The following is a 144,179-nucleotide window of genomic DNA, read 5'->3' as shown; positions in this document are numbered from 1 at the left end:
ATTGACGATGAAACACAAAATTTGCATCCGAATTTAATACAAAAGGCACAATGCTGACTTAAGTAGAAGAGGACTGACACTCTAACTCTCTATGATTTCAACCTCTCCTGTGAGTCCAGTTTTAGATTCCGATGCTTCACTTCAGGTTTACTGTATCCCTTGGGCTTCTTATTGACGATGAAACACAGAAATTGCATCCGAATTTAATACAAAAAGCACAATGCCGACTCAAGTACAAGAGGACTGACACTCTAACTCTCTATGATTTCAACCTCTCCTGTGAGTCCAGTTTTAGATTCCCATGCATCACTTCAGGTTTACTGTATCCCTTGGACCTTCTTATTGACGATGAAACACAAAAATTGCAGCCGAATTTAATACAAAAGGCTCAATGCCCACTTAAGTACAAGAGGACTGACACTCTAACTCTCTATGATTTAAACGTCTCGTGTGAGTCTAGTTTTAGATTCCTATGCTTTACTTCAGGTTTACTGTATCACTTGGAAATTCTTATTGACGATGAAACACAGAAATTGCATCCGAATTTAATAAAAAAAGGCACAATGCTGACTTAAGTAGAAGAGGACTGACACTCTAACTCTCTATGATTTCAACCTCTCCTGTGAGTCCAGTTTTAGATTCCGATGCTTCACTTCAGGTTTACTGTATCCATTGGGCTTCTTATTGACGATGAAACACAGAAATTGCATCCGAATTTAATACAAAAGGCACAATGCCGACTCAAGTACAAGAGGACTGACACTCTAACTCTCTATGATTTCAACCTCTCCTGTGAGTCCAGTTTTAGATTCCGATGCTTGACTTCAGGTTACTGTATCCCTTGGACCTTCTTACTGACGATGAAACACAGAAATTGCATCCGAAAATAATACAAAAGGCACATAGCCGACTTAAGTACAAGAGGACTGACACTCTAACTTTCTATGATTTGAACCTCTCCTGTGAGTCCAGTTTTTGATTCCGATGCTTCACTTCAGGTTTACTGTAACCCTAGGACCTTCTTATCGACGATGAAACACATAAATTGCATCCGAATTTAATACAAAAGGCTCAATGCCGACTTAAGTACAAGAGGACTGACTCTCTAACTTTCTACGATTTGAACCTCTCCTGTGAGTCCAGTTTTAGATTCCGATGCATCACTTCAGGTTTACTGTATCCCTTGGACCTTCTTATTGACGATGAAACACAAAAATTGCATCCGAATTTAATACAAAAGGCACAATGCCCACTTAAGTACAAGAGGACTGACACTCTAACTCTCTATGATTTAAACGTCTCGTGTGAGTCTAGTTTTAGGTTCCTATGCTTTACTTCAGGTTTACTGTATCACTAGGAAATTCTTATTGACGATGAAACACAGAAATTGCATCCGAATTTAATACAAAAGGCACAATGCTGACTTAAGTAGAAGAGGACTGACACTCTAATTCTCTATGATTTGAACCTCTCCTGTGAGTCCAGTTTTAGATTCCGATGCTTCACTTCAGGTTTACTGTATCCCTTGGGCTTCTTATTGACGATGAAACACAGAAATTGCATCCGAATTTAATAAAAAGGCACAATGCCGACTCAAGTACAAGGGGACTGCAACTCTAACTCTCTATGATTTCAACCTCTCCTGTAGTCCAGTTTTAGATTCCGATGCTTCACTTCAGGTTTTACTGTATCCCTTGGACCTTCTTACTGACGATGAAACACAGAGATTGCATCCGAATTAAATACAAAAGGCACATAGCCGACTTAAGTACAAGAGGACTGACACTCTAACTTTCTATGATTTCAACCTCTCCTGTGAGTCCAGTTTTAGATTCCGATGCTTCACTTCAGGTTTACTGTAACCCTTGGACCTTCTTATCGACGATGAAACATAGAAATTGCATCCGAATTTAATACAAAAGGCTCAATGCCGACTTAAATACAAGAGGACTGACACTCTAACTTTCTACGATTTGAACCTCTCCGGTGGGTCCAGTTTTAGATTCCGATGCATCACTTTAGGTTTACTGTATCCCTTGGACCTTCTTATTGACGATGAAACAAAAAATTGCATCCGAATTTAATACAAAAGGCACAATGCCCACTTAAGTACAAGAGGACTGGCACTCTAACTCTCTATGATTTAAACGCCTCGTGTGAGTCTAGTTTAAGATTCCGATGCTTTACTTCAGGTATACTGTATCACTTGGACCTGCTTATTGACGATGAAACACAAAAATTGCATCCGAATTTAAAACAAAAGGCACAATGCCCACTTAAGTACAAGAGGACTGACACTCTAACTCTCTATGATTTAAACGTCTCGTGTGAGTCTAGTTTTAGATTCCTATGCTTTACTTCAGGTTTACTGTATCACTTGGAAATTCTTATTGACGATGAAACACAGAAATTGCATCCGAATTTAATACAAAAGGCACAATGCTGACTTAAGTAGAAGAGGACTGACACTCTAACTCTCTATGATTTGAACCTCTCCTGTGAGTCCAGTTTTAGATACCGATGCTTCACTTCAGGTTTACTGTATCCCTTGGGCATCTTATTGACGATGAAACACAGAAATTGCATCCGAATTTAATACAAAAGGCACAATGCCGACTCAAGTACAAGAGGACTGACACTCTAACTCTCTATGATTTCAACCTCTCCTGTGAGTCCAGTTTTAGATTCCGATGCTTCACTTCAGGTTTACTGTATCCCTTGGACCTTCTTACTGACGATGAAACACAGAAATTGCATCCGAATTTCATACAAAAGGCACATAGCCGACTTAAGTACAAGAGGACTGACACTCTAACTTTCTATGATTTGAACCTCTCCTGTGAGTCCAGTTTTAGATTCCGATGCTTTACTTCACGTTTACTGTATCACTTGGAAATTCTTATTGACGATGAAACACAGAAATTGCATCCGAATTTAATAAAAAAAGGCACAATGCTGACTTAAGTAGAAGAGGACTGACACTCTAACTCTCTATGATTTCAACCTCTCCTGTGAGTCCAGTTTTAGATTCCGATGCTTCACTTCAGGTTTACTGTATCCCTTGGGCTTCTTATTGACGATGAAACACAGAAATTGCATCCGAATTTAATACAAAAGGCACAATGCCGACTCAAGTACAAGACGACTGACACTCTAACTCCCTATGATTTCAACCTCTCCTGTGAGTCCAGTTTTAGATTCCGATGCTTGACTTCAGGTTACTGTATCCCTTGGACCTTCTTAGTGACGATGAAACACAGAAATTGCATCCGAAAATAATACAAAAGGCACATAGCCGACTTAAGTACAAGAGGACTGACACTCTAACTTTCTATGATTTGAACCTCTCCTGTGAGTCCAGTTTTTGATTCCGATGCTTCACTTCAGGTTTACTGTAACCCTTGGACCTTCTTATCGACGATGAAACACATAAATTGCATCCGAATTTAATACAAAAGGCTTAATGCCGACTTAAGTACAAGAGGACTGACTCTCTAACTTTCTACGATTTGAACCTCTCCTGTGAGTCCAGTTTTAGATTCCGATGCATCACTTCAGGTTTACTGTATCCCTTGGACCTTCTTATTGACGATGAAACACAAAAATTGCATCCGAATTTAATACAAAAGGCACAATGCCCACTTAAGTACAAGAGGACTGACACTCTAACTCTCTATGATTTAAACGTCTCGTGTGAGTCTAGTTTTAGGTTCCTATGCTTTACTTCAGGTTTACTGTATCACTTGGAAATTCTTATTGACGATGAAACACAGAAATTGCATCCGAATTTAATACAAAAGGCACAATGCTGACTTAAGTAGAAGAGGACTGACACTCTAATTCTCTATGATTTGAACCTCTCCTGTGAGTCCAGTTTTAGATTCCGATGCTTCACTTCAGGTTTACTGTATCCCTTGGGCTTCTTATTGACGATGAAACACAGAAATTGCATCCGAATTTAATACAAAAGGCACAATGCCGACTCAAGTACAAGAGGACTGCAACTCTAACTCTCTATGATTTCAACCTCTCCTGTAGTCCAGTTTTAGATTCCGATGCTTCACTTCAGGTTTTACTGTATCCCTTGGACCTTCTTACTGACGATGAAACACAGAAATTGCATCCGAATTAAATACAAAAGGCACATAGCCGACTTAAGTACAAGAGGACTGACACTCTAACTTTCTATGATTTCAACCTCTCCTGTGAGTTCAGTTTTAGATTCCGATGCTTCACTTCAGGTTTACTGTAACCCTTGGACCTTCTTATCGACGATGAAACATAGAAATTGCATCCGAATTTAATACAAAAGCCTCAATGCCGACTTAAATACAAGAGGACTGACACTCTAACTTTCTACGATTTGAACCTCTCCGGTGTGTCCAGTTTTAGATTCCGATGCATCACTTTAGGTTTACTGTATCCCTTGGACCTTCTTATTGACGATGAAACACAAAAATTGCATCCGAATTTAATACAAAAGGCACAATGCCCACTTAAGTACAAGAGGACTGACACTCTAACTCTCTATGATTTAAACGCCTCGTGTGAGTCTAGTTTTAGATTCCGATGCTTTACTTCAGGTATACTGTATCACTTGGACCTGCTTATTGACGATGAAACACAAAAATTGCATCCGAATTTAAAACAAAAGGCACAATGCCCACTTAAGTACAAGAGGACTGACACTCTAACTCTCTATGATTTAAACGTCTCGTGTGAGTCTAGTTTTAGATTCCTATGCTTTACTTCAGGTTTACTGTATCACTTGGAAATTCTTATTGACGATGAAACACAGAAATTGCATCCGAATTTAATACAAAACGCACAATGCTGACTTAAGTGGAAGAGGACTGACACTCTAACTCTCTATGATTTGAACCTCTCCTGTGAGTCCAGTTTTAGATACCAATGCTTCACTTCAGGTTTACTGTATCCCTTGGGCATCTTATTGACGATGAAACACAGAAATTGCATCCGAATTTAATACAAAAGGCACAATGCCGACTCAAGTACAAGAGGACTGACACTCTAACTCTGTATGATTTCAACCTCTCCTGTGAGTCCAGTTTTAGATTCCGATGCTTCACTTCAGGTTTACTGTATCCCTTGGACCTTCTTACTGACGATGAAACACAGAAATTGCATCCGAATTTAATACAAAAGGCACATAGCCGACTTAAGTACAAGAGGACTGACACTCTAACTTTCTATGATTTGAACCTCTCCTGTGAGTCCAGGTTTAGATTCCGATGCTTCACTTCAGGTTTACTGTAACCCTTGGCCCTTCTTATTGACGATGAAACACAAAAATTGCCTCCGAATTTAATACAAAAGGCACAATGCCCACTTAAGTACAAGAGGACTGACACTCTAACTTTCTACGATTTGAACCTCTCCTGTGAGTCCAGTTTTAGATTCCGATGCATCACTTCAGGTTTATTGTATCCCTTGGACCTTCTTATTGACGATGAAACACAAAAATTGCATCCGAGCTTAATACAAAAGGCACAATGCCCACTTAAGTACAAGAGGACTAACACTCTACCTCTCTATGATTTAAACGTCTCGTGTGAGTCTAGTTTTAGATTCCTATGCTTTACTTCAGGTTTACTGTATCACTTGGAAATTCTTATCGACGATGAAACACAGAAATTGCATCCGAATTTAATACAAAAGGCTCAATGCCGACTTAAATACAAGAGGACTGACACTCTAACTTTCTACGATTTGAACCTCTCCTGTGAGTCCAGTTTTAGATTCCGATGCATCACTTCAGGTTTATTGTATCCCTTGGACCTTCTTATTGACGATGGAACACAAAAATTGCATCCGAGCTTAATACAAAAGGTACAATGCCCACTTAAGTACAAGAGGACTAACACTCTAACTCTCTATGATTTAAACGTCTCGTGTGAGTCTAGATTTAGATTCCTATGCTTTACTTCTGGTTTACTGTATCACTTGGAAATTCTTATTGACGATGAAACACAGAAATTGCATCCGAATTTAATACAAAAGGCACAATGCTGACTTAAGTAGAAGAGGACTGACACTCTAATTCTCTATGATTTGAACCTCTCCTGTGAGTCCAGTTTTAGATTCCGATGCTTCACTTCAGGTTTACTGTATCCCTTGGGCTTCTTATTGACGATGAAACACAGAAATTGCATCCGAATTTAATAAAAAGGCACAATGCCGACTCAAGTACAAGGGGACTGCAACTCTAACTCTCTATGATTTCAACCTCTCCTGTAGTCCAGTTTTAGATTCCGATGCTTCACTTCAGGTTTTACTGTATCCCTTGGACCTTCTTACTGACGATGAAACACAGAAATTGCATCCGAATTAAATACAAAAGGCACAATGCCCACTTAAGTACAAGAGGACTAACACTCTAACTCTCTATGATTTAAACGCCTCGTGTGAGTCTAGTTTTAGATTCCGGTGCTTTACTTCAGGTATCCTGTATCACTTGGACCTGCTTATTGACGATGAAACACAAAAATTGCATCCGAATTTAAAACAAAAGGCACAATGCCCACTTAAGTACAAGAGGACTGACACTCTAACTCTCTATGATTTAAACGTCTCGTGTGAGTCTAGTTTTAGATTCCTATGCTTTACTTCAGGTTTACTGTATCACTTGGAAATTCTTATTGACGATGAAACACAGAAATTGCATCCGAATTTAATACAAAAGGCACAATGCTGACTTAAGTACAAGAGGACTGGCACTCTAACTCTCTATGATTTAAACGCCTCGTGTGAGTCTTGTTTTAGATTCCGGTGCTTTACTTCAGGTATACTGTATCACTTGGACCTGCTTATTGACAATGAAACACAGAAATTGCATCCGAATTTCATACAAAAGGCACATAGCCGACTTAAGTACAAGAGGACTGACACTCTAACTTTCTATGATTTGAACCTCTCCTGTGAGTCCAGTTTTAGATTCCGATGCTTTACTTCACGTTTACTGTATCACTTGGAAATTCTTATTGACGATGAAACACAGAAATTGCATCCGAATTTAATAAAAAAAGGCACAATGCTGACTTAAGTAGAAGAGGACTGACACTCTAACTCTCTATGATTTCAACCTCTCCTGTGAGTCCAGTTTTAGATTCCGATGCTTCACTTCAGGTTTACTGTATCCCTTGGGCTTCTTATTGACGATGAAACACAGAAATTGCATCCGAATTTAATACAAAAGGCACAATGCCGACTCAAGTACAAGACGACTGACACTCTAACTCCCTATGATTTCAACCTCTCCTGTGAGTCCAGTTTTAGATTCCGATGCTTGACGTCAGGTTACTGTATCGCTTGGACCTTCTTAGTGACGATGAAACACAGAAATTGCATCCGAAAATAATACAAAAGGCACATAGCCGACTTAAGTACAAGAGGACTGACACTCTAACTTTCTATGATTTGAACCTCTCCTGTGAGTCCAGTTTTTGATTCCGATGCTTCACTTCAGGTTTACTGTAACCCTTGGACCTTCTTATCGACGATGAAACATAGAAATTGCATCCGAATTTAATACAAAAGCCTCAATGCCGACTTAAATACAAGAGGACTGACACTCTAACTTTCTACGATTTGAACCTCTCCGGTGAGTCCAGTTTTAGATTCCGATGCATCACTTTAGGTTTACTGTATCCCTTGGACCTTCTTATTGACGATGAAACACAAAAATTGCATCCGAATTTAATACAAAAGGCACAATGCCCACTTAAGTACAAGAGGACTGACACTCTAACTCTCTATGATTTAAACGCCTCGTGTGAGTCTAGTTTTAGATTCCGATGCTTTACTTCAGGTATACTGTATCACTTGGACCTGCTTATTGACGATGAAACACAAAAATTGCATCCGAATTTAAAACAAAAGGCACAATGCCCACTTAAGTACAAGAGGACTGACACTCTAACTCTCTATGATTTAAACGTCTCGTGTGAGTCTAGTTTTAGATTCCTATGCTTTACTTCAGGTTTACTGTATCACTTGGAAATTCTTATTGACGATGAAACACAGAAATTGCATCCGAATTAAATACAAAACGCACAATGCTGACTTAAGTAGAAGAGGACTGACACTCTAACTCTCTATGATTTGAACCTCTCCTGTGAGTCCAGTTTTAGATACCAATGCTTCACTTCAGGTGTACTGTATCCCTTGGGCATCTTATTGACGATGAAACACAGCAATTGCATCCGAATTTAATACAAAAGGCACAATGCCGACTCAAGTACAAGAGGACTGACACTCTAACTCTGTATGATTCCAACCTCTCCTGTGAGTCCAGTTTTAGATTCCGATGCTTCACTTCAGGTTTACTGTATCCCTTGGACCTTCTTACTGACGATGAAACACAGAAATTGCATCCGAATTTAATACAAAAGGCACATAGCCGACTTAAGTACAAGAGGACTGACACTCTAACTTTCTATGATTTGAACCTCTCCTGTGAGTCCAGGTTTAGATTCCGATGCTTCACTTCAGGTTTACTGTAACCCTTGGCCCTTCTTATTGACGATGAAACACAAAAATTGCCTCCGAATTTAATACAAAAGGCACAATGCCCACTTAAGTACAAGAGGACTGACACTCTAACTTTCTACGATTTGAACCTCTCCTGTGAGTCCAGTTTTAGATTCCGATGCATCACTTCAGGTTTATTGTATCCCTTGGACCTTCTTATTGACGATGAAACACAAAAATTGCATCCGAGCTTAATACAAAAGGCACAATGCCCACTTAAGTACAAGAGGACTAACACTCTAACTCTCTATGATTTAAACGTCTCGTGTGAGTCTAGTTTTAGATTCCTATGCTTTACTTCAGGTTTACTGTATCACTTGGAAATTCTTATCGACGATGAAACACAGAAATTGCATCCGAATTTAATACAAAAGGCTCAATGCCGACTTAAATACAAGAGGACTGACACTCTAACTTTCTACGATTTGAACCTCTCCTGTGAGTCCAGTTTTAGATTCCGATGCATCACTTCAGGTTTATTGTATCCCTTGGACCTTCTTATTGACGATGGAACACAAAAATTGCATCCGAGCTTAATACAAAAGGCACAATGCCCACTTAAGTACAAGAGGACTAACACTCTAACTCTCTATGATTTAAACGTCTCGTGTGAGTCTAGATTTAGATTCCTATGCTTTACTTCAGGTTTACTGTATCACTTGGAAATTCTTATTGACGATGAAACACAGAAATTGCATCCGAATTTAATACAAAAGGCACAATGCCCACTTAAGTACAAGAGGACTGACACTCTAACTCTCTATGATTTAAACGCCTCGTGTGAGTCTAGTTTTAGATTCCGATGCTTTACTTCAGGTATACTGTATCACTTGGACCTGCTTATTGACGATGAAACACAAAAATTGCATCCGAATTTAAAACAAAAGGCACAATGCCCACTTAAGTACAAGAGGACTGACACTCTAACTCTCTATGATTTAAACGTCTCGTGTGAGTCTAGTTTTAGATTCCTATGCTTTACTTCAGGTTTACTGTATCACTTGGAAATTCTTATTGACGATGAAACACAGAAATTGCATCCGAATTTAATACAAAACGCACAATGCTGACTTAAGTAGAAGAGGACTGACACTCTAACTCTCTATGATTTGAACCTCTCCTGTGAGTCCAGTTTTAGATACCAATGCTTCACTTCGGGTTTACTGTATCCCTTGGGCATCTTATTGACGATGAAACACAGAAATTGCATCCGAATTTAATACAAAAGGCACAATGCCGACTCAAGTACAAGAGGACTGACACTCTAACTCTGTATGATTCCAACCTCTCCTGTGAGTCCAGTTTTAGATTCCGATGCTTCACTTCAGGTTTACTGTATCCCTTGGACCTTCTTACTGACGATGAAACACAGAAATTGCATCCGAATTTAATACAAAAGGCACATAGCCGACTTAAGTACAAGAGGACTGACACTCTAACTTTCTATGATTTGAACCTCTCCTGTGAGTCCAGGTTTAGATTCCGATGCTTCACTTCAGGTTTACTGTAACCCTTGGCCCTTCTTATTGACGATGAAACACAAAAATTGCCTCCGAATTTAATACAAAAGGCACAATGCCCACTTAAGTACAAGAGGACTGACACTCTAACTTTCTACGATTTGAACCTCTCCTGTGAGTCCAGTTTTAGATTCCGATGCATCACTTCAGGTTTATTGTATCCCTTGGACCTTCTTATTGACGATGAAACACAAAAATTGCATCCGAGCTTAATACAAAAGGCACAATGCCCACTTAAGTACAAGAGGACTAACACTCTAACTCTCTATGATTTAAACGTCTCGTGTGAGTCTAGTTTTAGATTCCTATGCTTTACTTCAGGTTTACTGTATCACTTGGAAATTCTTATCGACGATGAAACACAGAAATTGCATCCGAATTTAATACAAAAGGCTCAATGCCGACTTAAATACAAGAGGACTGACACTCTAACTTTCTACGATTTGAACCTCTCCTGTGAGTCCAGTTTTAGATTCCGATGCATCACTTCAGGTTTATTGTATCCCTTGGACCTTCTTATTGACGATGGAACACAAAAAATGCATCCGAGCTTAATACAAAAGGCACAATGCCCACTTAAGTACAAGAGGACTAACACTCTAACTCTCTATGATTTAAACGTCTCGTGTGAGTCTAGATTTAGATTCCTATGCTTTACTTCAGGTTTACTGTATCACTTGGAAATTCTTATTGACGATGAAACACAGAAATTGCATCCGAATTTAATACAAAAGGCACAATGCTGACTTAAGTAGAAGAGGACTGACACTCTAACTCTCTATGATTTCAACCTCTCCTGTGAGTCCAGTTTTAGATTCCGATGCTTCACTTCTGGTTTACTGTATACCTTGGGCTTCTTATTGACGATGAAACACAGAAATCGCATCCGAATTTTATACAAAAGGCACAATGCCGACTCAAGTACAAGAGGACTGACACTCTAACTCTCTATGATTTCAACCTCTCCTGTGAGTCCAGTTTTAGATTCCGATGCTTCACTTCAGGTTTACTGTATCCCTTGGACCTTCTTACTGACGATGAAACACAGAAATTGCATCCGAATTTAATACAAGAGGCACATAGCCGACTTAAGTACAAGAGGACTGACACTCTAACTTTCTATGATTTGAACCTCTCCTGTGAGTCCAGTTTTAGATTCCGATGCTTCACTTCAGGTTTAGTGTACCCCTTGGACCTTCTTGTCGACGATGAAACACATAAATTGCATCCGAATTTAATACAAAAGGCTCAATGCCGACTTAAATACAAGAGGACTGACGCTCTAACTTTCTACGATTTGAACTTCTCCTGTGAGTCTAGTTTTAGATTCCTATGCTTCACCTCAGGTTTACTGTATCCCTTGGACCTTCTTACTGACGATGAAACACAGAAATTGCATCCGAATTTAATATAAAAGGCACATAGCCGACTTAAGTACAAGAGGACTGACACTCTAACTTTCTATGATTTGAACCTCTCCTGTGAGTCCAGTTTTAGATTCCGATGCTTCACTTCGGGTTTACTGTAACCCTTGGACCTTCTTATTGACGATGAAACACAAAAATTGCATCCGAATTTAATACAAAAGGCACAATGCCCACTTAAGTACAAGAGGACTGACACTCTAACTCTCTATGATTTAAACGTCTTGTGTGAGTCTAGTTTTAGATTCCTATGCTTTACTTCAGGTTTACTGTATCACTTGGAAATTCTAATCGACGATGAAACACAGATATTGCATCCGAATTTAATACAAAAGGCTCAATGCCCACTTAAGTACAAGAGGACTGACACTCTAACTCTCTATGATTTGAACCTCTCCTGTGAGTCCAGTTTTAGATACCAATGCTTCACTTCAGGTTTACTGTATCCCTTGGGCATCTTATTGACGATGAAACACAGAAATTGCATCCGAATTTAATACAAAAGGCACAATGCCGACTCAAGTACAAGAGGACTGACACTCTAACTCTGTATGATTCCAACCTCTCCTGTGAGTCCAGTTTTAGATTCCGATGCTTCACTTCAGGTTTACTGTATCCCTTGGACCTTCTTACTGACGATGAAACACAGAAATTGCATCCGAATTTAATACAAAAGGCACATAGCCGACTTAAGTACAAGAGGACTGACACTCTAACTTTCTATGATTTGAACCTCTCCTGTGAGTCCAGGTTTAGATTCCGATGCTTCACTTCAGGTTTACTGTAACCCTTGGCCCTTCTTATTGACGATGAAACACAAAAATTGCCTCCGAATTTAATACAAAAGGCACAATGCTCACTTAAGTACAAGAGGACTGACACTCTAACTTTCTACGATTTGAACCTCTCCTGTGAGTCCAGTTTTAGATTCCGATGCATCACTTCAGGTTTATTGTATCCCTTGGACCTTCTTATTGACGATGAAACACAAAAATTGCATCCGAGCTTAATACAAAAGGCACAATGCCCACTTAAGTACAAGAGGACTAACACTCTAACTCTCTATGATTTAAACGTCTCGTGTGAGTCTAGTTTTAGATTCCTATGCTTTACTTCAGGTTTACTGTATCACTTGGAAATTCTTATCGACGATGAAACACAGAAATTGCATCCGAATTTAATACAAAAGGCTCAATGCCGACTTAAATACAAGAGGACTGACACTCTAACTTTCTACGATTTGAACCTCTCCTGTGAGTCCAGTTTTAGATTCCGATGCATCACTTCAGGTTTATTGTATCCCTTGGACCTTCTTATTGACGATGGAACACAAAAATTGCATCCGAGCTTAATACAAAAGGCACAATGCCCACTTAAGTACAAGAGGACTAACACTCTAACTCTCTATGATTTAAACGTCTCGTGTGAGTCTAGATTTAGATTCCTATGCTTTACTTCAGGTTTACTGTATCACTTGGAAATTCTTATTGACGATGAAACACAGAAATTGCATCCGAATTTAATACAAAAGGCACAATGCCCACTTAAGTACAAGAGGACTGACACTCTAACTCTCTATGATTTAAACGCCTCGTGTGAGTCTAGTTTTAGATTCCGATGCTTTACTTCAGGTATACTGTATCACTTGGACCTGCTTAAGGCACAATGCCCACTTAAGTACAAGAGGACTGACACTCTAACTCTCTATGATTTAAACGTCTCGTGTGAGTCTAGTTTTAGATTCCTATGCTTTACTTCAGGTTTACTGTATCACTTGGAAATTCTTATTGACGATGAAACACAGAAATTGCATCCGAATTTAATACAAAACGCACAATGCTGACTTAAGTAGAAGAGGACTGACACTCTAACTCTCTATGATTTGAACCTCTCCTGTGAGTCCAGTTTTAGATACCAATGCTTCACTTCAGGTTTACTGTATCCCTTGGGCATCTTATTGACGATGAAACACAGAAATTGCATCCGAATTTAATACAAAAGGCACAATGCCGACTCAAGTACAAGAGGACTGACACTCTAACTCTGTATGATTCCAACCTCTCCTGTGAGTCCAGTTTTAGATTCCGATGCTTCACTTCAGGTTTACTGTATCCCTTGGACCTTCTTACTGACGATGAAACACAGAAATTGCATCCGAATTTAATACAAAACGCACATAGCCGACTTAAGTACAAGAGGACTGACGCTCTAACTTTCTATGATTTGAACCTCTCCTGTGAGTCCAGGTTTAGATTCCGATGCTTCACTTCAGGTTTACTGTAACCCTTGGCCCTTCTTATTGACGATGAAACACAAAAATTGCCTCCGAATTTAATACAAAAGGCACAATGCCCACTTAAGTACAAGAGGACTGACACTCTAACTTTCTACGATTTGAACCTCTCCTGTGAGTCCAGTTTTAGATTCCGATGCATCACTTCAGGTTTATTGTATCCCTTGGACCTTCTTATTGACGATGAAACACAAAAATTGCATCCGAGCTTAATACAAAAGGCACAATGCCCACTTAAGTACAAGAGGACTAACACTCTAACTCTCTATGATTTAAACGTCTCGTGTGAGTCTAGTTTTAGATTCCTATGCTTTACTTCAGGTTTACTGTATCACTTGGAAATTCTTATCGACGATGAAACACAGAAATTGCATCCGAATTTAATACAAAAGGCTCAATGCCGACTTAAATACAAGAGGACTGACACTCTAACTTTCTACGATTTGAACCTCTCCTGTGAGTCCAGTTTTAGATTCCGATGCATCACTTCAGGTTTATTGTATCCCTTGGACCTTCTTATTGACGATGGAACACAAAAATTGCATCCGAGCTTAATACAAAAGGCACAATGCCCACTTAAGTACAAGAGGACTAACACTCTAACTCTCTATGATTTAAACGTCTCGTGTGAGTCTAGATTTAGATTCCTATGCTTTACTTCAGGTTTACTGTATCACTTGGAAATTCTTATTGACGATGAAACACTGAAATTGCATCCGAATTTAATACAAAAGGCACAATGCTGACTTAAGTAGAAGAGGACTGACACTCTAACTCTCTATGATTTCAACCTCTCCTGTGAGTCCAGTTTTAGATTCCGATGCTTCACTTCTGGTTTACTGTATACCTTGGGCTTCTTATTGACGATGAAACACAGAAATCGCATCCGAATTTTATACAAAAGGCACAATGCCGACTCAAGTACAAGAGGACTGACACTCTAACTCTCTATGATTTCAACCTCTCCTGTGAGTCCAGTTTTAGATTCCGATGCTTCACTTCAGGTTTACTGTATCCCTTGGACCTTCTTACTGACGATGAAACACAGAAATTGCATCCGAATTTAATACAAGAGGCACATAGCCGACTTAAGTACAAGAGGACTGACACTCTAACTTTCTATGATTTGAACCTCTCCTGTGAGTCCAGTTTTAGATTCCGATGCTTCACTTCAGGTTTAGTGTACCCCTTGGACCTTCTTGTCGACGATGAAACACATAAATTGCATCCGAATTTAATACAAAAGGCTCAATGCCGACTTAAATACAAGAGGACTGACGCTCTAACTTTCTACGATTTGAACTTCTCCTGTGAGTCTAGTTTTAGATTCCTATGCTTCACCTCAGGTTTACTGTATCCCTTGGACCTTCTTACTGACGATGAAACACAGAAATTGCATCCGAATTTAATATAAAAGGCACATAGCCGACTTAAGTACAAGAGGACTGACACTCTATCTTTCTATGATTTGAACCTCTCCTGTGAGTCCAGTTTTAGATTCCGATGCTTCACTTCGGGTTTACTGTAACCCTTGGACCTTCTTATTGACGATGAAACACAAAAATTGCATCCGAATTTAATACAAAAGGCACAATGCCCACTTAAGTACAAGAGGACTGACACTCTAACTCTCTATGATTTAAACGTCTTGTGTGAGTCTAGTTTTAGATTCCTATGCTTTACTTCAGGTTTACTGTATCACTTGGAAATTCTAATCGACGATGAAACACAGATATTGCATCCGAATTTAATACAAAAGGCTCAATGCCCACTTAAGTACAAGAGGACTGACACTCTAACTTTCTACGATTTGAACCTCTCCTGTGAGTCCAGTTTTAGATTCCGATGCTTCACTTCAGGTTTACTGTATTCCTTGGACCTTCTTATTGACGAAGAAACACCAAATTTGCATCCGAATTTAATACAAAATGCACAATGCCCACATAAGAACAAGAATACTGACACTCTAACTCTCTATGATTTAAACGTCTCGTGTGAGTCTAGTTTTAGATTCCTATGCTTTACTTCAGGTTTACTGTATCACTTGGAAATTCTTATCGACGATGAAACACAGAAATTGCATCCGAATTTAATACAAAAGGCTCAATGCCGACTTAAATACAAGAGGACTGACACTCTAACTTTCTACGATTTGAACCTCTCCTGTGAGTCCAGTTTTAGATTCCAATGCATCACTTCAGGTTTACTGTATCCCTTGGACCTTCTTATTGACGATGAAACACAAAAATTGCATCCGAATTTAATACAAAAGGCACAATGCCTACTTAAGTACAAGAGGACTGACACTCTAACTCTCTATGATTTAAACGTCTCGTGTGAGTCTAGTTTTAGATTCCTATGCTTTACTTCAGGTTTACTGTATCACTTGGAAATTCTTATTGACGATGAAACACAGAAATTGCATCCGAATTTAATAAAAAAAGGCACAATGCTGACTTAAGTAGAAGAGGACTGACACTCTAACTCTCTATGATTTCAACCTCTCATGTGAGTCCAGTTTTAGATTCCGATGCTTCACTTCAGGTTTACTGTATCCCTTGCGCTTCTTATTGACGATGAAACACAGAAATTGCATCCGAATTTAATACAAAAGGCACAATGCCGACTCAAGTACAAGAGGACTGACACTCTAAGTCTCTATGATTTCAACCTCTCCTGTGAGTCCAGTTTTAGATTCCGATGCTTCACTTCAGGTTTAGTGTATCCCTTGGACCTTCTTACTGACGATGAAACACAGAAATTGCATCCGAATTTAATACAAAAGGCACATAGCCGACTTAAGTACAAGAGGACTGACACTCTAACTTTCTACGATTTGAACCTCTCCTGTGAGTCCAGTTGTAGATTCCGATGCATCTCTTCAGGTTTACTGTATCCCTTGGACCTTCTTATTGACGATGAAACACAAAAATTGCATCCGAATTTAATACAAAAGGCACAATGCCCACTTAAGTACAAGAGGACTGACATTCTAACTCTCTATGATTTAAACGCCTCGTGTGAGTCTAGTTTTGGATTCCGATGCTTTACTTCAGGTATACTGTATCACTTGGACCTGCTTATTGACAATGAAACACAAAAATTGCATCTGAATTTAATACAAAAGGCACAATGCCCACTTAAGTACAAGAGGACTGACACTCTACCTCTCTATGATTTAAACGTCTCGTGTGAGTCTAGTTTTAGATTCCGATGCTTTACTTCACGTTTACTGTATCACTTGGACCTTCTTATTGACGATGAAACATAGAAATTGCATCCAAATTTAATACAAAAGGCACAATGCCGACTTAAGTACAAGAGGTCTGACACTCTAACTTTCTAAGATTTGAACCTCTTCTGTGAGTCCAGTTATAGATTCCGATGCTTCTCTTCTGGTTTACTATATCCCATGTACCTTCTTATTGACGATGAAACACAGAAATTGCATCCGAATTTAAAACAAAAGGCACAGTGCCGACTTAAGTACAAGAGGACTGACACTCTAACTTTCTATGATTTGAAACTCTCCTGTGAGTCCAGTTTTAGATCCGACGCTTTACTTCAGGTTTACTGTATCCCTGGGACCTTCTTATTGACGAAGAAACACAAAAATTGCATCCGAATGTGATACAAAAGGCACAATGCCCACTTAAGTACAAGAGGACTGACACTCTAACTCTCTATGATTTGAACGTCTCCTGTGAGCCCAGTTTTAGATTCCGATGCTTCACTTCAGGTTTACTGTATCCCTTGGACCATCTTAGTGACGATGAAACACAGAAATTGCATCCGAATGTAATTCAAAAGGCACAATGCCCACTTAAGTACAAGAGGACTGACACTCTAACTCTCTATGATTTGAACGTCTCCTGTGAGCCTAGTTTTAGATTCCGATGCTTCACTTCAGGTTTACTGTATCCCTTGGACCTTCTTAGTGACGATGAAACACAGAAATTGCATCCAAATGTAATACAAAAGGCACAATGCCCACTTAAGTATAAGAGGACTGACACTCTAACTCTCTATGATTTGAACGTCTCCTGTGAGTCCAGTTTTAGATTCCGATGCTTCACTTCAGGTTTACTGTAACCCTTGGACCGTCTTATCGACGATGCAACACAGAAATTGCATCCGAATTTAATACAATAGGCTCAATGCCGACTTAAGTACAAGAGGACTGACACTCTAATTTTCTACGATTTGAACCTCTCCTGTGAGTCCAAATTTAGATTCCGATGCATCACTTCAGGTTTACTGTCTCCCTTGGACCTTCTAATTGACGATGAAACACAAAAATTGCATCCGAATTTAATACAAAAGGCACTATGTCCACTTAAGTACAAGAGGACTGACATTCTAACTCTCTATGTTTTAAACGTCTCGTGTGAGTCGAGTTTTAGATTCCTATGCTTTACCTCAGGTTTACTGTATCACTTGGACCTTCTTATTGACGATGAAACACAGAAATTGCATCCGAATTTAATACAAAAGGCACAATGCTGTCTTAAGTAGAAGAGGACTTACACTCTAACTCTCTATGATTTAAACGTCTCGTGTGAGTCTAGTTTTAGATTCTTATGCTTTACTTCAGGTTTACTGTATCACTTGGAAATTCTTATTGACGATGAAACACAGAAATTGCATCCGAATTTAATAAAAAAAGGCACAATGTTGACTTAAGTAGAAGAGGACTGACACTAACTCTCTATGATTTCAACCTCTCCTGTGAGTCCAGTTTTAGATTCCGATGCTTCACTTCAGGTTTACTGTATTCCTTGGGCTTCGTATTGACGATGAAACACAGAAATTGAATCCGAATTTAATACAAAAGGCACAATGCCCACTTAAGTACAAGAGGACTGACACTCTAACTCTCTATGATTTAAACGTCTCGTGTGAGTCTAGTTTCAGATTCCGATTCTTTACTTCTGGTTTACTTTATCCCTTGGACCTTCTTATTGCGATGAAACACAGAAATTGCATCCGAATTTAATACAAAAGGCACAATGCCGACTTAAATACAAGACGACTGACACTCTAACTTGCTATGATTTGAACCTCTCCTGTGAGCCCTGATTTAGATTCAGATGCTTCACTTCAGGTTTACTGTATCCCTTGGACCTTCTTATTGACGATGAAACACAGAAATTGCATCCGAATTTAATACGAAAGGCACAATGCAGACTTAACTACAAGAGGACTGTCACTCTAACTTTCTATGATTTGAACCTCTCCTGTGAGTCCAGTTTTAGATTCCAATGCTTCACTTCAGGTTTACTGTATCCCTTGGACCTTCCTATTGACGATGAACCACAGAAATTGCATCCGAATTTAAAACAAAAGGCACAATGCCGACTTAAGTACAAGAGGACTGACACTCTAACTATCTTTGATTTGAACCCCTCCTGTGAGTCCAGTTTTAGATCCGATGCTTCACTTCAGGTTTACTGTATCCCTTGGACCTTGTTATTGACGATTAAACACAAAAATTGCATCCGAATGTAATACAAAAGGCACAATGCCCACTTAAGTACAAGAGGACTGACACTCTAAATCTCTATGATTTGAACGTCTCCTGTGAGTCTAGGTTTAGATTCCTATGCTTCTCTTCAGGTTTACTGTATCCCTTGGACCTTCTTATTGACGATGAAACACAGAAATTGCAGCCGAATTTAATACAAAAGGCTCAATGCCGACTTAAGTACAAGAGGACTGACTCTCTAACTTTCTACGATTTGAACCTCTCCTGTGAGTCCAGTTTTAGATTCCGATGCATCACTTCAGGTTTACTGTATCCCTTGGACCTTCTTATTGACGATGAAACACAAAAATTGCATCCGAATTTAATACAAAAGGCACAATGCCCACTTAACTACAAGAGGACTGACATTCTAATTCTCTATGATTTAAACGTCTCGTGTGAGTCTAGTTTTAGATTCCTATGCATTACTTCAGGTTTACTGTATCACTTGGACCTTCTTATTGACGATGAAACACAGAAATTGCATCCGAATTTAATACAAAAGGCACAATGCTGACTTAAGTAGAAGAGGACTGACACTCTAACTCTCTATGATTTGAACGCCTCCTGTGAGTCCAGTTTTAGATTCCGATGCTTCACTTCAGGTTTACTGTATCCCTTGGGCTTCTTATTGACGATGAAACACAGAAATTGCATCCGAATTTAATACAAAAGGCACAATGCCGACTCAAGTACAAGAGGACTGACACTCTAACTGTCTATGATTTCAACCTCTCCTGTGAGTCCAGTTTTAGATTCCGATGCTTCACTACAGGTTTACTGTATCCCTTGGACCTTCTTACTGACGATGAAACACAGAAATTGCATCCGAATTTAATACAAAAGGCACATAGCCGACTTAAGTTCAAGAGGACTGACACTCTAACTTTTTATGATTTGAACCTCTCCTGTGAGTCCAGTTTTAGATTCCGATGCTTCACTTCAGGTTTACTGTAACCCTTGGACCTTCTTATCGACGATGAAACACAGAAATTACATCCGAATTTAATACAAAAGGCTCAATGACGACTTAAGTACAAGAGGACTGACACTCTAACTTTCTACGATTTGAACCTCTCCTGTGAGTCCAGTTTAAGATTCCGATGCATCACTTCAGGTTTACTATATCTCTTGGACCTTCTTATTGACGATAAAACACAAAAATTGCATCCGAATTTAATACAAAAGGCACAATGCCCACTTAAGTACAACAGAACTGACACTCTAACTCTCTATGATTTAAACGTCTCGTGTGAGTCTAGTTTTAGATTCCGATGCTTTACTTCAGGTTTACTGTATCACTTGGACCTTCTTATTGACGATGAAACACAGAAATTGCATCCGAATTCAATACAAAAGGCACAATGCTGACTTAAGTACTAGAGGACTGACACACTAACTTTCTATGATTTGAACCTCTGCTGTGAGTCCAGTTTTAGATTCCGATGCTTCACTTCAGGTTTACTATATCCCTTGGACCTTCTTATTGCGATGAAACACAGAAATTGCATCCGAATTTAATACAAAAGGCACAATGCCGACTTAAGTACAAGAGGACTGACACTTTAACTCTCTATGATTTAAACGTCTCGTGTGAGTCTAGTTTTAGATTCCGATGCTTTACTTCACGTTTACTGTATCACTTGGACCTTCTTATTGACGATGAAACACAGAAATTGCATCCGAATTTAATACAAAAGGCACAATGCAGACTTAAGTACAAGAGGACAGACACTCTACATTTCTATGATTTGAACCTCTCCTGTGAGTCCAGTTTTAGAGTCCGATGCTTCACTTCAGGTTTACTGTATCCTTTGGACCTTCTTATTGACGATGAAACACAAAAATTGCATCCAAATGTAATACAAAAGGCACAATGCCCACCTAAGTACAAGAGGACTGACACTCTAACTCTCTATGATTTGAACGTCTCCTGTGAGTCTAGTTTTAGATTCCGATGCTTCACTTCAGGTTTACTGTATCCCTTGGACCTTCTTAGTGACGATGAAACACAGAAATTGCATCCAAATTTAATACAAAAGGCACAATGCCGACTTATGTACAAGAGGACTGACACTCTAACTTTCTACGATTTGAACCTCTCCTGTGAGTCCAGTTTAAGATTCCGATGCATCACTTCAGGTTTACTGTATCCCTTGGACCTTCTTGTTGACGATGAAACAAAAATTGCATCCGAATTTAATACAAAAGGCACAATGCCCACTTATGTACAAGAGGACCGACACTCTAACTCTGTATGATTTAAACGTCTCGTGTGAGTCTAGTTTTAGATTCCGATGCTTTACTTCAGGTTTACTGTATCACTTGGACCTTCTTATTGACGATGAAACACAGAAATTGCATCCGAATTCAATACAAAAGGCACAATGCTGACTTAAGTACTAGAGGACTGACACACTAACTTTCTATGATTTGAACCTCTGCTGTGAGTCTAGTTTTAGATTCCGATGCTTCACTTCAGATTTACTATATTCCTTGGACCTTCTTATTGCTTTGGAACACAGAAATTGCATCCGAATTTAATACAAAAGGCACAATGCCGACTTAAGTACAAGAGGACTGACACTTTAACTCTCTATGATTTAAACATCTCGTGTGAGTCAAGTTTCAGATTCCGATGCTTTACTTCACGTTTACTGTATCAGTTGGACCTTCTTATTGACAATGAAACATAGAAATTGCATCCGAATATAATACAAAAGGCACAATGCTGACTTAAGTACTAGAGGACTGACACACTAACTTTCTATGATTTGAACCTCTGCTGTGAGCCCAGTTTCAGATTCCGATGCTTCACTTCAGGTTTACTGTATCCCTTGGACCTTCTTATTGACGATGAAACACAAAAATTGCATCCGAATTTAATACAAAAGGCACAATGCCCACTTAAGTACAAGAGGACGGACACTCTAACCTTCTATGATTTAAACGCCTCGTGTGAGTCTAGTTTTAGATTCCGATGCTTTACTTCAGGTATACTGTATCACTTGGACCTGCTTATTGACGATAAAACACAATAATTGCATCCGAATTTAATACAAAAGGCACAATGCCCACTGATGTACAACAGAACTGACACTCTAACTCTCTATGATTTAAACGTCTCGTGTGAGTCTAGTTTTAGATTCCGATGCTTTACTTCAGGTTTACTGTATCACTTGGACCTTCTAATTGACGATAAAACACAAAAATTGCATCCGAATTTAATACAAAAGGCACAATGCCCACTTAAGTACAACAGAACTGACACTCTAACTCTCTATGATTTAAACGTCTCGTGTGAGTCTAGTTTCAGATTCCGATGCTTTACTTCAGGTTTACTGTATCACTTGGACCTTCTTATTGACGATGAAACACAGAAATTGCATCCGAATTTAATACAAAAGGCACTATGCTGACTTAAGTAGAAGAGGACTGACACTCTAACTCTATATGATTTGAACGTCTCCTGTGAGTCCAGTTTTAGATTCCGATGCTTCACTTCAGGTTTACTGTATCCCTTGGGCTTCTTATTGACGATGAAACACAGAAATTGCATCCGAATGTAATAGAAAAGGCACAATGCCGACTCAAGTACAAGACGACTGACACTCTAACTCTCTATGATTTCAACCTCTCCTGTGAGTCCAGTTTTAGTTTCCGATGCTTCACTTCAGGTTTACTGTAACCCTTGGACCTTCTTATCGACGATGCAACACAGAAATTGCATCCGAATTTAATACAATAGGCTCAATGCCGACTTAAGTACAAGAGGACTGACACTCTAATTTTCTACGATTTGAACCTCTCCTGTGAGTCCAAATTTAGATTCCGATGCATCACTTCAGGTTTACTGTCTCCCTTGGACCTTCTAATTGACGATGAAACACAAAAATTGCATCCGAATTTAATACAAAAGGCACTATGTCCACTTAAGTACAAGAGGACTGACATTCTAACTCACTATGATTTAAACGTCTCGTGTGAGTCGAGTTTTAGATTCCTATGCTTTACTTCAGGTTTACTGTATCACTTGGACCTTCTTATAGACGATGAAACACAGAAATTGCATCCGAATTTAATACAAAAGGCACAATGCTGTCTTAAGTAGAAGAGGACTGACACTCTAACTCTCTATGATTTAAACGTCTCGTGTGAGTCTGGTTTTAGATTCCTATGCTTTACTTCAGGTTTACTGTATCACTTGGAAATTCTTATTGACGATGAAACACAGAAATTGCATCCGAATTTAATAAAAAAAGGCACAATGCTGACTTAAGTAGAAGAGGACTGACACTCTAACTCTCTATGATTTCAACCTCTCCTGTGAGTCCAGTTTTAGATTCCGATGCTTCACTTCAGGTTTACTGTAACCCTTGGACCTTCTTATCGACGATGAAACACAGAAATTGCATCCGAATTTAATACAAAAGGCTCAATGCAGACTTAAATACAAGAGGACTGACACTCTAACTTTCTACGATTTGAACCTCTCCTGTGAGTCCAGTTTTAGATTCCGATGCATCACTTCAGGTTAACTGTATCCCTTGGACCTTCTTATTGACGATGAAACACAAAAATTGCATCCGAATTTAATACAAAAGTCACAATGCCCACTTAAGTACAAGAGGACTGACACTCTAACTCTCTATGATTTAAACGCCTCGTGTGAGTCTAGTTTTAGATTCCGATGCTTTACTTCAGGTATACTGTATCACTTGGACCTGCTTATTGACGATGAAACACAAAAATTGCATCCGAATTTAAAACAAAAGGCACAATGCCCACTTAAGTACAAGAGGACTGACACTCTAACTCTCTATGATTTAAACGTCTGGTGTGAGTCTAGTTTTAGATTCCGATGCTTTACTTCTGGTTTACTGTATCCCTTGGACCTTCTTATTGCGATGAAACACAGAAATTGCATCCGAATTTAATACAAAAGGCACAATGCCGACTTAAATACAAGACGACTGACACTCTAACTGGCTATGATTTGAACCTCTCCTGTGAGTCTAGTTTTAGATTCCGATGCTTCACTTCAGGTTTACTGTATCCCTTGGACCTTCTTATTGACGATGAAACACAGAAATTGCATCCGAATTTAATACAAAAGGCACAATGCAGACTTAACTACAGAGAGGACTGACACTCTAACTTTCTATGATTTGAACCTCTCCTGTGAGTCCAGTTTTAGATTCCGATGCTTCACTTCAGGTTTACTGTATCCCTTGGACCTTCTAATTGACGATGAAACACAAAAATTGCATCCGAATTTAATACAAAAGGCACAATGTCCACTTAAGTACAAGAGGACTGACATTCTAACTCTCTATGATTTAAACGTCTCGTGTGAGTCTAGTTTTAGATTCCTATGCTTTACTTCAGGTTTACTGTATCACTTGGACCTTCTTATTGACGATGAAACACAGAAATTGCATCCGAATTTAATACAAAACTCACAATGCTGTCTTAAGTAGAAGAGGACTGACACTCTAACTCTCTATGATTTGAACGTCTCCTGTGAGACCAGTTTTAGATTCCGATGCTTCACTTCAGGTTTACTCTATCCCTTGGGCTTCTTATTGACGATGAAACACAGAAATTGCATCCGAATTTAATACAAAAGGCACAATGCCGACTCAAGTACAAGAGGACTGACACTCTAACTCTCTATGATTTCAACCTCTCCTGTGAGTCCAGTTTTAGATTCCGATGCTTCACTACAGGTTTACTGTATCCCTTGGACCTTCTTACTGACGATGAAACACAGAAATTGCATCCGAATTTAATACAAAAGGCACATAGCCGACTTAAGTTCAAGAAGACTGACACTCTAACTTTCTATGATTTGAACCTCTCCTGTGAGTCCAGTTTTAGATTCCGATGCTTCACTTCAGGTTTACTGTAACCCTTGGACTTTCTTATCGACGATGAAACACAGAAATTACATCCGAATTTAATACAAAAGGCTCAATGCCGACTTAAGTACAAGAGGACTGACACTCTAACTTTCTATGATTTGAACCTCTCCTGTGAGTCCAGTTTAAGATTCCGATGCAACACTACAGGTTTACTGTATCTCTTGGACCTTCTTATTGACGATAAAACACAAAAATTGCATCCGAATTTAATACAAAAGGCACAATGCCCACTTAAGTACAACAGAACTGACACTCTTACTCTCTATGATTTAAACGTCTCGTGTGAGTCTAGTTTTAGATTCCGATGCTTTACTTCAGGTTTACTGTATCACTTGGACCTTCTTATTGACGATGAAACACAGAAATTGCATCCGAATTCAATACAAAAGGCACAATGCTGACTTAAGTACTAGAGGACTGACACACTAACTTTCTATGATTTGAACCTCTGCTGTGAGTCCAGTTTTAGATTCCAATGCTTCACTTCAGGTTTACTATATCCCTTGGACCTTCTTATTGCGATGAAACACAGAAATTGCATCCGAATTTAATACAAAAGGCACAATGCCGACTTAAGTACAAGAGGACTGACTCTTTAACTCTCTATGATTTAAACGTCTCGTGTGAGTCTAGTTTTAGATTCCGATGCTTTACTTCACGTTTACTGTATCACTTGGACCTTCTTATTGACGATGAAACATAGAAATTGCATCCGAATATAATACAAAAGGTATAATGCTGACTTAAGTACTAGAGGACTGACACACTAATTTTCTATGATTTGAACCTCTCCTGTGAGTCCAGTTTTAGATTCCGATGTTTCACTTCAGGTTTACTGTAGCCCTTGGACCTTCATATTGACGATGAAACACAAAAATTGCATCCGAATTTAATACAAAAGGCACAATGCCCACTTAAGTACAAGAGGACTGACACTCTAACTCTCTATGATTTAAACGCCTCGTGTGAGTCTAGTTTTAGATTCCGATGCTTTACTTCAGGTATACTGTATCACTTGGACCTGCTTATTGACGATGAAACACAAAAATTGCATCCGAATTTAATGCAAAAGGCACAATGCCCACTTAAGTACAAGAGGACTGACACTCTAACTCACTATGATTTAAACGTCTCGTGTGAGTCTAGTTTTAGATTCCGATGCTTTACTTCACGTTTACTGTATCACTTGGACCTTCTTATTGACGATGAAACATAGAAATTGCATCCCAATATAATACAAAAGGCACAATGCTGACTTAAGTACTAGAGGACTGACAGACTAACTTTCTATGATTTGAACCTCTGCTGTGAGTCCAATATTAGATTCCGATGCTTCACTTCAGGTTTACTGTGTCCCTTGGACCTTCTTATTGCGATGAAACACAGATATTGCATCCGAATTTAATACAAAAGGCACAATGCCGACTTAAGTACAAGAGGACTTACACTCTAACTTGCTATGATTAGAACCTCTCCTGTGAGTCCTGTTTTAGATTCCGATGCTTCACTTCAGGTTTACTGTATCCCTTGCACGTTCTTATTGACGATGAAACACAGAAATTGCATCCGAATTTAATACAAAAGGCACAATGCAGACTTAAGTACAAGAGGACTGACACTCTACATTTCTATGATTTGAACCTCTCCTGTGAGTCCAGTTTTAGATTCGATGCTTCACTTCAGGTTTACTGTATCCTTTGGACCTTCTTATTGACGATGAAGCACAAAAATTGCATCCGAATGTAATACAAAAGGCACAATGCCCACTTAAGTATAAGAGGACTGACACTCTAACTCTCTATGATTTGAACGTCTCCTGTGAGTCTAGTTTTAGATTCCGATGCTTCACTTCAGGTTTACTGTATCCCTTGGACCTTCTTAGTGACGATGAAACACAGAAATTGCATCCAAATTTAATACAAAAGGCACAATGCCGACTTATGTACAAGAGGACTGACACTCTAACTTTCTATGATTTGAACCTCTGCTGTGAGTCTAGTTTTAGATTCCGTTGCTTCACTTCAGGCACTATATTCCTTGGACTTTCATATTGCGATGAAACACAGAAATTGCATTCGAATTTAATACAAAAGGCACAATGCCAACTTAAGTACAAGAGGACTGACACTTTAACTCTCTATGATTTAAACATCTCGTGTGAGTCTAGTTTTAGATTCCGATGCTTTACTTCACGTTTACTGTATCAGTTGGACTTTCTTATTGACAATGAAACATAGAAATTGCATCCGAATATAATACAAAAGGCACAATGCTGACTTAAGTACTAGAGGACTGACACACTAACTTTCTATGATTTGAACCTCTGCTGTGAGTCCAGTTTTAGATTCCGATGCTTCACTTCAGGTTTACAGTATCCCTTGGACCTTCTTATTGACGATGAAACACAAAAATTGCATCCGAATTTAATACAAAAGGCACAATGCCCACTTAAGTACAAGAGGACTGACACTCTAACTCTCTATGATTTAAACGCCTCGTGTGAGTCTAGTTTTAGATTCCGATGCTTTACTTCAGGTATACTGTATCACTTGGACCTTCTTATTGACGATGAAACACAGAAATTGCATCCGAATTCAATACAAAAGGCACTATGCTGACTTAAGTACTAGAGGACTGACACACTAACTTTCTATGATTTGAACCTCTGCTGTGAGTCCAGTTTTGGATTCCGATGCTTCACTTCAGGTTTACTGTATCCCTTGGACCTTCTTATTGACGATGAAACACAAAAATTGCATCCGAATTTAATACAAAAGGCACAATGCCCACTTAAGTACAAGAGGACTGACACTCTAACTCTCTATGATTTAAACGCCTCGTGTGAGTCTAGTTTTAGATTCCGATGCTTTACTTCAGGTATACTGTATCACTTGGACCTTCTTATTGACGATGAAACATAGAAATTGCATCCGAATATAATACAAAAGGCACAATGCTGACTTAAGTACAAGAGGACTGACACACTAACTTTCTATGATTTGAACCTCTGCTGTGAGTCCAGTTTTAGATTCCGATGCTTCACTTCAGGTTTACTGTATCCCTTGGACCTTCTTATTGCGATGAAACACAGAAATTGCATCCGAATTTAATACAAAAGTCACAATGCCGACTTAAGTACAAGAGGACTGACACTCTAACTTGCTATGATTAGAACCTCTCCTGTGAGTCCTGTTTTAGATTCCGATGCTTCACTTCAGGTTTACTGTATCCCTTGGACCTTCTTATTGACGATGAAACACAGAAATTGCATCCGAATTTAATACAAAAGGCACAATGCATACTTAAGTACAAGAGGACTGACACTCTACATTTCTATCATTTGAACCTCTCCAGTGAGTCCAGTTTTAGATTCCGTGCTTCACTTCAGGTTTACTGTATCCCTTGGACCTTCTTATTGACGATGATACACAGAAATTGCATCCAAATTTAATACAAAAGGCACAATGCCGCCTTAAGTACAAGAGGACTGACACTCTTACTTTCTATGATTTGAACCTCTTCTGTGAGTTCAGTTTTAGACTCCGATGCTTCACTTCAGGTTTACTATATCCCATGTACCTTCTTATTGACGATGAAACACAGAAATTGCATCCGAATTTAAAACAAAAGGCACAATGCCGACTTAAGTACAAGAGGACTGACACTCAAACTTTCTATGAATTGAACCTCTCCTGTGAGTCCAGTTTTAGATCCGATGCATCACTTCAGGTTTACTGTATCCCTTGGACCTTCTTATTGACGATGAAACACAAAAATTGCATCCGAATGTAATACAAAAGGCACAATGCCCACTTAAGTACAAGAGGACTGACACTCTAACTCTCTATGATTTGAACGTCTCCTGTGAGTCTAGTTTTAGATTCCGATGCTTCACTTCAGGTTTACTGTATCCCTTGGACCTTCTTAGTGACGATGAAACACAGAAATTGCATGCAAATTTAATACAAAAGGCGCAATGCCGACTTAAGTACAAGAGGACTGACACTCTAACTCTCTATGATTTGAACCTCTCCTGTGCGTTCAGTTTTGGATTCCGATGCTTATCTTCAGGTTTACTGTATCCCTTGGACTTTCTATTTGACGAAGAAACACAGAAATTGCATCCGAATTTAATACAAAAGGCTCAATGCCGACTTAAGTACAAGAGGACTGACTCTCTAACTTTCTACGATTTGAACCTATCCTGTGAGTCCAGTTTTAGATTCCGATGCTTCACTTCAGGTTAACTGTATGCCTTGGACCTTCTTATTGACGATGAAACACAGAAATTACATCCAAATTTAATACAAAAGGCACAATGCCGACTTAAGTACAAGAGGACTGACACTCTAACGCTCTATGATTTAAACGCCTCGTGTGAGTCTAGTTTTAGATTCCGATGCTTTACTTCACGTATACTGTATCACTTGGACCTTCTTATTGACGATGAAACATAGAAATTGCATCCCAATACAATACAAAAGGCACAATGCTGACTTAAGTACTAGAGGACTGACACACTAACTTTCTATGATTTGAACCTCTGCTGTGAGTCCAGTATTAGATTCCGATGCTTCACTTCAGCTTTACTGTGTCCCTTGGACATTCTTATTGCGATGAAACACAGATATTGCATCCGAATTTAATACAAAAGGCACAATGCCGACTTAAGTACAAGAGAACTTACACTCTAACTTGCTATGATTAGAACCTCTCCTGTGAGTCCTGTTTTAGATTCCGATGCTTCACTTCAGGTTTACTGTATCCCTTGCACCTTCTTATTGACGATGAAACACAGAAATTGCATCCGAATTTAATACAAAGGCACAATGCAGACTTAAGTACAAGAGGACTGACACTCTACATTTCTATCATTTGAACCTCTCCTGTGAGTCCAGTTTTAGATTCCGATGCTTCACTTCAGGTTTACTGTATCCTTTGGACCTTCTTGTTGACGATGAAACACAAAAATTGCATCCGAATGTAATACAAAAGGCACAATGCCCACTTAAGTACAAGAGGACTAACACTCTAACTCTCTATGATTTGAACGTCTCCTGTGAGTCTAGTTTTAGATTCCGATGCTTCACTTCAGGTTTACTGTATCCCTTGGACCTTCTTAGTGACGATGAAACACAGAAATTGCAACCAAATTTAATACAAAAGGCACAATGCCGACTTATGTACAAGAGGACTGACACTCTAACTTTCTGCGATTTGAACCTCTCCTGTGAGTCTAGTTTTAGATTCCGTTGCTTCACTTCAGGTTTACTATATTGCTTGGACCTTCTAATTGCGATGAAACACAGAAATTGCATCCGAATTTAATACAAAAGGCACAATGCCGACTTAAGTACAAGAGGACTGACACTTTAACTCTCTATGATTTAAACATCTCGTGTGAGTCTAGTTTTAGATTCCGATGCTTTACTTCACGTTTACTGTATCAGTTGGAAGTTCTTATTGACAATGAAACATAGAAATTTCATCCGAATATAATACAAAAGGCACAATGCTGACTTAAGTACTAGAGGACTGACACACTAACTTTCTATGATTTGAACCTCTGCTGTGAGTCCAGTTTTAGATTCCGATGCTTCACTTCAGGTTTACTGTATCCCTTGGACCTTCTTATTGACGATGAAACACAAAAATTGCATCCGAATTTAATACAAAAGGCACAATGCCCACTTAAGTACAAGAGGACTGACACTCTAACTCTCTATGATTTAAACGCCTCGTGTGAGTCTAGTTTTAGATTCCGATGCTTTACTTCAGGTATACTGTATCACTTGGACATGCTTATTGACGATGAAACACAAAAATTGCACTCGAATTTAATACAAAAGGCACAATGCCCACTTAAGTACAAGAGGACTGAGACTCTAACTCTCTATGATTTAAACGTCTCGTGTGAGTCTAGTTTTAGATTCCGATGCTTTACTTCACGTTTACTGTATCACTTGGACCTTCTTATTGACGATGAAACATAGAAATTGCATCCGAATATAATACAAAAAAAACAATGCTGACTTAAGTACTAGAGGACTGACACACTAACTTTCTATGATTTGAACCTCTGCTGTGAGTCCAGTTTTAGATTCCGATGCTTCACTTCAGGTTTACTGTATCCCTTGGACCTTCTTAGTGACGATGAAACACAGAAATTGCATGCAAATTTAATACAAAAGGCACAATGCCGACTTAAGTACAAGAGGACCGACACTCTAACTCTCTATGATTTGAACCTCTCCTGTGCGTTCAGTTTTGGATTCCGATGCTTATCTTCAGGTTTACTGTATCCCTTGGACCTTCTTATTGACGATGAAACACAGAAATTGCATCCGAATTTAATACAAAAGGCACAATGCAGACTTAAGTACAAGAGGACTGACACTCTACATCTCTATCATTTGAACCTCTCCTGTGAGTCCAGTTTTAGATTCCGTGCTTCACTTCAGGTTTACTGTATCCCTTGGACCTTCTTATTGACGATGATACACAGAAATTGCATCCAAATTTAATACAAAAGGCACAATGCCGCCTTAAGTACAAGAGGACTGACACTCTTACTTTCTATGATTTGAACCTCTTCTGTGAGTTCAGTTTTAGACTCCGATGCTTCACTTCAGGTTTACTATATCCCATGTACCTTCTTATTGACGATGAAACACAGAAATTGCATCCGAATTTAAAACAAAAGGCACAATGCCGACTTAAGTACAAGAGGACTGACACTCAAACTTTCTATGATTTGAACCTCTCCTGTGAGTCCAGTTTTAGATCCGATGCATCACTTCAGGTTTACTGTATCCTTTGGACCTTCTTATTGACGATGAAACACAAAAATTGCATCCGAATGTAATACAAAAGGCACAATGCCCACTTAAGTACAAGAGGACTGACACTCTAACTCTCTATGATTTGAACGTCTCCTGTGAGTCTAGTTTTAGATTCCGATGCTTCACTTCAGGTTTACTGTATCCCTTGGACCTTCTTAGTGACGATGAAACACAGAAATTGCATGCAAATTTAATACAAAAGGCACAATGCCGACTTAAGTACAAGAGGACTGACACTCTAACTCTCTATGATTTGAACCTCTCCTGTGCGTTCAGTTTTGGATTCCGATGCTTATCTTCAGGTTTACTGTATCCCTTGGACTTTCTATTTGACGAAGGAACACAGAAATTACATCCGAATTTAATACAAAAGGCTCAATGCTGACTTAAGTACAAGAGGACTGACTCTCTAACTTTCTACGATTTGAACCTATCCTGTGAGTCCAGTTTTAGATTCCGATGCATCACTTCAAGTTTACTGTATCCCTTGGACCTTCTTATCGACGATGAAACACAAATATTGCATCCGACTTTAATACAAAAGGCACAATGCAGACTTAAGTACAAGAGGACTCACACTCTAACTTTCTATGATTTGAACCTCTCCTGTGAGTCCAGTTTTAGATTCCGATGCTTCACTTCAGGTTTACTGTATCCCTTGGACCTTCTTATTGACGATGAAACACAGAAATTACATCCAAATTTAATACAAAAGGCATAATGCCGACTTAAGTACAAGAGGACTGACACTCTAACTTTCTTTGATTTGAACCTCTTCTGTGAGTCCAGTTTTAGATTCCGATGCTTCTCTTCAGGTTCACTATATCCCATGTACCTTCTTATTGACGATGAAACACATACATTGCATCCGAATTTAAAACAAAAGGCACAATGCCGACTTAATACAAGAGGACTGACACTCTAACTTTCTATGATTTGAAACTCTCCTGTGAGTCCAGTTTTAGATCCGGTGCTTCACTTCAGGTTTGCTGTATCCCTTGGACCTTCTTATTGACGATGAAACACAAAAATTGCATCCGAATGTGATACAAAAGGCACAATGCCCACTTAAGTACAAGAGGACTGACACTCTAACTCTCTATGATTTGAACGTCTCCTGTGAGCCTAGTTTTAGATTCAGATGCTTCACTTCAGGTTAACTGTATCAATTGGGCCTTCTTAGTGACGATGAAACACAGAAATTGCATCCGAATGTAACACAAAAGGCACAATGCCCACTTAAGTACAAGAGGACTGACACTCTAACTCTCTATGATTTGAACGTCTCCTGTGAGTCCAGTTTTAGATTCCGATGCTTCACTTCAGGTTTACTGTAACCCTTGGACCTTCTTATCGACGATGAAACACAGAAATTTCATCCGAATTTAATACAATAGACTCAATGCCGACTTAAGTACAAGAGGACTGACACTCTAATTTTTTACGATTTGAACCACTCCTGTGAGTCCAGTTTTAGATTCCGATGCATCACTTCGGGTTTACTGTCTCCCTTGGACCTTCTAAATGACGATGAAACACAAAAATTGCATCCGAATTTAATACAAAAGGCACAATGTCCACTTAGGTACAAGAGGACTGACATTCTAACTCTCTATGATTTAAACGTGTCGTGTGAGTCTAGTTTTAGATTCCTATGCTTTACTTGAGGTTTACTGTATCACTTGGACCTTCTTATTGACGATGAAACACAGAAATTGCATCCGAATTTAATACAATAGGCACAATGCTGACTTAAGTAGAAGAGGACTGACACTCTAACTCTCTATGATTTGAACCTCTCCTGTGAGTCCAGTTTTAGATTCCGATGCTTCACTTCAGGTTTACTGTATCCCTTGGGCTTCTTATTGACGATGAAACACAGGAATTGCATCTGAATTTAATACAAAAGGCACAATGCCGACTCAAGTACAAGAGGACTGACACTCTAACTCTCTATGATTTCAACCTCTCCTGTGAGTCCAGTTTTAGATTCCGATGCTTCACTACAGGTTAACTGTATCCCTTGGACCTTCTTACTGACGATGAAACACAGAAATTGCATCCGAATTTAATACAAAAGGCATATAGCCGACTTAAGTACAAGAGGACTGACACTCTAACTCTCTATGATTTAAACGTCTCGTGTGAGTCTAGTTTTAGATTCCGATGCTTTACTTCAGGTTTACTGTATCACTTGCCCCTTCTTATTGACGATGAAACACAGATATTGCATCCGAATTTAATACAAAAGGCACAATGCTGACTTAAGTACTAGAGGATTGACACACTAACTTTCTATGATTTAAACCTCTGCTGTGAGTCCAGTTTTAGATTCCGATGCTTCACTTCAGGTTTACTGTATCCCTTGGACGTTCTTATTGCAATGAAACACAGAAATTGCATCCGAATTTAATACAAAAGGCACAATGCCGACTTAAGTAGAAGAGGACTGACACTCTAACTTTCTATGATTTGAACCTCTCCTGTGAGTCCAGTTTTAGATTCCGATGCTTCACTTCAGGTTTACTGTAACCCTTGGACCTTCTTATTGACGATGAAACACAGAAATTACATCCGAATTTAATACAAAAGGCTCAATGCCGACTTAAGTACAAAAGGACTGACACTCCAACTTTCTACGATTTGAACGTCTCCTGTGAGTCCAGTTTAAGATTCCGATGCATCACTTCAGGTTTACTGTATCCCTTGGACCTTCTCATTGACGATGAAACGCAAAAATTGCATCCGAATTTAATACAAAAGGCACAATGCCCACTTAAGTACAAGAGGACTGACACTCTAACTCTCTATGATTTAAACGTCTCGTGTGAGTCTAGTTTTAGATTCCGATGCTTTACTTCAGGATTTACTGTATCACTTGCCCCTTCTTATTGACGATGAAACACAGAAATTGCATCCGAATTTAATACAAAAGGCACAATGCTGACTTAAGTACTAGAGGACTGACACACTAACTTTCTATGATTTAAACCTCTGCTGTGAGTCCAGTTTTAGATTCCGATGCTTCACTTCAGGTTTACTGTATCCCTTGGACCTTCTTATTGACGATGAAACACAGAAATTACATCCGAATTTAATACAAAAGGCTCAATGCCGACTTAAGTACAAAAGGACTGACACTCCAACTTTCTACGATTTGAACCTCTCCTGTTAGTCCAGTTTAAGATTCCGATGCATCACTATCAGGTTTACTGTATCCCTTGGACCTTCTTATCGACGATGAAACACAAATATTGCATCCGACTTTAATACAAAAGGCACAATGCAGACTTAAGTACAAGAGGACTCACACTCTAACTTTCTATGATTTGAACCTCTCCTGTGAGTCCAATTTTAGATTCCGATGCTTCACTTCAGGTTTACTGTATCCCTTGGACCTTCTTATTGACGATGAAACACAGAAATTACATCCAAATTTAATACAAAAGGCAGAATGCCGACTTAAGTACAAGAGGACTGACACTCTAACTTTCTTTGATTTGAACCTCTTCTGTGAGTCCAGTTTTACATTCCGATGCTTCTCTTCAGGTTTACTATATCCCATGTACCTTCTTATTGACGATGAAACACATAAATTGCATCCGAATTTAAAACAAAAGGAACACTGCCGACTTAAGTACAAGAGGACTGACACTCTAACTTTCTATGTTTTGAAACTCTCCTGTGAGTCCAGTTTTAGATCCGGTGCTTCACTTCAGGTTTGCTGTATCCCTTGGACCTTCTTATTGACGATGAAACACAAAAATTGCATCCGAATGTGATACAAAAGGCACAATGCCCACTTATGTACAAGAGGACTGACACTCTAACTCTCTATGATTTGAACGTCTCCTGTGAGCCTAGTTTTAGATTCCGATGCTTCACTTCAGGTTTACTGTATCAATTGGGCCTTCTTAGTGACGATGAAACACAGAAATCGCATCCGAATGTAACACAAAAGGCACCATGCCCACTTAAGTACAAGAGGACTGACACACTAACTTTCTATGATTTAAACCTCTGCTGTGAGTCCAGTTTTAGATTCCGATGCTTCACTTCAGGTTTACTGTATCCCTTGGACCTTCTTATTGACGATGAAACACAGAAATTACATCCGAATTTAATACAAAAGGCTCAATGCCGACTTAAGTACAAAAGGACTGACACTCCAACTTTCTACGATTTGAACCTCTCCTGTTAGTCCAGTTTAAGATTCCGATGCATCACTATCAGGTTTACTGTATCCCTTGGACCTTCTTATCGACGATGAAACACAAATATTGCATCCGACTTTAATACAAGAGGCACAATGCAGACTTAAGTACAAGAGGACTCACACTCTAACTTTCTATGATTTGAACCTCTCCTGTGAGTCCAGTTTTAGATTCCGATGCTTCACTTCAGGTTTACTGTAACCCTTGGACTTTCTTATCGACGATGAAACACAGAAATTACATCCGAATTTAATACAAAAGGCTCAATGCCGACTTAAGTACAAGAGGACTGACACTCTAACTTTCTATGATTTGAACCTCTCCTGTGAGTCCAGTTTAAGATTCCGATGCAACACTACAGGTTTACTGTATCTCTTGGACCTTCTTATTGACGATAAAACACAAAAATTGCATCCGAATTTAATACAAAAGGCACAATGCCCACTTAAGTACAACAGAACTGACACTCTTACTCTCTATGATTTAAACGTCTCGTGTGAGTCTAGTTTTAGATTCCGATGCTTTACTTCAGGTTTACTGTATCACTTGGACCTTCTTATTGACGATGAAACACAGAAATTGCATCCGAATTCAATACAAAAGGCACAATGCTGACTTAAGTACTAGAGGACTGACACACTAACTTTCTATGATTTGAACCTCTGCTGTGAGTCCAGTTTTAGATTCCAATGCTTCACTTCAGGTTTACTATATCCCTTGGACCTTCTTATTGCGATGAAACACAGAAATTGCATCCGAATTTAATACAAAAGGCACAATGCCGACTTAAGTACAAGAGGACTGACTCTTTAACTCTCTATGATTTAAACGTCTCGTGTGAGTCTAGTTTTAGATTCCGATGCTTTACTTCACGTTTACTGTATCACTTGGACCTTCTTATTGACGATGAAACATAGAAATTGCATCCGAATATAATACAAAAGGTATAATGCTGACTTAAGTACTAGAGGACTGACACACTAATTTTCTATGATTTGAACCTCTCCTGTGAGTCCAGTTTTAGATTCCGATGTTTCACTTCAGGTTTACTGTAGCCCTTGGACCTTCATATTGACGATGAAACACAAAAATTGCATCCGAATTTAATACAAAAGGCACAATGCCCACTTAAGTACAAGAGGACTGACACTCTAACTCTCTATGATTTAAACGCCTCGTGTGAGTCTAGTTTTAGATTCCGATGCTTTACTTCAGGTATACTGTATCACTTGGACCTGCTTATTGACGATGAAACACAAAAATTGCATCCGAATTTAATGCAAAAGGCACAATGCCCACTTAAGTACAAGAGGACTGACACTCTAACTCACTATGATTTAAACGTCTCGTGTGAGTCTAGTTTTAGATTCCGATGCTTTACTTCACGTTTACTGTATCACTTGGACCTTCTTATTGACGATGAAACATAGAAATTGCATCCCAATATAATACAAAAGGCACAATGCTGACTTAAGTACTAGAGGACTGACAGACTAACTTTCTATGATTTGAACCTCTGCTGTGAGTCCAATATTAGATTCCGATGCTTCACTTCAGGTTTACTGTGTCCCTTGGACCTTCTTATTGCGATGAAACACAGATATTGCATCCGAATTTAATACAAAAGGCACAATGCCGACTTAAGTACAAGAGGACTTACACTCTAACTTGCTATGATTAGAACCTCTCCTGTGAGTCCTGTTTTAGATTCCGATGCTTCACTTCAGGTTTACTGTATCCCTTGCACGTTCTTATTGACGATGAAACACAGAAATTGCATCCGAATTTAATACAAAAGGCACAATGCAGACTTAAGTACAAGAGGACTGACACTCTACATTTCTATGATTTGAACCTCTCCTGTGAGTCCAGTTTTAGATTCGATGCTTCACTTCAGGTTTACTGTATCCTTTGGACCTTCTTATTGACGATGAAGCACAAAAATTGCATCCGAATGTAATACAGAAGGCACAATGCCCACTTAAGTATAAGAGGACTGACACTCTAACTCTCTATGATTTGAACGTCTCCTGTGAGTCTAGTTTTAGATTCCGATGCTTCACTTCAGGTTTACTGTATCCCTTGGACCTTCTTAGTGACGATGAAACACAGAAATTGCATCCAAATTTAATACAAAAGGCACAATGCCGACTTATGTACAAGAGGACTGACACTCTAACTTTCTATGATTTGAACCTCTGCTGTGAGTCTAGTTTTAGATTCCGTTGCTTCACTTCAGGCACTATATTCCTTGGACTTTCATATTGCGATGAAACACAGAAATTGCATTCGAATTTAATACAAAAGGCACAATGCCAACTTAAGTACAAGAGGACTGACACTTTAACTCTCTATGATTTAAACATCTCGTGTGAGTCTAGTTTTAGATTCCGATGCTTTACTTCACGTTTACTGTATCAGTTGGACTTTCTTATTGACAATGAAACATAGAAATTGCATCCGAATATGATACAAAAGGCACAATGCTGACTTAAGTACTAGAGGACTGACACACTAACTTTCTATGATTTGAACCTCTGCTGTGAGTCCAGTTTTAGATTCCGATGCTTCACTTCAGGTTTACAGTATCCCTTGGACCTTCTTATTGACGATGAAACACAAAAATTGCATCCGAATTTAATACAAAAGGCACAATGCCCACTTAAGTACAAGGGGACTGACACTCTAACTCTCTATGATTTAAACGCCTCGTGTGAGTCTAGTTTTAGATTCCGATGCTTTACTTCAGGTATACTGTATCACTTGGACCTTCTTATTGACGATGAAACACAGAAATTGCATCCGAATTCAATACAAAAGGCACAATGCTGACTTAAGTACTAGAGGACTGACACACTAACTTTCTATGATTTGAACCTCTGCTGTGAGTCCAGTTTTAGATTCCGATGCTTCACTTCAGGTTTACTGTATCCCTTGGACCTTCTTATTGACGATGAAACACAAAAATTGCATCCGAATTTAATACAAAAGGCACAATGCCCACTTAAGTACAAGAGGACTGACACTCTAACTCTCTATGATTTAAACGCCTCGTGTGAGTCTAGTTTTAGATTCCGATGCTTTACTTCAGGTATACTGTATCACTTGGACCTTCTTATTGACGATGAAACATAGAAATTGCATCCGAATATAATACAAAAGGCACAATGCTGACTTAAGTACAAGAGGACTGACACACTAACTTTCTATGATTTGAACCTCTGCTGTGAGTCCAGTTTTAGATTCCGATGCTTCACTTCAGGTTTACTGTATCCCTTGGACCTTCTTATTGCGATGAAACACAGAAATTGCATCCGAATTTAATACAAAAGTCACAATGCCGACTTAAGTACAAGAGGACTGACACTCTAACTTGCTATGATTAGAACCTCTCCTGTGAGTCCTGTTTTAGATTCCGATGCTTCACTTCAGGTTTACTGTATCCCTTGGACCTTCTTATTGACGATGAAACACAGAAATTGCATCCGAATTTAATACAAAAGGCACAATGCATACTTAAGTACAAGAGGACTGACACTCTACATTTCTATCATTTGAACCTCTCCAGTGAGTCCAGTTTTAGATTCCGTGCTTCACTTCAGGTTTACTGTATCCCTTGGACCTTCTTATTGACGATGATACACAGAAATTGCATCCAAATTTAATACAAAAGGCACAATGCCGCCTTAAGTACAAGAGGACTGACACTCTTACTTTCTATGATTTGAACCTCTTCTGTGAGTTCAGTTTTAGACTCCGATGCTTCACTTCAGGTTTACTATATCCCATGTACCTTCTTATTGACGATGAAACACAGAAATTGCATCCGAATTTAAAACAAAAGGCACAATGCCGACTTAAGTACAAGAGGACTGACACTCAAACTTTCTATGAATTGAACCTCTCCTGTGAGTCCAGTTTTAGATCCGATGCATCACTTCAGGTTTACTGTATCCCTTGGACCTTCTTATTGACGATGAAACACAAAAATTGCATCCGAATGTAATACAAAAGGCACAATGCCCACTTAAGTACAAGAGGACTGACACTCTAACTCTCTATGATTTGAACGTCTCCTGTGAGTCTAGTTTTAGATTCCGATGCTTCACTTCAGGTTTACTGTATCCCTTGGACCTTCTTAGTGACGATGAAACACAGAAATTGCATGCAAATTTAATACAAAAGGCGCAATGCCGACTTAAGTACAAGAGGACTGACACTCTAACTCTCTATGATTTGAACCTCTCCTGTGCGTTCAGTTTTGGATTCCGATGCTTATCTTCAGGTTTACTGTATCCCTTGGACTTTCTATTTGACGAAGAAACACAGAAATTGCATCCGAATTTAATACAAAAGGCTCAATGCCGACTTAAGTACAAGAGGACTGACTCTCTAACTTTCTACGATTTGAACCTATCCTGTGAGTCCAGTTTTAGATTCCGATGCTTCACTTCAGGTTAACTGTATGCCTTGGACCTTCTTATTGACGATGAAACACAGAAATTACATCCAAATTTAATACAAAAGGCACAATGCCGACTTAAGTACAAGAGGACTGACACTCTAACTCTCTATGATTTAAACGCCTCGTGTGAGTCTAGTTTTAGATTCCGATGCTTTACTTCACGTATACTGTATCACTTGGACCTTCTTATTGACGATGAAACATAGAAATTGCATCCCAATACAATACAAAAGGCACAATGCTGACTTAAGTACTAGAGGACTGACACACTAACTTTCTATGATTTGAACCTCTGCTGTGAGTCCAGTATTAGATTCCGATGCTTCACTTCAGCTTTACTGTGTCCCTTGGACATTCTTATTGCGATGAAACACAGATATTGCATCCGAATTTAATACAAAAGGCACAATGCCGACTTAAGTACAAGAGAACTTACACTCTAACTTGCTATGATTAGAACCTCTCCTGTGAGTCCTGTTTTAGATTCCGATGCTTCACTTCAGGTTTACTGTATCCCTTGCACTTTCTTATTGACGATGAAACACAGAAATTGCATCCGAATTTAATACAAAGGCACAATGCAGACTTAAGTACAAGAGGACTGACACTCTACATTTCTATCATTTGAACCTCTCCTGTGAGTCCAGTTTTAGATTCCGATGCTTCACTTCAGGTTTACTGTATCCTTTGGACCTTCTTGTTGACGATGAAACACAAAAATTGCATCCGAATGTAATACAAAAGGCACAATGCCCACTTAAGTACAAGAGGACTAACACTCTAACTCTCTATGATTTGAACGTCTCCTGTGAGTCTAGTTTTAGATTCCGATGCTTCACTTCAGGTTTACTGTATCCCTTGGACCTTCTTAGTGACGATGAAACACAGAAATTGCAACCAAATTTAATACAAAAGGCACAATGCCGACTTATGTACAAGAGGACTGACACTCTAACTTTCTGCGATTTGAACCTCTCCTGTGAGTCTAGTTTTAGATTCCGTTGCTTCACTTCAGGTTTACTATATTGCTTGGACCTTCTAATTGCGATGAAACACAGAAATTGCATCCGAATTTAATACAAAAGGCACAATGCCGACTTAAGTACAAGAGGACTGACACTTTAACTCTCTATGATTTAAACATCTCGTGTGAGTCTAGTTTTAGATTCCGATGCTTTACTTCACGTTTACTGTATCAGTTGGAAGTTCTTATTGACAATGAAACATAGAAATTTCATCCGAATATAATACAAAAGGCACAATGCTGACTTAAGTACTAGAGGACTGACACACTAACTTTCTATGATTTGAACCTCTGCTGTGAGTCCAGTTTTAGATTCCGATGCTTCACTTCAGGTTTACTGTATCCCTTGGACCTTCTTATTGACGATGAAACACAAAAATTGCATCCGAATTTAATACAAAAGGCACAATGCCCACTTAAGTACAAGAGGACTGACACTCTAACTCTCTATGATTTAAACGCCTCGTGTGAGTCTAGTTTTAGATTCCGATGCTTTACTTCAGGTATACTGTATCACTTGGACATGCTTATTGACGATGAAACACAAAAATTGCACTCGAATTTAATACAAAAGGCACAATGCCCACTTAAGTACAAGAGGACTGAGACTCTAACTCTCTATGATTTAAACGTCTCGTGTGAGTCTAGTTTTAGATTCCGATGCTTTACTTCACGTTTACTGTATCACTTGGACCTTCTTATTGACGATGAAACATAGAAATTGCATCCGAATATAATACAAAAAAAACAATGCTGACTTAAGTACTAGAGGACTGACACACTAACTTTCTATGATTTGAACCTCTGCTGTGAGTCCAGTTTTAGATTCCGATGCTTCACTTCAGGTTTACTGTATCCCTTGGACCTTCTTAGTGACGATGAAACACAGAAATTGCATGCAAATTTAATACAAAAGGCACAATGCCGACTTAAGTACAAGAGGACCGACACTCTAACTCTCTATGATTTGAACCTCTCCTGTGCGTTCAGTTTTGGATTCCGATGCTTATCTTCAGGTTTACTGTATCCCTTGGACCTTCTTATTGACGATGAAACACAGAAATTGCATCCGAATTTAATACAAAAGGCACAATGCAGACTTAAGTACAAGAGGACTGACACTCTACATCTCTATCATTTGAACCTCTCCTGTGAGTCCAGTTTTAGATTCCGTGCTTCACTTCAGGTTTACTGTATCCCTTGGACCTTCTTATTGACGATGATACACAGAAATTGCATCCAAATTTAATACAAAAGGCACAATGCCGCCTTAAGTACAAGAGGACTGACACTCTTACTTTCTATGATTTGAACCTCTTCTGTGAGTTCAGTTTTAGACTCCGATGCTTCACTTCAGGTTTACTATATCCCATGTACCTTCTTATTGACGATGAAACACAGAAATTGCATCCGAATTTAAAACAAAAGGCACAATGCCGACTTAAGTACAAGAGGACTGACACTCAAACTTTCTATGATTTGAACCTCTCCTGTGAGTCCAGTTTTAGATCCGATGCATCACTTCAGGTTTACTGTATCCTTTGGACCTTCTTATTGACGATGAAACACAAAAATTGCATCCGAATGTAATACAAAAGGCACAATGCCCACTTAAGTACAAGAGGACTGACACTCTAACTCTCTATGATTTGAACGTCTCCTGTGAGTCTAGTTTTAGATTCCGATGCTTCACTTCAGGTTTACTGTATCCCTTGGACCTTCTTAGTGACGATGAAACACAGAAATTGCATGCAAATTTAATACAAAAGGCACAATGCCGACTTAAGTACAAGAGGACTGACACTCTAACTCTCTATGATTTGAACCTCTCCTGTGCGTTCAGTTTTGGATTCCGATGCTTATCTTCAGGTTTACTGTATCCCTTGGACTTTCTATTTGACGAAGGAACACAGAAATTACATCCGAATTTAATACAAAAGGCTCAATGCTGACTTAAGTACAAGAGGACTGACTCTCTAACTTTCTACGATTTGAACCTATCCTGTGAGTCCAGTTTTAGATTCCGATGCATCACTTCAAGTTTACTGTATCCCTTGGACCTTCTTATCGACGATGAAACACAAATATTGCATCCGACTTTAATACAAAAGGCACAATGCAGACTTAAGTACAAGAGGACTCACACTCTAACTTTCTATGATTTGAACCTCTCCTGTGAGTCCAGTTTTAGATTCCGATGCTTCACTTCAGGTTTACTGTATCCCTTGGACCTTCTTATTGACGATGAAACACAGAAATTACATCCAAATTTAATACAAAAGGCATAATGCCGACTTAAGTACAAGAGGACTGACACTCTAACTTTCTTTGATTTGAACCTCTTCTGTGAGTCCAGTTTTAGATTCCGATGCTTCTCTTCAGGTTCACTATATCCCATGTACCTTCTTATTGACGATGAAACACATACATTGCATCCGAATTTAAAACAAAAGGCACAATGCCGACTTAATACAAGAGGACTGACACTCTAACTTTCTATGATTTGAAACTCTCCTGTGAGTCCAGTTTTAGATCCGGTGCTTCACTTCAGGTTTGCTGTATCCCTTGGACCTTCTTATTGACGATGAAACACAAAAATTGCATCCGAATGTGATACAAAAGGCACAATGCCCACTTAAGTACAAGAGGACTGACACTCTAACTCTCTATGATTTGAACGTCTCCTGTGAGCCTAGTTTTAGATTCAGATGCTTCACTTCAGGTTAACTGTATCAATTGGGCCTTCTTAGTGACGATGAAACACAGAAATTGCATCCGAATGTAACACAAAAGGCACAATGCCCACTTAAGTACAAGAGGACTGACACTCTAACTCTCTATGATTTGAACGTCTCCTGTGAGTCCAGTTTTAGATTCCGATGCTTCACTTCAGGTTTACTGTAACCCTTGGACCTTCTTATCGACGATGAAACACAGAAATTTCATCCGAATTTAATACAATAGACTCAATGCCGACTTAAGTACAAGAGGACTGACACTCTAATTTTTTACGATTTGAACCACTCCTGTGAGTCCAGTTTTAGATTCCGATGCATCACTTCGGGTTTACTGTCTCCCTTGGACCTTCTAAATGACGATGAAACACAAAAATTGCATCCGAATTTAATACAAAAGGCACAATGTCCACTTAGGTACAAGAGGACTGACATTCTAACTCTCTATGATTTAAACGTGTCGTGTGAGTCTAGTTTTAGATTCCTATGCTTTACTTGAGGTTTACTGTATCACTTGGACCTTCTTATTGACGATGAAACACAGAAATTGCATCCGAATAAAATACAATAGGCACAATGCTGACTTAAGTAGAAGAGGACTGACACTCTAACTCTCTATGATTTGAACCTCTCCTGTGAGTCCAGTTTTAGATTCCGATGCTTCACTTCAGGTTTACTGTATCCCTTGGGCTTCTTATTGACGATGAAACACAGGAATTGCATCTGAATTTAATACAAAAGGCACAATGCCGACTCAAGTACAAGAGGACTGACACTCTAACTCTCTATGATTTCAACCTCTCCTGTGAGTCCAGTTTTAGATTCCGATGCTTCACTACAGGTTAACTGTATCCCTTGGACCTTCTTACTGACGATGAAACACAGAAATTGCATCCGAATTTAATACAAAAGGCATATAGCCGACTTAAGTACAAGAGGACTGACACTCTAACTCTCTATGATTTAAACGTCTCGTGTGAGTCTAGTTTTAGATTCCGATGCTTTACTTCAGGTTTACTGTATCACTTGCCCCTTCTTATTGACGATGAAACACAGAAATTGCATCCGAATTTAATACAAAAGGCACAATGCTGACTTAAGTACTAGAGGATTGACACACTAACTTTCTATGATTTAAACCTCTGCTGTGAGTCCAGTTTTAGATTCCGATGCTTCACTTCAGGTTTACTGTATCCCTTGGACGTTCTTATTGCAATGAAACACAGAAATTGCATCCGAATTTAATACAAAAGGCACAATGCCGACTTAAGTAGAAGAGGACTGACACTCTAACTTTCTATGATTTGAACCTCTCCTGTGAGTCCAGTTTTAGATTCCGATGCTTCACTTCAGGTTTACTGTAACCCTTGGACCTTCTTATTGACGATGAAACACAGAAATTACATCCGAATTTAATACAAAAGGCTCAATGCCGACTTAAGTACAAAAGGACTGACACTCCAACTTTCTACGATTTGAACGTCTCCTGTGAGTCCAGTTTAAGATTCCGATGCATCACTTCAGGTTTACTGTATCCCTTGGACCTTCTCATTGACGATGAAACGCAAAAATTGCATCCGAATTTAATACAAAAGGCACAATGCCCACTTAAGTACAAGAGGACTGACACTCTAACTCTCTATGATTTAAACGTCTCGTGTGAGTCTAGTTTTAGATTCCGATGCTTTACTTCAGGTTTACTGTATCACTTGCCCCTTCTTATTGACGATGAAACACAGAAATTGCATCCGAATTTAATACAAAAGGCACAATGCTGACTTAAGTACTAGAGGACTGACACACTAACTTTCTATGATTTAAACCTCTGCTGTGAGTCCAGTTTTAGATTCCGATGCTTCACTTCAGGTTTACTGTATCCCTTGGACCTTCTTATTGACGATGAAACACAGAAATTACATCCGAATTTAATACAAAAGGCTCAATGCCGACTTAAGTACAAAAGGACTGACACTCCAACTTTCTACGATTTGAACCTCTCCTGTTAGTCCAGTTTAAGATTCCGATGCATCACTATCAGGTTTACTGTATCCCTTGGACCTTCTTATCGACGATGAAACACAAATATTGCATCCGACTTTAATACAAAAGGCACAATGCAGACTTAAGTACAAGAGGACTCACACTCTAACTTTCTATGATTTGAACCTCTCCTGTGAGTCCAATTTTAGATTCCGATGCTTCACTTCAGGTTTACTGTATCCCTTGGACCTTCTTATTGACGATGAAACACAGAAATTACATCCAAATTTAATACAAAAGGCAGAATGCCGACTTAAGTACAAGAGGACTGACACTCTAACTTTCTTTGATTTGAACCTCTTCTGTGAGTCCAGTTTTACATTCCGATGCTTCTCTTCAGGTTTACTATATCCCATGTACCTTCTTATTGACGATGAAACACATAAATTGCATCCGAATTTAAAACAAAAGGCACAATGCCGACTTAAGTACAAGAGGACTGACACTCTAACTTTCTATGTTTTGAAACTCTCCTGTGAGTCCAGTTTTAGATCCGGTGCTTCACTTCAGGTTTGCTGTATCCCTTGGACCTTCTTATTGACGATGAAACACAAAAATTGCATCCGAATGTGATACAAAAGGCACAATGCCCACTTATGTACAAGAGGACTGACACTCTAACTCTCTATGATTTGAACGTCTCCTGTGAGCCTAGTTTTAGATTCCGATGCTTCACTTCAGGTTTACTGTATCAATTGGGCCTTCTTAGTGACGATGAAACACAGAAATCGCATCCGAATGTAACACAAAAGGCACCATGCCCACTTAAGTACAAGAGGACTGACACACTAACTTTCTATGATTTAAACCTCTGCTGTGAGTCCAGTTTTAGATTCCGATGCTTCACTTCAGGTTTACTGTATCCCTTGGACCTTCTTATTGACGATGAAACACAGAAATTACATCCGAATTTAATACAAAAGGCTCAATGCCGACTTAAGTACAAAAGGACTGACACTCCAACTTTCTACGATTTGAACCTCTCCTGTTAGTCCAGTTTAAGATTCCGATGCATCACTATCAGGTATACTGTATCCCTTGGACCTTCTTATCGACGATGAAACACAAATATTGCATCCGACTTTAATACAAAAGGCACAATGCAGACTTAAGTACAAGAGGACTCACACTCTAAATTTCTATGATTTGAACCTCTCCTGTGAGTCCAATTTTAGATTCCGATGCTTCACTTCAGGTTTACTGTATCCCTTGGACCTTCTTATTGACGATGAAACACAGAAATTACATCCAAATTTAATACAAAAGGCACAATGCCGACTTAAGTACAAGAGGACTGACACTCTAACTTTCTTTGATTTGAACCTCTTCTGTGAGTCCAGTTTTACATTCCGATGCTTCTCTTCAGGTTTACTATATCCCATGTACCTTCTTATTGACGATGAAACACATAAATTGCATCCGAATTTAAAACAAAAGGCACAATGCCGACTTAAGTACAAGAGGACTGACACTCTAACTTTCTATGATTTGAAACTCTCCTGTGAGTCCAGTTTTAGATCCGGTGCTTCACTTCAGGTTTGCTGTATCCCTTGGACCTTCTTATTGACGATGAAACACAAAAATTGCATCCGAATGTGATACAAAAGGCACAATGCCCAATTAAGTACAAGAGGACTCACACTCTAACTCTCTATGATTTGAACGTCTCCTGTGAGCCTAGTTTTAGATTCCGATGCTTCACTTCAGGTTTACTGTATCAATTGGGCCTTCTTAGTGACGATGAAACACAGAAATCGCATCCGAATGTAACACAAAAGGCACAATGCCCACTTAAGTACAAGAGGACTGACACTCTAACTCTCTATGATTTGAACGTCTCCTGTGAGTCCAGTTTTAGATTCCGATGCTTCACTTCAGGTTTACTGTAACCCTTGGACCTTCTTATCGACGATGAAACACAGAAATTGCATCCGAATTTAATACAATAGACTCAATGCCGACTTAAGTACAAGAAAACTGACTCTCTAATTTTCTACGATTTGAACCACTCCTGTGAGTCCAGTTTTAGATTCCGATGCATCACTTCAGGTTTACTGTCTCCCTTGGACCTTCTAATTGACGATGAAACACAAAAATTGCATCCGAATTTAATACAAAAGGCACAATGTCCACTTAAGTACAAGAGGACTGACACTCTAACTCTCTATGATTTAAACGCCTCGTGTGAGTCTAGTTTTAGATTCCGATGCTTTACTTCAGGTATACTGTATCACTTGGACCTGCTTATTGACGATGAAACACAAAAATTGCATCCGAATTTAATGCAAAAGGCACAATGCCCACTTAAGTACAAGAGGACTGACACTCTAACTCTCTATGATTTAAACGTCTCGTGTGAGTCTAGTTTTAGTTTCCGATGCTTTACTTCATGTATACTGTATCGCTTGGACCTTCTTATTGACGATGAAACATAGATATTGCATCCCAATATAATACAAAAGGCACAATGCTGACTTAAGTACTAGAGGACTGACACACTAACTTTCTATGATTTGAACCTCTGCTGTGAGTCCAGTATTAGATTCCGATGCTTCACTTCAGGTTTACTGTGTCCCTTGGACATTCTTATTGCGATGAAACACAGATATTGCATCCGAATTTAATACAAAAGGCACAATGCCGACAGAAGTACAAGAGAACTTACACTCTAACTTGCTATGATTAGAACCTCTCCTGTGAGTCCTGTTTTAGATTCCGATGCTTCACTTCAGGTTTACTGTATCCCTTGCACCTTCTTATTGACGATGAAACACAGAAATTGCATCCGAATTTAATACAAAAGGCACAATGCAGACTTAAGTACAAGAGGACTGACACTCTACATTTCTATGATTTGAACCTCTCCTGTGAGTCCAGTTTTAGATTCCGATGCTTCACTTCAGGTTTACTGTATCCTTTGGACCTTCTTGTTGACGATGAAACACAAAATTTGCATCCGAATGTAATACAAAAGGCACAATGCCCACTTAAGTACAAGAGGACTGACACTCTAACTCTCTATGATTTGAACGTCTCCTGTGAGTCTAGTTTTAGATTCCGATGCTTCACTTCAGGTTTACTGTATCCCTTGGACCTTCTTAGTGACGATGAAACACAAAAATTGCAACCAAATTTAATACAAAAGGCACAATGCCGACTTATGTACAAGAGGACTGACACTCTAACTTTCTACGATTTGAACCTCTCCTGTGAGTCTAGTTTTAGATTCCGTTGCTTCACTTCAGGTTTACTATATTCCTTGGACCTTCTAATTGCGATGAAACACAGAAATTGCATCCGAATTTAATACAAAAGGCACAATGCCGACTTAAGTACAAGAGGACTGACACTTTAACTCTCTATGATTTAAACATCTCGTGTGAGTCTAGTTTTAGATTCCGATGCTTTACTTCACGTTTACTGTATCAGTTGGACCTTCTTATTGACAATGAAACATAGAAATTGCATCCGAATATAATACAAAAGGCACAATGCTGACTTAAGTACTAGAGGACTGACACACTAACTTTCTATGATTTGAACCTCTGCTGTGAGTCCAGTTTTAGATTCCGATGCTTCACTTCAGGTTTACTGTATCCCTTGGACCTTCTTATTGCGATGAAACCCAGAAATTGCATCCGAATTTAATACAAAAGGCACAATGCCGACTTAAGTACAAGAGGACTGACACTCTAACTTGCTATGATTAGAACCTCTCCTGTGAGTCCTGTTTTAGATTCCGATGCTTCACTTCAGGTTTACTGTATCCCTTGGACCTTCTTATTGACGATGAAACACAGAAATTGCATCCGAATTTAATACAAAAGGCACAATGCAGACTTAAGTACAAGAGGACTGACACTCTACATTTCTATCATTTGACCCTCTCCTGTGAGTCCAGTTTTAGATTCCGTGCTTCACTTCAGGTTTACTGTATCCCTTGGACCTTCTTATTGACGATGATACACAGAAATTGCATCCAAATTTAATACAAAAGGCACAATGCCGACTTAAGTACAAGAGGACTGACACTCTTAATTTCTATGATTTGAACCTCTTCTGTGAGTTCAGTTTTAGACTCCGATGCTTCACTTCAGGTTTACTATATCCCATGTACCTTCTTATTGACGATGAAACACAGAAATTGCATCCGAATTTAAAACAAAAGGCACAATGCCGACTTAAGTACAAGAGGACTGACACTCAAACTTTCTATGATTTGAACCTCTCCTGTGAGTCCAGTTTTAGATCCGATGCATCACTTCAGATTTACTGTATCCCTTGGACCTTCTTATTGACGATGAAACACAAAAATTGCATCCGAATGTAATACAAAAGGCACAATGCCCACTTAAGTACAAGAGGACTGACACTCTAACTCTCTATGATTTGAACGTCTCCTGTGAGTCTAGTTTTAGATTCCGATGCTTCACTTCAGGTTTACTGTATCCCTTGGACCTTCTTAGTGACGATGAAACACAGAAATTGCATGCAAATTTAATACAAAAGGCACAATGCCGACTTAAGTACAAGAGGACTGACACTCTAACTCTCTATGATTTGAACCTCTCCTGTGCGTTCAGTTTTGGATTCCGATGCTTATCTTCAGGTTTACTGTATCCCTTGGACTTTCTATTTGACGAAGAAACACAGAAATTACATCCGAATTTAATACAAAAGGCTCAATGCTGACTTAAGTACAAGAGGAATGACTCTCTAACTTTCTACGATTTGAACCTATCCTGTGAGTCCAGTTTTAGATTCCGATGCATCACTTCAGGTTTACTGTATCCCTTGGACCTTCTTAACGACGATGAAACACAAATATTGCATCCGACTTTAATACAAAAGGCACAATGCAGACTTAAGTACAAGAGGACTCACACTCTAACTTTCTATGATTTGAACCTCTCCTGTGAGTCCAGTTTTAGATTCCGATGCTTCACTTCAGGTTTACTGTATCCCTTGGACCTTCTTATTGACGATGAAACACAGAAATTACATCCAAATTTAATACAAAAGGCATAATGCCGACTTAAGTACAAGAGGACTGACACTCTAACTTTCTTTGATTTGAACCTCTTCTGTGAGTGCAGTTTTAGATTCCGGTGCTTCTCTTCAGGTTTACTATATCCCATGTACCTTCTTATTGACGATGAAACACATAAATTGCATCCGAATTTAAAACAAAAGGCACAATGCTGACTTAATACAAGAGGACTGACACTCTAACTTTCTATGATTTGAACCTCTCCTGTGAGTCCAGTTTTAGATCCGATGCATCACTTCAGGTTTACTGTATCCCTTGGACCTTCTTATTGACGATGAAACACAAAAATTGCATCCGAATGTGATACAAAAGGCACAATGCCCACTTAAGTACAAGAGGACTGACACTCTAACTCTCTATGATTTGAACGTCTCCTGTGAGCCTAGTTTTAGATTCAGATGCTTCACTTCAGGTTAACTGTATCAATTGGGCCTTCTTAGTGACGATGAAACACAGAAATTGCATCCGAATGTAACACAAAAGGCACAATGCCCACTTAAGTACAAGAGGACTGACACTCTAACTCTCTATGATTTGAACGTCTCCTGTGAGTCCAGTTTTAGATTCCGATGCTTCACTTCAGGTTTACTGTAACCCTTGGACCTTCTTATCGACGATGAAACACAGAAATTTCATCCGAATTTAATACAATAGACTCAATGCCGACTTAAGTACAAGAGGACTGACACTCTAATTTTTTACGATTTGAACCACTCCTGTGAGTCCAGTTTTAGATTCCGATGCATCACTTCAGGTTTACTGTCTCCCTTGGACCTTCTAATTGACGATGAAACACAAAAATTGCATCCGAATTTAATACAAAAGGCACAATGTCCACTTAGGTACAAGAGGACTGACATTCTAACTCTCTATGATTTAAACGTGTCGTGTGAGTCTAGTTTTAGATTCCTATGCTTTACTTGAGGTTTACTGTATCACTTGGACCTTCTTATTGACGATGAAACACAGAAATTGCATCCGAATTTAATACAAAAGGCACAATGCTGACTTAAGTAGAAGAGGACTGACACTCTAACTCTCTATGATTTGAACCTCTCCTGTGAGTCCAGTTTTAGATTCCGATGCTTCACTTCAGGTTTACTGTATCCCTTGGGCTTCTTATTGACGATGAAACACAGGAATTGCATCTGAATTTAATACAAAAGGCACAATGCCGACTCAAGTACAAGAGGACTGACACTCTAACTCTCTCTGATTTCAACCTCTCCTGTGAGTCCAGTTTTAGATTCCGATGCTTCACTACAGGTTAACTGTATCCCTTGGACCTTCTTACTGACGATGAAACACAGAAATTGCATCCGAATTTAATACAAAAGGCACATAGCCGACTTAAGTACAAAAGGACTGATACTCCAACTTTCTACGATTTGAACCTCTGCTGTGAGTCCAGTTTAAGATTCCGATGCATCACTTCAGGTTTCCTGTATCCCTTGGACCTTCTTATTGACGATGAAACACAGAAATTGCATCCGAATTTAATACAAAAGGCACAATGCTGACTTAAGTACTAGAGGATTGACACACTAACTTTCTATGATTTAAACCTCTGCTGTGAGTCCAGTTTTAGATTCCGATGCTTCACTTCAGGTTTACTGTATCCCTTGGACGTTCTTATTGCGATGAAACACAGAAATTGCATCCGAATTAAATACAAAAGGCACAATGCCGACTTAAGTAGAAGAGGACTGACACTCTAACTTTCTATGATTTGAACCTCTCCTGTGAGTCCAGTTTTAGATTCCGATGCTTCACTTCAGGTTTACTGTAACCCTTGGACCTTCTTATTGACGATGAAACACAGAAATTACATCCGAATTTAATACAAAAGGCTCAATGCCGACTTAAGTACAAAAGGACTGACACTCCAACTTTCTACGATTTGAACCTCTCCTGTTAGTCCAGTTTAAGTTTCCGATGCATCACTTCAGGTTTACTGTATCCCTTGGACCTTCTTATTGACGATGAAACGCAAAAATTGCATCCGAATTTAATACAAAAGGCACAATGCCCACTTAAGTACAAGAGGACTGACACTCTAACTCTCTATGATTTAAACGTCTCGTGTGAGTCTAGTTTTAGATTCCGATGCTTTACTTCAGGTTTACTGTATCACTTGCCCCTTCTTATTGACGATGAAACACAGAAATTGCATCCGAATTTAATACAAAAGGCACAATGCCGACTTAAGTAGAAGAGGACTGACACTCTAACTTGCTATGATTTGAACCTCTCCTGTGAGTCCAGTTTTAGATTCAGATGCTTCACTTCAGGTGTACTGTATCCCTTGGACCTTCTTATTGACGATGAAACACAGAAATTGAATCCGAATTTAATACAAAAGGCACAATGGAGACTTAAGTACAAGAGGACTGACACTCTACATTTCTATCATTTGAACCTCTCCTGTGAGTCCAGTTTTAGATTCCGTGCTTCACTTCAGGTTTACTGTATCCCTTGGACCTTCTTATTGACGATGATACACAGAAATTGCATCCAAATTTAATACAAGAGGCACAATGCCGCCTTAAGTACAAGAGGACTGACACTCTTACTTTCTATGATTTGAACCTCTTCTGTGAGTTCAGTTTTAGACTCCCATGCTTCACTTCAGGTTTACTATATCCCATGTACCTTCTTATTGACGATGAAACACAGAAATTGCATCCGAATTTAAAACAAAAATCACAATGCCGACTTAAGTACAAGAGGACTGACACTCAAACTTTCTATGATTTGAACCTCTCCTGTGAGTCCAGTTTTAGATCCGATGCATCACTTCAGGTTTACTGTATCCCTTGGACCTTCTTATTGACGATGAAACACAAAAATTGCATCCGAATGTAATACAAAAGGCACAATGCCCACTTAAGTACAAGAGGACTGACACTCTAACTCTCTATGATTTGAACCTCTGCTGTGCGTTCAGTTTTGGATTCCGATGCTTATCTTCAGGTTTACTGTATCCCTTGGACTTTCTATTTGACGAAGAAACACAGAAATTACATCCGAATTTAATACAAAAGGCTCAATGCTGACTTAAGTACAAGAGGACTGACTCTCTAACTTTCTACGATTTGAACCTATCCTGTGAGTCCAGTTTTAGATTCCGATGCATCACTTCAGGTTTACTGTATCCCTTGGACCTTCTTAACGACGATGAAACACAAATATTGCATCCGACTTTAATACAAAAGGCACAATGCAGACTTAAGTACAAGAAGACTCACACTCTAACTTTCTATGATTTGAACCTCTCCTGTGAGTCCAGTTTTAGATTCCGATGCTTCACTTCAGGTTTACTGTATCCCTTGGACCTTCTTATTGACGATGAAACACAGAAATTACATCCAAATTTAATACAAAAGGCATAATGCCGACTTAAGTACAAGAGGACTGACACTCTAACTTTCTTTGATTTGAACCTCTTCTGTGAGTGCAGTTTTAGATTCCGATGCTTCTCTTCAGGTTTACTATATCCCATGTACCTTCTAATTGACGATGAAACACATAAATTGCATCCGAATTTAAAACAAAAGGCACAATGCCGACTTAATACAAGAGGACTGACACTCTAACTTTCTATGATTTGAACCTCTCCTGTGAGTTCAGTTTTAGATCCGATGCATCACTTCAGGTTTACTGTATCCCTTGGACCTTCTTATTGACGATGAAACACAAAAATTGCATCCGAATGTGATACAAAAGGCACAATGCCCACTTAAGTACAAGAGGACTGACACTCTAACTCTCTATGATTTGAACGTCTCCTGTGAGCCTAGTTTTAGATTCAGATGCTTCACTTCAGGTTAACTGTAACAATTGGGCCTTCTTAGTGACGATGAAATACAGAAATTGCATCCGAATGTAACACAAAAGGCACAATGCCCACTTAAGTACAAGAGGACTGACACTCTAACTCTCTATGATTTGAACGTCTCCTGTGAGTCCAGTTTTAGATTCCGATGCTTCACTTCAGGTTTACTGTAACCCTTGGACCTTCTTATCGACGATGAAACACAGAAATTTCATCCGAATTTAATACAATAGACTCAATGCCGACTTAAGTACAAGAGGACTGACACTCTAAGTTTTTACGATTTGAACCACTCCTGTGAGTTCAGTTTTAGATTCCGATGCATCACTTCAGGTTTACTGTCTCCCTTGGACCTTCTAATTGACGATGAAACACAAAAATTGCATCCGAATTTAATACAAAAGGCACAATGTCCACTTAGGTACAAGAGGACTGACATTCTAACTCTCTATGATTTAAACGTGTCGTGTGAGTCTAGTTTTAGATTCCTATGCTTTACTTCAGGTTTACTGTATCACTTGGACCTTCTTATTGACGATGAAACACAGAAATTGCATCCGAATTTAATACAAAAGGCACAATGCTGACTTAAGTAGAAGAGGACTGACACTCTAACTCTCTATGATTTGAACCTCTCCTGTGAGTCCAGTTTTAGATTCCGATGCTTCACTTCAGGTTTACTGTATCCCTTGGGCTTCTTATTGACGATGAAACACAGGAATTGCATCTGAATTTAATACAAAAGGCACAATGCCGACTCAAGTACAAGAGGACTGACACTCTAACTCTCTATGATTTCAACCTCTCCTGTGAGTCCAGTTTTAGATTCCGATGCCTCACTACAGGTTAACTGTATCCCTTGGACCTTCTTACTGACGATGAAACACAGAAATTGCATCCGAATTTAATACAAAAGGCACATAGATGACTTAAGTACAAAAGGACTGATACTCCAACTTTCTACGATTTGAACCTCTGCTGTGAGTCCAGTTTAAGATTCCGATGCATCACTTCAGGTTTCCTGTATCCCTTGGACCTTCTTATTGACGATGAAACACAGAAATTGCATCCGAATTTAATACAAAAGGCACAATGCTGACTTAAGTACTAGAGGATTGACACACTAACTTTCTATGATTTAAACCTCTGCTGTGAGTCCAGTTTTAGATTCCGATGCTTCACTTCAGGTTTACTGTATCCCTTGGACGTTCTTATTGCGATGAAACACAGAAATTGCATCCGAATTTAATACAAAGGGCACAATGCCGACTTAAGTAGAAGAGGACTGACACTCTAACTTTCTATGATTTGAACCTCTCCTGTGAGTCCAGTTTTAGATTCCGATGCTTCACTTCAGGTTTACTGTAACCCTTGGACCTTCTTATTGACGATGAAACACAGAAATTACATCCGAATTTAATACAAAAGGCTCAATGCCGACTTAAGTACAAAAGGACTGACACTCCAACTTTCTACGATTTGAACCTCTCCTGTTAGTCCAGTTTAAGATTCCGATGCATCACTTCAGGTTTACTGTATCCCTTGGACCTTCTTATTGACGATGAAACGCAAAAATTGCATCCGAATTTAATACAAAAGGCACAATGCCCACTTAAGTACAAGAGGACTGACACTCTAACTCTCTATGATTTAAACGTCTCGTGTGAGTCTAGTTTTAGATTCCGATGCTTTACTTCAGGTTTACTGTATCACTTGCCCCTTCTTATTGACGATGAAACACAGAAATTGCATCCGAATTTAATACAAAAGGCACAATGCCGACTTAAGTAGAAGAGGACTGACACTCTAACTTGCTATGATTTGAACCTCTCCTGTGAGTCCAGTTTTAGATTCAGATGCTTCACTTCAGGTGTACTGTATCCCTTGGACCTTCTTATTGACGATGGAACACAGAAATTGAATCCGAATTTAATACAAAAGGCACAATGGAGACTTAAGTACAAAAGAACTGACACTCTAACTTTCTATGATTTGAACCTCTCCTGTGAGTCCAGTTTTTGATTCCGATGCTTCACTTCAGATTTACTGTATCCCTTGGACCTTCTTATTGACGATGAAACACAGAAATTCCATCCAAATTTAATACAAAAGTCACAATGCCGACTTAAATACAAGAGGACTGACTCTCTAACTTTCTATGATTTGAACCTCTTCTGTGAGTCCAGTTTAAGATTCTGATGCTTCACTTAAGGTATACTGTATCCCATGTTACTTCTTATTGACGATGAAACACAGAAATTGCATCCGAATTTAAAACAAAAGGCACAATGCCGACTTAAGTACAAGGGGACTGACACTCTAACTCTCTATGATTTGAACCTCTCCTGTGCGTTCAGTTTTGGATTCCGATGCTTCTCTTCAGGTTTACTGTATCCCTTGGACCTTCTTATTGACGAAGAAACACAGAAATTGCATCCAAATTTAATACAAAAGTCTCAATGCCGGCTTAAGTAAAATAGGACTGACTCTCTAACTTTCTACGATTTGAACCTCTCCTGTGACTCCAGTTTTAGATTCCGATGCATCACTTCAGGTTTACTGTATCCCTTGGACCTTCTTATTGACGATGAAACACAAAAATTGCATCCGAATTTAATACAAAAGGCACAATGCCCACTTAACTACAAGAGGACTGACACTCTAACTCTGTATGATTTAAACGTCTCGTGTGAGTCTAGTTTTAGATGCAGATGATTTACTTCAGGTTTACTGTATCACTTGGACCTTCCTATTGACGATGAAGCACAGAAATTGCATCCGAATTTAATACAAAAGGCACAATGCTGACTTAAGTAGAAGAGGACTGACACTCTAACTCTCTATGATTTGAACCTCTCCTGTGGGTCCAGTTTTTGATTCCGATGCTTTACTTCAGGTTTACTGTAACCCTTGGACCTTCTCATCGACGATGAAACACAAATATTGCATCCGACTTTAATACAAAAGGCACAATGCAGACTTAAGCACAAGAGGACTGACACTCTAACTTTATATGATTTGAACCTCTCCTGTGAGTCCAGTTTTAGATCCGATGCTTCACTTCAGGTTTACTGTATCACTTGGACCTTCTTATTGACGATGAAACACAGAAATTGCATCCGAATTTAATACAAAAGGCTCAATGCTGACTTAAGTAGAAGAGGACTGACACTCTTACTCTTTATGATTTGAACCTCTCCTGTGAGTCCAGTTTTAGTTTCCGACGCTTTACTTCAGGTTTACTGTATCCCTTGGGCTTCTTATTGACGATGAAACACAGAAATTGCATCCGAATTTAATACAAAAGTAACAATGCCGACTCAAGTACAAGAGGACTGACACTCTAACTCTCTATGATTTCAACCTCTCCTGTGAGTCCAGTTTTTGATTCCGATGCTTCACTACAGGTTTACTGTATCCCTTCGACATTCTTACTGACGATGATACACAGAAATTGCATCCGAATTTAATACAAAAGGCACATAGCCGACTTAATACAAGAGGACTGACACTCTAACTTTCTATGATTTGAAACTCTCCTGTGAGTCCAGTTTTAGATCCGGTGCTTCACTTCAGGTTTACTGTATCCCTTAGACCTTCTTAGTGACGATGAAACACAGAAATTGCATCCGAATGTAATACAAAAGGCACAATGCCCACTTAAGTACCAGAGGACTGACACTCTAACTCTCTATGATTTGAACGTCTCCTGTGAGTCCAGTTTTAGATTCCGATGCTTCACTTCAGGTGTACTGTAACCCTTGGACCTTCTTATTGACGATGAAACACAGAAATTGCATCCGAATTTAATACAAAAGGCACAATGCTGACTTAAGTACTAGAGGACTGACACACTAACTTTCTATGATTTAAACCTCTGCTGTGAGTCCAGTTTTAGATTCCGATGCTTCACTTCAGGTTTACTGTATCCCTTGGACGTTCTTATTGCGATGAAACACAGAAATTGCATCCGAATTTAATACAAAAGGCACATAGCCGACTTAAGTACAAAAGGACTGACACTCCAACTTTCTACGATTTGAACCTCTGCTGTGAGTCCAGTTTAAGATTCCGATGCATCACTTCAGGTTTCCTGTATCCCTTGGACCTTCTTATTGACGATGAAACACAGAAATTGCACCCGAATTTAATACAAAAGGCACAATGCTGACTTAAGTACTAGAGGACTGACACACTAACTTCCTATGATTTAAACCTCTGCTGTGAGTCCAGTTTTAGATTCCGATGCTTCACTTCAGGTTTACTGTATCCCTTGGACGTTCTTATTGCGACGAAATACAGAAATTGCATCCGAATTTAATACAAAAGGCACAATGCCGACTTAAGTAGAAGAGGACTGACACTCTAACTTTCTATGATTTGAACCTCTCCTGTGAGTCCAGTTTTGGATTCCGATGCTTCACTTCAGGTTTACTGTAACCCTTGGACCTTCTTATTGACGATGAAACACAGAAATTACATCCGAATTTAATACAAAAGGCTCAATGCCGACTTAAGTACAAAAGGACTGACACTCCAACTTTCTACGATTTGAACCTCTCCTGTTAGTCCAGTTTAAGATTCCGATGCATCACTTCAGGTTTAGTGTATCCCTTGGACCTTGTTATTGACGATGAAACGCAAAAATAGCATCCGAATTTAATACAAAAGGCACAATGCCCACTTAAGTACAAGAGGACTGACACTCTAACTCTCTATGATTTAAACGTCTCGTGTGAGTCTAGTTTTAGATTCCGATGCTTTACTTCAGGTTTACTGTATCACTTGCCCGTTCTTATTGACGATGAAACACAGAAATTGCATCCGAATTTAATACAAAAGGCACAATGCTGACTTAAGTACTAGAGGACTGACACACTAACTTTCTATGATTTAAACCTCTGCTGTGAGTCCAGTTTTAGATTCCGATGCTTCACTTCAGGTTTACTGTATCCCTTGGACGTTCTTATTGCGATGAAACACAGAAATTGCATCCGAATTTAATACAAAAGGCACAATGCCGACTTAAGTAGAAGAGGACTGACACTCAAACTTGCTATGATTTGAACCTCTCCTGTGAGTCCAGTTTTAGATTCAGATGCTTCACTTCAGGTGTACTGTATCCCTTGGACCTTCTTATTGACGATGAAACACAGAAATTGCATCCGAATTTAATACAAAAGGCACAATGGTGACTTAAGTACAAGAGAACTGACACTCTAACTTCCTATGATTTGAACCTCTCCTGTGAGTCCAGTTTTTGATTCCGATGCTTCACTTCAGATTTACTGTATCCCTTGGACCTTCTTACTGACGATGAAACACAGATATTCCATCCAAACTTAATACAAAAGTCACAATGCCGACTTAAATACAAGAGGACTGACACTCAAACTTTCTATGATTTGAACCTCTTCTGTGAGTCCAGTTTTAGATTCTGATGCTTCACTTCAGGTATACTATATCCCATGTACCTTCTTATTGCCGATGAAACACAGAAATTGCATCCGAATTTAAAACAAAAGGCACAATGCCGACTTAAGTACAAGGGGACTGACACTCTAACTCTCTATGATTTGAACCTCTCCTGTGCGTTCAGTTTTGGATTCCGATGCTTCTCTTCAGGTTTACTGTATCCCTTGGACCTTCTTATTGACGAAGAAACACAGAAATTGCATCCAAATTTAATACAAAAGTCTCAATGCCGGCTTAAGTAAAATAGGACTGACTCTCTAACTTTCTACGATTTGAACCTCTCCTGTGACTCCAGTTTTAGATTCCGATGCATCACTTCAGGTTTACTGTATCCCTTGGACCTTCTTATTGACGATGAAACACAAAAATTGCATCCGAATTTAATACAAAAGGCACAATGCCCACTTAACTACAAGAGGACTGACACTCTAACTCTGTATGATTTAAACGTCTCGTGTGAGTCTAGTTTTAGATGCAGATGATTTACTTCAGGTTTACTGTATCACTTGGACCTTCTTATTGACGATGAAGCACAGAAATTGCATCCGAATTTAATACAAAAGGCACAATGCTGACTTAAGTAGAAGAGGACTGACACTCTAACTCTCTATGATTTGAACCTCTCCTGTGAGTCCAGTTTTTGATTCCGATGCTTTACTTCAGGTTTACTGTAACCCTTGGACCTTCTTATCGACGATGAAACACAAATATTGCATCCGACTTTAATACAAAAGGCACAATGCAGACTTAAGCACAAGAGGACTGACACTCTAACTTTATATGATTTGAACCTCTCCTGTGAGTCCAGTTTTAGATCCGATGCTTCACTTCAGGTTTACTGTATCCCTTAGACCTTCTTAGTGATGATGAAACACAGAAATTGCATCCGAACGTAATACAAAAGGCACAATGCCCACTTAAGTACCAGAGGACTGACACTCTAACTCTCTATGATTTGAACGTCTCCTGTGAGTCCAGTTTTAGATTCCGATGCTTCACTTCAGGTTTACTGTAACCCTTGGACCTTCTTATTGACGATGAAACACAGAAATTGCATCCGAATTTAATACAATAGGCTCAATGCCGACTTAAGTACAAGAGGACTGACATACTAATTTTCTACGATTTGAACCTCTCCTGTGAGTCCAGTTTTAGTATCCGATGCATCACTTCAGGTTTACTGTCTCCCTTGGACGTTCTCATTGACGATGAAACACAAAAATTGCATCCGAATTTAATACAAAAGACACAATGTCCACTTAAGTACAAGAGGACTGACATTCTAACTCCCTATGATTTAAACGTCTCGTGTGAGTCTAGTTATAGATTCCTATGCTTTACTTCAGGTTTACTGTATCACTTGGACCTTCTTATTGACGATGAAACACACAAATTGCATCCGAATTTAATACAAAAGGCTCAATGCTGACTTAAGTAGAAGAGGACTGACACTCTTACTCTTTATGATTTGAACCTCTCCTGTGAGTCCAGTTTTAGTTTCCGACGCTTTACTTCAGGTTTACTGTATCCCTTGGGCTTCTTATTGACGATGAAACACAGAAATTGCATCCGAATTTAATACAAAAGTAACAATGCCGACTCAAGTACAAGAGGACTGACACTCTAACTCTCTATGATTTCAACCTCTCCTGTGAGTCCAGTTTTTGATTCCGATGCTTCACTACAGGTTTACTGTATCCCTTCGACATTCTTACTGACGATGATACACAGAAATTGCATCCGAATTTAATACAAAAGGCACATAGCCGACTTAATACAAGAGGACTGACACTCTAACTTTCTATGATTTGAAACTCTCCTGTGAGTCCAGTTTTAGATCCGGTGCTTCACTTCAGGTTTACTGTATCCCTTAGACCTTCTTAGTGACGATGAAACACAGAAATTGCATCCGAATGTAATACAAAAGGCACAATGCCCACTTAAGTACCAGAGGACTGACACTCTAACTCTCTATGATTTGAACGTCTCCTGTGAGTCCAGTTTTAGATTCCGATGCTTCACTTCAGGTTTACTGTAACCCTTGGACCTTCTTATTGACGATGAAACACAGAAATTGCATCCGAATTTAATACAAAAGGCACAATGCTTACTTAAGTACTAGAGGACTGACACACTAACTTTCAATGATTTAAACCTCTGCTGTGAGTCCAGTTTTAGATTCCGATGCTTCACTTCAGGTTTACTGTATCCCTTGGACGTTCTTATTGCGATGAAACACAGAAATTGCATCCGAATTTAATACAAAAGGCACATAGCCGACATAAGTACAAAAGGACTGACACTCCAACTTTCTACGATTTGAACCTCTGCTGTGAGTCCAGTTTAAGATTCCGATGCATCACTTCAGGTTTCCTGTATCCCTTGGACCTTCTTATTGACGATGAAACACAGAAATTGCACCCGAATTTAATACAAAAGGCACAATGCCGACTTAAGTACTAGAGGACTGACACACTAACTTCCTATGATTTAAACCTCGGCTGTGAGTCCAGTTTTAGATTCCGATGCTTCACTTCAGGTTTACTGTATCCCTTGGACGTTCTTATTGCGATGAAATACAGAAATTGCATCCGAATTTAATACAAAAGGCACAATGCCGACCTAAGTAGAAGAGGACTGACACTCTAACTTTCTATGATTTGAACCTCTCCTGTGAGTCCAGTTTTGGATTCCGATGCTTCACTTCAGGTTTACTGTAACCCTTGGACCTTCTTATTGACGATGAAACACAGAAATTACATCCGAATTTAATACAAAAGGCTCAATGCCGACTTAAGTACAAAAGGACTGACACTCCAACTTTCTACGATTTGAACCTCTCCTGTTAGTCCAGTTTAAGATTCCGATGCATCACTTCAGGTTTAGTGTATCCCTTGGACCTTGTTATTGACGATGAAACGCAAAAATAGCATCCGAATTTAATACAAAAGGCACAATGCCCACTTAAGTACAAGAGGACTGACACTCTAACTCTCTATGATTTAAACGTCTCGTGTGAGTCTAGTTTTAGATTCCGATGCTTTACTTCAGGTTTACTGTATCACTTGCCCCTTCTTATTGACGATGAAACACAGAAATTGCATCCGAATTTAATACAAAAGGCACAATGCTGACTTAAGTACTAGAGGACTGACACACTAACTTTCTATGATTTAAACCTCTGCTGTGAGTCCAGTTTTAGATTCCGATGCTTCACTTCAGGTTTACTGTATCCCTTGGACGTTCTTATTGCGATGAAACACAGAAATTGCATCCGAATTTAATACAAAAGGCACAATGCCGACTTAAGTAGAAGAGGACTGACACTCTAAGTTGCTATGATTTGAACCTCTCCTGTGAGTCCAGTTTTAGATTCAGATGCTTCACATCAGGTGTACTGTATCCCTTGGACCTTCTTATTGACGATGAAACACAGAAATTGCATCCGAATTTAACACAAAAGGCACAATGGAGACTTAAGTACAAGAGAACTGACACTCTAACTTCCTATGATTTGAACCTCTCCTGTGAGTCCAGTTTTTGATTCCGATGCTTCACTTCAGATTTACTGTATCCCTTGGACCTTCTTACTGACGATGAAACACAGATATTCCATCCAAACTTAATACAAAAGTCACAATGCCGACTTAAATACAAGAGGACTGACACACAAACTTTCTATGATTTGAACCTCTTCTGTGAGTCCAGTTTTAGATTCTGATGCTTCACTTCAGGTATACTATATCCCATGTACCTTCTTATTGACGATGAAACACAGAAATTGCATCCGAATTTAAAACAAAAGGCACAATGCCGACTTAAGTACAAGGGGACTGACACTCTAACTCTCTATGATTTGAACCTCTCCTGTGCGTTCAGTTTTGGATTCTGATGCTTCTCTTCAGGTTTACTGTCTCCCTTGGACGTTCTCATTGACGATGAAACACAAAAATTGCATCCGAATTTAATACAAAAGACACAATGTCCACTTAAGTACAAGAGGACTGACATTCTAACTCCCTATGATTTAAACGTCTCGTGTGAGTCTAGTTTTAGATTCCTATGCTTTACTTCAGGTTTACTGTATCACTTGGACCTTCTTATTGACGATGAAACACAGAAATTGCATCCGAATTTAATACAAAAGGCTCAATGCTGACTTAAGTAGAAGAGGACTGACACTCTTACTCTTTATGATTTGAACCTCTCCTGTGAGTCCAGTTTTAGATTCCGATGCTTTACTTCAGGTTTACTGTATCCCTTGGGCTTCTTATTGACGATGAAACACAGAAATTGCATCCGATTTTAATACAAAAGTAACAATGCCGACTCAAGTACAAGAGGACTGACACTCTAACTCTCTATGATTTCAACCTTTCCTGTGAGTCCAGTTTTTGATTCCGATGCTTCACTACAGGTTTACTGTATCCCTTCGACATTCTTACTGACGTTGATACACAGAAATTGCATCCGAATTTAATACAAAAGGCACATAGCCGACTTAAGTACAAGAGGACTGACACTCTAACTTTCTATGATTTGAACCTCTCCTGTGAGTCCAGTTTTAGAATCCGATGCTACACTTCAGGTTTACTGTAACCCTTGGACCTTCTTATCGACGATGAAACACAGAAATTACATCCGAATTTACTACAAAAGGCTCAATGCCGACTTAAGTACAAGAGGACTGACACTCTAACTTTCTACGATTTGAACCTCTCCTGTGAGTCCAGTTTTAGATTCCGATGCATCACTTCAGGTTTACTGAATCCCTTCGACCTTCTTATTGACGATGAAACACAAAAATTGCATCCGAATTTAATACAAAAGGCACAATGCCCACTTAAGTACAAGAGGACGGACACTCTAACTCTCTATGATTTCAACATCTCGTGTGAGTCTAGTTTTAGATTCCGATGCTTTACTTCATGTTTACTGTATCACTTGGACCTTCTTATTGACGATGAAACACAGAAATTTGCATCCGAATGTAATACAATAGGCTCAATGCCGACTTAAGTACAAGAGGACTGACACCCTAATTTTCTACGATTTGAACCTCTCCTGTGAGTCCAGTTTTAGATTCCGATGCATCACTTCAGGTTTACTGTCTCCCTTGGACCTTCTCATTGACGATGAAACACAAAAATTGCACCCGAATTTAATACAAAAGACACAATGTCCACTTAAGTACAAGAGGACTGACATTCTAACTCTCTATGATTTAAACGTCTCGTGTGAGTCTAGTTTTAGATTCCTATGCTTGATTTCAGGTTTACTGTATCACTTGGACCTTCTTATTAACGATGAAACACAGAAATTGCATCCGAATTTAATACAAAAGGCACAATGCTGACTTAAGTAGAAGAGGACTGACACTCTTACTCTTTATGATTTGAACCTCTCCTGTGAGTCCAGTTTTAGATTCCGATGCTTTACTTCAGGTTTACTGTATCCCTTGGGCTTCTTATTGACGATGAAACACAGAAATTGCATCCGAATTTAATACAAAAGTAACAATGCCGACTCAAGTACAAGAGGACTGACACTCTAACTCTCTATGATTTCAACCTCTCCTGTGAGTCCAGTTTTTCATTCCGATGCTTCACTACAGGTTTACTGTATCCCTTGGACATTCTTCCTGACGATGATACACAGAAATTGCAGCCGAATTTAATACAAAAGGCACATAGCCGACTTAAGTACAAGAGGACTGACACTCTAACTTTCTATGATTTGAACCTCTTCTGTGAGTCCAGTTTTAGATTCCGATGCTTTACTTCAGGTTTACTGTATCCCTTGGGCTTCTTATTGACGATGAAGCACAGAAATTGCATCCGAATTTAATACAAAAGTCTCAATGCCGACTTAAGTAAAAGAGGACTGACTCTCTAACTTTCTACGATTCGAACCTCTCCTGTGACTCCAGTTTTAGATTCCGATGCATCACTTCAGGTTTACTGTATCCCTTGGACCTTCTTATTGACGATGAAACACAAAAATTGCATCCGAATTTAATACAAAAGGCACAATGCCCACTTAACTACAAGAGGACTGACACTCTAACTCTGTATGATTTAAACGTCTCGTGTGAGTCTAGTTTTAGATTCAGATGCTTTACTTCAGGTTTACTGTACCACTTGGACCTTCTTATTGACGATGAAGCACAGAAATTGCATCCGAATTTAATACAAAAGGCACAATGCTGACTAAAGTAGAAGAGGACTGACACTCTAACTCTCTATGATTTGAACCTCTCCTGTGAGTCCAGTTTTAGATCCGATGCTTCACTTCAGGTTTACTGTATCCCTTGGACCTTCTTATTGACGATGAAACACAAAAATTGCATCCGAATGTGATACAAAAGGCACAATGCCCACTTAAGTACAAGAGGACTGACACTCTAACTCTCTATGATTTGAACGTCTCCTGTGAGCCTAGTTTTAGATTCCGATGCTTCACTTCAGGTTTACTGTATCCCTTGGACCTTCTTAGTGACGATGAAACACAGAAATTGCATCCGAATGTAATACAAAAGGCACAATGCCCACTTAAGTACCAGAGGCCTGACACTCTAACTCTCTATGATTTGAATGTCTCCTGTGAGTCCAGTTTTAGATTCCGATGCTTCACTTCAGGTTTACTGTAACCGTTGGACCCTCTTATTGACGATGAAACACAGATATTGCATCCGAATTTAATACAATAGGCTCAATGCCGACTTAAGTACAAGAGGACTGACACTCTAATTTTCTACGATTTGAACCTCTCTGTTGAGTCCAGTTTTAGATTCCGATGCATCACTTCAGGTTTACTGTCTCCCTTGGACCTTCTCATTGACGATGAAACACAAAAATTGCATCCGAATTTAATACAAAAGACACAATGTCCACTTAAGTACAAGAGGACTGACATTCTAACTCTCTATGATTTAAACGTCTCGTGTGAGTCTAGTTTTAGATTCCAATGCTTTACTTCAAGTTTACTGTATCACTTGGACCTTCTTATTGACGATGAAACACAGAAATTGCATCCGAATTTAATACAAAAGGCACAATGCTGACTTAAGTAGAAGAGGACTGACACTCTTCCTCTTTATGATTTGAACCTCCCCTGTGAGTCCAGTTTTAGATTCCGATGCTTTACTTCAGGTTTACTGTATCCCTTGGACTTCTTATTGACGATGAAACACAGAAATTGCATCCGAATTTAATACAAAAGTAACAATGCCGACTCAAGTACAAGAGGACTGACACTCTAACTCTCTATGATTTCAACCTCTCCTGTGAGTCCAGTTTTTGATTCCGATGCTTCACTACAGGTTTACTGTATCCCTTGGACATTCTTACTGACGATGATACACAGAAATTGCATCCGAATTTAATACAAAAGGCACATAGCCGACTTAAGTACAAGAGGACTGACACTCTAACTTTCTATGATTTGAACCTCTCCTGTGCGTTCAGTTTTGGATTCCGATGCTTCTCTTCAGGTTTACTGTATCCCTTGGACCTTCTTATTGCGATGAAACACAGAAATTGCATCCGAATTTAATACAAAAGGCACAATGCCGACTTAGGTACAAGAGGACTGACACTCTAAATTGCTATGATTTGAACCTCTCCTGTGAGTCCAGTTTTAGATTCCGATGCTTCGCTTCAGGTTTACTGTATCCCTTGGACCTTCTTATTGACGATGAAACGCAGAAATTGCATCCGAATTTAATACAAAAGGCACAATGCAGACTTAAGTACAAGAGGACTGACACTCTAACTTTCTATGATTTGAACCTCTCCTGTGAGTCCAGTTTTAGATTCCGATGCTTCACTTCAGGTTTACTGTATCCCTTGGACATTCTTATTGACGATGAAACACAGAAATTGCATCCAAATTTAATACAAAAGGCACAATGCCGACTTAAGTACAAGAGGACAGACACTCTAACTTTCTATGATTTGAACCTCTTCTGTGAGTCCAGTTTTAGGTTCCGATGCTTCACTTCAGGTTTACTGTATCCCTTGGACCTTCTTATTGACGATGAAACGCAGAAATTGCATCCGAATTTAATACAAAAGGCACAATGCCGACTTAAGTACAAGAGGACTGACACTCTAACTCTCTACGATTTGAACCTCTCCTGTGCGTTCAGTTTTGGATTCCGATGCTTCTCTTCAGGTTTACTGTATCCCTTGGACCTTCTTATTGACGAAGAAACACAGAAGTAGCATCCGAATTTAATACAAAAGGCTCAATGCCGACTTAAGTACAAGAGGACTGACTCTCTAACTTTCTACGATTTGAACCTCGCCTGTGAGTCCAGTTTCAGATTCCGATGCATCACTTCAGGTTTACTGTATCCCTTGGACCTTCTTAGTGACGATGAAACACAGAAATTGCATCCGAATGTAATACAAAAGGCACAATGCCCACTTAAGTAAAAGAGGACTGACACTCTAACTCTCTATGATTTGAACGTCTCCTGTGAGTCCAGTTTTAGATTCCGATGCTTCACTTCAGGTTTACTGTAACCCTTGGACCTTCTTATTGACGATGAAACACAGAAATTGCATCCGAATTTAATACAATAGGCTCAATGCCGACTTAAGTACAAGAGGACTGACACTCTAATTTTCTACGATTTGAACCTCTCCTGTGAGTCCAGTTTTAGATTCCGATGCATCACTTCAGGTTTACTGTCTCCCTTGGACCTTCTCATTGACGATGAAACATAAAAATTGCATCCGAATTTAATACAAAAGACACAATGACCACATACGTACAAGAGGACTGACATTCAAACTCTCTATGATTTAAACGTCTCGTGTGAGTCTAGTTTTAGATTCCTATGCTTTACTTCAGGTTTACTGTATCACTTGGACCTTCTTATTGACGATGAAACACAGAAATTGCATCCGATTTTAATACAAAAGGCACAATGCTGACATAAGTAGAAGAGGACTGACACTCTTACTCTTTATGATTTGAACCTCTCCTGTGAGTCAAGTTTTAGATTCCGATGCTTTACTTCAGGTTTACTGTATCCCTTGGGCTTCTTATTGACGATGAAACACAGAAATTGCATCCGAATTTAATACAAACGTAACAATGCCGACTCAAGTACAAGAGGACTGACACTCTAACTCTCTATGATTTCAACCTCTCCTGTGAGTCCAGTTTTTGATTCCGATGCATCACTAAAGGTTTACTGTATACCTTGGACATTCTTACTGACGATGATACACAGAAATTGCATCCGAATTAAATACAAAAGGCACATAGCCGACTTAAGTACAAGAGGACTGACAGTCTAACTTTCTATGATTTGAACCTCTCCTGTGAGTCCAGTTTTAGATTCCGATGCTACACTTCAGGTATACTGTAACCCTTGGACCTTCTTATCGACGATGAAACACAGAAATTACATCCGAATTTAATACAAAAGGCTCAATGGCGACATAAGTACACGAGGACTGACACTCTAACTTTCTACGATTTGAACCTCTTCTGTGAGTCCAGTTTGAGATTCCGATGCATCACTTCAGGTTTACTGTATCCCTTGGACCTTCTTATTGACGATGAAACACAATAATTGCATCCGAATTTAATACAAAAGGCACAATGCCCACTAACTACAACAGGACTGACACTCTAACTCTGTATGATTTAAACGTCTCGTGTGAGTCTAGTTTTAGATTCAGATGCTTTACTTCAGGTTTACTGTATCACTTGGACCTTTTTATTGACGATGAAGCACAGAAATTGCATCCGAATTTAATACAAAAGGCACAATGCTGACTTAAGTAGAAGAGGACTGACACTCTAACTCTCTATGATTTGAACCTCTCCTGTGAGTCCAGTTTTTGATTCCGATGCTTTACTTCAGGTTTACTGTAACCCTTGGACCTTCTTATCGACGATGAAACACAAATATTGCATCCGACTTTAATACAAAAAGCACAATGCAGACTTAAGTACAAGAGGACTGACACTCTAACTTTCTATGATTTGAACCTCTCCTGTGAGTCCAGTTTTAGATCCGATGCTTCACTTCAGGTTTACTGTAACCCTTGGACCTTCTTATTGACGATGAAACACAGAAATTGCATCCGAATTTAATACAATAGGCTCAATGCCGACTTAAGTACAAGAGGGCTGACACACTAATTTTCTACGATTTGAACCTCTCCTGTGAGTCCAGTTTTAGATTCCGATGCATCACTTCAGGTTTACTGTCTCCCTTGGACCTTCTCATTGACGATGAAACATAAAAATTGCATCCGAATTTAATACAAAAGAGACAATGTCCACTTAAGTACAAGAGGACTGACATTCTAACTCTCTATGATTTAAACGTCTCGTGTGAGTCTAGTTTTAGATTCCTATGCTTTACTTCAGGTTTACTATATCACTTGGACCTTCTTATTGACGATGAAACACAGAAATTGCATCTGAATTTAATACAAAAGGCACAATGCTGACTTAAGTAGAAGAGGACTGACACTCTAACTTTCTATGATTTGAACCTCTTCTGTGAGTCCAGTTTTAGATTCCGATGCTTCACTTCAGGTTTACTGTATCCCTTGGACTTTCTTATTGACGATGAAACACAAAAATTGCATCCGAATGTAATACAAAAGGCACAATGCCCACTTAAGTACAAGAGGACTGACACTCTAACTCTCTTTGATTTGAACGTCTCCTGTGAGCCTAGTTTTTAATTCCGATGCTTCACTTCAGGTTTACTGTATCCCTTGGACCTTCTTAGTGACGATGAAACACAGAAATTGCATCCGAATGTAATTCAAAAGGCACAATGCCCACTAAAGTACAAGAGGAATGACACTCAAACTCTCTATGATTTGAACGTCTCCTGTGAGCCTACTTTTAGATTCCGATGCTTCACTTCAGGTTTACTGTATCCCTTGGACCTTCTTAGTGACGATGAAACACAGAAATTGCATCCGAATGTAATACAAAAGGCACAATGCCGACTTAAGTACAAGAGGACTGACACTCTAACTCTCTACGATTTGAACCTCTCCTGTGCGTTCAGTTTTGGATTCCGATGCTTCTCTTCAGGTTTACTGTATCCCTTGGACCTTCTTATTGACGAAGAAACACAGAAGTAGCATCCGAATTTAATACAAAAGGCTCAATGCCGACTTAAGTACAAGAGGACTGACTCTCTAACTTTCTACGATTTGAACCTCGCCTGTGAGTCCAGTTTTAGATTCCGATGCATCACTTCAGGTTTACTGTATCCCTTGGACCTTCTTAGTGACGATGAAACACAGAAATTGCATCCGAATGTAATACAAAAGGCACAATGCCCACTTAAGTAAAAGAGGACTGACACTCTAACTCTCTATGATTTGAACGTCTCCTGTGAGTCCAGTTTTAGATTCCGATGCTTCACTTCAGGTTTACTGTAACCCTTGGACCTTCTTATTGACGATGAAACACAGAAATTGCATCCGAATTTAATACAATAGGCTCAATGCCGACTTAAGTACAAGAGGACTGACACTCTAATTTTCTACGATTTGAACCTCTCCTGTGAGTCCAGTTTTAGATTCCGATGCATCACTTCAGGTTTACTGTCTCCCTTGGACCTTCTCATTGACGATGAAACACAAAAATTGCATCCGAATTTAATACAAAAGACACAATGACCACTTAAGTACAAGAGGACTGACATTCAAACTCTCTATGATTTAAACGTCTCGTGTGAGTCTAGTTTTAGATTCCTATGCTTTACTTCAGGTTTCCTGTATCACTTGGACCTTCTTATTGACGATGAAACACAGAAATTGCATCCGAATTTAATACAAAAGGCACAATGCTGACATAAGTAGAAGAGGACTGACACTCTTACTCTTTATGATTTGAACCTCTCCTGTGAGTCAAGTTTTAGATTCCGATGCTTTACTTCAGGTTTACTGTATCCCTTGGGCTTCTTATTGACGATGAAACACAGAAATTGCATCCGAATTTAATACAAACGTAACAATGCCGACTCAAGTACAAGAGGACTGACACTCTAACTCTCTATGATTTCAACCTCTCCTGTGAGTCCAGTTTTTGATTCCGATGCATCACTAAAGGTTTACTGTATACCTTGGACATTCTTACTGACGATGATACACAGAAATTGCATCCGAATTTAATACAAAAGGCACATAGCCGACTTAAGTACAAGAGGACTGACAGTCTAACTTTCTATGATTTGAACCTCTCCTGTGAGTCCAGTTTTAGATTCCGATGCTTCACTTCAGGTTTACTGTAACCCTTGGACCTTCTTATCGACGATGAAACACAGAAATTACATCCGAATTTAATACAAAAGGCTCAATGCCGACATAAGTACACGAGGACTGACACTCTAACTTTCTACGATTTGAATCTCTTCTGTGAGTCCAGTTTGAGATTCCGATGCATCACTTCAGGTTTACTGTATCCCTTGGACCTTCTTATTGACGAAGAAACACAAAAATTGCATCCGAATTTAATACAAAAGTCACAATGCCCACTAACTACAACAGGACTGACACTCTAACTCTGTATGATTTAAACGTCTCGTGTGAGTCTAGTTTTAGATTCAGATGCTTTACTTCAGATTTACTGTATCACTTGGACCTTTTTATTGACGATGAAGCACAGAAATTGCATCCGAATTTCATACAAAAGGCACATTGCTGACTTAAGTAGAAGAGGACTGACACTCTAACTCTCTATGTTTTGAACCTCTCCTGTGAGTCCAGTTTTTGATTCCGATGCTTTACTTCAGGTTTACTGTAACCCTTGGACCTTCTTATCGACGATGAAACACAAATATTGCATCCGACTTTAATACAAAAAGAACAATGCAGACTTAAGTACAAGAGGACTGACACTCTAACTTTCTATGATTTGAACCTCTCCTGTGAGTCCAGTTTTAGATCCGATGCTTCACTTCAGGTTTACTGTAACCCTTGGACCTTCTTATTGACGATGAAACACAGAAATTGCATCCGAATTTAATACAATAGGCTCAATGCCGACTTAAGTACAAGAGGGCTGACACACTAATTTTCTACGATTTGAACCTCTCCTGTGAGTCCAGTTTTAGATTCCGATGCATCACTTCAGGTTTACTGTCTCCCTTGGACCTTCTCATTGACGATGAAACATAAAAATTGCATCCGAATTTAATACAAAAGACACAATGTCCACTTAAGTACAAGAGGACTGACATTCTAACTCTCTATGATTTAAACGTCTAATGTGAGTCTAGTTTTAGATTCCTATGCTTTACTTCAGGTTTACTGTATCACTTGGACCTTCTTATTGACGATGAAACACAGAGATTGCATCTGAATTTAATACAAAAGGCACAATGCTGACTTAAGTAGAAGAGGACTGACACTCTAACTTTCTATGATTTGAACCTCTTCTGTGAGTCCAGTTTTAGATTCCGATGCTTCACTTCAGGTTTACTGTATCCCTTGGACTTTCTTATTGACGATGAAACACAAAAATAGCATCCGAATGTAATACAAAAGGCACAATGCCCACTTAAGTACAAGAGGACTGACACTCTAACTCTCTTTGTTTTGAACGTCTCCTGTGAGCCTAGTTTTTGATTCCGATGCTTCACTTCAGGTTTACTGTATCCCTTGGACCTTCTTAGTGACGATGAAACACAGAAATTGCATCCGAATGTAATTCAAAAGGCACAATGCCCACTAAAGTACAAGAGGAATGACACTCAAACTCTCTATGATTTGAACGTCTCCTGTGAGCCTACTTTTAGATTCCGATGCTTCACTTCAGGTTTACTGTATCCCTTGGACCTTCTTAGTGACGATGAAACACAGAAATTGCATCCGAATGTAATACAAAAGGCACAATGCCCACTTAAGTACCAGAGGCCTGACACTCTAACTCTCTATGATTTGAACGTATCCTGTGAGTCCAGTTTTTGATTCCGATGCTTTACTTCAGGTTTACTGTATCCCTTGGACATTCTTACTGACGATGATACACAGAAATTGCATCCGAATTTAATACAAAAGGCAAATAGCCGACTTAAGTACAAGGGGACTGACACTCTAACTTTCTATGATTTGAAAATCTCCTGTGAGTCCAGTTTTAGATTCCGATGCTTCACTTCAGGTCTACTGTAACCCTTGGACCTTCTTATCGACGATGAAACACAGATATTACATCCGAATTTAATACAAAAGGCTCAATGCCGACTTAAGTACACGAGGACTGACACTCTAACTTTCTACGATTTGAACCTCTCCTGTGAGTCCAGTTTTAGATTCCGATGCATCACTTCAGGTTTACTGTATCCCTTGGACCTTCTTATTGACGATGAAACACAAAAATTGCATCCGAATTTAATACAAAAGGCACAATGCCCACTTAAGTACAAGAGGACTGACACTCTAACTCTCTATGATTTCAACATCTCGTGTGAGTCTAGTTTTAGATTCCGATGCTTTACTTCATGTTTACTGTATCACTTGGACCTTCTTATTGACGATGAAACACAGAAATTGCATCCGAATTTAATACAAAAGGCACAATGCTGACTTAAGTACTAGAGGACTGACGCACTAACTTTCTATGATTTCAACCTCTGCTGTGAGTCCAGTTTTAGATTCCGATGCTTCACATCAGATTTACTGTATCCCTTGGACCTTCATATTGCGATGAAACACAGAAATTGCATCCGAATGTAATATTAAAGGCACAATGCCCACTTAAGTACAAGAGGACTGACACTCTAACAATCTATGATTTGAACGTCTCCTGTGAGTCCAGTTTTAGATTCCGATGCTTCACTTCAGGTTTACTGTAACCCTTTGACCTTCTTATTGACGATGAAACACAGAAATTGCATCCGAATGTAATACAATAGGCTCAATGCCGCCTTAAGTACAAGAGGACTGACACCCTAATTTTCTACGATTTGAACCTCTCCTGTGAGTCCAGTTTTAGATTCCGATGCATCACTTCAGGTTTACTGTCTCCCTTGGACCTTCTCATTGACGATGAAACACAAAAATTGCATCCGAATTTAATACAAAAGACACAATGTCCACTTAAGTACAAGAGGACTGACATTCTAACTCTCTATGATTTAAACGTATCGTGTGAGTCTAGTTTTAGATTCCTATGCTTTACTTCAGGTTTACTGTATCACTTGGACCTTCTTATTGACGATGAAACACAGAAATTGCATCCGAATTTAATACAAAAGGCACAATGCTGACTTAAGTAGAAGAGGACTGACACTCATACTCTTTATGATTTGAACCTCTCCTGTGAGTCCAGTTTTAGATTGCTATGCTTTACTTCAGGTTTACTGTATCCCTTGGGCTTCTTATTGACGATGAAACACAGAAATTGCATCCGAATTTAATACAAAAGTAACAATGCCGACTCAGGTACAAGAGGACTGACACTCTAACTCTCTATGATTTCAACCTCTCCTGTGAGTCCAGTTTTTGATTCCGATGCTTCACTACAGGTTTACTGTATCCCTTGGACATTCTTACTGACGATGAAACACAGAAAATGCATCCAAATTTAATACAAAAGGCACAATGCCGACTTAAGTACAAGAGGACTGACACTCTAACTTTCTATGATTTGAACCTCTCCTGTGAGTCCAGTTTTAGATTCCGATGCTTCACTTCAGGTTTACTGTATCCCTTGGACCTTCTTACTGACGATGAAACACAGAAATTGCATCCAAATTTAATACAAAAGGCACAATGCCGACTTAAGTACAAGAGGACAGAAACTCTAACTTTCTATGATTTGAACCTCTTCTGTGAGTCCAGTTTTAGATTCCGATGCTTCACTTCAGGTTTACTGTATCCCTTGGACCTTCTTATTGACGATGAAACGCAGAAATTGCATCCGAATTTAATACAAAAGGCACAATGCCGACTTAAGTACAAGAGGACTGACACTCTAACACTCTACGATTTGAACCTCTCCTGTGCGTTCAGTTTTGGATTCCGATGCTTCTCTTCAGGTTTACTGTATCCCTTGGACCTTCTTATTGACGAAGAAACACAGAAGTTGCATCCGAATTTAATACAAAAGGCACAATGCCGACTTAAGTACAAGAGGACTGACTCTCTAACTTTCTACGATTTGAACCTCGCCTGTGAGTCCAGTTTTAGATTCCGATGCATCATTTCAGGTTTACTGTATCCCTTGGACCTTCTTAGTGACGATGAAACACAGAAATTGCATCCGAATGTAATACAAAAGGCACAATGCCCACTTAAGTACAAGAGAACTGACACTCTAACTCTCTATGATTTGAACGTCTCCTGTGAGTCCAGTTTTAGATTCCGATGCTTCACTTCAGGTTTACTGTAACCCTTGGACCTTCTTATTGACGATGAAACACAGAAATTGCATCCCAATTTAATACAATAGGCTGAATGCCGACTTAAGTACAAGAGGACTGACACTCTAATTTTACTACGATTTGAACCTCTCCTGTGAGTCCAGTTTTAGATTCCGATGCATCACTTCAGGTTTACTGTCTCCCTTGGACCTTCTCATTGACGATGAAACACAAAAATTGCATCCGAATTTAATACAAAAGACACAATGACCACTTAAGTACAAGAGGACTGACATTCAAACTCTCTATGATTTAAACGTCTCGTGTGAGTCTAGTTTTAGATTCCTATGCTTTACTTCAGGTTTACTGTATCACTTGGACCTTCTCATTGACGATGAAACATAAAAATTGCATCTGAATGTAATACAAAAGGCACAATGCTGACTTAAGTAGAAGAGGACTGACACTCTTACTCTTTATGATTTGAACCTCTCCTGTGAGTCCAGTTTTAGATTCCGATGCTTTACTTCAGGTTTACTGTATCCCTTGGGCTTCTTAATGACGATGAAACACAGAAATTGCATCCGAATTTAATACAAAAGTAACAATGCCGACTCAAGTACAAGAGGACTGACACTCTAACTCTCTATGATTTCAACCTCTCCTGTGAGTCCAGTTTTTGATTCCGATGCTTCACTACAGGTTTACTGTATCCCTTGGACATTCTTACTGACGATGATACACAGAAATTGCATCCGAATTTAATACAAAAGGCACATAGCCGACTTAAGTACAAGAGGACTGACACTCTAACTTTCTATGATTTGAACCTCTCCTGTGAGTCCAGTTTTAGATTCCGATGCTTCACTTCAGGTTTACTGTAACCCTTGGACCTTCTTATCGACGATGAAACACAGAAATTACATCCGAATTTAATACAAAAGGCTCAATGCCGACTTAAGTACAAGAGGACTGTCACTCTAACTTTCTACGATTTGAACCTCTCCTGTGAGTCCAGTTTTAGTTTCCGATGCATCACTTCAGGTTTACTGTATCCCTTGGACCTTCTTATTGACGATGAAACACAAAAATTGCACCCGAATTTAATACAAAAGGCACAATGCCCACTTAAGTACAAGAGGACTGACACTCTAACTCTCTATGATTTAAACATCTCGTGTGAGTCTAGTTTTAGATTCCGATGCTTTACTTCATGTTTACTGTATCACTTGGACCTTCTTATTGACGATGAAACACAGAAATTGCATCCGAATTTAATACAAAAGGCATAATGCTGACTTAAGTACTAGAGGACTGACGCACTAACTTTCTATGATTTCAACCTCTGCTGTGAGTCCAGTTTTAGATTCCGATGCTTCACTTCAGGTTTACTGTATCCCTTGGACCTTCTTATTGCGATGAAACACAGAAATTGCATCCGAATTTAATACAAAAGGCACAATGGCTACTTAAGTACAAGAGGACTGACACTCTAACTTGCTATGATTTGAACCTCTCCTGTGAGTCCAGTTTTAGATTCCGATGCTTCACTTCAGGTTTTACTGTATCCCTTGGACATTCTTATTGACGATGAAACGCAGAAATTGCATCCGAATTTAATACAAAAGGCACAATGCAGACTTGAGTACAAGAGGACTGACACTCTAACTTTCTATGATTTGAACCTCTCCTGTGAGTCCAGTTTTAGATTCCGATGCTTCACTTCAGGTTTACTGTATCCCTTGGACATTCTTATTGACGATGAAACACAGAAATTGCATCCAAAATTAATACAAAAGGCACAATGCCGACTTAAGTACAAGAGGACTGACACTCTAACTTTCTATGATTTGAACCTCTTCTGTGAGTCCCGTTTTAGATTCCGATGCTTCACTTCAGGTTTACTGTATCCCTTGGACTTTCTTATTGACGATGAAACACAAAAATTGCATCCGAATGTAATACAAAAGGCACAATGCCCACTTAAGTACAAGAGGACAGACACTCTAACTCTCTATGATTTGAACGTCTCCTGTGAGTCTAGTTTTAGATTCCGATGCTTCACTTCAGGTTTACTGTATCCCTTGGACCTTCTTAGTGACGATGAAACACAGAAATTGCATCCGAATTTAATACAAAAGGCACAATGCCGACTTAAGTACAAGAGGACTGACACTCTAACTCTCTACGATTTGAACCTCTCCTGTGCGTTCAGTTTTGGATTCCGATGCTTCTCTTCAGGTTTACTGTATCCCTTGGACCTTCTTATTGACGAAGAAACACAGAAGTTGCATCGGAATTTATTACAAAATGCTCAATGCCGACTTAAGTACAAGAGGACTGACTCTCTAACTTTCTACGATTTGAACCTCGCCTGTGAGTCCAGTTTTAGATTCCGATGCATCACTTCAGGTTTACTGTATCCCTTGGGCTTCTTATTGACGATGAAACACAGAAATTGCATCCGAATTTAATACAAAGGTAACAATGCCGACTCAAGTACAAGAGGACTGACACTCTAACTCTCTATGATTTCAACCTCTCCTGTGAGTCCAGTTTTTGATTCCGATGCTTCACTACAGGTTTACTGTATCCCTTGGACATTCTTCCTGACGATGATACACAGAAATTGCATCCGAATTTAATACAAAAGGCACATAGCCGACTTAAGTACAAGAGGACTGACACTCTAACTTTCTATGATTTGAACCTCTCCTGTGAGTCCAGTTTTAGATTCCGATGCTTTACTTCAGGTTTACTGTATCCCTTGGGCTTCTTATTGACGATGAAACACAGAAATTGCATCCGAATTTAATACAAAAGTCTCAATGCCGACTTAAGTAAAAGAGGACTGACTCTCTAACTTTCTACGATTCGAACCTCTCCTGTGACTCCAGTTTTAGATTCCGATGCATCACTTCAGGTTTACTGTATCCCTTGGACCTTCTTATTGACGATGAAACACAAAAATTGCATCCGAATTTAATACAAAAGGCACAATGCCCACTAACTACAACAGGACTGACACTCTAACTCTGTATGATTTAAACGTCTCGTGTGAGTCTAGTTTTAGATTCAGATGCTTTACTTCAGGTTTACTGTATCACTTGGACCTTTTTATTGACGATGAAGCACAGAAATTGCATCCGAATTTAATACAAAAGGCACAATGCTGACTTAAGTAGAAGAGGACTGACACTCTAACTCTCTATGATTTGAACCTCTCCTGTGAGTCTAGTTTTTGATTCCGATGCTTTACTTCAGGTTTACTGTAACCCTTGGACCTTCTTATCGACGATGAAACACAAATATTGCATCCGACTTTAATACAAAAAGCACAATGCAGACTTAAGTACAAGAGGACTGACACTCTAACTTTCTATGATTTGAACCTCTCCTGTGAGTCCAGTTTTAGATTCCGATGCTTCACTTCAGGTCTACTGTAACCCTTGGACCTTCTTATCGACGATGAAACACAGATATTACATCCGAATTTAATACAAAAGGCTCAATGCCGACTTAAGTACATGAGGACTGACACTCTAACTTTCTACGATTTGAACCACTCCTGTGAGTCCAGTTTTAGATTCCGATGCATCACTTCAGGTTTACTGTATCCCTTGGACCTTCTTATTGACGATGAAACACAAAAATTGCATCCGAATTTAATACAAAAGGCACAATGCCCACTTAAGTACAAGAGGACTGACACTCTAACTCTCTATGATTTCAACATCTCGTGTGAGTCTAGTTTTAGATTCCGATGCTTTACTTCATGTTTACTGTATCACTTGGACCTTCTTATTGACGATGAAACAAAGAAATTGCATCCAAATTTAATACAAAAGGCACAATGCCGACTTAAGTACAAGAGGACTGACACTCTAACTTTCTATGATTTGAACCTCTTCTGTGAGTCCAGTTTTAGATTCCGATGCTTCACTTCAGGTTTACTGTATCCCTTGGACTTTCTTATTGACGATGAAACACAAAAATTGCATCCGAATGTAATACAAAAGGCACAATGCCCACTTAAGTACAAGAGGACTGACACTCTAACTCTCTATGATTTGAACGTCTCCTGTGAGTCTAGTTTTAGATTCCGATGCTTCACTTCAGGTTTACTGTATCCCTTGGACCTTCTTAGTGACGATGAAACACAGAAATTGCATCCGAATTTAATACAAAAGGCACAATGCCGACTTAAGTACAAGAGGACTGACACTCTAACTCTCTACGATTTGAACCTCTCCTGTGCGTTCAGTTTTGGATTCCGATGCTTCTCTTCAGGTTTGCTGTATCCCTTGGACCTTCTTATTGACGAAGAAACACAGAAGTTGCATCGGAATTTAATACAAAATGCTCAATGCCGACTTAAGTACAAGAGGACTGACTCTCTAACTTTCTACGATTTGAACCTCGCCTGTGAGTCCAGTTTTAGATACCGATGCCTCACTTCAGGTTTACTGTATCCCTTGGGCTTCTTATTGACGATGAAACACAGAAATTGCATCCGGAGTTAATACAAAAGTAACAATGCCGACTCAAGTACAAGAGGACTGACACTCTAACTCCCTATGATTTCAACCTCTCCTGAGAGTCCAGTTTTTGATTCCGATGCTTCACTACAGGTTTACTGTATCCCTTGGACATTCTTCCTGACGATGATACACAGAAATTGCATCCGAATTTAATACAAAAGGCACATAGCCGACTAAAGTACAAGAGGACTGACACTCTAACTTTCTATGATTTGAACCTCTCCTGTGAGTCCAGTTTTAGATTCCGATGATTTACTTCAGGTTTACTGTATCCCTTGGGCTTCTTATTGACGATGAAACACAGAAATTGCATCCGAATTTAATACAAAAGTCTCAATGCCGACTTAAGTAAAAGAGGACTGACTCTCTAACTTTCTACGATTCGAACCTCTCCTGTGACTCCAGTTTTAGATTCCGATGCATCACTTCAGGTTTACTGTATCCCTTGGACCTTCTTATTGTCGATGAAACACAAAAATTGCATCCGAATTTAATACAAAAGGCACAATGCCCACTAACTACAACAGGACTGACACTCTAACTCTGTATGATTTAAACGTCTCGTGTGAGTCTAGTTTTAGATTCAGATGCTTTACTTCAGGTTTACTGTATCACTTGGACCTTTTTATTGACGATGAAGCACAGAAATTGCATCCGAATTTAATACAAAAGGCACAATGCTGACTTAAGTAGAAGAGGACTGACACTCTAACTCTCTATGATTTGAACCTCTCCTGTGAGTCCAGTTTTTGATTCCGATGCTTTACTTCAGGTTTACTGTAACCCTTGGACCTTCTTATCGACGATGAAACACAAATATTGCATCCGACTTTAATACAAAAAGCACAATGCAGACTTAAGTACAAGAGGACTGACACTCTAACTTTCTATGATTTGAACCTCTCCTGTGAGTCCAGTTTTAGATTCCGATGCTTCACTTCAGGTTTACTGTAACCCTTGGACCTTCTTATCGACGATGAAACACAGATATTACATCCGAATTTAATACAAAAGGCTCAATGCCGACTTAAGTACACGAGGACTGACACTCTAACTTTCTACGATTTGAACCTCTCCTGTGAGTCCAGTTTTAGATTCCGATGCATCACTTCAGGTTTACTGTATCCCTTGGACCTTCTTATTGACGATGAAACACAAAAATTGCATCCGAATTTAATACAAATGGCACAATGCCCACTAAACTACAAGAGGACTGACACTCTAACTCTCTATGATTTCAACATCTCGTGCGAGTCTAGTTTTAGATTCCGATGCTTTACTTCATGTTTACTGTATCACTTGGACCTTCTTATTGACGATGAAACACAGAAATTGCATCCGAATTTAATGCAAAAGGCACAATGCTGACTTAAGTACTAGGGGACTGACGCACTAACTTTCTATGATTTCAACCTCTGCTGTGAGTCCAGTTTTAGATTCCGATGCTTCACTTCAGGTTTACTGTATCCCTTGGACCTTCTTATTGCGATGAAACACAGAAATTGCATCCGAATGTAATATAAAAGGCACAATGCCCACTTAAGTACAAGAGGACTGACACTCTAACTCTCTATGATTTGAACGTCTCCTGTGAGTCCAGTTTTAGATTCCGATGCTTCAGTTCAGGTTTACTGTAACCCTTTGACCTTCTTATTGACGATGAAACACAGAAATTGCATCCGAATGTAATACAATAGGCTCAATGCCGACTTAAGTACAAGAGGACTGACACCCTAATTTTCTACGATTTGAACCTCTCCTGTGTATCCAGTTTTAGATTCCGATGCATCACTTCAGGTTTACTGTCTCCCTTGGACCTTCTCATTGACGATGAAACACAAAAATTGCATCCGAATTTAATACAAAAGACACAATGTCCACATAAGTACAAGAGGACTGACATTCTAACTCTCTATGATTTAAACGTCTCGTGTGAGTCTAGTTTTAGATTCCTATGCTTTACTTCAGGTTTACTGTATCACTTGGACCTTCTTATTGACGATGAAACACAGAAATTGCATCCGAATTTAATACAAAAGGCACAATGCTGACTTAAGTAGAAGAGGACTGACACTCATACTCTTTATGATTTGAACCTCTCCTGTGAGTCCAGTTTTAGATTGCGATTCTTTACTTCAGGTTTACTGTATCCCTTGGGCTTCTTATTGACGATGAAACACAGAAATTGCATCCGAATTTAATACAAAAGTAACAATGCCGACTCAAGTACAAGAGGACTGACACTCTATCTCTCTATGATTTCAACCTCTCCTGTGAGTCCAGTTTTTGATTCCGATGCTTCACTACAGGTTTACTGTATCCCTTGGACATTCTTACTGACGATGATACACAGAAATTGCATCCGAATTTAATACTAAAGGCACATAGCCTACTTAGGTACAAGAGGACTGACACTCTAACTCTCTATGATGTAAACATCTCGTGTGAGTCTAGTTTTAGATTCCGATGCTTTACTTCATGTTTACTGTATCACTTGGACCTTCTTATTGACGATGAAACACAGAAATTGCATCCGAATTTAATACAAAAGGCACAATGCTGACTTAAGCACTAGAGGACTGACGCACTAACTTTCTATGATTTCAACCTCTGCTGTGATTCCAGTTTTAGATTCCGATGCTTCACTTCAGGTTTACTGTATCCCTTGGACCTTCTTATTGCGATGAAACACAGAAATTGCATCCGATTTTAATACAAAAGGCACAATGCCGACTTAGGTACAAGAGGACTGACACTCTACCTTGCTACGATTTGAACCTCTCCTGTGAGTCCAGTTTTAGATTCCGATTCTTCGCTTCAGGTTTACTGTATCCCTTGGACCTTCTTATTGACGATGAAACGCAGAAATTGCATCCGAATTTAATACAAAAGGCACAATGCAGACATAAGTACAAGAGGACTGACACTCTAACTTTCTATGATTTGAACCTCTCCTGTGAGTCCAGTTTTAGATTCCGATGCTTCACTTCAGGTTTACTGTATCCCTTGGACCTTCTTACTGACGATGAAACACAGAAATTGCATCCAAATTTAATACAAAAGGCACAATGCCGACTTAAGTACAAGAGGGCAGACACTCTAACTTTCTATGATTTGAACCTCTTCTGTGAGTCCAGTTTTAGATTCCGATGCTTCACTTCAGGTTTACTGTATCCCTTGGACCTTCTTATTTACGATGAAACGCAGAAATTGCATCCGAATTTAATACAAAAGGCACAATGCCGACTTAAGTACAAGAGGACTGACACTCTAACTCTCTACGATTTGAACCTCTCCTGTGCGTTCAGTTTTGGATTCCGATGCTTCTCTTCAGGTTTACTGTATCCCTTGGACCTTCTTATTGACGAAGAAACACAGAAGTTGCAGCCGAATTTAATACAAAAGGCTCAATGCCGACTTAAGTACAAGAGGACTGACTCTCTAACTTTCTACGATTTGAACCTCGCCTGTGAGTCCAGTTTTAGATTCCGATGCATCACTTCAGGTTTACTGTATCCCTTGGACCTTCTTAGTGACGATGAAACACAGAAATTGCATCCGAATGTAATACAAAAGGCACAATGCCCACTTAAGTTCAAGAGGACTGACACTTTAACTCTCTACGATTTGAACGTCTCCTGTGAGTCCAGTTTTAGATTCCGATGCTTCACTTCAGGTTTACTGTAACCCTTGGACCTTCTTATTGACGATGAAACACAGAAATTGCATCCGAATTTAATACAATAGGCTCAATGCCGACTTAAGTACAAGAGGACTGACACTCTAATTTTCTACGATTTGAACCTCTCCTGTGAGTCCAGTTTTAGATTCCGATGCATCACTTCAGGTTTACTGTCTCCCTTGGACCTTCTCATTGACGATGAAACACAAAAATTGCATCCGAATTTAATACAAAAGACACAATGACCACTTAAGTACAAGAGGACTGACATTCAAACTCTCTATGATTTAAACGTCTGGTGTGAGTCTACTTTAGATTCCTATGCTTTACTTCAGGTTTACTGTATCACTTGGACCTTCTCATTGACGATGAAACTTAAAAATTGCATCTGAATTTAATACAAAAGGCACAATGCTGACTTAAGTAGAAGAGGACTGACACTCTTACTCTTTATGATTTGAACCTCTCCTGTGAGTCCAGTTTTAGATTCCGATGCTTTACTTCAGGTTTACTGTATCCCTTGGGCTTCTTAATGACGATGAAACACAGAAATTGCATCCGAATTTAATACAAAAGTAACAATGCCGACTCAAGTACAAGAGGACTGACACTCTAACTCTCTATGATTTCAACCTTTCCTGTGAGTCCAGTTTTTGATTCCGATGCTTCACTACAGGTTTACTGTATCCCTTGGACATTCTTACTGACGATGATACACAGAAATTGCATCCGAATTTAATACAAAAGGTACATAGCCGACTTAAGTACAAGAGGACTGACACTCTAACTTTCTATGATTTGAACCTCTCCTGTGAGTCCAGTTTTAGATTCCGATGCTTCACTTCAGGTTTACTGTAACGCTTGGACCTTCTTATCGACGATGAAACACAGAAATTACATCCGAATTTAATACAAAATGCTCAATGCCGACTTAAGTACAAGAGGACTGACACTCTAACTTTCTACGATTTGAACCTCTCCTGTGAGTCCAGTTTTAGTTTCCGATGCATCACTTCAGGTTTACTGTGTCCCTTGGACCTTCTTATTGACGATGAAACACAAAAATTGCATCCGAATTTAATACAAAAGGCACAATGCCCACTTAAGTACAAGAGGACTGACACTCTAACTCTCTATGATTTAAACATCTCGTGTGAGTCTAATCTTAGATTCCGATGCTTTACTTCATGTTTACTGTATCACTTGGACATTCTTATTAACGATGAAACACAGAAATTGCAATCGAATTTAATACAAAAGGCACAATGCTGACTTAAGTACTAGAGGACTGACGCACTAACTTTCTATGATTTCAACCTCTGCTGTGAGTCCAGTTTTAGATTCCGATGCTTCACTTCAGGTTTACTGTATCCCTTGGACCTTCTTATTGCGATGAAACACAGAAATTGCATCCGAATTTAATACAAAAGGCACAATGCCGACTTAAGTACAAGAGGACTGACACTCTAACTTGCTATGATTTGAACCTCTCCTGTGAGTCCAGTTTTAGATTCCGATGCTTCACTTCAGGTTTACTGTATCCCTTGGACCTTCTTATTGACGATGAAACACAGAAATTGCATCCAAATTTAATACAAAAGGCACAATGCCGACTTAAGTACAAGAGGACTGACACTCTAATTCTCTATGATTTCAACCTCTCCTGTGAGTCCAGTTTTTGATTCCGATGCTTCACTACAGGTTTACTGTATCCCTTGGACATTCTTAATGACGATTATACACAGAAATTGCATCCGAATTTAATACAAAAGGCACATAGCCGACTTAAGTACAAGAGGACTGACACTCTAACTCTCTATGATTTCAACATCTCGAGTGAGTCTAGTTTTAGATTCCGATGCTTTACTTCATGTTTACTGTATCACTTGGACCTTCTTATTGACGATGAAACACAGAAATTGCATCCGAATTTAATACAAAAGTAACAATGCCGACTCAAGTACAAGAGGACTGACACTCTAACTCTCTATGATTTCAACCTCTCCTGTGAGTCCAGTTTTTGATTCCGATGCTTCACTACAGGTTTACTGTATCCCTTGGACATTCTTACTGACGATGATACACAGAAATTGCATCCGAATTTAATATAAAAGGCACAATGCCCACTTAAGTACAAGAGGACTGACACTCTAACTCTCTATGATTTGAACGTCTCCTGTGAGTCCAGTTTTAGATTCCGATGCTTCACTTCAGGTTTACTGTAACCCTTTGACCTTCTTATTGACGATGAAACACAGAAATTGCATCCGAATGTAATACAATAGGCTCAATGCCGACTTAAGTACAAGAGGACTGACACCCTAATTTTCTACGATTTGAACCTCTCCTGTGAGTCCAGTTTTAGATTCCGATGCATCACTTCAGGTTTACTGTCTCCCTTGGACCTTCTCATTGACGATGAAACACAAAAATTGCATCCGAATTTAATACAAAAGACACAATGTCCACTTAAGTACAAGAGGACTGACATTCTAACTCTCTATGATTTAAACGTCTCGTGTGAGTCTAGTTTTAGATTCCTATGCTTTACTTCAGGTTTACTGTATCACTTGGACCTTCTTATTGACGATGAAACACAGAAATTGCATCCGAATTTAATACAAAAGGCACAATGCCGACTTAGGTACAAGAGGACTGACACTCTAACTTGCTATGATTTGAACCTCTCCTGTGAGTCCAGTTTTAGATTCCGATGCTTCGCTTCAGGTTTACTGTATCCCTTGGACCTTCTTATTGACGATGAAACGCAGAAATTGCATCCGAATTTAATACAAAAGGCTCAATGCCGACTTAAGTACAAGAGGACTGACACTCTAACTCTCAATGATTTGAACGTCTCCTGTGAGTCCAGTTTTAGATTCCGATGCTTCACTTCAGGTTTACTGTAACCCTTGGACCTTCTTATTGACGATGAAACACAGAAATTGCATCCGAATTTAATACAATAGGCTCAATGCCGACTTAAGTACAAGAGGACTGACACTCTAATTTTCTACGATTTGAACCTCTCCTGTGAGTCCAGTTTTAGATTCCGATGCATCACTTCAGGTTTACTGTCTCCCTTGGACCTTCTCATTCACGATGAAACACAAAAATTGCATCCGAATTTAATACAAAAGACACAATGACCACTTAAGTACAAGAGGACTGACATTCAAACTCTCTATGATTTAAACGTCTCGTGTGAGTCTAGTTTTAGATTCCTATGCTTTACTTCAGGTTTACTGTATCACTTAAACCTTCTTGTTGACGATGAAACATAGAAATTGCATCCGAATTTAATACAAAAGGCACAATGCTGACTTAAGTAGAAGAGGACTGACACTCTTACTCTTTATGATTTGAACCTCTCCTGTGAGTCAAGTTTTAGATTCCGATGCTTTACTTCAGGTTTACTGTATCCCTTGGGCTTCTTATTGACGATGAAACACAGAAATTGCATCCGAATTTAATACAAACGTAACAATGCCGACTCAAGTACAAGAGGATTGACACTCTAACTCTCTATGATTTCAACCTCTCCTGTGAGTCCAGTTTTTGATTCCGATGCTTCACTAAAGGTTTACTGTATACCTTGGACATTCTTACTGACGATGATACACAGAAATTGCATCCGAATGTAATACAAAAGGCACATAGCCGACTTAAGTACAAGAGGACTGACACTCTAACTTTCTATGATTTGAACCTCTACTGTGAGTCCAGTTTTAGATTCCGAAGCTTCACTTCAGGTTTACTGTAACCCTTGGACCTCCTTATCGACGATGAAACACAGAAATTACATCCGAATTTAATACAAAAGGCTCAATGTCGACTTAAGTACAAGAGGACTGACACTCTAACTTTCTACGATTTGAACCTCTCCTGTGAGTCCAGTTTTAGATTCCGATGCATCACTTCAGGTTTACTGTATCCCTTGGACCTTCTTATTGACGATGAAACACAAAAATTGCATCCGAATTTAATACAAAAGGCACAATGCCCACTTAAGTACAAGAGGACTGGCACTCTAACTCTCTATGATTTAAACATCTCGTGTGAGTCTAGTTTTAGATTCCGATGCTTTACTTCATGTTTACTGTATCACTTGGACCTTCTTATTGACGATGAAACACAGAAATTGCATCCGAATTTAATACAAAAGGCACAATGCTGACTTAAGTACAAGAGGACTGACACTCTAACTTTCTACGATTTGAACCTCGCCTGTGAGTCCAGTTTTAGATTCCGATGCATCACTTCAGATTTACTGTATCCCTTGGACCTTCTTAGTGACGATGAAACATAGAAAATGCATCCGAATGTAATACAAAAGGCACAATGCCCACTTAAGTACAAGAGGACTGACACCTTAACTCTCTATGATTTGAACGTCTCCTGTGGTCCCAGTTTTAGATTCCGATGCATCACTTCAGGTTTACTGTCTCCCTTGGACCTTCTCATTCACGATGAAACACAAAAATTGCATCCGAATTTAATACAAAAGACACAATGTCCACTTCAGTACAAGAGGACCGACATTCTAACTCTCTATGATTTAAACGTCTCGTGTGAGTCTAGTTTCAGATTCCTATGCTTTACTTCAGGTTTACTGTATCACTTGGACCTTCTTATTGACAATGAAACACAGAAATTGCATCCGAATTTAATACAAAAAGCACAATGCTGACTTAAGTAGAAGAGGACTGACACTCTTACTCTTTATGATTTGAACCGCTCCTGTGAGTCCAGTTTTAGATTCCGATGCTTTACTTCAGGTTTACTGTATCCCTTGGGCTTCTAAATGACGATGAAACACAGAAATTGCATCCGAATTTAATACAAAAGTAACAATGCCGACTCAAGTACAAGAGGACTGACACTCTAACTCTCTATGATTTCAACCTCTCCTGTGAGTCCAGTTTTTGATTCCGATGCTTCACTACAGGTTTACTGTATCCCTTGGACATTCTTACTGACGATGATACACAGAAATTGCATCCGAATTTAATACAAAAGGCACATTGCCGACTTAAGTACAAGAGGACTGACACTCTAACTTTCTATGATTTGAACCTCTCCTGTGAGTCCAGTTTTAGATTCCGATGCTTCACTTCAGGTTTACTGTGACCCTTGGACCTTCTTATCGACGATGAAACACAGAAATTACATCCGAATTTAATACAAAAGCTCAATGCCGACTTAAGTACAAGAGGACTGACACTCTAACTTTCTACGATTTGAACCTCGCCTGTGAGTCCAGTTTTAGTTTCCGATGCATCACTTCAGGTTTACTGTATCCCTTGGACCTTCTTATTGACGATGAAACACAAAAATAGCATCCGAATTTAATACAAAAGGCACAATGCCCATTTAAGTACAATAGGACTGACACTCTAACTCTCTATGATTTAAACATCTCGTGTGAGTCTAGTTTTAGATTCCGATGCTTTACTTCATGTTTACTGTATCACTTGGACCTTCTTATTGACGATGAAACACAGAAATTGCATCCGAATTTAATACAAAAGGCACAATGCTGACTTAAGTACTAGAGGACTGACACACTAACTTTCTATGATTTTAACCTCTGCTGTGAGTCCAGTTTTAGATTCCGATGCTTCACTTCAGGTTTACTGTATCCCTTGGACCTTCTTATTGCGATGAAACACAGAAATTGCATCCGAATTTAATACAAAAGGCACAATGCCGACTTAAGTACAAGAGGACTGACACTCTAACTTGCTATGATTTGAACCTCTCCTGTGAGTCCAGTTTTAGATTCCGATGCTTCACTTCAGGTTTTACTGTATCCCTTGGACATTCTTATTGACGATGAAACGCAGAAATTGCATCCGAATTTAATACAAAAGGCACAATGCAGACTTAAGTACAAGAGGACTGACACTCTAACTTTCTATGATTTGAACCTCTCCTGTGAGTCCAGTTTTTGATTCCGATGCTTCACTTCAGGTTTACTGTGTCCCTTGGACCTTCTTATTGACGATGAAACACAGAAATTGCATCCAAATTTAATACAAAAGGCTCAATGCCGACTTAAGTACAAGAGGACTGACTCTCTAACTTTCTATGATTTGAACCTCGCCTGTGAGTCCAGTTTTAGATTCCGATGCATCACTTCAGGTTTACTGTATCCCTTGGACCTTCTTATTGACGATGAAACACAAAAATTGCATCCGAATTTAATACAAAAGACACAATGCCCACTAAACTACAAGAGGACTGACACTCTAACTCTGTATGATTTAAACGTCTCGTGTGAGTCTAGTTTTAGATTCAGATGCTTTACTTCAGGTTTACTGTATCACTTGGACCTTCTTATTGACGATGAAGCACAGAAATTGCATCCGAATTTAATACAAAAGGCACAATGCTGACTTAAGTAGAAGAGGACTGGCACTCTAACTCTCTATGATTTGAACATCTTCAGTGAGTCCAGTTTTGATTCCGATGCTTTACTTCAGGTTTACTGTAACCCTTGGACCTTCTTATCGACGATGAAACACAGAAATTACATCCGAATTTAATACAAAAGGCTCAATGCCGACTTAAGTACAAGAGTACTGACACCCTAACTTTCTACGATTTGAACCTCTCCTGTGAGTCCAGTTTTAGATTCCGATGCATCACTTCAGGTTTACTGTATCCCTTGGACCTTCTTATTGACGATGAAACACAAAAATTGCATCCGAATTTAATACAAAAGGTACAATGCCCACTTAAGTACAAGAGGACTGACACTCTAACTCTCTATGATTTCAACATCTCGTGTGAGTCTAGTTTTAGATTCCGATGCTTTACTTCATGTTTACTGTATCACTTGGACCTTCCTATTGACGATGAAACACAGAAATTGCATCCGAATTTAATACAAAAGGCACAATGCTGACTTAAGTACTAGAGGACTGACGCACTAACTTTCTATGAATTCAACCTCTGCTGTGAGTCCAGTTTTAGATTCCGATGCTTCACTTCATGTTTACTGTATCCCTTGGACCTTCTTATTGCGATAAAACACAGAAATTGCATCCGAATGTAATACAAAAGGCACAATGCCCACTTAAGTACAAGAGGACTGACACTCTAACTCTCTATGATTTGAACGTCTCCTGTGAGTCCAGTTTTAGATTCCGATGCTTCACTTCAGGTTTACTGTAACCCTTGGACCTTCTTATTGACGATGAAACACAGAAATTGCATCCGAATTTAATACAATAGGCTCAATGCCGACTTAAGTACAAGAGGACTGACACTTTAATTTTCTACGATTTGAACCTCTCCTGTGAGTCCAGTTTTAGATTCCGATGCATCACTTCAGGTTTACTGTCTCCCATGGACCTTCTCATTGACGATGAAACACAAAAATTGCATCCTAATTTAATACAAAAGACACAATGTCCACTTAAGTACAAGAAGACTGACATTCTAACTCTCTATGATTTAAACGTCTCGTGTGAGTCTAGTTTTAGATTCCTATGCTTTACTTCAGGTTTACTGTATCACTTGGACCTTCTTATTGACGATGAAACACAGAAATTGCATCCGAATTTAATACAAAAGGCACAATGCTGACTTAAGTAGAAGAGGACTGACACTCTTACTCTTTATGGTTTGAACCTCTCCTGTGAGTCCAGTTTTAGATTCCGATGCTTTACTTCAGGTTTACTGTATCCCTTGGTCTTCTTATTGACGATGAAACACAGAAATTGCATCCGAATTTAATACAAAAGTAACAATGCCGACTCAAGTACAAGAGGACTGACACTCTAACTCTCTATGATTTCAACCTCTCCTGTGAGTCAAGTTTTTGATTCCGATGCTTCACTACAGGTTTACTGTATCCCTTGGACATTCTTACTGACGATGATACACAGAAATTGCATCCGAATTTAATACAAAAGGCACATAGCCGACTTAAGTACAAGAGGACTGACACTCTAACTTTCTATGATTTGAACCTCTCCTGTGAGTCCAGTTTTAGATTCCGATGCTTCACTTCAGGTTTACTGTAACCCTTGGACCTTCTTGTCGACGATGAAACACAGAAATTACATCCGAATTTAATACAAAAGGCTCAATGCCGACTTAAGTACAAGAGGACCGACACTCTAAATTTCTACGATTTGAACCTCTCCTGTGAGTCCAGTTTTAGATTCCGATGCATCACTTCAGGTTTACGGTATCCCTTGGACCTTCTTATTGACGATGAAACACAAAAATTGCATCCGAATTTAATACAAAAGGCACAATGCCCACTTAAGTACAAGAGGACTGACACTCTAACTTTCTATGATTTAAACATCTCGTGTGAGTCTAGTTTTAGATTCCGATGCTTTACTTCATGTTTACTGTAACACTTGGACCTTCTTATTGACGATGAAACACAGAAATAGCATCCGAATTTAATACAAAAGGCACAATGCTGACTTAAGTACTAGAGGACTGACGCACTAACTCTCTATGATTTCAACCTCTGCTGTGAGTCCAGTTTTAGATTCCGATGCTTCCCTTCAGGTTTACTGTATCCCTTGGACCTTCTTATTGCGATGAAACACAGAAATTGCATCCGAATTTAATACAAAAGGCACAATGCCGGCTTAAGTACAAGAGGACTGACACTCTAACTTGCTATGATTTGAACCTCTCCTGTGAGTCCAGTTTTAGATTCCGATGCTTCACTTCAGGTTTACTGTATCCCTTGGACCTTCTTATTGACGATGAAACACAGAAATTGCATCCAAATTTAATACAAAAGGCACAATGCCGACTTAAGTACAAGAGGACTGACACTCTAACTTTCTATGATTTGAACCTCTTCTGTGAGTCCAGTTTTAGATTCCGATGCTTCACTTCAGGTTTACTGTATCCCTTGGACCTTCTTATTGACGATGAAACACAAAAATTGCATCCGAATGTAATACAAAAGGCACAATGCCCACTTAAGTACAAGAGGACTGAGACTCTAACTCTCTATGATTTGAACGTCTCCTGTGAGTCTAGTTTTAGATTCCGATGCTTCACTTCAGGTTTACTGTATCCCTTGGACCTTCTTAGTGACGATGAAACACAGAAATTGCATCCGAATTTAATACAAAAGTCACAATGCCGACTTAAGTACAAGAGGACTGACAGTCTAACTCTCTACGATTTGAACCTCTCCTGTGCGTTCAGTTTTGGATTCCGATGCTTCTCTTCAGGTTTACTGTATCCCTTGGACCTTCTTATTGACGAAGAAACACAGAAGTTGCATCCGAATTTAATACAAAAGGCTCAATGCCGACTTAAGTACAAGAGGACTGACTTTTTAACTTTCTACGATTTGAACCTCGCCTGTGAGTCCAGTTTTAGATTCCGATGCATCACTTCAGGTTTACTGTATCCCTTGGACCTTCTTATTGACGATGAAACACAAAAATTGCATCCGAATTTAATACAAAAGGCACAATGCCCACTAAACTACAAGAGGACTGACACTCTAACTCTGTATGATTTAAACGTCTCGTGTGAGTCTAGTTTTAGATTCAGATGCTTTACTTCAGGTTTACTGTATCACTTGGACCTTCTTATTGACGATGAAGCACAGAAATTGCATCCGAATTTAATACAAAAGGCACAATGCTGACTTAAGTAGAAGAGGACTGACACTCTAACTCTCTATGATTTGAACCTCTCCAGTGAGTCCAGTTTTTGATTCCGATGCTTTACTTCAGGTTTACTGTAACCCTTGGACCGTCTTGTCGACGATGAAACACAAATATTGCATCCGACTTTAATACAAAAGGCCCAATGCAGACTTAAGTACAAGAGGACTGACACTCTAACTTTCTATGATTTGAACCTTTCCTGTGAGTCCAGTTTTAGATTCTGATGCTTCACTTCAGGTTTACTGTATCCCTTGGACCTTCTTATTGACTATGAAACACAGAAATTGCATCCAAATTTAATACAAAAGGCACAATGCCGACTTACGTACAAGAAGACTGACACTCTAACTTTCTATGATTGAACGTCTTCTGTGAGTCCAGTTTTAGATTCCGATGCTTCTCTTCAGGTTTACTATATCCCATGTACCTTCTTATTGACGATGAAACACAGAAATTGCATCCGAAGTTAAAACAAAAGGCACAATGCCGACTTAAGTACAAGAGGACTGACACTCTAACTTTCTATGATTTTAAACTCTCCTGTGAGTCCAGTTTTAGATCCGATGCTTCACTTCAGGATTACTGTATCCCTTGGACCTTCTTATTGACGATGAAACACAAAAATTGCATCCGAATGTGATACAAAAGGCAAAATGCCCACTTAAGTACAAGAGGACTGACACTCTAACTCTCTATGATTTGAACGTCTCCTGTGAGCCTAGTTTTAGATTCCGATGCTTCACTTCAGGTTTACTGTATCCCATGGACCTTCTTAGTGACGATGAAACACAGAAATTGCATCCGAATGTAGTTCAAAAGGCACAATGCCCACTTAAGTACAAGAGGACTGACACTCTAACTCTCTATGATTTGAACGTCTCCTGTGAGCCTACTTTTAGATTCCGATGCTTCACTTCAGGTTTACTGTATCCCTTGGGCTTCTTATTGACGATGAAACACAGAAATTGCATCCGAATTTAATACAAAAGGCACAATGCCGACTCAAGTACAAGAGGACTGACACTCTAACTCTCTATGATTTCAACCTCTCCTGTGAGTCCAGTTTTTGATTCCGATGCTTCACTACAGGTTTACTGTATCCCTTGGACCTTCTTACTGACGATGAAACACAAAAATTGCATCCGAATTTAATACAAAAGACACATAGCCAACTTAAGTACAAGAGGACTGACACTCTAACTTTCTATGATTTGAACCTCTCCTGTGAGTCCAGTTTTAGATTCCGATGCTTCACTTCAGGTTTACTGTAACCCTTGGACCTTCTTATCGACGATGAAACACAGAAATTACATCCGAATTAAATACAAAGGCTCAATGCCGACATAAGTACAAGTGGATTGACACTCTAACTTTCTACGATTTTAACTCCTCCTGTGAGTCCAGTTTTAGATTCCGATGCATCACTTCAGGTTTACTGTATCCCTTGGACCTTCTTATTGACGATGAAACACAAAAATTGCATCCGAATTTAATACAAAAGGCACAATGCCCACTTAACTGCAAGAGGACTGACACTCTAACTCTGTTTGATTTAAACGTCTCGTGTGAGTCTAGTTTTAGATTCAGATGCTTTACTTCAGGTTTACTGTATCACTTGGACCTTCTTATTGACGATGAAGCACAGAGATTGCATCCGGATTTAATACAAAAGGCACAATGCTGACTTAAGTAGAAGAGGACTGACACTCTAACTCTCTATGATTTGAACCTCTCCTGTGAGTCCAGTTTTTGATTCCGATGCTTTACTTCAGGTTTACTGTAACCCTTGGACCTTCTTATCGACGATGAAACACAAATATTACATCCAACTTTAATACAAAAGGCACAATGCAGACTTAAGTACAAGAGGACTGACACTCTAACTTTCTATAATTTGAACCTCTCCTGTGAGTCCCGTTTTAGATTCTGATGCTTCACTTCAGGTTTACTGTATCCCTTGGACCTTCTTATTGACTATGAAACACAGAAATTGCATCCAAATTTAATACAAAAGGCACAATGCCGACTTAAGTACAAGAGGACTGACACTCTAACTTTCTATGATTGAACCTCCTCTGTGAGTCCAGTTTTAGATTCCGATGCTTCTCTTCAGGTTTACTATATCCCATGTACCTTCTTATTGACGATGAAACACAGAATTTGCATCCGAAGTTAAAACAAAAGGCACAATGCCGACTTAAGCACAAGAGGACTGACACTCTAACTTTCTATGATTTGAAACTCTCCTGTGAGTCCAGTTTTAGATCCGATGCTTCACTTCAGGTTTACTGTATCCCTTGGACCTTCTTATTGACGATGAAACACAAACATTGCATCCGAATGTGATACAAAAGGCACAATGCCCACTTAAGTACAAGAGGACTGACACTCTAACTCTCTATGATTTGAACGTCTCCTGTGAGCCTAGTTTTAGATTCCGATGCTCCACTTCAGGTTTACTGTATCCCTTGGACCTTCTTAGTGACGATGAAACACAGACATTGCATCCGAATGTAATTCAAAAGATACAATGCCCACTTAAGAACAAGAGGACTGACACTCTAACTCTCTATGATTTGAACGTCTCCTGTGAGCCTACTTTTTGATTCCGATGCTTCACTTCAGGCTTACTGTATCCCTTGGACCTTCTTAGTGACGATGAAACACAGAAATTGAATCCGAATGTAATACAAAAGACACAATGCCCACTTAAGTACAAGAGGACTGACACTCTAACTCTCTATGATTTGAACGTCTCCTGTGAGTCCAGTTTTAGATTCCGATGCTTCACTTCAGGTTTACTGTAACCCTTGGACCTTCTTATTGACGACGAAACACAGAATTTGCATCCGAATTTAATACAATAGGCTCAATGCCGACTTAAGTACAAGAGGACTGACACTCTAATTTTCTACGATTTGAACCTCTCCTGTGAGTCCAGTTTTAGATTCCGATGCATCACTTCAGGTTTCCTGTCTCCCTTGGACCCTCTAATTGACGATGAAACACAAAAATTGCATCCGAATTTAATACAAAAGGCACAATGCCCACTTAAGTAGAAGAGGACTGACACTCTAACTCTCTATGATTTGAACCTCTCCTGTGAGTCAAGTTTTAGATTCCGATGCTTTACTTCAGGTTTACTGTATCCCTTGGGCTTCTTATTGACGATGAGACACAGAAATTGCATCCGAATTTAATACAAAAGGCACAATGCCGACTCAAGTACAAGAGGAATGACACTCTAACTCTCTATGATTTCAACCTCTCCTGTGAGTCCAGTTTTTGATTCCGATGCTTCACTACAGGTTTACTGTATCCCTTGGACCTTCTTACTGACGATGAAACACAGAAATTGCATCCGAATTTAATACAAAAGGCACATAGCCGATTTAAGTACAAGAGGACTGACACTCTAACTTTCTATGATTTGAACCTATCCTGTGAGTCCAGTTTTAGATTCCGATGCTTCACTTCAGGTTTACTGTAACCCTTGGACCTTCTTATCGACGATGAAACACAGAAATTACATCCGAATTAAATACAAAAGGCTCAATGCCGACCTAAGTACAAGAGGACAGACACTCTAACTTTTTACGATTTGAACCTCTCCTGTAAGTCCAGTTTTAGATTCCGATGCATCACTTCAGGTTTACTGTATCCCTTGGACCTTCTTATTGACGCTAAAACACAAAAATTGCATCCGAATTTAATACAAAAGGCACAATGCCCATTTAAGTACAAGAGGACTGACACTCTAACTCTCTATGATTTAAACATCTCGTGTGAGTCTAGTTTTAGATTCCGATGCTTTACTTCAGGTTTACTGTATCACTTGGACCTTCTTATTGACGATGAAACTCAGAAATTGCATCCGAATTTAATACAAAAGGCACAATGCCGACTTAAGTACAAGAGGACTGACACTCTAACTTGCTATGATTTGAACCTCCCCTGTGAGTCCAGTTTTAGATTCCGATGCTTCACTTCAGGTTTACTGTATCCTTTGGACCTTCTTATTGACGATGAAACGCAGAAATTGCATCCGAATTTAATACAAAAGGCACAATGCAGACTTAAGTACAAGAGGACTGACACTCAAACTTTCTATGATTTGAACCTCTCCTGTGAGTCCAGTTTTAGATTCCGATGCTTCACTTCAGGTTTACTGTATCCCTTGGACGTTCATATTGACGATGAAACACAGAAATTGCATCCAAATTTAATACAAAAGGCACAATGCCGACTTAAGTACAAGAGGATTGACACTCTAACTTTCTATGATTTGAACCTCTTCTGTGAGTCCAGTTTTAGATTCCGATGCATCACTTCAGGTTTACTATATCCCTTGGACCTTCTTATTGACGATGAAACAAAAAAATTGCATCCGAATTTAATACAAAAAGCACAATGCCCACTTAATTACAAGAGGACTGACACTCTAACTCTGTATGATTTAAACGTCTCGTGTGAGTCTAGTTTTAGATTCAGATCACTTATACCTCCTTATTGACGATGAAGCACAGAAATTGCATCCGAATTTAATACAAAAGGCACAATGCTGACTTAAGTAGAAGAGGACTGACACTCTAACTCTCTATGATTTCAACCTCTCCTGTGAGTCCAGTTTTTGATTCCAATGCTTCACTTCAGGTTTACTGTAACCCTTGGACTTTCTTATCGACGATGAAACACAAAAATTGCATCTGAATTTAATACAAAAGGCACAATGCAGACTTAAGTACAAGATGACTGACACTCTAACTTTCTATGATTTGAACCTCTCCTGTGAGTCTAGTTTTAGATTCCGATGATTCACTTCAGGTTTACTGTATCCCTTGGACCTGCTTATTGATGATGAAACACAGAAATTGTATCCAAATTTAATACAAAAGGCACAATGCCGACTTAAGTACAAGAGGACTGACACTCTAACTTTCTATGATTTGAACCTCTTCTGTGAGTCAAGTTTTAGATTCCGATGCTTCACTTCAGGTTTACTATATCCCATGTATCTTCTTATTGACGATGAAACACAGAAATTGCATCCGAATTTAAAACAAAAGGCACAATGCCGACTTAAGTACAAGAGGACTGACACTCTAACTTTCATTGATTTGAACCTCTCCTGTGAGTCCAGTTTTAGATCCGATGCTTCACTTCAGGTTTACTGTATCCCTTGGACCTTCTTATTAACGATGAAACATAAAAATTGCATCCGAATCTAATACAAAAGGCACAATGCCCACTTAAGTACAAGAGGACTGACACTCTAACTCTCAATGATTTGAACGTCTCCTGTGAAACTAGTTTTAGATTCCGATGCTTCACTTCCGGTTAACTGTATCCCTTGGACCTTCTTAGTGATGATGAAACACAGAAATTGCATCCGAATTTAATACAAAAGGCAATATGCCGACTTAAGTACAAGAGGACTGACACTCTAACTCTCTATGATTTGAACCTCTCCTGTGCGTTCAGTTTTGGATTCCGATGCTTCTCTTCAGGTTGACTGTATCCCTTGGACCTTCTTATTGACGTAGAAACACAGAAATTGCATCCGAATTTAATACAAAAAGCTCAATGCTGACTTAAGTACAAGAGGACTGACTCTCCAACTTTCTACGAATTTAACCTCTCCTGTAAGTCCAGTTTTAGATTCCGATGCATCGCTTCAGGTTTACTGTATCCCTTGGACCTTCTTATTGATGATGAAACCCCAAAATTGCATTCGAATTTAATACAAAAAGCTCAATGCTGACTTATGTACAAGAGGACTGACACTCTAACTCTTTATGATTTAAACGTCTCGTCTGAGTCTAGTTTTAGATTCAGATGCTTTACTTAAGGTTTACTGTATCACTTGGACCTTCTTATTGATGATGAAGCACAGAAATTGCATCCGAATTTAATACAAAAGGCACAATGCCGACTTAAGTACAAGAGGACTGACACTCTAAATTTCTATGATTTGAACCTCTTCTGTGAGTTCAGTTTTAGATTCCGATGCTTCACTTCAGGTTTACTATATCCCATGTACCTTCTTAATGACGATGAAACTCAGAAATTGCATCCGAATTTAATACAAAAGGCACAATGTCGACTTAAGTACAAGAGGACTGACACTCTAACTTTCTATGATTTGAACCTCTCCTGTGAGTCCAGTTTTAGATCCGATGCTTCACTTCACGTTTACTGTACCGCTTGGACCTTCTTATTGACGATGAAACACAAAAATTGCATCCGAATGTAATACAAAAGGCACAAGCCGACTTAAGTACAAGTGGACTGACACTCTAACTCTCTATGATTTGAACCTCTCCTGTGAGTCCAGTTTTAGATTCCGATGCTTCACTTCAGGTATTCTGTATCCCTTGGACCTTCTTATTGACGATGAAGCACAGAAATTGCATCCGAATATAATACAAAAGGCACAATGCCGACTCATGTACAAGAGGACTGACACTCTATCTCTCTATGATTTGAACCTCTCATGTGAGTCCAGTATTAGATTCCGATGCTTCACTTCAGGTTTACAGTATCCCTTGGACCTTCTTATTGACGATGAAACACAGAAATTGCATCCGAATTTAATACAAAAGGCACAATGCTGACTTAAGTACAAGAGGACTGACACTCTAAATCTCTGTGATTTGAACCTCTCCTGTGCGTCCAGTTTTACATGCCGATGCTTCACTTCAGGTTTACTGTATCCCTTGGACCTTCTTATTGACGATGAAACACAGAAATTGCATCCGAATTTAATCCAAAAGGCACAATGCCGACTTAAGTACAAGAGGACTGACACTCTAACTTTCTATGATTTGAACCTCTCCTGTGAGTCCAGTTTTAGATTCCGATGCTTCACTTCAGGTTTACTGTATCCCTTGGACCTTCATATTGACGATGAAACAAAAAAATTGCATCCGAAATTAATACAAAAGGCACAATGCCCACATAACTACAAGAGGACTGACACTCTAACTCTCTATGATTTGAACGTCTCCTGTGAGTCTAGCTTTAGATTCCGATGCTTCACTTCAGGTTCACTGTATCCCTTGGACCTTCTTAGTGACGATGAAACACAGAAATTGCATCCGAATTTAATACAAAAGGCACAATGCCGACTTAAGTACAAGAGGACTGACACTAACTCTCTATGATTGGAACCTCTCCTGTGCGTTCAGTTTTGGATTCCGATGCTTCTCTTCAGGTTTACTGTATCACTTGGACCTTCTTATTGACGATGAAGCACAGAAATTGCATTCGAATTTAATACAAAAGGCAGAATGCTGACTTAAGTAGAAGAAGACTGACACTCTAACTCTCTATGATTTGAACCTCTCCTGTGAGTCCAGTTTTTGATTCCGATGCTTCACTTCAGGTTTACTGTAACCCTTGGACCTTCTTATCGACGATGAAACACAAAAATTGCATCCGAATTTAATACAAAAGGCACAATGCAGGCTTAAGTACAAGAGGACTGACACTCTAAATTTCTATGATTTGAACCTCTCCTGTGAGTCCAGTTTTAGATTCCGATGCTTCACTTCAGGTTTACTGTATCCCTTGGACCTTCTTATTGATGATGAAACACAGATATTGTATCCAAATTTAATACAAAAGGCACAATGCCGACGTAAGTACAAGAGGACTGACACTCTAACTCTCTATGATTTGAACGTCTCCTGTGAGCTAGTTTTAGATTCTGATGCTTCACTTCCGGTTTACTGTATCCCTTGAACTTTCTTAGTGATGATGAAACACAGAAATTGCATCCGAATTTAATACAAAAGGCACAAAGCCGACTTAAGTACAAGAGGACTGACACTCTAACTCTCTATGATTTGAACCTCTCCTGTGCGTTCAATTTTGGATTCCGATGCTTCTCTTCAGGTTGACTGTATCCCTTGGACCTTCTTATTGACGAAGAAACACAGAAATTGCATCCGAATTTAATACAAAAGGCTCAATGCCGACTTAAGTACAAGAGGACTGACTCTCCAACTTTCAACGATATTAACCTCTCCTGTGAGTCCAGTTTTAGATTCCGATACATCACTTCAGGTTTACTGTATCCCTTGGACCTTCTTATTGACGATGAAATACAAAAATTGCATCCGAATTTAATACAAAAGGCACAATACCCACTTAAGTACAAGAGGACTGACACTCTAACTATCTATGATTTAAACGTCTCGTGTGAGTCTAGTTTTAGATTCAGATGCTTTACTTCAGGTTTACTGTATCACTTGGACCTTGTTATTGAAGATGAAGCACAGAAATTGCATCCGAATTTAATACAAAAGGCACAATGCTGACTTAAGTAGAAGAGGACTGACACTCTAACTCTCTATGATTTGAACCTCTACTGTGAGTGCAGTTTTCGATTCCGATGCTTCACTTCCGGTTTACTGTATCCCTTGGACCTTCTTATTGACGATGAAACACAGAAATTGCATCCGAATTTAATACAAAAGGCACATAGCTGACTTAAGTACAAGAGGACTGACACCCTAACTTTCTATGATGTGAACCTCTCCTGTGAGTCCAGTTTTTGATTCCGATGCTTCACTTCAGGTTTACTGTAACCCTTGGACCTTCTTATCGACGATGAAACACAAAAATTGCATCCGAATTTAATACAAAAGGCACAATGCCGACTTAAGTACAAGAGAACTGACACTCTAACTTTCTATGATTTGAACCTCTCCAGTGAGTCCAGTTTTAGATTCCGATGTTTCACTTCAGGTTTACTGTATCCCTTGCACCTTCTTATTGACGATGAAACACAGAAATTGCATCCGAATTTAATACACAAGGCACAATGCTGACTTAAGTACAAGAGGACTGACCCTGTAAGTCTCTATGATTTGAACCTCTCCTGTGCGTCCAGTTTTACATGCCGATGCTTCACTTCAGGTTTACAGTATCCCTTGGACCTTCTTATTGACGACGAAACACAGAAATTGCATCCGAATTTAATACACAAGGCACAATGCTGACTTAAGTACAAGAGGACTGACACTCTAACTCTCTATGATTTGAACCTCCTCTGTGCGTCCAGTTTTACATGCCGATGCTTCACTTCAGGTTTACTGTATCCCTTGGACATTCTTATTGACGATGAAACACAGAAATTGCATCCAAATTTAGTACAAAAGGCACAATGCCGACTTAAGTAAAAGAGGACTGACACTCTAACTTTCTACGATTTGAACCTCTCCTGTGAGTCCAGTTTTAGATTCCGATGCTTCACTTCAGGTTTACTGTATCCCTTGGACCTTCATATTGACGATGAAACACAAAAATTGCATCCGAAATTAATACAAAAGGCATAATGCTCACATAACTACAAGAGCACTGACACTCCAACTCTCTATGATTTGAACGTCTCCTGTGAGTCTAGTTTTAGATTCCGATGCTTCACTTCAGGTTCACTGTATCCCTTGGACCTTCTTAGTGACGATGAAACACAGAAATTGCATCCGAAGTTAATACAAAAGGCACAATGCCGACTTACGTACAAGAGGACTGACACTCTAACTCTCTATGATTTGAACCTCTCCTGTGCGTCCAGTTTTCGATTCCGATGCTTCTCTTCAGGTTTACTGTATCCCTTGGACCATCCTATTAACGAAGAAACATAGAAATTGCATCCGAATTTAATACAAAAGGCACAATGCTGACTTAAGTACAAGAGGACTGACACACTAACTTTCTATGATTTGAACCTCTCCTGTGAGTCCAGTTTTAGATTCCGATGCTTCACTTCAGGTTTACTGTTACCCTTGGACCTTCTTAGTGACGATGAAACACAGAAATTGCATCCGAATTTAATACAAAAGGCACAATGCTGACTTAAGTACAAGAGGACTGACACTCTAATTTTCTATCATTTGAACCTCTCCTGTGAGTCCAGTTTTAGATTCCGATGCTTCACTTCAGGGTTACTGTATCCCTTGGACCTTCTTATCGACGATGAAACACAGAAATTGCATCCGAATTTAATACAAAAGGCTCAATGCCGACTTAAGTACAAGAGGACTGACACTCTAATTTTCTACGATTTGAACCTCTCCTGTGAGTTTAGTTTTAGATCCGATGCTTCACTTCAAGTTTACTGTATCCCTTGGACCTTCTTATTGACGATGAAACACAAAAATTGCATCCGAATCTAATACAAAAGGCACAATGCCCACTTAAGTACAAGAGGACTGACTCTCTAACTTTCTACTATTTGAACCTCTCCTGTGAGTCCAGTTTTAGATTCCGATGCATCACTTCAGGTTTACTATATCCCTTGGACCTTCTTATTGACGATGAAACACAAAAATTGCATCCGAATTTAATACAAAAAGCACAATGCCCACTTAATTACAAGAGGACTGACACTCTAACTCTGTATGATTTAAACGTCTCGTGTGAGTCTAGTTTTAGATTCAGATCACTTGGACCTTCTTATTGACGATGAAGCACAGAAATTGCATCCGAATTTAATACAAAAGGCACAATGCTGACTTAAGTAGAAGAGGACTGACACTCTAACTCTCTATGATTTCAAACTCTCCTGTGAGTCCAGTTTTTGATTCCAATGCTTCACTTCAGGTTTACTGTAACCCTTGGACTTTCTTATCGACGATGAAACACAAAAATTGCATCTGAATTTAATACAAAAGGCACAATGCAGACTTAAGTACAAGAGGACTGACACTCTAACTCTCTATGATTTGAACGTCTCCTGTGAGCCTAGTTTTAGATTCCGATGCTCCACTTCAGGTTTACTGTATCCCTTGGACCTTCTTAGTGACGATGAAACACAGACATTGCATCCGAATGTAATTCAAAAGATACAATGCCCACTTAAGAACAAGAGGACTGACACTCTAACTCTCTATGATTTGAACGTCTCCTGTGAGCCTACTTTTTGATTCCGATGCTTCACTTCAGGCTTACTGTATCCCTTGGACCTTCTTAGTGACGATGAAACACAGAAATTGAATCCGAATGTAATACAAAAGACACAATGCCCACTTAAGTACAAGAGGACTGACACTCTAACTCTCTATGATTTGAACGTCTCCTGTGAGTCCAGTTTTAGATTCCGATGCTTCACTTCAGGTTTACTGTAACCCTTGGACCTTCTTATTGACGACGAAACACAGAATTTGCATCCGAATTTAATACAATAGGCTCAATGCCGACTTAAGTACAAGAGGACTGACACTCTAACTTTCTATGATTTGAACCTCTTCTGTGAGTCAAGTTTTAGATTCCGATGCTTCACTTCAGGTTTACTATATCCCATGTATCTTCTTATTGACGATGAAACACAGAAATTGCATCCGAATTTAAAACAAAAGGCACAATGCCGACTTAAGTACAAGAGGACTGACACTCTAACTTTCTTTGATTTGAACCTCTCCTGTGAGTCCAGTTTTAGATCCGATGCTTCACTTCAGGTTTACTGTATCCCTTGGACCTTCTTATTAACGATGAAACACAAAAATTGCATCCGAATCTAATACAAAAGGCACAATGCCCACTTAAGTACAAGAGGACTGACACTCTAACTCTCAATGATTTGAACGTCTCCTGTGAATCTAGTTTTAGATTCCGATGCTTCACTTCCGGTTTACTGTATCCCTTGGACCTTCTTAGTGATGATGAAACACAGAAATTGCATCCGAATTTAATACAAAAGGCAATATGCCGACTTAAGTACAAGAGGACTGACACTCTAACTCTCTATGATTTGAACCTCTCCTGTGCGTTCAGTTTTGGATTCCAATGCTTCTCTTCAGGTTGACTGTATCCCTTGGACCTTCTTATTGACGTAGAAACACAGAAATTGCATCCGAATTTAATACAAAAAGCTCAATGCTGACTTAAGTACAAGAGGACTGACTCTCCAACTTTCTACGAATTTAACCTCTCCTGTGAGTCCAGTTTTAGATTCCGATGCATCGCTTCAGGTTTACTGTATCCCTTGGACCTTCTTATTGATGATGAAACCCCAAAATTGCATTCGAATTTAATACAAAAAGCTCAATGCTGACTTATGTACAAGAGGACTGACACTCTAACTCTTTATGATTTAAACGTCTCGTCTGAGTCTAGTTTTAGATTCAGATGCTTTACTTAAGGTTTACTGTATCACTTGGACCTTCTTATTGATGATGAAGCACAGAAATTGCATCCGAATTTAATACAAAAGGCACAATGCCGACTTAAGTACAAGAGGACTGACACTCTAAATTTCTATGATTTGAACCTCTTCTGTGAGTTCAGTTTTAGATTCCGATGCTTCACTTCAGGTTTACTATATCCCATGTACCTTCTTAATGACGATGAAACACAGAAATTGCATCCGAATTTAATACAAAAGGCACAATGTCGACTTAAGTACAAGAGGACTGACACTCTAACTTTCTATGATTTGAACCTCTCCTGTGAGTCCAGTTTTAGATCCGATGCTTCACTTCACGTTTACTGTATCGCTTGGACCTTCTTATGGACGATGAAACACAAAAATTGCATCCGAATGTAATACAAAAGGCACAAGCCGACTTAAGTACAAGTGGACTGACACTCTAACTCTCTGTGATTTGAACCTCTCCTGTGAGTCCAGTTTTAGATTCCGATGCTTCACTTCAGGTATTCTGTATCCCTTGGACCTTCTTATTGACGATGAAGCACAGAAATTGCATCCGAATATAATACAAAAGGCACAATGCCGACTCATGTACAAGAGGACTGACACTCTATCTCTCTATGATTTGAACCTCTCCTGTGAGTCCAGTATTAGATTCCGATGCTTCACTTCAGGTTTACAGTATCCCTTGGACCTTCTTATTGACGATGAAACACAGAAATTGCATCCGAATTTAATACAAAAGGCACAATGCTGACTTAAGTACAAGAGGACTGACACTCTAAATCTCTATGATTTGAACCTCTCCTGTGCGTCCAGTTTTACATGCCGATGCTTCACTTCAGGTTTACTGTATCCCTTGGACCTTCTTATTGACGATGAAACACAGAAATTGCATCCGAATTTAATCCAAAAGGCACAATGCCGACTTAAGTACAAGAGGACTGACACTCTAACTTTCTATGATTTGAACCTCTCCTGTGAGTCCAGTTTTAGATTCCGATGCTTCACTTCAGGTTTACTGTATCCCTTGGACCTTCATATTGACGATGAAACAAAAAAATTGCATCCGAAATTAATACAAAAGGCACAATGCCCACATAACTACAAGAGGACTGACACTCTAACTCTCTATGATTTGAACGTCTCCTGTGAGTCTAGCTTTAGATTCCGATGCTTCACTTCAGGTTCACTGTATCCCTTGGACCTGTTTAGTGACGATGAAACACAGAAATTGCATCCGAATTTAATACAAAAGGCACAATGCCGACTTAAGTACAAGAAGACTGACACTCTAACTCTCTATGATTGGAACCTCTCCTGTGCGTTCAGTTTTGGATTCCGATGCTTCTCTTCAGGTTGACTGTATCCCTTGGACATTCTTATTGACGATGAAGCACAGAAATTGCATCCAAATATAATACAAAAGGCACAATGCCGACTCATGTACAAGAGGACTGACACTCTATCTCTCTATGATTTGAACCTCTCCTGTGAGTCCAGTTTTAGATTCCGATGCTTCACTTCAGGTTTACAGTATCCCTTGGACCTTCTTATTGACGATGAAACACAGAAATTGCATCCGAATTAAATACAAAAGGAACAATGCTGACTTAAGTACAAGAGGACTGACACTCTAAATCTCTATGATTTGAACCTCTCCTGTGCGTCCAGTTTTACATGCCGATGCTTCACTTCAGGTTTACTGTATCCCTTGGACCTTCTTATTGACGATGAAACACAGAAATTGCATCCGAATTTAATCCAAAAGGCACAATGCCGACTTAAGTACAAGAGGACTGACACTCTAACTTTCTATGATTTGAACCTCTCCTGTGAGTCCAGTTTTACATTCCGATGCTTCACTTCAGGTTTACTGTATCCCTTGGACCTTCATATTGAGGATGAAACAAAAAAATTGTATCCGAAATTAATACAAAAGGCACAATGCCCACATAACTACAAGAGGACTGACACTCTAACTCTCTATGATTTGAACGTCTCCTGTGAGTCTAGCTTTAGATTCCGATGCTTCACTTCAGGTTCACTGTATCCCTTGGACCTTCTTAGTGACGATGAAACACAGAAATTGCATCCATATTTAATACAAAAGGCACAATGCCGACTTAAGTACAAGAGGACTGACACTCTAACTCTCTATGATTGGAACCTCTCCTGTGCGTTCAGTTTTGGATTCCGATGCTTCTCTTCAGGTTGACTGTATCCCTTGGACATTCTTATTGACGAAGAAACACAGAAATTGCATCCGAATTTAATACGAAAGGCTCAATACCGACTTAAGTACAAGAGGACTGACTCTGTAACAATCTACTATTTGAACCTCTCCTGTGACCCAGTTTTAGATTCCGATGCATCACTTCAGGTTTACTGTATCCCCTGGACCTTCTTATTGACGATGATACACAAAAATTGCATCTGAATTTAATACAAAAGGCACAATGCCCACTTAACTACAAGGGGACTGACACTCTAACTCTGTATGATTTAAACGTCTCGTGTGAGTCTAGTTTTAGATTCAGATGCTTTACTTCAGGTTTACTGTATCACTTGGACCTTCTTATTGACGATGAAGCACAGAAATTGCATTCGAATTTAATACAAAAGGCAGAATGCTGACTTAAGTAGAAGAGGACTGACACTCTAACTCTCTATGATTTGAACCTCTCCTGTGAGTCCAGTTTTTGATTCCGATGCCTCACTTCAGGTTTACTGTAACCCTTGGACCTTCTTATCGACGATGAAACACAAAAATTGCATCCGAATTTAATACAAAAGGCACAATGCAGGCTTAAGTACAAGAGGACTGACACTCTAACTTTCTATGATTTGAACCTCTCCTGTGAGTCCAGTTTTAGATCCGATGCTTCACATCACGTTTACTGTATCCCTTGGACCTTCTTATTGACGATGAAACACAAAAATTGCATCCGAATCTAATACAAAAGGCACAATGCCCACTTAAGTACAAGAGGACTGACACTCTAACTCTCTATGATTTGAACGTCTCCTGTGAGCTAGTTTTAGATTCCGATGCTTCACTTCCGGTTTACTGTATCCCTTGAACTTTCTTAGTGACGATGAAACACAGATATTGCATCCGAATTTAATACAAAAGGCACAAAGCCGACTTAAGTACAAGAGGACTGACACTCTAACTCTCTATGATTTGAACCTCTCCTGTGCGTTCAATTTTGGATTCCGATGCTTCTCTTCAGGTTGACTGTATCCCTTGGACCTTCTTATTGACGAAGAAACACAGAAATTGCATCCGAATTTAATACAAAAGGCTCAATGCCGACGTAAGTACAAGAGGACTGACTCTCCAACTTTCAACGATATTAACCTCTCCTGTGAGTCCAGTTTTAGATTCCGATGCATCACTTCAGGTTTACTGTATCCCTTGGACCTTCTTATTGACGATGAAATACAAAAATTGCATCCGAATTTAATACAAAAGGCACAATACCCACTTAAGTACAAGAGGACTGACACTCTAACTATCTATGATTTAAACGTCTCGTGTGAGTCTAGTTTTAGATTCAGATGCTTTACTTCAGGTTTACTGTATCACTTGGACCTTGTTATTGAAGATGAAGCACAGAAATTGCATCCGAATTTAATACAAAAGGCACAATGCTGACTTAAGTAGAAGAGGACTGACACTCTAACTCTCTATGATTTGAACCTCTACTGTGAGTGCAGTTTTCGATTCCGATGCTTCACTTCCGGTTTACTGTATCCCTTGGACCTTCTTATTGACGATGAAACACAGAAATTGCATCCGAATTTAATACAAAAGGCACATAGCTGACTTAAGTACAAGAGGACTGACACCCTAACTTTCTATGATTTGAACCTCTCCTGTGAGTCCAGTTTTTGATTCCGATGCTTCACTTCAGGTTTACTGTAACCCTTGGACCTTCTTATCGACGATGAAACACAAAAATTGCATCCGAATTTAATACAAAAGGCACAATGCCGACTTAAGTACAAGAGAACTGACACTCTAACTTTCTATGATTTGAACCTCTCCAGTGAGTCCAGTTTTAGATTCCGATGTTTCACTTCAGGTTTACTGTATCCCTTGCACCTTCTTATTGACGATGAAACACAGAAATTGCATCCGAATTTAATACACAAGGCACAATGCTGACTTAAGTACAAGAGGACTGACACTCTAAGTCTCTATGATTTGAACCTCTCCTGTGCGTCCAGTTTTACATGCCGATGCTTCACTTCAGGTTTACAGTATCCCTTGGACCTTCTTATTGACGACGAAACACAGAAATTGCATCCGAATTTAATACACAAGGCACAATGCTGACTTAAGTACAAGAGGACTGACACTCTAACTCTCTATGATTTGAACCTCCTCTGTGCGTCCAGTTTTACATGCCGATGCTTCACTTCAGGTTTACTGTATCCCTTGGACCTTCTTATTGACGATGAAACACAGAAATTGCATCCAAATTTAATACAAAAGGCACAATGCCGACTTAAGTAAAAGAGGACTGACACTCTAACTTTCTACGATTTGAACCTCTCCTGTGAGTCCAGTTTTAGATTCCGATGCTTCACTTCAGGTTTACTGTATCCCTTGGACCTTCATATTGACGATGAAACACAAAAATTGCATCCGAAATTAATACAAAAGGCATAATGCTCACATAACTACAAGAGCACTGACACTCCAACTCTCTATGATTTGAACGTCTCCTGTGAGTCTAGTTTTAGATTCCGATGCTTCACTTCAGGTTCACTGTATCCCTTGGACCTTCTTAGTGACGATGAAACACAGAAATTGCATCCGAAGTTAATACAAAAGGCACAATGCCGACTTACGTACAAGAGGACTGACACTCTAACTCTCTATGATTTGAACCTCTCCTGTGCGTCCAGTTTTCGATTCCGATGCTTCTCTTCAGGTTTACTGTATCCCTTGGACCATCTTATTAACGAAGAAACATAGAAATTGCATCCGAATTTAATACAAAAGACACAATGCTGACTTAAGTACAAGAGGACTGACACACTAACTTTCTATGATTTGAACCTCTCCTGTGAGTCCAGTTTTAGATTCCGGTGCTTCACTTCAGGTTTACTGTATCCCTTGGACCTTCTTAGTGACGATGAAACACAGAAATTGCATCCGAATTTAATACAAAAGGCACAATGCTGACTTAAGTACAAGAGGACTGACACTCTAATTTTCTATCATTTGAACCTCTCCTGTGAGTCCAGTTTTAGATTCCGATGCTTCACTTCAGGTTTACTGTATCCCTTGGACCTTCTTATCGACGATGAAACACAGAAATTGCATCCGAATTTAATACAAAAGGCTCAATGCCGACTTAAGTACAAGAGGACTGACACTCTAATTTTCTACGATTTGAACCTCTCCTGTGAGTTTAGTTTTAGATCCGATGCTTCACTTCAAGTTTACTGTATCCCTTGGACCTTCTTATTGACGATGAAACACAAAAATTGCATCCGAATCTAATACAAAAGGCACAATGCCCACTTAAGTACAAGAGGACTGACTCTCTAACTTTCTACTATTTGAACCTCTCCTGTGAGTCCAGTTTTAGATTCCGATGCATCACTTCAGGTTTACTATATCCCTTGGACCTTCTTATTGACGATGAAACACAAAAATTGCATCCGAATTTAATACAAAAAGCACAATGCCCACTTAATTACAAGAGGACTGACACTCTAACTCTGTATCAGTTAAACGTCTCGTGTGAGTCTAGTTTTAGATTCAGATCACTTGGACCTTCTTATTGACGATGAAGCACAGAAATTGCATCCGAATTTAATACAAAAGGCACAATGCTGACTTAAGTAGAAGAGGACTGACACTCTAACTCTCTATGATTTCAAACTCTCCTGTGAGTCCAGTTTTTGATTCCAATGCTTCACTTCAGGTTTACTGTAACCCTTGGACTTTCTTATCGACGATGAAACACAAAAATTGCATCTGAATTTAATACAAAAGGCACAATGCAGACTTAAGTACAAGAGGACTGACACTCTAACTCTCTATGATTTGAACGTCTCCTGTGAGCCTAGTTTTAGATTCCGATGCTCCACTTCAGGTTTACTGTATCCCTTGGACCTTCTTAGTGACGATGAAACACAGACATTGCATCCGAATGTAATTCAAAAGATACAATGCCCACTTAAGAACAGGAGGACTGACACTCTAACTCTCTATGATTTGAACGTCTCCTGTGAGCCTACTTTTTGATTCCGATGCTTCACTTCAGGCTTACTGTATCCCTTGGACCTTCTTAGTGACGATGAAACACAGAAATTGAATCCGAATGTAATACAAAAGACACAATGCCCACTTAAGTACAAGAGGACTGACACTCTAACTCTCTATGATTTGAACGTCTCCTGTGAGTCCAGTTTTAGATTCCGATGCTTCACTTCAGGTTTACTGTAACCCTTGGACCTTCTTATTGACGACGAAACACAGAATTTGCATCCGAATTTAATACAATAGGCTCAATGCCGACTTAAGTACAAGAGGACTGACACTCTAATTTTCTACGATTTGAACCTCTCCTGTGAGTCCAGTTTTAGATTCCGATGCATCACTTCAGGTTTCCTGTCTCCCTTGGACCCTCTAATTGACGATGAAACACAAAAATTGCATCCGAATTTAATACAAAAGGCACAATGTCCACTTAAGTACAAGAGGACTGACATTCTAACTCTCAATGATTTAAACGTCTCGTGTGAGTCTAGTTTTAGATTCCTATGCTTTACTTCAGGTTTACTGTATCACTTGGACCTTCTTATTGACGATGAAACACAGAAATTGCATCCGAATGTAATACAAAAGGCACAATGCCCACTTAAGTAGAAGAGGACTGACACTCTAACTCTCTATGATTTGAACCTCTCCTGTGAGTCAAGTTTTAGATTCCGATGCTTTACTTCAGGTTTACTGTATCCCTTGGGCTTCTTATTGACGATGAGACACAGAAATTGCATCCGAATTTAATACAAAAGGCACAATGCCGACTCAAGTACAAGAGGAATGACACTCTAACTCTCTATGATTTCAACCTCTCCTGTGAGTCCAGTTTTTGATTCCGATGCTTCACTACAGGTTTACTGTATCCCTTGGACCTTCTTACTGACGATGAAACACAGAAATTGCATCCGAATTTAATACAAAAGGCACATAGCCGATTTAAGTACAAGAGGACTGACACTCTAACTTTCTATGATTTGAACCTATCCTGTGAGTCCAGTTTTAGATTCCGATGCTTCACTTCAGGTTTACTGTAACCCTTGGACCTTCTTATCGACGATGAAACACAGAAATTACATCCGAATTAAATACAAAAGGCTCAATGCCGACCTAAGTACAAGAGGACAGACACTCTAACTTTTTACGATTTGAACCTCTCCTGTAAGTCCAGTTTTAGATTCCGATGCATCACTTCAGGTTTACTGTATCCCTTGGACCTTCTTATTGACGCTAAAACACAAAAATTGCATCCGAATTTAATACAAAAGGCACAATGCCCATTTAAGTACAAGAGGACTGACACTCTAACTCTCTATGATTTAAACATCTCGTGTGAGTCTAGTTTTAGATTCCGATGCTTTACTTCAGGTTTACTGTATCACTTGGACCTTCTTATTGACGATGAAACTCAGAAATTGCATCCGAATTTAATACAAAAGGCACAATGCCGACTTAAGTACAAGAGGACTGACACTCTAACTTGCTATGATTTGAACCTCCCCTGTGAGTCCAGTTTTAGATTCCGATGCTTCACTTCAGGTTTACTGTATCCTTTGGACCTTCTTATTGACGATGAAACGCAGAAATTGCATCCGAATTTAATACAAAAGGCACAATGCAGACTTAAGTACAAGAGGACTGACACTCAAACTTTCTATGATTTGAACGTCTCCTGTGAGTCCAGTTTTAGATTCCGATGCTTCACTTCAGGTTTACTGTATCCCTTGGACGTTCATATTGACGATGAAACACAGAAATTGCATCCAAATTTAATACAAAAGGCACAATGCCGACTTAAGTACAAGAGGATTGACACTCTAACTTTCTATGATTTGAACCTCTTCTGTGAGTCCAGTTTTAGATTCCGATGCATCACTTCAGGTTTACTATATCCCTTGGACCTTCTTATTGACGATGAAACACAAAAATTGCATCCGAATTTAATACAAAAAGCACAATGCCCACTTAATTACAAGAGGACTGACACTCTAACTCTGTATGATTTAAACGTCTCGTGTGAGTCTAGTTTTAGATTCAGATCACTTATACCTTCTTATTGACGATGAAGCACAGAAATTGCATCCGAATTTAATACAAAAGGCACAATGCTGACTTAAGTAGAAGAGGACTGACACTCTAACTCTCTATGATTTCAACCTCTCCTGTGAGTCCAGTTTTTGATTCCAATGCTTCACTTCAGGTTTACTGTAACCCTTGGACTTTCTTATCGACGATGAAACACAAAAATTGCATCTGAATTTAATACAAAAGGCACAATGCAGACTTAAGTACAAGATGACTGACACTCTAACTTTCTATGATTTGAACCTCTCCTGTGAGTCCAGTTTTAGATTCCGATGATTCACTTCAGGTTTACTGTATCCCTTGGACCTGCTTATTGATGATGAAACACAGAAATTGTATCCAAATTTAATACAAAAGGCACAATGCCGACTTAAGTACAAGAGGACTGACACTCTAACTTTCTATGATTTGAACCTCTTCTGTGAGTCAAGTTTTAGATTCCGATGCTTCACTTCAGGTTTACTATATCCCATGTATCTTCTTATTGACGATGAAACACAGAAATTGCATCCGAATTTAAAACAAAAGGCACAATGCCGACTTAAGTACAAGAGGACTGACACTCTAACTTTCTTTGATTTGAACCTCTCCTGTGAGTCCAGTTTTAGGTCCGATGCTTCACTTCAGGTTTACTGTATCCCTTGGACCTTCTTATTAACGATGAAACACAAAAATTGCATCCGAATCTAATACAAAAGGCACAATGCCCACTTAAGTACAAGAGGACTGACACTCTAACTCTCAATGATTTGAACGTCTCCTGTGAATCTAGTTTTAGATTCCGATGCTTCACTTCCGGTTTACTGTATCCCTTGGACCTTCTTAGTGATGATGAAACACAGAAATTGCATCCGAATTTAATACAAAAAGCAATATGCCGACTTAAGTACAAGAGGACTGACACTCTAACTCTCTATGATTTGAACCTCTCCTGTGCGTTCAGTTTTGGATTCCGATGCTTCTCTTCAGGTTGACTGTATCCCTTGGACCTTCTTATTGACGTAGAAACACAGAAATTGCATCCGAATTTAATACAAAAAGCTCAATGCTGACTTAAGTACAAGAGGACTGACTCTCCAACTTTCTACGAATTTAACCTCTCCTGTGAGTCCAGTTTTAGATTCCGATGCATCGCTTCAGGTTTACTGTATCCCTTGGACCTTCTTATTGATGATGAAACCCCAAAATTGCATTCGAATTTAATACAAAAAGCTCAATGCTGACTTATGTACAAGAGGACTGACACTCTAACTCTTTATGATTTAAACGTCTCGTCTGAGTCTAGTTTTAGATTCAGATGCTTTACTTAAGGTTTACTGTATCACTTGGACCTTCTTATTGATGATGAAGCACAGAAATTGCATCCGAATTTAATACAAAAGGCACAATGCCGACTTAAGTACAAGAGGACTGACACTCTAAATTTCTATGATTTGAACCTCTTCTGTGAGTTCAGTTTTAGATTCCGATGCTTCACTTCAGGTTTACTATATCCCATGTACCTTCTTAATGACGATGAAACACAGAAATTGCATCCGAATTTAATACAAAAGGCACAATGTCGACTTAAGTACAAGAGGACTGACACTCTAACTTTCTATGATTTGAACCTCTCCTGTGAGTCCAGTTTTAGATCCGATGCTTCACTTCACGTTTACTGTATCGCTTGGACCTTCTTATTGACGATGAAACACAAAAATTGCATCCGAATGTAATACAAAAGGCACAAGCCGACTTAAGTACAAGTGGACTGACACTCTAACTCTCTATGATTTGAACCTCTCCTGTGAGTCCAGTTTTAGATTCCGATGCTTCACTTCAGGTATTCTGTATCCCTTGGACCTTCTTATTGACGATGAAGCACAGAAATTGCATCCGAATATAATACAAAAGGCACAATGCCGACTCATGTACAAGAGGACTGACACTCTATCTCTCTATGATTTGAACCTCTCCTGTGAGTCCAGTATTAGATTCCGATGCTTCACTTCAGGTTTACAGTATCCCTTGGACCTTCTTATTGACGATGAAACACAGAAATTGCATCCGAATTTAATACAAAAGGCACAATGCTGACTTAAGTACAAGAGGACTGACACTCTAAATCTCTATGATTTGAACCTCTCCTGTGCGTCCAGTTTTACATGCCGATGCTTCACTTCAGGTTTACTGTATCCCTTGGACCTTCTTATTGACGATGAAACACAGAAATTGCATCCGAATTTAATCCAAAAGGCACAATGCCGACTTAAGTACAAGAGGACTGACACTCTAACTTTCTATGATTTGAACCTCTCCTGTGAGTCCAGTTTTAGATTCCGATGCTTCACTTCAGGTTTACTGTATCCCTTGGACCTTCATATTGACGATGAAACAAAAAAATTGCATCCGAAATTAATACAAAAGGCACAATGCCCACATAACTACAAGAGGACTGACACTCTAACTCTCTATGATTTGAACGTCTCCTGTGAGTCTAGCTTTAGATTCCGATGCTTCACTTCAGGTTCACTGTATCCCTTGGACCTTCTTAGTGACGATGAAACACAGAAATTGCATCCGAATTTAATACAAAAGGCACAATGCCGACTTAAGTACAAGAGGACTGACACTCTAACTCTCTATGATTGGAACCTCTCCTGTGCGTTCAGTTTTGGATTCCGATGCTTCTCTTCAGGTTGACTGTATCCCTTGGACATTCTTATTGACGATGAAGCACAGAAATTGCATCCAAATATAATACAAAAGGCACAATGCCGACTCATGTACAAGAGGACTGACACTCTATCTCTCTATGATTTGAACCTCTCCTGTGAGTCCAGTTTTAGATTCCGATGCTTCACTTCAGGTTTACAGTATCCCTTGGACCTTCTTATTGACGATGAAACACAGAAATTGCATCCGAATTTAATACAAAAGGAACAATGCTGACTTAAGTACAAGAGGACTGACACTCTAAATCTCTATCATTTGAACCTCTCCTGTGCGTCCAGTTTTACATGCCGATGCTTCACTTCAGGTTTACTGTATCCCTTGGACCTTCTTATTGACGATGAAACACAGAAATTGCATCCGAATTTAATCCAAAAGGCACAATGCCGACTTAAGTACAAGAGGACTGACACTCTAACTTTCTATGATTTGAACCTCTCCTGTGAGTCCAGTTTTAGATTCCGATGCTTCACTTCAGGTTTACTATAACCCTTGGACCTTCTTATCGACGATGAAACACAGAAATTGCATCCGAATTTAATACAAAAGGCTCAATGCCGACTTAAGTACAAGAGGACTGACACTCTAACTTTCTACGATTAGAACCTCTCCTGTGAGTTTAGTTTTAGATCCGATGCTTCACTTCAAGTTTACTGTATCCCTTGGACCTTCTTAGTGATGATGAAACACAGAAATTGCATCCGAATTTAATACAAAAGGCACAATGCTGACTTAAGTACAAGAGGACTGACACTCTAATTTTCTATCATTTGAACCTCTCCTGTGAGTCCAGTTTTAGATTCCGATGCTTCACTTCAGGTTTACTGTATCCCTTGGACCTTCTTATCGACGATGAAACACAGAAATTGCATCCGAATTTAATACAAAAGGCTCAATGCCGACTTAAGTACAAGAGGACTGACACTCTAATTTTCTACGATTTGAACCTCTCCTGTGAGTTTAGTTTTAGATCCGATGCTTCACTTCAAGTTTACTGTATCCCTTGGACCTTCTTATTGACGATGAAACACAAAAATTGCATCCGAATCTAATACAAAAGGCACAATGCCCACTTAAGTACAAGAGGACTGACTCTCTAACTTTCTACTATTTGAACCTCTCCTGTGAGTCCAGTTTTAGATTCCGATGCATCACTTCAGGTTTACTATATCCCTTGGACCTTCTTATTGACGATGAAACACAAAAATTGCATCCGAATTTAATACAAAAAGCACAATGCCCACTTAATTACAAGAGGACTGACACTCTAACTCTGTATGATTTAAACGTCTCGTGTGAGTCTAGTTTTAGATTCAGATCACTTGGACCTTCTTATTGACGATGAAGCACAGAAATTGCATCCGAATTTAATACAAAAGGCACAATGCTGACTTAAGTAGAAGAGGACTGACACTCTAACTCTCTATGATTTCAAACTCTCCTGTGAGTCCAGTTTTTGATTCCAATGCTTCACTTCAGGTTTACTGTAACCCTTGGACTTTCTTATCGACGATGAAACACAAAAATTGCATCTGAATTTAATACAAAAGGCACAATGCAGACTTAAGTACAAGATGACTGACACTCTAACTTTCTATGATTTGAACCTATCCTGTGAGTCCAGTTTTAGATTCCGATGATTCACTTCAGGTTTACTGTATCCCTTGGACCTTCTTATTGATGATGAAACACAGAAATTGTATCCAAATTTAATACAAAAGGCACAATGCCGACTCAAGTACAAGAGGACTGACACTCTAACTTTCTATGATTTGAACCTCTTCTGTGAGTCCAGTTTTGGATTCCGATGCATCACTTCAGGTTTACTATATCCCATGTACCTTCTTATTGACGATGAAACACAGAAATTGCATCCGAAATTAATACAAAAGGCATAATGCTCACATAACTACAAGAGCACTGACACTCTAACTCTCTATGATTTGAACGTCTCCTGTGAGTCTAGTTTTAGATTCCGATGCTTCACTTCAGGTTCACTGTATCCCTTGGACCTTCTTAGTGACGATGAAACACAGAAATTGCATCCGAATTTAATACAAAAGGCACAATGCCGACTTACGTACAAGAGGACTGACACTCTAACTCTCTATGATTTGAACCACTCCTGTGCGTCCAGTTTTCGATTCCAATGCTTCTCTTCAGGTTTACTGTATCCCTTGGACCATCTTATTAACGAAGAAACATAGAAATTGCATCCGAATTTAATACAAAAGGCACAATGCTGACTTAAGTACAAGAGGACTGACACTCTAACTTTCTATGATTTGAACCTCTCCTGTGAGTCCAGTTTTAGATCCGATGCTTCACATCACGTTTACTGTATCCCTTGGACCTTCTTATTGACGATGAAACACAAAAATTGCATCCGAATCTAATACAAAAGGCACAATGCCCACTTAAGTACAAGAGGACTGACACTCTAACTCTCTATGATTTGAACGTCTCCTGTGAGCTAGTTTTAGATTCCGATGCTTCACTTCCGGTTTACTGTATCCCTTGAACTTTCTTAGTGACGATGAAACACAGATATTGCATCCGAATTTAATACAAAAGGCACAAAGCCGACTTAAGTACAAGAGGACTGACACTCTAACTCTCTATGATTTGAACCTCTCCTGTGCGTTCAATTTTGGATTCCGATGCTTCTCTTCAGGTTGACTGTATCCCTTGGACCTTCTTATTGACGAAGAAACACAGAAATTGCATCCGAATTTAATACAAAAGGCTCAATGCCGACTTAAGTACAAGAGGACTGACTCTCCAACTTTCAACGATATTAACCTCTCCTGTGAGTCCAGTTTTAGATTCCGATGCATCACTTCAGGTTTACTGTATCCCTTGGACCTTCTTATTGACGATGAAATACAAAAATTGCATCCGAATTTAATACAAAAGGCACAATACCCACTTAAGTACAAGAGGACTGACACTCTAACTATCTATGATTTAAACGTCTCGTGTGAGTCTAGTTTTAGATTCAGATGCTTTACTTCAGGTTTACTGTATCACTTGGACCTTGTTATTGAAGATGAAGCACAGAAATTGCATCCGAATTTAATACAAAAGGCACAATGCTGACTTAAGTAGAAGAGGACTGACACTCTAACTCTCTATGATTTGAACCTCTACTGTGAGTGCAGTTTTCGATTCCGATGCTTCACTTCCGGTTTACTGTATCCCTAGGACCTTCTTATTGACGATGAAACACAGAAATTGCATCCGAATTTAATACAAAAGGCACATAGCTGACTTAAGTACAAGAGGACTGACACCCTAACTTTCTATGATTTGAACCTCTCCTGTGAGTCCAGTTTTTGATTCCGATGCTTCACTTCAGGTTTACTGTAACCCTTGGACCTTCTTATCGACGATGAAACACAAAAATTGCATCCGAATTTAATACAAAAGGCACAATGCCGACTTAAGTACAAGAGAACTGACACTCTAACTTTCTATGATTTGAACCTCTCCAGTGAGTCCAGTTTTAGATTCCGATGTTTCACTTCAGGTTTACTGTATCCCTTGCACCTTCTTATTGACGATGAAACACAGAAATTGCATCCGAATTTAATACACAAGGCACAATGCTGACTTAAGTACAAGAGGACTGACACTCTAAGTCTCTATGATTTGAACCTCTCCTGTGCGTCCAGTTTTACATGCCGATGCTTCACTTCAGGTTTACAGTATCCCTTGGACCTTCTTATTGACGACGAAACACAGAAATTGCATCCGAATTTAATACACAAGGCACAATGCTGACTTAAGTACAAGAGGACTGACACTCTAACTCTCTATGATTTGAACCTCCTCTGTGCGTCCAGTTTTACATGCCGATGCTTCACTTCAGGTTTACTGTATCCCTTGGACATTCTTATTGACGATGAAACACAGAAATTGCATCCAAATTTAATACAAAAGGCACAATGCCGACTTAAGTAAAAGAGGACTGACACTCTAACTTTCTACGATTTGAACCTCTCCTGTGAGTCCAGTTTTAGATTCCGATGCTTCACTTCAGGTTTACTGTATCCCTTGGACCTTCATATTGACGATGAAACACAAAAATTGCATCCGAAATTAATACAAAAGGCATAATGCTCACATAACTACAAGAGCACTGACACTCCAACTCTCTATGATTTGAACGTCTCCTGTGAGTCTAGTTTTAGATTCCGATGCTTCACTTCAGGTTCACTGTATCCCTTGGACCTTCTTAGTGACGATGAAACACAGAAATTGCATCCGAAGTTAATACAAAAGGCACAATGCCGACTTACGTACAAGAGGACTGACACTCTAACTCTCTATGATTTGAACCTCTCCTGTGCGTCCAGTTTTCGATTCCGATGCTTCTCTTCAGGTTTACTGTATCCCTTGGACCATCTTATTAACGAAGAAACATAGAAATTGCATCCGAATTTAATACAAAAGACACAATGCTGACTTAAGTACAAGAGGACTGACAAACTAACTTTCTATGATTTGAACCTCTCCTGTGAGTCCAGTTTTAGATTCCGATGCTTCACTTCAGGTTTACTGTATCCCTTGGACCTTCTTAGTGACGATGAAACACAGAAATTGCATCCGAATTTAATACAAAAGGCACAATGCTGACTTAAGTACAAGAGGACTGACACTCTAATTTTCTATCATTTGAACCTCTCCTGTGAGTCCAGTTTTAGATTCCGATGCTTCACTTCAGGTTTACTGTATCCCTTGGACCTTCTTATCGACGATGAAACACAGAAATTGCATCCGAATTTAATACAAAAGGCTCAATGCCGACTTAAGTACAAGAGGACTGACACTCTCATTTTCTACGATTTGAACCTCTCCTGTGAGTTTAGTTTTAGATCCGATGCTTCACTTCAAGTTTACTGTATCCCTTGGACCTTCTTATTGACGATGAAACACAAAAATTGCATCCGAATCTAATACAAAAGGCACAATGCCCACTTAAGTACAAGAGGACTGACTCTCTAACTTTCTACTATTTGAACCTCTCCTGTGAGTCCAGTTTTAGATTCCGATGCATCACTTCAGGTTTACTATATCCCTTGGACCTTCTTATTGACGATGAAACACAAAAATTGCATCCGAATTTAATACAAAAAGCACAATGCCCACTTAATTACAAGAGGACTGACACTCTAACTCTGTATGAGTTAAACGTCTCGTGTGAGTCTAGTTTTAGATTCAGATCACTTGGACCTTCTTATTGACGATGAAGCACAGAAATTGCATCCGAATTTAATACAAAAGGCACAATGCTGACTTAAGTAGAAGAGGACTGACACTCTAACTCTCTATGATTTCAAACTCTCCTGTGAGTCCAGTTTTTGATTCCAATGCTTCACTTCAGGTTTACTGTAACCCTTGGACTTTCTTATCGACGATGAAACACAAAAATTGCATCTGAATTTAATACAAAAGGCACAATGCAGACTTAAGTACAAGAGGACTGACACTCTAACTCTCTATGATTTGAACGTCTCCTGTGAGCCTAGTTTTAGATTCCGATGCTCCACTTCAGGTTTACTGTATCCCTTGGACCTTCTTAGTGACGATGAAACACAGACATTGCATCCGAATGTAATTCAAAAGATACAATGCCCACTTAAGAACAAGAGGACTGACACTCTAACTCTCAATGATTTGAACGTCTCCTGTGAGCCTACTTTTTGATTCCGATGCTTCACTTCAGGCTTACTGTATCCCTTGGACCTTCTTAGTGACGATGAAACACAGAAATTGAATCCGAATGTAATACAAAAGACACAATGCCCACTTAAGTACAAGAGGACTGACACTCTAACTCTCTATGATTTGAACGTCTCCTGTGAGTCCAGTTTTAGATTCCGATGCTTCACTTCAGGTTTACTGTAACCCTTGGACCTTCTTATTGACGACGAAACACAGAATTTGCATCCGAATTTAATACAATAGGCTCAATGCCGACTTAAGTACAAGAGGACTGACACTCTAATTTTCTACGATTTGAACCTCTCCTGTGAGTCCAGTTTTAGATTCCGATGCATCACTTCAGGTTTCCTGTCTCCCTTGGACCCTCTAATTGACGATGAAACACAAAAATTGCATCCGAATTTAATACAAAAGGCACAATATCCACTTAAGTACAAGAGGACTGACATTCTAACTCTCAATGATTTAAACGTCTCGTGTGAGTCTAGTTTTAGATTCCTATGCTTTACTTCAGGTTTACTGTATCACTTGGACCTTCTTATTGACGATGAAACACAGAAATTGCATCCGAATGTAATACAAAAGGCACAATGCCCACTTAAGTAGAAGAGGACTGACACTCTAACTCTCTATGATTTGAACCTCGCCTGTGAGTCAAGTTTTAGATTCCGATGCTTTACTTCAGGTTTACTGTATCCCTTGGGCTTCTTATTGACGATGAGACACAGAAATTGCATCCGAATTTAATACAAAAGGCACAATGCCGACTCAAGTACAAGAGGAATGACACTCTAACTCTCTATGATTTCAACCTCTCCTGTGAGTCCAGTTTTTGATTCCGATGCTTCACTACAGGTTTACTGTATCCCTTGGACCTTCTTACTGACGATGAAACACAGAAATTGCATCCGAATTTAATACAAAAGGCACATAGCCGATTTAAGTACAAGAGGACTGACACTCTAACTTTCTATGATTTGAACCTATCCTGTGAGTCCAGTTTTAGATTCCGATGCTTCACTTCAGGTTTACTGTAACCCTTGGACCTTCTTATCGACGATGAAACACAGAAATTACATCCGAATTAAATACAAAAGGCTATATGCCGACCTAAGTACAAGAGGACAGACACTCTAACTTTTTACGATTTGAACCTCTCCTGTAAGTCCAGTTTTAGATTCCGATGCATCACTTCAGGTTTACTGTATCCCTTGGACCTTCTTATTGACGCTAAAACACAAAAATTGCATCCGAATTTAATACAAAAGGCACAATGCAGACTTAAGTACAAGAGGACTGACACTCAAACTTTCTATGATTTGAACGTCTCCTGTGAGTCCAGTTTTAGATTCCGATGCTTCACTTCAGGTTTACTGTATCCCTTGGACGTTCATATTGACGATGAAACACAGAAATTGCATCCAAATTTAATACAAAAGGCACAATGCCGACTTAAGTACAAGAGGATTGACACTCTAACTTTCTATGATTTGAACCTCTTCTGTGAGTCCAGTTTTAGATTCCGATGCATCACTTCAGGTTTACTATATCCCTTGGACCTTCTTATTGACGATGAAACACAAAAATTGCATCCGAATTTAATACAAAAAGCACAATGCCCACTTAATTACAAGAGGACTGACACTCTAACTCTGTATGATTTAAACGTCTCGTGTGAGTCTAGTTTTAGATTCAGATCACTTATACCTTCTTATTGACGATGAAGCACAGAAATTGCATCCGAATTTAATACAAAAGGCACAATGCTGACTTAAGTAGAAGAGGACTGACACTCTAACTCTCTATGATTTCAACCTCTCCTGTGAGTCCAGTTTTTGATTCCAATGCTTCACTTCAGGTTTACTGTAACCCTTGGACTTTCTTATCGACGATGAAACACAAAAATTGCATCTGAATTTTATACAAAAGGCACAATGCAGACTTAAGTACAAGATGACTGACACTCTAACTTTCTATGATTTGAACCTCTCCTGTGAGTCCAGTTTTAGATTCCGATGATTCACTTCAGGTTTACTGTATCCCTTGGACCTGCTTATTGATGATGAAACACAGAAATTGTATCCAAATTTAATACAAAAGGCACAATGCCGACTTAAGTACAAGAGGACTGACACTCTAACTTTCTATGATTTGAACCTCTTCTGTGAGTCAAGTTTTAGATTCCGATGCTTCACTTCAGGTTTACTATATCCCATGTATCTTCTTATTGACGATGAAACACAGAAATTGCATCCGAATTTAAAACAAAAGGCACAATGCCGACTTAAGTACAAGAGGACTGACACTCTAACTTTCTTTGATTTGAACCTCTCCTGTGAGTCCAGTTTTAGGTCCGATGCTTCACTTCAGGTTTACTGTATCCCTTGGACCTTCTTATTAACGATGAAACACAAAAATTGCATCCGAATCTAATACAAAAGGCACAATGCCCACTTAAGTACAAGAGGACTGACACTCTAACTCTCAATGATTTGAACGTCTCCTGTGAATCTAGTTTTAGATTCCGATGCTTCACTTCCGGTTTACTGTATCCCTTGGACCTTCTTAGTGATGATGAAACACAGAAATTGCATCCGAATTTAATACAAAAAGCAATATGCCGACTTAAGTACAAGAGGACTGACACTCTAACTCTCTATGATTTGAACCTCTCCTGTGCGTTCAGTTTTGGATTCCGATGCTTCTCTTCAGGTTGACTGTATCCCTTGGACCTTCTTATTGACGTAGAAACACAGAAATTGCATCCGAATTTAATACAAAAAGCTCAATGCTGACTTAAGTACAAGAGGACTGACTCTCCAACTTTCTACGAATTTAACCTCTCCTGTGAGTCCAGTTTTAGATTCCGATGCATCGCTTCAGGTTTACTGTATCCCTTGGACCTTCTTATTGATGATGAAACCCCAAAATTGCATTCGAATTTAATACAAAAAGCTCAATGCTGACTTATGTACAAGAGGACTGACACTCTAACTCTTTATGATTTAAACGTCTCGTCTGAGTCTAGTTTTAGATTCAGATGCTTTACTTAAGGTTTACTGTATCACTTGGACCTTCTTATTGATGATGAAGCACAGAAATTGCATCCGAATTTAATACAAAAGGCACAATGCCGACTTAAGTACAAGAGGACTGACACTCTAAATTTCTATGATTTGAACCTCTTCTGTGAGTTCAGTTTTAGATTCCGATGCTTCACTTCAGGTTTACTATATCCCATGTACCTTCTTAATGACGATGAAACACAGAAATTGCATCCGAATTTAATACAAAAGGCACAATGTCGACTTAAGTACAAGAGGACTGACACTCTAACTTTCTATGATTTGAACCTCTCCTGTGAGTCCAGTTTTAGATCCGATGCTTCACTTCACGTTTACTGTATCGCTTGGACCTTCTTATTGACGATGAAACACAAAAATTGCATCCGAATGTAATACAAAAGGCACAAGCCGACTTAAGTACAAGAGGACTGACACTCTAACTCTCTATGATTTGAACCTCTCCTGTGAGTCCAGTTTTAGATTCCGATGCTTCACTTCAGGTATTCTGTATCCCTTGGACCTTCTTATTGACGATGAAGCACAGAAATTGCATCCGAATATAATACAAAAGGCACAATGCCGACTCATGTACAAGAGGACTGACACTCTATCTCTCTATGATTTGAACCTCTCCTGTGAGTCCACTATTAGATTCCGATGCTTCACTTCAGGTTTACAGTATCCCTTGGACCTTCTTATTGACGATGAAACACAGAAATTGCATCCGAATTTAATACAAAGGGCACAATGCTGACTTAAGTACAAGAGGACTGACACTCTAAATCTCTATGATTTGAACCTCTCCTGTGCGTCCAGTTTTACATGCCGATGCTTCACTTCAGGTTTACTGTATCCCTTGGACCTTCTTATTGACGATGAAACACAGAAATTGCATCCGAATTTAATCCAAAAGGCACAATGCCGACTTAAGTACAAGAGGACTGACACTCTAACTTTCTATGATTTGAACCTCTCCTGTGAGTCCAGTTTTAGATTCCGATGCTTCACTTCAGGTTTACTGTATCCCTTGGACCTTCATATTGACGATGAAACAAAAAAATTGCATCCGAAATTAATACAAAAGGCACAATGCCCACATAACTACAAGAGGACTGACACTCTAACTCTCTATGATTTGAACGTCTCCTGTGAGTCTAGCTTTAGATTCCGATGCTTCACTTCAGGTTCACTGTATCCCTTGGACCTTCTTAGTGACGATGAAACACAGAAATTGCATCCGAATTTAATACAAAAGGCACAATGAGGACTTAAGTACAAGAGGACTGACACTCTAACTCTCTATGATTGGAACCTCTCCTGTGCGTTCAGTTTTGGATTCCGATGCTTCTCTTCAGGTTGACTGTATCCCTTGGACATTCTTATTGACGATGAAGCACAGAAATTGCATCCAAATATAATACAAAAGGCACAATGCCGACTCATGTACAAGAGGACTGACACTCTATCTCTCTATGATTTGAACCTCTCCTGTGAGTCCAGTTTTAGATTCCGATGCTTCACTTCAGGTTTACAGTATCCCTTGGACCTTCTTATTGACGATGAAACACAGAAATTGCATCCGAATTTAATACAAAAGGAACAATGCTGACTTAAGTACAAGAGGACTGACACTCTAAATCTCTATCATTTAAACCTCTCCTGTGCGTCCAGTTTTACATGCCGATGCTTCACTTCAGGTTTACTGTATCCCTTGGACCTTCTTATTGACGATGAAACACAGAAATTGCATCCGAATTTAATCCAAAAGGCACAATGCCGACTTAAGTACAAGAGGACTGACACTCTAACTTTCTATGATTTGAACCTCTCCTGTGAGTCCAGTTTTAGATTCCGATGCTTCACTTCAGGTTTACTATAACCCTTGGACCTTCTTATCGACGATGAAACACAGAAATTGCATCCGAATTTAATACAAAAGGCTCAATGCCGACTTAAGTACAAGAGGACTGACACTCTAACTTTCTACGATTAGAACCTCTCCTGTGAGTTCAGTTTTAGATCCGATGCTTCACTTCAGGTTTACTGTATCCCTTGGACCTTCTTAGTGACGATGAAACACAGAAATTGCATCCGAATTTAATACAAAAGGCACAATGCTGACTTAAGTACAAGAGGACTGACACTCTAATTTTCTATCATTTGAACCTCTCCTGTGAGTCCAGTTTTAGATTCCGATGCTTCACTTCAGGTTTACTGTATCCCTTGGACCTTCTTATCGACGATGAAACACAGAAATTGCATCCGAATTTAATACAAAAGGCTCAATGCCGACTTAAGTACAAGAGGACTGACACTCTAATTTTCTACGATTTGAACCTCTCCTGTGAGTTTAGTTTTAGATCCGATGCTTCACTTCAAGTTTACTGTATCCCTTGGAATTTCTTATTGACGATGAAACACAAAAATTGCATCCGAATTTAATACAAAAAGCACAATGCCCACTTAATTACAAGAGGACTGACACTCTAACTCTGTATGATTTAAACGTCTCGTGTGAGTCTAGTTTTAGATTCAGATCACTTGGACCTTCTTATTGACGATGAAGCACAGAAATTGCATCCGAATTTAATACAAAAGGCACAATGCTGACTTAAGTAGAAGAGGACTGACACTCTAACTTTCTATGATTTCAAACTCTCCTGTGAGTCCAGTTTTTGATTCCAATGCTTCACTTCAGGTTTACTGTAACCCTTGGACTTTCTTATCGACGATGAAACACAAAAATTGCATCTGAATTTAATACAAAAGGCACAATGCAGACTTAAGTACAAGATGACTGACACTCTAACTTTCTATGATTTGAACCTATCCTGTGAGTCCAGTTTTAGATTCCGATGATTCACTTCAGGTTTACTGTATCCCTTGGACCTTCTTATTGATGATGAAACACAGAAATTGTATCCAAATTTAATACAAAAGGCACAATGCCGACTCAAGTACAAGAGGACTGACACTCTAACTTTCTATGATTTGAACCTCTTCTGTGAGTCCAGTTTTAGATTCCGATGCATCACTTCAGGTTTACTATATCCCATGTACCTTCTTATTGACGATGAAACACAGAAATTGCATCCTAATTTAAAACAAAAGGCACAATGCCGACTTAAGTACAAGAGGACTGACACTCTAACTTTCTATGATTTGAACCTCTCCTGTGAGTCCAGTTTTAGATCCGATGCTTCACTTCAGGTTTACTGTATCCCTTGGACCTTCTTATTGACGATGAAACACAAAAATTGCATCCGAATCTAATACAAAAGGCACAATGCCCACTTAAGTACAAGAGGACTGACACTCTAACTCTCAATGATTTGAACGTCTCCTGTGAATCTAGTTTTAGATTCCAATGCTTCACTTCCGGTTTACTGTATCCCTTGGACCTTCTTAGTGACGATGAAACATAGAAATTGCATCCGAATTTAATACAAAAGGCAATATGCCGACTTAAGTACAAGAGGACTGACACTCTAACTCTCTATGATTTGAACCTCTCCTGTGCGTTCAGTTTTGGATTCCGATGCTTCTCTTCAGGTTGACTGTATCCCTTGGACCTTCTTATTGACGTAGAAACACAGAAATTGCATCCGAATTTAATACAAAAAGCTCAATGCTGACTTAAGTACAAGAGGACTGACTCTCCAACTTTCTACGAATTTAACCTCTCCTGTGAGTCCAGTTTTAGATTCCGATGCATTACTTCAGGTTTACTGTATCCCTTGGACCTTCTTATTGATGATGAAACACAAAAATTGCATCCGAATTTAATACAAAAGGCACAATGCCCACTTATGTACAAGAGGACTGACACTCTAAGTCTCTATGATTTAAACGTCTCGTCTGAGTCTAGTTTTAGATTCAGATGCTTTACTTCAGGTTTACTGTATGACTTGGACCTTCTTATTGACGATGAAGCACAGAAATTGCATCCGAATTTAATACAAAAGGCACAATGCCGACATAAGTACAAGAGGACTGACACTCTAAATTTCTATGATTTGAACCTCTTCTGTGAGTTCAGTTTTAGATTCCGATGCTTCACTTCAGGTTTGCTATATCCCATGTACCTTCTTATTGACGATGAAACACAGAAATTGCGTCCGAATTTAATACAAAAGGCACAATGTCGACTTAAGTACAAGAGGACTGACACTCTAACTTTCTATGATTTGAACCTCTCCTGTGAGTCCAGTTTTAGATCCGATGCTTCACTTCACGTTTACTGTATCCCTTGGACCTTCTTATTGACGATGAAACACAAAAATTGCATCCGAATGTAATACAAAAGGCACAAGCCAACTTAAGTACAAGAGGACTGACACTCTAACTCTCTATGATTTGAACCTCTCCTGTGCGTCCAGTTTTAGATTCCGATGCTTCACTTCAGGTATTCTGTATCCCTTGGACCTTCTTATTGACGATGAAGCACAGAAATTGCATCCGAATATAATACAAAAGGCACAATGCCGACTCATGTACAAGAGGACTGACACTCTATCTCTCTATGATTTGAACCTCTCCTGTGAGTCCAGTTTCAGATTCCGATGCTTCACTTCAGGTTTACAGTATCCCTTGGACCTTCTTATTGACGATGAAACACAGAAATTGCATCAGAATTTAATACAAAAGGCACAATGCTGACTTAAGTACAAGAGGACTGACACTCTAACTCTCTATGATTTGAACCTCTCCTGTGCGTCCAGTTTTACATGCCGATGCTTCACTTCAGGTTTACTGTATCCCTTGGACATTCTTATTGACGATGAAACACAGAAATTGCATCCAAATTTAATACAAAAGGCACAATGCCGACTTAAGTAAAAGAGGACTGACACTCTAACTTTCTACGATTTGATCCTCTCCTGTGAGTCCAGTTTTAGATTCCGATGCTTCACTTCAGGTTTACTGTATCCCTTGGACCATCATATTGACGATGAAACACAAAAATTGCATCCGAAATTAATACAAAAGGCACAATGCTCACATAACTACAAGAGGACTGACACTCAAACTCTCTATGATTTGAACGTCTCCTGTGAGTCTAGTTTTAGATTCCGATGCTTCACTTCAGGTTCACTGTATCCCTTGGACCTTCTTAGTGACGAAGAAACACAGAAATTGCATCCGAATTTAATACAAAAGGCACAATGCCGACTTAAGTACAAGAGGACTGACACTCTAACACTCCATGATTTGAACCTCTCCTGTGCGTCCAGTTTTCGATTCCGATGCTTCTCTTCAGGTTTACTGTATCCCTTGGACCATCTTATTGACGAAGAAACATAGAAATTGCATCCGAATTTAATACAAAAGGCACAATGCTGACTTAAGTACAAGAGGACTGACACACTAACTTTCTATGATTAGAACCTCTCCTGTGAGTTTAGTTTTAGATCCGATGCTTCACTTCAGGTTTACTGTATCCCTTGGACCTTCTTAGTGACGATGAAACACAGAAATTGCATCCGAATTTAATACAAAAGGCACAATGCTGACTTAAGTACAAGAGGACTGACACTCTAACTTTCTATCATTTGAACCTCTCCTGTGAGTCCAGTTTTAGATTCCGATGCTTCACTTCAGGTTTACTGTATCCCTTGGACCTTCTTAACGACGATGAAACACAGAAATTGCATCCGAATTTAATACAAAAGGCTCAATGCCGACTTAAGTACAAGAGGACTGACACTCTAACTTTCTACGATTTGAACCTCTCCTGTGAGTTTAGTTTTAGATCCGATGCTTCACTTCAAGTTTACTGTATCCCTTGGACCTTCTTATTGACGATGAAACACAAAAATTGCATCCGAATCTAATACAAAAGGCACAATGCCCACTTAAGTACAAGAGGACTGACTCTCTAACTTTCTACTATTTGAACCTCTCCTGTGAGTCCAGTTTTAGATTCCGATGCATCACTTCAGGTTTACTATATCCCTTGGACCTTCTTATTGACGATGAAACACAAAAATTGCATCCGAATTTAATACAAAAAGCACAATGCCCACTTAATTACAAGAGGACTGACACTCTAACTCTGTATGATTTAAACGTCTCGTGTGAGTCTAGTTTTAGATTCAGATCACTTGGACCTTCTTATTGACGATGAAGCACAGAAATTGCATCCGAATTTAATACAAAAGGCACAATGCTGACTTAAGTAGAAGAGGACTGACACTCTAACTCTCTATGATTTCAAACTCTCCTGTGAGTCCACTTTTTGATTCCAATGCTTCACTTCAGGTTTACTGTAACCCTTGGACTTTCTTATCGACGATGAAACACAAAAATTGCATCTGAATTTAATACAAAAGGCACAATGCAGACTTAAGTACAAGATGACTGACACTCTAACTTTCTATGATTTGAACCTCTCCTGTGAGTCCAGTTTTAGATTCCGATGATTCACTTCAGGTTTACTGTATCCCTTGGACCTTCTTATTGATGATGAAACACAGAAATTGTATCCAAATTTAATACAAAAGGCACAATGCCGACTCAAGTACAAGAGGACTGACACTCTAACTTTCTATGATTTGAACCTCTTCTGTGAGTCCAGTTTTAGATTCCGATGCATCACTTCAGGTTTACTATATCCCATGTACCTTCTTATTGACGATGAAACACAGAAATTGCATCCTAATTTTAAACAAAAGGCACAATGCCGACTTAAGTACAAGAGGACTGACACTCTAACTTTCTATGATTTGAACCTCTCCTGTGAGTCCAGTTTTAGATCCGATGCTTCACTTCAGGTTTACTGTATCCGTTGGACCTTCTTATTGACGATGAAACACAAAAATTGCATCCGAATCTAATACAAAAGGCACAATGCCCACTTAAGTACAAGAGGACTGACACTCTAACTCTCAATGATTTGAATGTCTCCTGTGAATCTAGTTTTAGATTCCAATGCTTCACTTCCGGTTTACTGTATCCCTTGGACCTTCTTAGTGACGATGAAACATAGAAATTGCATCCGAATTTAATACAAAAGGCAATATGCCGACTTAAGTACAAGAGGACTGACACTCTAACTCTCTATGATTTGAACCTCTCCTGTGCGTTCAGTTTTGGATTCCGATGCTTCTCTTCAGGTTGACTGTATCCCTTGGACCTTCTTATTGACGTAGAAACACAGAAATAGCATCCGAATTTAATACAAAAAGCTCAATGCTGACTTAAGTACAAGAGGACTGACTCTCCAACTTTCTACGAATTTAACCTCTCCTGTGAGTCCAGTTTTAGATTCCGAAGCATTACTTCAGGTTTACTGTATCCCATGGACCTTCTTATTGATGATGAAACACAAAAATTGCATCCGAATTTAATACAAAAGGCACAATGCCCACTTATGTACAAGAGGACTGACACTCTAAGTCTCTATGATTTAAACGTCTCGTCTGAGTCTAGTTTTAGATTCAGATGCTTTACTTCAGGTTTACTGTATGACTTGGACCATCTTATTGACGATGAAGCACAGAAATTGCATCCGAATTTAATACAAAAGGCACAATGCCGACTTAAGTACAAGAGGACTGACACTCTAAATTTCTATGATTTGAACCTCTTCTGTGAGTTCAGTTTTAGATTCCGATGCTTCACTTCAGGTTTACTATATCCCATGTACCTTCTTATTGACGATGAAACACAGAAATTGCGTCCGAATTTAATACAAAAGGCACAATGTCGACTTAAGTACAAGAGGACTGACACTCTAACTTTCTATGATTTGAACCTCTCCTGTGAGTCCAGTTTTAGATCCGATGCTTCACTTCACGTTTACTGTATCCCTTGGACCTTCTTATTGACGATGAAACACAAAAATTGCATCCGAATGTAATACAAAAGGCACAAGCCGACTTAAGTACAAGAGGACTGACACTCTAACTCTCTATGATTTGAACCTCTCCTGTGCGTCCAGTTTTAGATTCCGATGCTTCACTTCAGGTATTCTGTATCCCTTGGACCTTCTTATTGACGATGAAGCACAGAAATTGCATCCGAATATAATACAAAAGGCACAATGCCGACTCATGTACAAGAGGACTGACACTCTATCTCTCTATGATTTGAACCTCTCCTGTGAGTCCAGTTTCAGATTCCGATAATTCACTTCAGGTTTACAGTATCCCTTGGACCTTCTTATTGACGATGAAACACAGAAATTGCATCCGAATTTAATACAAAAGGCACAATGCTGACTTAAGTACAAGAGGACTGACACTCTAACTCTCTATGATTTGAACCTCTCCTGTGCGTCCAGTTTTACATGCCGATGCTTCACTTCAGGTTTACTGTATCCCTTGGACATTCTTATTGACGATGAAACAGAGAAATTGCATCCAAATTTAATACAAAAGGCACAATGCCGACTTAAGTAAAAGAGGACTGACACTCTAACTTTCTACGATTTGAACCTCTCCTGTGAGTCCAGTTTTAGATTCCGATGCTTCACTTCAGGTTTACTGTATCCCTTGGACCATCATATTGACGATAAAACACAAAAATTGCATCCGAAATTAATACAAAAGGCACAATGCTCACATAACTACAAGAGGACTGACACTCAAACTCTCTATGATTTGAACGTCTCCTGTGAGTCTAGTGTTAGATTCCGATGCTTCACTTCAGGTTCACTGTATCCCTTGGACCTTCTTAGTGACGAAGAAACACAGAAATTGCATCCGAATTTAATACAAAAGGCACAATGCCGACTTAAGTACAAGAGGACTGACACTCTAACTCTCCATGATTTGAACCTCTCCTGTGCGTCCAGTTTTCGATTCCGATGCTTCACTTCAGGTTTACTGTATCCCTTGGACCATCTTATTGACGAAGAAACATAGAAATTGCATCCGAATTAGTACAAAAGGCACAATGCTGACTTAAGTACAAGAGGACTGACACACTAACTTTCTATGATTAGAACCTCTCCTGTGAGTTTAGTTTTAGATCCGATGCTTCACTTCAGGTTTACTGTATCCCTTGGACCTTCTTAGTGACGATGAAACACAGAAATTGCATCCGAATTTAATACAAAAGGCACAATGCTGACTTAAGTACAAGAGGACTGACACTCTAACTTTCTATCATTTGAACCTCTCCTGTGAGTCCAGTTTTAGATTCCGATGCTTCACTTCAGGTTTACTGTATCCCTTGGACCTTCTTATCGACGATGAAACACAGAAATTGCATCCGAATTTAATACAAAAGGCTCAATGCCGACTTAAGTACAAGAGGACTGACACTCTAACTTTCTACGATTTGAACCTCTCCTGTGAGTTTAGTTTTAGATCCGATGCTTCACTTCAAGTTTACTGTATCCCTTGGACCTTCTTATTGACGATGAAACACAAAAATTGCATCCGAATCTAATACAAAAGGCACAATGCCCACTTAAGTACAAGAGGACTGACTCTCTAACTTTCTACTATTTGAACCTCTCCTGTGAGTCCAGTTTTAGATTCCGATGCATCACTTCAGGTTTACTATATCCCTTGGACCTTCTTATTGACGATGAAACACAAAAATTGCATCCGAATTTAATACAAAAAGCACAATGCCCACTTAATTACAAGAGGACTGACACTCTAACTCTGTATGATTTAAACGTCTCGTGTGAGTCTAGTTTTAGATTCAGATCACTTGGACCTTCTTATTGACGATGAAGCACAGAAATTGCATCCGAATTTAATACAAAAGGCACAATGCTGACTTAAGTAGAAGAGGACTGACACTCTAACTCTCTATGATTTCAACCTCTCCTGTGAGTCCAGTTTTTGATTCCAATGTTTCACTTCAGGTTTACTGTAACCCTTGGACTTTCTTATCGACGATGAAACACAAAAATTGCATCTGAATTTAATACAAAAGGCACAATGCAGACTTAAGTACAAGATGACTGACACTCTAACTTTCTGTGATTTGAACCTCTCCTGTGAGTCCAGTTTTAGATTTCGATGCTTCACTTCAGGTTTACTGTATCCCTTGGATCTTCTTATTGACGATGAAACACAGAAATTGCATCTTAATTTAATACTAAAAGGTACAATGCCGATTTAAGTAAGGAAGACTGACACTCTAACTTTCTATGATTTGAACCTCTCCTGTGAGTCCAGTTTTAGATTCAGATGCTTCACTTCAGGTTTACTGTATCCCTTGGACCTTCTTATTGACGATGAAACACAGAAATTGCTTCCCGATGTAATTACAAAGGCACAATGCCGACTTAAGTACAAGAGGACTGACACTCTAACTCTCTATTATTTGAACCTCTCCTGTGGGTCCAGTTTTAGATTCCGATGCTTCACTTCAGCTTTAATGTATACCTAGGACCTTGTTATTGACGATGAAACACAGAAATTGCATCCCAATTTACTACAAAAGGCACAATGCCGATTTAAGGACAAGAGGACTGACACTATAACTCGCTATGATTTGAACCTCTCGTGTGAGTCCAGTTTTAGATTTAGATGCTTCACTTCAGGTTTACTGTATCCCCTGGACCTTCTTATTGACGATGAAACACAGAAATTGCATCCGAATTTATTACAAAAGGCACAATGCCGACTTAAGTACAAGAGGACTGGCACTCTAACTTTTTATGATTTGAACCTCTCCAGTGAGTCCAGTTTTAGATTCCGATGATTTACTTCAGGTTTACTGTATACCTAGGACCTTCTTATTGACGATGAAGCACAGATATTGCATCCGAATTTAATACAAAAGGCACAATGCCGACTTAAGTACAAGAGGAATGACACTCTAACTTTCTATGATTTAAACCTCTCCTGTGAGTCCAGTTTTAGATTCCGATGCTTCACTTCAGGTTTACTGTATACCTTGGACCATCTTATTGACGATGAAACACAGAAAATGCATCCGAATGTAATACAAAAGGCACAATGCCGACTTAAGTAGAAGAGGAGTGACACTCTAACTTTCCATGATTTGAACCTCTCCTGTGAGTCCAGTGTTAGATTCCGACGCTTCACTTCGGGTTTACTGTATACGCTGAACCTACTTGTTGACGATGAAGCACAGAAAGTGCGTCCGAATTTAATGCTAAATGCACAATGCCGACTTAAGTACAAGAGGACTGACACTGTAACTTTCTATGATTTGAACCTCTCCTGTGCGTCCAGTTTTAGATTCAGATGCTTCAGTTCAGGTTTACTGTATCCCTTGGAACTTCTTATTGACGATGAAACACAGATATTGCATCCGAATTTATTACAAAAGGCACAATGCCGACTTAAGTACAACAGGACTGACACTCTAACCTTCTAAGATTTGAACCTCTCATGTGAGTCCAGTTTTAGGTTCCAATGCTTCACTTCAGGTTTACTGTATCCCTGGGACCTTCTTATTGACGATGAAACACAGAAATTGCATCCGAATTTAATACAAAAGGCACAATGCCGTCATAAGTACAAGAGGACTGACACTCTAATATTCTATGATTTGAACCTCTCCTGTGAGTCCAGTTATAGATTCCGATGCTTCACTTCAGGTTTACTGTATCTCTGGGACCTTCTTATTGACGATGAAACACAGAAATTGCATTCCACTTTAATACAAAAGGCACAATGCCGACTTAAGTACAAGAGGACTGACACTCTAACTCTCTATGATTTAAACCACTCCTGTGAGTCCAGTTTTAGATTCCGATGCTTCCCTTCAGGTTTAATGTATACCTTGGACCTTCTTATTGATGATTAAACACAGAAATCGCATCCGAATTTAATACAAAAGGCATGATGCCGACTTAAGTACAAGAGGACTTACACTGTATTTTTCTATGATTTGAACCTCTCCTGTGAGTCCAGTTTCAGATTCCGATGCTTCACTTCAGGTTTACTGTATACCTTGGACCTTCTTATTGTCGATGAAACACAGAAATTGCATCCGAATTTAATACAAAAGGCACAATGCCGACTTAAGTAAGGAGTACTGACACTCTAACTTTCTATGATTTGAACCTCTCCTGTGAGCCCAGTTTTAGATTCAGATGCTTCACTTCAGGTTTACAGTATCCCTTGGACCTTCCTATTGACGATGAATTACAGAAATTGCATCCTAATTTATTACAAAAGGCACAATGCCGACTTAAGTACAAGAGGACTGACACTCTAACTTTCTATGATTTGAACCTCTCCTGTGTGTCCAGTTTTAAATTCCGATGCTTCACTTCAGGTTTACTGTATCCCTTGGACATTCTTATTGACGACGAAACACAGCACTTGCATCCGAATTTAATACAAAAGGCACAATGCCGACTTAAGCTCAATAGGTTTGACACTCTAACTTTCTATGATTTGAACCTCTCCTGTGAGTCCAGATTTAGATTCCGATGCTACACTTCAGGTTTTCTGTATAACTTGGACCTTGTTATTGAAGATGAAACACAGAAATTGCATCTGAATTTAATACTAAAAGGCACAATGCCGATTTAAGTAGGGAAGACTGACACTCCAACTTTCTATGATTTGAACCTCTCCTGTGAGTCCGGTTTTAGATTCAGATGCTTCACTTCAGGTTTACTGTATCGCTTGGACCTTCTTATTGACGATGAAACACAGAAATTGCATCCGAATTTAATACAAAAGGCACAATGCCGGCTTAAGTACAAGTGGACTGACACTCTAACTTTCTCTGGTTTGAACCTCTCCTGTGAGTCCAGTTTTAGATTCCGATGCTTCACTTCAGGTTTACAGTATACCTGGGACCTTCTTATTGACGATGAAACACAGAAATTGCATCCCAATTTAATTAAAAAGGCACAATGCCGACTTAAGTACAAGAGGACTGACACTCTAACTCTCTATGATTTGAACCTCTCCTGTGAGTCCAGTTTTAGATTCCGATGCTTACTTCAGGTTTACTGTATCCCTTGGACCTTCTTATAGACGATGAAGCACAGATTTTGCATCCGAATTTAATACATAAGGCACAATGCCGACTTAAGTACAAGAGGACTGACACTCTAACTATCTGTGATTTGAACCTCTCCTGTGAGTCCAGTTTTAGATTTCGATGCTTCACTTCAGGTTTACTGTATCCCTTGGATCTTCTTATTGACGATGAAACACAGAAATTGCATCTAAATTTAATACTAAACAGCACAATGCCGATTTAAGTAAGGAAGACTGACACTCTAACTTTCTATGATTTGAACCTCTCCTGTGAGTCCAGTTTTAGATTCAGATGCATCACTTAAGGTTTACTGTGTCCCTGGGACCTTCTTATTGATGATGAAACACAGAAATTGCTTACGAATCTAATACACAAAGCACAATGCCGACTTAAGTACCAAAGGACTGACACTCTATCTTTCTATGATTTGAACCTCTCCTGTGAGTCCAGTTTTAGATTCCGATGCTTCACTTCACGTTTACTGTATCTCTGGGACTTTCTTATTGACGATGAAACACAGAAATTGCATTCCACTTTAATACAAAAGGCACAATGCCGACTTAAGTTTAAGAGGACTGACACTCTAACTCTCTATGATTTAAACCACTCCTGTGAGTCCAGTTTTAGATTCCGATGCTTCCCTTCAGGTTTAATGTATACCTTGGACCTTCTTATTGATGATTAAACACAGAATTTGCATCCGAATTTAATACAAAAGGCACAATGCTGACTTAAGTAAGGAGTACTGACACTCTAACTTTCTATGATGTGAACCTCTCCTGTGAGTCCAGTTTTAGATTCAGATGCTTCACTTCAGGTTTACTGTATACCTTGGACCTTCCTATTGACGATGAAACACAGATATTGCATTCTAATTTATTGCAAAAGGCACAATGCCGACTTAAGTACAAGAGGACTGACACTCTAACTTTCTATGATTTGAACCTCTCCTGTGTCCAGTTTTAGATTTCGATGCCTCACTTCAGGTTTACTGTATCTCTTGGACATTCTTATTGACGACGAAACACAGCAATTGCATCCGAATTTAATACAAAAGGCACAATGCCGACTTAAGCACAAGAGGTTTGACACTCTAACTTTCTATGATTTGAACCTCTCCTGTGAGTCCAGATTTAGATTCCGATGCTACACTTCAGGTTTTCTGTATAACTTGGACCTTGTTATTGAAGATGAAACACAGAAATTGTATCCGAATTTAATACAAAAGAGCGCAATGCCGATTTAAGTACAAGAGGACTGTCACTCTAACTTAATATGATTTCTGGCTCTCCTGTGAGTCCAGTTTAAGATTCCGATGCTTCACTTTGGTATACTGTATACCTTGGACCCTCATTTTGACGATGAAACACAGAAATTGCATCCGAATTTAATACAAAAGGACCAATGCCGACTTAAGTACAAGAGGACTGACACTCTAACCTTCTATGATTTGAACCACTCCTGTGAGTCCAGTTTTAGATTCCGATGCTTCACTTCAGGTTTACTGTATACCTTGGACCTTCTTATGGACGATGAAGCACAGAAATTGTATCCGAGTTTAATACAAAATTCACAATGCCGACTTAATTCAAGAGGACTGACACTCTAACTTTCTTTGATTTGAACCTGTCCTGTGAGTCTAGTTCTAGATTCCAACGCTTCACTTCAGGTTTACTGTATCCCTTGGATCTTCTTATTGACGATGAAACACAGAAATTGCATCTGAATTTAATACTAAAAGGCACAATGCCGATTTAAGTAGGGAAGACTGACACTCCAACTTTCTATGATTTGACCTCTCCCGTGAGTCCAGTTCTAGATTCAGATGCTTCACTTCTGGTTTACTGTATCCCTTGGACCTTCTTATTGACGATGAAACACAGAAATTGCATCCGAATTTAATACAAAAGGCACAATGCCGGCTTAAGTACAAGAGGACTGACACTCTAACTTTCTCTGGTTTGAACCTCTCCTGAGAGTCCAGTTTTAGATTCCGATGCTTCACTTCAGGTTTACAGTATCCCTGGGACCTTGTTATTGACGATGAAACACAGAAATTGCATCCGAATTTAATACAAAAGGACCAATGCCGACTTAAGTACAAGAGGACTGACACTCTAACTTTCTATGATTTGAACCACTCCTGTGAGTCCAGTTTTAGATTCCGATGCTTCACTTCAGGTTTACTGTATACCTTGGACCTTCTTATGGACGATGAAGCACAGAAATTGCATCCGAGTTTAATACAAAAGTCACAATGCCGACTTAAGTACAAGAGGACTGACACTCTAACTTTCTTTGATTTGAACCTCTCCTGTGGGTCTAGTTCTAGATTCAGATGCTTCACTTCAGGTTTACTGTATCCCTTGGACCTTCTTATTGACGATGAAACACAGAAATTGCATCCGGATTTAATACAAAAGGCACAATTCCGACTTAAGTACAAGAGGACTTACACTGTATTTTTCTATGATTTGAACCTGTCCTGTGAGTATAGTTTTTGATTCCGATGCTTCACTTCAGGTTTACTGTATCCCTGGGACCTTCTTATTGACGATGAAACACAGAAATTGCATCCCAATGTAATTACAAAGGCACAATGCCGACTTAAGTACAAGAGGACTGACACTCTAACTCTCTATTATTTGACCTCTCCTGTGAGTCCAGTTTTAGATTCAGATGCTTCACTTCAGGTTTACTGTATCCCTTGGACCTTCCTATTGACGATGAAACACAGAAATTGCATTCTAATTTATTACAAAAGGCACAATGCCGACTTAAGTACAAGATGACTGACACTCTAACTTTTTATGATGTGAACCTCTCCTGTGAGTCCAGTTTTAGATTCCGATGCTTCACTTCAGGTTTACTGTATCCCTTAGACATTCTTATTGACGACGAAACACAGCAATTGCATCCGAATTAAATACAAAAGGCACAATGCCGACTTAAGCACAAGAGGTTTGACACTCTAACTTTCTATGATTTGAACCTCTCCTGTGAGTCCAGATTTAGATTCCGATGCTTCACTTCAGGTTTTCTGTATAACTTGGACCTTGTTATTGAAGGTGAAACACAGAAATTGCATCCAAATTTAATACAAGGAGCGCAATGCCGACTTGAGTACAAGAGGACTGACACTCTAACTTAATATGATTTCTGGCTCTCCTGTGAGTCCAGTTTAAGATTCCGATGCTTCACTTTGGTATACTGTATACCTTGGACCCTCATATTGACGACGAAACACAGAAATTGCATCCGAATTTAATACAAAAGGCACAATGCCGACTTAAGTACAAGAGGACTGACACTCTAACTTTCTATGATTTGAACCTCTCCTGTGAGTCCAGTTTTAGATTCCGATGCTTCACTTCAGGTTTACTGTATACCTAGGACCTTCTTATGGACGATGAAGCACAGAGATTGCATCCGAGTTTAATACAAAAGTCACAATGCCGACTTAAGTACAAGAGGACTGACACTCTAACTTTCTATGATTTGAACCTCTCCTGTGAGTTCAGTTTTAGATTCCAATGCTTCACTTCACGTTTACTGTAGCCCTGGGACCTTCTTATTGACTATGAGACACAGAAATTGCATCGGAATTTAATACAAAAGGCACAATGCCGACATAAGTACAAGAGGACTGACACTCTAACTTTCTATGATTTGAACCTCTCCTGTGAGTCCAGTTTTAGATTCCGATGCTTACTTCAGGTTTACTGTATCCCTTGGACCTTCTTATAGACGATGAAGCACTGATTTTGCATCCGAATTTAATACATAAGGCACAATGCCGACTTAAGTAGGGAAGACTGACACTCCAACTTTCTATGATTTGAACCTCTCCTGTGAGTCCAGTTCTAGATTTAGATGCTTCACTTCAAGTTTACTGTATCCCTTGGACCTTCTTATTGACGATGAAACACAGAAATTGCATCCGAATTTAATACAAAAGGCACAATGCCGGCTTAAGTACAAGAGGACTGACACTCTAACTTTCTCTGGTTTGAACCTCTCCTGTGAGTCCAATTTTAGATTCCGATGCTTC

Source organism: Schistocerca serialis, unplaced genomic scaffold (assembly GCF_023864345.2).
Source record: "Schistocerca serialis cubense isolate TAMUIC-IGC-003099 unplaced genomic scaffold, iqSchSeri2.2 HiC_scaffold_849, whole genome shotgun sequence".
In the NCBI taxonomy this organism is placed as follows: Eukaryota; Metazoa; Arthropoda; class Insecta; order Orthoptera; family Acrididae; genus Schistocerca; species Schistocerca serialis.
Note: the sequence above shows the minus strand (reverse complement) of the source record.